General features: G+C 41.2%; 3 protein-coding genes and 2 long non-coding RNA genes across 12 annotated transcripts; 1 reads left to right on the forward strand and 4 right to left on the reverse strand.

Moving 5' to 3' along the window:
• Positions 1 to 1,441: 1,441 nt before the first annotated feature.
• On the reverse strand, positions 1,442 to 3,805 carry LOC128812108 (uncharacterized). Its single transcript, XR_008438604.1, has 2 exons — positions 3,696 to 3,805; positions 1,442 to 1,656 (listed from the first exon to the last, which is right to left on the reverse strand). It is a non-coding gene; the product is annotated as an uncharacterized LOC128812108 (long non-coding RNA).
• A 1,618-nt stretch (positions 3,806 to 5,423) lies between these two features.
• On the reverse strand, positions 5,424 to 8,353 carry LOC128812113 (uncharacterized). The gene is made up of 3 exons (XR_008438606.1): positions 8,301 to 8,353; positions 6,087 to 6,179; positions 5,424 to 5,673 (listed from the first exon to the last, which is right to left on the reverse strand). It is a non-coding gene; the product is annotated as an uncharacterized LOC128812113 (long non-coding RNA).
• Positions 8,354 to 12,201: 3,848 nt separating this feature from the next.
• On the reverse strand, positions 12,202 to 44,747 carry RALA (RAS like proto-oncogene A). 6 transcript variants are annotated; one of them, XM_053986292.1, is made up of 7 exons: positions 44,646 to 44,707; positions 33,434 to 33,527; positions 23,227 to 23,333; positions 22,902 to 23,056; positions 21,900 to 22,108; positions 17,791 to 17,965; positions 12,202 to 14,143 (listed from the first exon to the last, which is right to left on the reverse strand). In XM_053986292.1, exons 4-7 carry the CDS (start codon positions 23,013 to 23,015, stop codon positions 14,021 to 14,023), a joined length of 621 nt encoding a protein of 206 aa, XP_053842267.1. In that variant the 5' UTR covers positions 23,016 to 23,056; positions 23,227 to 23,333; positions 33,434 to 33,527; positions 44,646 to 44,707; the 3' UTR covers positions 12,202 to 14,020. The 6 variants fall into 6 exon arrangements, with proteins under 6 accessions (XP_053842267.1, XP_053842246.1, XP_053842259.1 ...); XM_053986271.1 differs by lacking the exon at positions 44,646 to 44,707 and adding an exon at positions 35,310 to 35,393; XM_053986284.1 differs by lacking the exon at positions 33,434 to 33,527 and having other exon boundaries at positions 44,646 to 44,730.
• A 4-nt stretch (positions 44,748 to 44,751) lies between these two features.
• Positions 44,752 to 71,910, forward strand: LOC128812070 (mediator of RNA polymerase II transcription subunit 1-like). Its single transcript, XM_053986227.1, has 18 exons — positions 44,752 to 44,825; positions 45,142 to 45,249; positions 58,274 to 58,377; positions 59,525 to 59,609; positions 59,967 to 60,021; positions 60,452 to 60,584; positions 61,644 to 61,672; positions 63,869 to 63,940; positions 64,034 to 64,108; positions 65,280 to 65,350; positions 65,727 to 65,792; positions 66,191 to 66,299; positions 66,981 to 67,105; positions 67,458 to 67,570; positions 69,289 to 69,484; positions 69,803 to 69,898; positions 70,339 to 70,447; positions 71,514 to 71,910. The coding sequence occupies exons 2-18, from the start codon at positions 45,183 to 45,185 to the stop codon at positions 71,605 to 71,607; spliced, it is 1,599 nt and encodes a 532-aa protein (XP_053842202.1). The 5' UTR covers positions 44,752 to 44,825; positions 45,142 to 45,182; the 3' UTR covers positions 71,608 to 71,910.
• Positions 71,911 to 73,119: 1,209 nt separating this feature from the next.
• On the reverse strand, positions 73,120 to 77,941 carry YAE1 (YAE1 maturation factor of ABCE1). 3 transcript variants are annotated; one of them, XM_053986241.1, is made up of 4 exons: positions 77,829 to 77,941; positions 76,758 to 76,895; positions 75,030 to 75,151; positions 73,120 to 74,563 (listed from the first exon to the last, which is right to left on the reverse strand). In XM_053986241.1, exons 2-4 carry the CDS (start codon positions 76,872 to 76,874, stop codon positions 74,140 to 74,142), a joined length of 663 nt encoding a protein of 220 aa, XP_053842216.1. In that variant the 5' UTR covers positions 76,875 to 76,895; positions 77,829 to 77,941; the 3' UTR covers positions 73,120 to 74,139. The 3 variants fall into 3 exon arrangements, with proteins under 3 accessions (XP_053842216.1, XP_053842225.1, XP_053842233.1); XM_053986250.1 differs by having other exon boundaries at positions 77,887 to 77,938; XM_053986258.1 differs by having other exon boundaries at positions 76,758 to 76,859; positions 77,829 to 77,932.
• Positions 77,942 to 112,562: the final 34,621 nt, after the last annotated feature.

A 112,562-nucleotide genomic window follows, 5' to 3' on the forward strand; every position in this document is an offset into this window, starting at 1 on the left:
TTATGGGGATTAACTTTTCAGAAGTGTCAAACATGCAGAGCAGACAGCCTGTATGATGTACAAGACTGTCTCACTGCTTTATCTCTGTTTTTTCCAATAAGTGCATGAAACAATGTAATTTTTCACATAAGCAGGAGACGTTAAAAAACAAACAACAAAACAACATCCCTTCCCATCCCTTCCCTTCCCTTCCCTTCCCTTCCCTTCCCTTCCCTTCCCTTCCCTTCCCTTCCCTTCCCTTCCCTTCCCTTCCCTTCCCTTCCCTTCCCTTCCCTTCCCTTCCCTTCCCTTCCCTTCCCTTCCCTTCCCTTCCCTTCCCTTCCCTTCCCTTCCCTTCCCTTCCCTTCCCTTCCCTTCCCTTCCCTTCCCTTCCCTTCCCTTCCCTTCCCTTCCCTTCCCTTCATTTTCTCTTCCTCTTTCTTTTCTGTGTTTTATCTTTCCCTACCAGTACACACTGGGGAAATCTCTGAAGACAATTCTTCCCAGCCCTGCACTAGCAGAAGGCACTGAATACCCATAACCATCTCCCAGCCTAGGCCCTGGCTCTGTCACCTTGTGGGAAGGAGATGCATATCTTCTAAGAGGGGTCAGGGCTGTGGATCATCTCAAGATAAAGGGACCATCTGCACAAATTTGCAAAAAAAGCAAGTGTCGTGGTTTTTTTAAACTCATCAGTATTCAACTGAGATAGGTTTTCACAGGATGGCAAACCACTACATCACTTAAACCAGCAAGGCTCAAAGATCAATCCTTCAGTCTGGTGCAGGAAGTGCTTCTCATCTAAATGGTAGCAAAACACTTGAAGATGAGCAACACCTATTCATTTCCCCATGAATATTCTTTTTTGCTCCTTGTACTAATTTTTAGAAATGTCTGGTCTGTCTTCTATGGAAGAACATGCTAAAACACAAGAGCCTGAGGACAGCAGCATTCCCTCAGGGGGAAGGTCCACCTGGCCCAATACTCTGTCTCCAAAGTGTCCAACCACCAGGGTCTCAAGAAGAGCACAGCAGCACTGAAGTTTAGTCCTAACAGGGTCCTGGTGGTGCTCACAGGCCTCAGTGGCTGGGACTGGCCTCCCCTGGGCCCCCCAGCTCCACTACCTCCTGCCAAGGGCCCAGGGGATGTGTCCCACCTGTGCCTGGGACCTCTGTCCCTGCCTGAGCCCTGCTGTGGGTGTGCCCATCTCTGCCCCTGTCTCCTGGGTGGGCCTGGGACCTGCACTGCAGAGCTGCTCTGGGGTGGAGCCCTCAGACCTGGGTCAGACCTTGTCATGCAGAGCTCTGCGTTTAACCTAACTGCTCTGTTCTATTCTATTTTATTCACTGCCCTCACCATGAGTCAAATAATGGTGAGACTATTATTGTTATTATTGTTATGTGTGTGAAGTTCCAGGGAGTTTCTGATCCAAAAACACATTCAAGAACACATGACACATAGGTTACAACTGGAAATAGGATATTATTTTAATTTCTGTTTGTCTGAATCAGTTTCAGAGCTGATGCTCACAACCACTACCACAATGTGCACGTGTAGCCAGGAGCAGGCTGATACGTTCTTCAGTTTATCTTGAAAAATCCTCTGTAGTATGGCAAAGGCAAGTGACAGAGTTACGGAATGTAGCAGCAGGGATACAGGCCTAGCAGGTCCTGTTTCCTGAAGGTTGAGAACATGAAGAATGAGAATCAGAAGCAACAACACAAGAGGTATGTACTATCCTGGGCACGTTCCAAAGTATAACATATATCAAAGACAAACACACTTTTTGCCTTCCAAGACTTGCTTCATTGCTGTGCTCCCAGGCCAAGAATGCATGAAAAGAACTCTTGTGTCTGTCCTGTGCTTGCAGGCAGGAGAACTGGGAAGTGGCAGCTCTGGATGGATGCAAGAATCCCCTGGGAAATGAAGCCAAGGGAAGAGCAGAGCTAAGCCCCACTCCAAGTTTTCAACGGGCAAGAGAGTCAGAGAGAGCCAGGGCACAAGTGGTGCCTTGGAGTTGTGAGGGCAGCAGGCAAGAATGGGAGTCGCAGGGCCCAGAGGAGCCCTGACAGGGGGGGCTGTGCCCAGTGCTACAGGAGGACAAGAAGCAACCCCCAGGCCACCCTTGGGGCCCACCCTGGGAGTCTGGAAAGCTTCTTGCCCACAGCTGCAGGGCATGACTTCAGGGGGCATGAGCAGCAGGCAGCAACCCAGCCAAAAGGGACTTAAGGAGTGCTGAACAGTGGTCATGCTCAGTGCTGCAGAGGAAAGCAAAACTCCCTGGGAAGCAGTGCCAATCTGCCCTGGGGAAAGATTCCTTCTTGACCCCAGTGCTACTGATTGGCCATCCTGAAAATGGACTCTGGAATTAATGGATCCAGCAGAAACACAAATCTCCTTAGACTAGAGCCACATCCCATCCTGCTTGTTAATGAGAGACAGCTGGACAGAACAACCTAGGGTCAGCCAGGCAAGTGCCAATGGCACAATAAATAGTCTCTAAGGATGCCCAGGTAAGTCCCTGATCCAGAGATAGATCACTGGTTGTTTTTTTTACTCTTTTCCTCTCATAATAAACCAAAACTCTTCAAGGGAACTTTAAAAGATCCTGCCCTTAAAAATGACAACTGCCTGGGCACAGGGAGGAGCCAGGTGAGAGTTTGGTGGTGCCCTCAGCACTGAAGGGTGTCAGTGCAAGGAAAGAGCCAAGAAAAAGCTCAGATCGACACACACATCCACCTTCCTCCAACAGAGAACCCTGGATACTGGTCTCATTCATCAAAGCAGCAGGAACGTGGCTTTTAGAAGTTTTACTTCACACTGAACATGAACTAAACTCCTGCTCAGCTGGCACTGATTGAGGTTATGTATTTTTAGGGTTCAAGAAGGTAGGGATGATCCTGTGATGTGCCTAGGGCTTTTTCACTAGAAGATATTACTGAAAAGATGAGGCAGGAAAACTCTAAAAATTCCCTTCTCTACCAGGCTGGTTTCAAGCTGTAACTCATTTGATCACTTCCCAGTAGTTTTAGTAAAACATCCTAAGGAGAAAGAAAATGCCCAGCTGCAAGCATGGCTGGAGTGATTTACAGCTCCCTGAAAGCTGCAGGCAAAGCAGCTTGGGAAGCACAGCAAGAACAGGCAGACCTGCCCTTGCTTGGGTGGCCCAGTCTGTGGCAAGCCCTACCGCAAGGGAGAGAGATTAAAAGTCAGTGAAGTATAGATTTTCTCCACATTTCTGACTGATTTGCCCAAAATTGTGCTTGATACTTACTTTTCAGTTATCTATCCATTTTCAATTTTATTTTTCAATGGGATGAGAGCAACAGAGGGTTTTAATGGTTACTGAGCTAATGACCACACCATTGTGCCCATCAACCCCAATCCCACTGATTGGGCTGTAGAGAATAAAAAAATCTGAATTTAAAAACAACCTGGCAAGAAGTTTGTGCAGAGACTGGCATGACATGTCAGGATGTGCTTACCTCTCTGAGTGGTGCAGGCAAGCAGCATTGAGAATAGAGAATATGGGCTGTCATCTCACCAGATTTAAATAGGCCAGCCCATGGGCCTGATGTACACAGCACCCTCCCGTCACACAAACGTAAAACTAGCAGGTAACATGCTTCTACAGGAGAAGTGCTTGAACTAATGACTCAAAATGATTGTAAAAGTCAGAGGCCTGAACAAATGATGGCACAGCATGGCCCACATACCCCATTTTCTCTTCTGATGCCATGTACCTGCAGGAGAGAAAGGCATGCTATGGCAGATTTGGAAGGCAGTCAAGGTTGCCAGTACAGAACAGTGGACTGTGACATGAGTAGTCCACGGACTCCATGGATGGCAACCTAAGTGAGCAATGCATTGTGACCTCACACCCTTCACTGCTTATGTTTGGGCACGGGCAGTGTCTGGCTCAGACTCACTCGTGCCTGGACTCCTGGCTAGCGTGCCTGGGAGGACTGGAAGCCTGTGAGGTCATTGGGAGCTGCTGTCAGCAACTCTCAGTTCTCATTCACATGACTTTGCCTGTTTCCTTAGCTCTACCTGGTTCAGGAAGCCAAGTACTGTGGCTGGTGCTTGCAGCAGCACAGGTGAGTGGTGCAGGAAACATGCTTACACAGGGTGGCCCTGGGGGGGGGGTGGGGAGTGATGGTGTTTGGGGAGCTGTGAATGTGTCCTTCTTGAGGGGCCTGGGCATTTCTTCTACCTGCCCATCTCCCTGGAACAGCAAGTGACCATTTTTCAGTGTGTCACACCAACAAGAGGGAGTAGCTGCTGTCCCCAGCTCTGCTACAACACACAAACATGGCCACAGAGACAGAGTGGAACTGCCCCATCTGCCGTGACATTCCAGGTGAAATCGCTTCTGTAACGCCCTGTGTCCACCTGTTCTGCCTGGGCTGCATTGTGCGGTGGGCCAAGAGGAAACCATCATGCCCCCTGTGCAGGCAGGTTATCAACAGCATCATTTACTCTGTTCGGTCAGAGGAAGACTTTCTGGAGATAGTTCTTCCAAGCCCCTCGGACTCATCAGCTGCTCACCATCAGGATGAGCAGGGGGCTGCGGAGCAGATGCCCAGGGCTTACGTAGCTGGCTTCCCACCTGAGGTCTGGGCAGATTTTTTCCAGGACTGCTCAGAAATCCTCGAGCCCCTGCTGCCCTGGCTAAACCAGGAGCTATCGGAGCTGCTCAGGACCCGCTGGTGGGAGGTGGCTCTGGCACAGAGTGCCATCGTAGCCAATTTGTGCCGCTATGGGCTGAGGGAGGAGGCCTTGGTCCGGGAGCTGCACCCCCTGCTGCAGGAGCAGACGGCGGCATTTGTGCAGCGGCTCATCGACATTGCCGCTGAGAGGTGCAGTCATGAGATCCTGCGGCAGATGAACCGCCTGAACTCCCATGCTGAGGAGGAGGAGGAGGAGGAGGAGGAGGAGCAGGACGAGGGTCCCACAGCCATCCCTGACCCCTCTGCATCCCCCCAGGGGACTCCCACTCCCACCCTGGCCTCCTCCTGCAGCCCTGTAGTCTCCAAGGTGGAAGCGGACGTTGGAACGTTGGAAGACACCCTCCGCGGGGGGCCCGGGCACTCTCCATCCACGCCCGTCCCTGCAGAGCGGGAGCAGCCCCAGGAGGAGCCCGGCACCAGGGCAGCAGCAGCAGCAGGCCCCTCTGCCCAGGGCTGCAGCCACAGCCCCTCTGCTCCTGGCCAGGACAGGGACTGCTTGCCCGAGGGGCCCCGGCGCCCAGCAAAGAGGAGGGCCTCTGGCCCTCAGGACTCTCCCCAGCTCCCGAAGAGGCCGTCCCGCCGGCGGTGGCGCAAGCCAAGATCCCTTGATTGTAGAAGAAGGAAATAAATGGTTGGTTGGTTGACACAGTCTCTGAGGGTTTCTTTCTCCCTCTTCTCCTGGTGTCTTTTCCCTCTCCCCTCACATCCCACTGTGCGTGGCAACTGCCTGCTTTTGGACTTTTGGGCACGGCCATGGGCCTCTGGAGCCGCAAGGCCATATCCGCGGCATCTTCTCCTGCAACAAATCCTGCTGCAGCTGCGGGTGGAGCGGGCAGCAGGGACAGCTGGTTTATCAGAAGAACCATGGCCTCAGCCTGCGCCCAATTCTCCTCCCTGTCCACCTACTGTCACTTTGTGCTCTGCTTTCTCGACGTCAGCCAGGGCACCCTCGCTCCTTGGAAGGCTGTCAGGGAGGCACAGAAAATGAACATGGACACCCGAGCTAGAGACAAGACTTGGAGTAACAGGATTTGGGGGGAAGGGGGGGGGGGGGAGGGAAGGGAAGGGAAGGGAAGGGAAGGGAAGGGAAGGGAAGGGAAGGGAAGGGAAGGGAAGGGAAGGGAAGGGAAGGGAAGGGAAGGGAAGGGAAGGGAAGGGAAGGGAAGGGAAGGGAAGGGAAGGGAAGGGAATGGAAGGGAAGGGAAGGGAAGGGAAGGGAAGGGAAGGGAAGGGAAGGGAAGGGAAGGGAAGGGAAGGGAAGGGAAGGGAAGGGAAGGGAAGGGAAGGGAAGGGAAGGGAGATAGGTGGCTGAATGGGGATGCTGGCAGTGCAAAGATCTAGAACATGAGGAGGTGCCCAAGGGTCTCAAGCCCTTACCTGCTGGAGAGCACTGGCAAGACCAAGAGGATCCCTTCTGGAGGACCACTACAGAGCTTTCTGTTTTCATGCCCTGCAGAGATGGAGCAGCAGCTGTAAGATAAAGGGTGCAGAGGTGTTGCAAGGGATTCCAATGCTTTGGAACACCCACTGGTGTCCTGCCAGACACAGAAAGGAATGTTGTCTCCAAGATCCATTAGGCTGGGCGCATGTGGCTACTCTCACAAGCCTCTGAGATGTTGAGTCAGAATATGCCTTGGATATCTCCTGAGTGGTTTACCATCCTATGTGACAAGGAGGTGAAAGGTCTCACTCAAGTGCTCAGGGAATAGCTGGTTGCCAGCACTGAGGTCAGGAAGGAATTTTCTCCTGGGACAGATTGATAATGGTACCTGAGGTTATTTTACCTTCCTCTGCTGTGGAGGTAAGCAGTGCATGAGCATGCATAGGGCTGAGCATGACCACTGCTTAGGGCTCCTTCAGTCTCTTTTGGTTGGGTTGGTGCCTGCTGCTCATGCCCCATGAAGATGGCCTCTCATGCCCTGCAGCTTGAGAGAGAATGGCTTTTTTTTTCCCCCTATGGTGGATTATCAAGTGTCCTCAGGTTTTTTTTTTTACCTTCTTCTTCAGCACTGAGCAATGGCCTGTTTTCAGGGCTTCTTTGAGCTGTTTTGGACAGGTACTGCTGCTCATGCTCCATAAAGTGGCCTTTGTGGCCCACATCTTGGGGGAAGAAGCTTTCCAGATTTCCTAGGTGGGCCCCCAAAGTGGCTGTACCAGTCTACCCTGCCCAACTCTCAACACTGTTCTAAATCAGTCCAGCTCAATTGTAAGGGATGGTGCTGTGCAGGGTTTAGAAAGAACTCTGTGGCAGCTCCCCAGGGCCCCCCCAGCAAGTTCTGCCACTTGGCACCAGGGCAGTCTTCTGTGCATATGCTTGGGTCTCTAAGGGCATTATTCCCCGTGGGGATGAGGCACCAGAGGGAGCCCATCATCAATGCCAGCACTAGCTTTCTCTTCTGGGCCATAAACAATTCCTTCTAGACTGTGTTTCCCAGAGAAAGGGGAACCAAGTCATGCCTATTCCTGCCTTTGTGGGTTTATGTGCTTTTTGGCTTTACCATTGTAGGTCCCTGGATGAACCTCTGTGACTCCTGGGCTCCCACATCTGATGTCTACTGAAACAAAAGGGTCTTTTCTCTGTGTTTTATTTTCTCAACACTTTTTGAGAAACTTTTGGAAGGTCACCATGTCAAGAAATTGGAGACCAGTACATACAGAGAAATTTCCCCTGATGATATTTCTTCCCAGCTCTGGACTAGCAGAAGGCACTAAATACGCATAACCATCTCCCAGTCTAGGCATTGGCTCTGTCACTTTGTGGGAAGAAAGCATGTACCTTCTGAGGGGAGTGAGAGCTGTGGATCATCTCAAGATAATGCAACCATCTGCACAAATTTGCAAAGTGTTTTTTAAAATTTTGCTGGGTTTATCCAGTTTTGCTGGGTTTCCACAGGACAACAAACCCCCACACCTCTGACATTATCAAGGCTAAAAGATCAAGCCCTCAGTCTGATGCAGGATGTGTTCCTCAACTACACACTATCTAGCACCTACCTCCTCAAGCCAGCTCTGACACTCACAGGATTTACAACCACCCATAGCAAAGTGCTATCCGAAGACACAGTACATTATTTTTAACCCCTCTTTTGGCACTTCCCTCATCTATTTCAGTAGGCATTTTGGCAGTTGTCAAATAAAGCAGAAGGATTACTGTTTTAGACACATGCTTTAGAGATGACTGATATTTAACACATTAGTCTGGCAATATTTTAGCTAACAGGTCTGCTTCGTTGTACTGAAAAAACCCCAACCCTATCTAATAAGTTTTCCTTCATAGAAGAAGGAAAAAGTAAAAAGAACTCTAACATACCAAGAAGCATACCAAGCATGCTGAGCTCAGTTGAAGGTAAACCTCAACTCATTACTTTCAGGACCTTGTCCAGTGTCTAAAATATATAATTTAAACTGCTGATTATTATCATGCCTCCACTCTTAGCCAGGACATCCATGAAGCACAAGCTTAATCCTACCAGATCCTCTCCTTTGTGCCTAGGATACTAACAGTAAGCTGTCACAGCATCAATAAAGAACAAAAGGGTGGAAAATGCACAACCCATAAGAAGCACAGAGAGAAGAACAACACTACACTACCTCAAGGTCCCAGATCCTCCTTCAGACTTTCCATAGAAAAAGAGTGCAAGGGTGCTGTCACAGCTGTGGTCATGGCTGCAGTAGGTCTGTGGACTTCTTCAACCTCTTTATGTTCACAGCACAAGCACAGGAAGCAACATTAGTTGCTCAGTGGCTCACACACTGTAACCATTTACTGCCTACTCCCTCGCTGAGAGGAATGTGAAGAGGACAGCAGAGCGGTAGAGCAAATGTAGGTCCAACACTGCTGCAGGTGCTATCTCACCTGTTACTCAGACAGCAAGAAAATACCTGAAAATCAGTACTGATGCTGCCAGGAAGAGGAAAAAAATAGAAGGCATGTATCCAGTTTGCAGTTTGGTACTGTCAGCCTCGTGGGCCTCACTGGCTGTTTTTCCCACTTTGCTTTTGGCACCAGGAGCATGCCAGTGCTTTGTGCCTATCCCTGATGTGCACAGTTTTAGTTCTTGATCCTCGTCTTACCCCCCAAAGCATTGCAAAGACCCACTGAGCTTTCATCTGAGTTCTGGACACTTCCTGATTTCTACCTTTGCCCACCCTGTGCTTCCACAGCTGCCCATGGATGATGGCCACTTGCTCTCAGGTTGTGCAGAAATCAGCTTCCCCCCTCCTCTCCTTGCTCTTCTGCAAAAAATATGGCCAAATCAAATAGAAATGAACTAGAAAAAAAAGTAATTGCTATCAAGGTCATTTAGTGAGTTGATGCATATTTTTAAATCAACATTTTGCACAGCATGTTTTAGTTTAACTATGGTGTGGAGTCTGAGAAATGAGCTACCTCCCCTTTAGTTTTAACTGCTCACCTTTCACCAATTAGAAGAGACAAATGTGAGAAGGTGTAAGTGAAAAAAATAACAAAAAGCAAAAGAGCCACAACTTAGATAACAGTAATAACCACAAGGTACAAAGGTACTGAATCCTGTGGACTTCCCAGGAACAGAGAAAACAAGATGGTGGAGAAGCCCCATCCCAATATGGCAGCCTCCAAAGAAGACCACATGGGCCAGGGGATAAAGACAAGGTGGCAGAGAAACCCCACTTGGCTCAGCCTTCCCCCTGCAGTGTCAGATCCCTGGGACTGGCACTGCCTGGGGCAGCTGACCTGACCTGCAGTGTCAGTTCCTCTGCTTCTTTTTGGCTGGCCAGACCCAGTTGGTTTGGTCACTGCAGTTTCAAGTGCTGCTGCTTTGTGGGAAAAGAAGACCAGCTCACTGGGCACTGAAACCCACAGCCCTGGCCCCAACGGCTCCAGCTCAGTGCTGCAGCTATGTATTGTGAAATTCCCTCTGAAACAGTTTTGGATTGAAATAAAAGCAGTTTCTTGGAGACCTATGCCAGGCAACTTTCCTCACATCTGAGCAAGAAACAAGAGAGAAGACTCTGTGAGCCTGTTCCCTGTCTCTTAAAGGGATCCCTTGAACCTCCCACCCCCGACAGAACCTACCCCTCCAGGGTAAAACATTCTGGGTCCACTTCTGGCCCCCAGGTCTTAAAGGAACATTAATGCAAACTGCATGGATTGATGTTAAGGGTAAATGTAATACAATATGCATTTTTTTGGGTTGCCCAGGACAAGCTGAAAAAAAGAAAATACCTTAGAACACACAAAAACCGATTATATCCAAAATGGATTGTACCAGTTAAATAGATGGTTAGCTCTACTCAGGGTCTTTTGAAAATGGGAAGAACCTTGGCATATGTCCAATCCTAGGCAGATCTCAAGTGGTATGCAATTCAGCATTTTTTGACAATGGAGCTTCAACCAAAATATCCTAGTCTGCTCCTTGTATTTAGATCAAATATTAACGTGTGCTTCAGTAATAGCAACACTGGCGTATTTCTTACAACTCAATTTTAGTAACAAGCTGAAGTTACCACAAAAATATGTAAGAAGTTTCTCTCATAATACAGTTCTTTAAAACATACCCATTTATTTAAAATAATTACAGCCAAAAAATGGTAGGAGTGAATTTGGAAAGAAATATTTTATGCACATGACTTACTGTGCATCCACATGGATGTAAGAGCCAACATGTCTAACAATGAGAAAGTTTAGAAATTAAGGTGTGCTATTACTTTTTCCTCTTAAATTCTCAGTTGTCATAGGCTCAGTCTTACCTTCTCATCCAGTTCTGACACAACTAAATGTATTGTATGCACTCATGTGATACCAGCCACTGCTTTGCTGCTCCACGTTTTGCATTGAACTATAATCAAGTAGAGGACACCTCCTCTCTGGAGGAAGACTTCATTACACTCTTCACCATCCTCATGAGGGAAAGCAGAGGGGAGGTACTATTTCTTATCCCATGATCAGTGACCGGACCCGAGGAAATGGCATGGAGTTGCGTCGGGGAGGTGTAACTTGGATATTAGAAAAAGGCTCTTCATAGAGAGAGTGGTTGGGCACTGGAACAGGCTCCCCAGGGAAGTGGTCACAGCACCAAGCCCAGCAGAGTTCAAGATGTGTTTGGACAATGCTCTCTGGCACATGATGTGACTTGGGATGTGCTGTGCAGGGCCAGGAGTTGGAGTCGATGATCCTTGTGAGTCCCTTCTAAGTCAGAATATTCTGATTCTGTAGTTTCATAGAGGCACTGAAAATCTCGGTGTCCCAAAATGGAGCCCAGGATTTTGAGTAAGCCCATTTCACATAGAAATAGATAAAAGATTTGGTTCCTACCTATGACTATAGTGAGCACAAGTCTCAGATATGAAGTGTATTTTATTGCATTATGTTTGCCACTGTAATTGTCAGAAGGATCATTCTGCTCGTTACTGTGATGTTAACAAGGTCTCTATGAATGGGAAAGGACTTCCTGCACACCCTTATGCTGCTGCAGAATAGTCAAAGAAAACTGCTAGACACCACTATTGTTAAGCTACTGTATATTCAGTGGGAGGCTACAGAAATTACCAAATACACCACAGATTTCTTAGCCAACATTTTTGAAAGTCAATTGAGTTTTTAAAGCTATGAAAAGCTACAGAATAAAGTTAGCATAAAAATTCAACATTGGTTTCACACATAACAGAAGACTCAACTTTATAGCTTTTTACAAATTAAGGCGTCTCTCTCTGTTCTGCAGATTTACCATACATTGCATTTCGCAAAATTGAGCAACAGTACTGCCAGCATTAGGCTAACTTGGAGCGAACTACCATGGAAAGCTTTGATCTTGCCAGAGCAGAGAGTATCTTCAGCTTCTTGAAGAAATAGGGGATAAAAAGTGCCCTCAGGCACAGAAGCACTCTGAGCAGCTAGACCTAGGAATTTCAGGAATTTCATTCAAGTAGGCTAAACAAAACACTCCTCTATGATGCAAATGTAACACTCACTTTGGATGACTCTTTCCAGATAAACCCAAATCCATGTAATACATGATGCAAGCTATATTCCCTGCAGGTTGAGGAAGCACACTTCAGTTCTCCTTGAGTGTGCCAAAAGAAAGTTACTTAGAATGCATTTTTATTTTATTAAAACTCACGTAAGGTTGTCCTTTTTCTTGATTTGGGGTTTTGTTTTGGGTTTTTAGTTATTTCTGTTGTTGTTTGTTAGCTTTTTAAATCTCACTTTCCATTCTTATAGTAATTTTGGAACAAGTTTACCTGTAATTTTGGAACAAACTTACTTTAGTTTGTTGCCCGTTTTCAGTTAGTCTTGTAGCATCTAAGCAAATTACCTATGGATAGAAGGTAGCACATACATAGTCTCAGCTTTTAAAAAGTGGCTTTTTACCAGAGTAATTTGGTTTAATGTACAGTTTTCTTCATGCACACAAACCAATCTTCTAGAGTACTTAGGTTTAACTGCTTGACAATTGGCATAGGCTATAGCAATGTTTATCAATAATACAGTTATCAATTTACACTGCACAAGTATTTTAAAAAATGGAAGTTTATTCATCTTTCAATGGCTCAAATAGCAAATAAAAGGACAGGATAAGGCATCAGCCAAGACAAGTTTTGTGTGTCCAGTGGCTTCATAACACCTCAGTTCCTAGTATACAGGTTCCAAAGCAAAGTCACAATGTTAGTGGTTAGACTCCCTGGCTAAATAGACCCAAATGAGTACACAGTAAGATGAAGACTGGCTTATATTTGCCAGTCACATGAGTAACTTTTATTCTGCACTTGGCAGTCTACTAAATGCACATACAAAATTCCTACTGATAAATACTGAACATGACAAATGTAAGTCCTAAGACTTGAGTCCCTAAAACACCTGTTACCATGAATGTTAAATATTTGTTATCTAGTTTTCTTGAGCACATTTTAAACTGTCAGTTATAGGCTTATACATGTATAAAAAGTATAACAGTTTGTGGAATTGATCTAGCCTGTCTCACCCCAAAAGGAGTCCAAATCCCTCAAACATTCTGGTATATTTTTAGTTAAGATGTAGCACACTAAACATCTGCTAGTATTCTTCTTGTTCTGAAGCAACTGAGGCAATATGTTTTGTTTGGGGATTTTGGATGTGCATGTTAAAGGTTTCTGTATTGCAAAGCACATTTGATTGTTTGGTATCAACCTTAACTAGAAAAAGTAGCTACACTGTTCCCCACTTGAGAATCAACATAGACTAAACAGTACAAAACCTGCAAAGAGCTTCAGCATAACACACCATGTTCCAATAGCTTAGTATTAGGAACATAAAAGAAATTAACCAGAATTTCCCAAACATCTTAACTCAAAACACATAAGTTCAATGAGATCAGCCCCGCTCCACCCAATTCCAGGGAGTTAAAACCCAAGGAACATCTAGACAAAACTCTATGTGCAAAAGGGAAGTTTCAAGGTACCAGCATGTTAAATTTTAAACAACAGTTCCAGGCTTATATGTGCCATAGGCTTATGAGTTCAGTCTAATGTGTATTCTGACCTTTTAGTTTTAAGATACCATATTGTCTACCAAGTTACAGATGACAGAATATGCTCTGTATTATTCACATTACCAGAGTATGGCACACATTTAAAGAACAGACACTGCTAGCAGACAGCCAGTGAGTGAAATCATCCAAGTAACTGCACTTCACAGAGAGGGCAGTCTTGCACTGATGCACAGGGACAGTCCCCATACAACAGAGTTGAAAATACACCCTTGATTAAGCAACCTGCTATGTTTGGGTTTTAAAATTAAGGCATATTCAAATGTTTCAGTGTAAAAGATTACATCGCTCTAAGTTAATCAGGTAATGCAGAACCACATATAGTTTTCCTCAACATAGCTGTTCACATATACATTATTCTTTTTTTAATTTGCATAACTCCATGGCAAAACAGCTGCATACTGCTTTGTTAGGTATCATGTTCACAATTGTAATTTTCAAGGCAACAAAAGACAAGATGAATTGACAAATACCAGTGATAAAAAAGTATGCTTTATAAGAACCCAGAAAGTACTTTGCCCCTCTTGTTCACTATTAAAGAAAAGACTACCTATGAAACACTACATTCAGAAGAAATGTGAGAAGGTAGGCAATTATGAAATGGACTGAACTTTGCTTCTCTTGAAGCCACATAATTTGTTTTCAGTGAATTTGACTTTCAGTGCCGCTCCAAATCATGCTTTTAGTGGTACATTACATTTTCCAACATGTTAGGGTAATTTCAGTCACTACAGCCTTCAATGGCATGCTTATAAATTATGTTTTTTATTAGTATGGTCAGGGTAGGAAAGGAATCCAAGCTTTTGATTATAAAATGCAACATCTTTCTCTGATCCTCTTAGCTAGGCTTTTTCTTTTCTTCTTCCCATTTTTTTCTTTGCTGTCTTCCATTTTTCTGGCTCTAATTTCTCTCATTAAATCAAAAAAAACCTGAAAAAGATATAAGAAGATAAATGCAAAAACAAATCACAGACATGAGCTAATTTAAGCTATCATTAACATCTAATTCTGTTATTTCAAATAGAATCAATTACATGCAGTCAGTTTGAGCAAAAAAATATTAATTCAACAAATCTGTCACTGGTTTTGAAGGCCAAGTTGATATGATGCAATTCTGCTTGATTCACGGCACTATAATGTTCCCCCGTCTTCTGATATTTGCTTATGAATCCTGTCAGGCAATTTTAAACAAGAATTGAAAGAAGGGTCTCATCACCAGCCAAGATTTTCAGATGTTGTATGTACATACTTCTGAGGAAACTTAAGGAAATCAGTTTACCTTTTGAATATTTTAAGTGATGAGCTGCAAAGGTTGAAAAAGTGAAACATTCAATTTTAGAAACTTATCAATGGAGCAGTAGCATAGACTGAAATGCACGTATGGTATGTTGTATGGTATGTTCCATGGTGCAAGTCTAAGCATAAGCTGACTAGAGAAAAAACCCAAACCTAGCATTTCCTTTAAAGCAAAGTCTTCAATCATACAACTAGATAAACAATTTCTTACCTGAGGTAATCTTGGCTGCAGCTGCCATATTACAATCTTAAAGTACATATGAAGTTCACTTTCATCAAATGGTTTAGGACAAAATTGGAGATACACCACTGACTTAGGTAAGAGAGATCCTACTGACAGACAATTAAGGCTTTATGATTGGATTGCTTAAAGCTACTTTACTAATTTCAACAGCAGATCTTGACTTGACTTACAGAAGGCTACAGCAAACAGTAGGTATAAATCTTTATAATTTTACTGTAGGAAATCAGCTAAGCAATTCTAAAACTTTTCTCCCAGGAGTCTTTAGATACTGTATCACCCTGAGAATGCCGAATCTCATCTGATCTTGGAAGCTATACAGGATCAGGCCTGGTTAGTACTTGAATGGGAGACTACCTGGGAATACCAGGTGGTCTAGGCTTCCTTTTTCAGCTCTGAGATGAGCTCAGTTGGTCAGAACATGATGTTAATAACTCCAAGGTCATGAGTTTGATCCCTACATGGATCATTCACCTAAGAGCTGGACTCATTGATTCTTGTGGGTCCCTTCCAACTCAGAATATTCTGTGATACTTTGAAATTTGAACTAAGCAATACATTTATGTCAAGGGATTTGATCAATTTCTGCAAAACATGGACAGTGCAGGGGCTGAAAAGCTCCTCTACAGAGCTCAGTAGGTTTTTATTACGCTAATCTCATATTGACTGCAGGAAAAGTATTAACCTTCATCACATCGAAACTAAAGAAAATCAATGGAACTAAACATTTCCATCAAGAAATGAGATTGCCTTTAGATTTTTAAATGTGTGCTAAGTTGCTTGTATTTAAATTTGTGCTAATGACAAGATGCAACTGTCAGCTTGCTTAAGTACTAATAACTGTACAACAGTATTTAACTGTCTGGGATACATAACCTTCTGAGAGAATGTTTAGTGGGTCACCTTTGCCAAAATGAGTGGAGGCTGGCTGTGTTTTTTCAAGTGAGCAAAATCACTATTCTGGAATTCAGAGAGACCAGATTACAATAGTAACCCAAGTTTGTGTAGCAAACTCCTAAACTTCATATGCTTCAAACAACTAAGAATACACAGTATTCACTTGTGCCAACAAAGTCTCATTTATGGCCTGCCAAACCATAAATCTATACAACACATGCTAATCTGGATCTGTTATGCCATCAGCTCCATGTATGTGCAAAGGCGATTGATCTAAGAGCTATTGAAAAATTATATTATATGCACTTTTTTTCCCCAGCTGCTAAACAATAATGGAGTGGATTTGAAGAGTTGGATTTTTACAACTGTCATAGATGGCTGTTAACTGCAGCTACATACCAAAACTAAAAGATGTGTTAGTTTTTATAACAACAGAAATTTAGGGCTTTATTCAACAATGAGGATGAGTTCTGCTGTACTTAATTAAGAACTCTGCTGTCCTGTAGGGTAAATCACTATAGTACTGAACAATCAGTTTCTTCAGTAAGATAACTGACAGGACACAAACAATAGTTGAGTTTAGGTAATTGCAAAAGATGATTTGCATTACAGCTCTCATGCTGCAATTGACAGCTCATATATAAGGATTTACATTACAGAATTTTTCACCAAATGCAAGATGTAGCATCTGGATCATCCCAGACATCGGCATGGACTGGGAGATGAACTGTCGAGAGCAATTCTATAGACAAGGACTTGCAGGCTTACATGGATGAAAATCTGGACATGACCTGGCAATGTGAACTCACAGCCCAGAAGGCCAGTGGTCCTGGGCTGCAGCAAAAGAGAATTGGCCAACAGGTCAAGGTAGGCAATTGTCCTCTTCTACTCTGCTGTCATGAGATCCCACCTGCAGTGCTGTGCCCAGGTCTGGGGTCCTCAGCACAAGAAAAAACATGGACCTGTTGGGAGTGCGTCCAGAGGAGGCCAAAAAGATGCTCAGTGGGCTTGAGCAGCTTCACTATGAAGACAAGCTAAGAAAGCTGGTGTTGTTCATACTGAAGACGAGTGCTCCCCATGGAGACCTTATTGCAGCCTTTCAGTTCTTAAAGAAGGCATATAAAAAAACAAAGAAACCATCTTTTTACATAGGCAACTTGTGCTAAGACCCTTGCAGGAACAATTTTGAACTAAAAGGAAAGAGATTTAAATGATTCATTGTAAAAAAATTCTTTACTGTGAAGGCAGTGAGGCACTGGAAAGGGTTGCCCAGAGAAGTCGTGGATACCCTAAATCTAGACGCGTTCAATGCCTGGTTGGATGGGGCCCTGAGCAAATGGTTGAGTATCCTTGACCATGGCAGGGCAGTTGGAACTAGATGATCTTTAAGGTTCATTCCAACACAAACCTGTGATTCAATGTGGGATCAACTTTGTCAACAGCTCTGAAAGGCCGGCATATTGCACTAAACCTACTTATTTCTTATGCCGCACAACTGTGACTCTTACAATCTACAAGGCTGACAGTTATTCTGAATTGCAAGACCTCACATTCTTGCTGAAGCACTTACAATTAAACAGCATTTCCTTTTCTTGGAGACAAATATTCTCTTTAACTTATGAGGTTCTGAACCAGGTTTTATCTCTGAAAACTCATACGAGGCACTTTTGGGCTTTTCATAGCTTTTTGGACTCATCCATTCTTCATCAAACAACATACAAAGAGGCACATGGTTAAATGAGGATAGGGAAGGCTCAAATCCCTCCCTTATTTGCTTTTATAATGAGGATCAGAAAGTATTCTTCACTGTTCAGAAGCAGACTCTCCTCTAGTTACAGAAAATTCAGTATGAAGTCTAGGCCAAAAGAGCTGACCCAAGAAAATTTTATAAGGTCTTGTATCATGCCTTGGATAATAATGATTCCTTGCAGTTTAGAATGGGATAAACATGTTACACCTAACATTTTCACTGTTCTACAAGGAGTCACCTAGTCATGCACTCCTGGCAAGCTAAGGAAGAAAAGTATTTGATTAGAATTCCACAAAATTATTGCTAAAATTAAGAACATAAGGAATATGACCCATGAAAAAGAGGGATAAAGTAAAAATTGATGGACAGATTGTTTAAGAGGCCAGTTATTACCTTGTCAACATTAGCTCGTGTTTTTGCAGAAGTTTCCACATAATTAACATTCCACTGATCAGCTCTGTTTTTTGCTTCCTCTACAGAAACTTGCCTTTTATCTTCCAAATCTGATTTATTACCAACTAGCAAAAAAGGAACATTCTCATCTTCTTTTACTCTTAAGATTTGCTCCCTGGAGAAGAAAAAAAAAAAAAAAAAAAAGGAAAAGAAAATTAAGCTTTGCATAGAGTACCATTCTTAGAATACAAAAAGAAGAACTCAGACGAAATATTTTCACATCTTACAGTGAAAAGCCACTTATTCCTGTTATGTAGTTTATATAACAGGAAAGTCTTAAACCTCATTATGATATTATACAGAATGAAGACAGAGACAGACGGTCCTCGAGGAAGGAAGGAGTTGAGTCAGTAAAAAATGAAAAAAATAGAACAGGACTGGTTTAGGTGCGAATTTATATTAATAATTCATTTCCTTTAACAGTGTTATTTGAGAGTATCTACCATTGTCTTTACATTACTGTTTCTTCTGGTCATTTTTAAGCTACCCAAGCTTCCGATTAACAGCTCATTCTTTCCTAAAAAAATGCGCCATTTTAAAGCTGCTAAAATGGTCCATAGCATATAAAATCTGTTTCTTTCAGGAATCTTTCTCAAGTCAATTATATTCAGTTTCTCCAGAGATCTTAATTTACATACATACCTGAGTACAGACACAAACTGTATATGCATCAGATTTTTAAGGACAGACCCTTCTACTGTTTTAACTGCTAGGATGAAATGTTTAAAACTATAAATAAAACTCAATACTACAAATAGTTTGGTACTCAAGACTTCAACACTTAAAAAATAATGCAAGTTTTCTTCTAGTTGAAAATGCATTAATACTATCAGGAAGAAGAGTTGTCTCAGAAGAAGAATATTCTGTATTTTGTCTATGAAAAAATGAGTATAAAGTTAGTTGTTAAATGTAGCCCTTTATCATGGAGCAATTCCTGAAAGACTGACAAAAAGCACAGAGAAATAAATTTCTTTTCATGGCTGAGGTGAGACCAAATTTAAAGTTGAAGGGAGAGAAGCTGAAGACAAGTAACTGATATTCTAAAGGGCCTTGATTTGGTATACAGCAGGATGCTCACATTACAAAAAGCTCTGAATAGCATGCAGTCTTGTGGAGGAAACCTACTCACACAGCTGAGAAACTGCAGATAGTCCATAATTTTTTTTTTTTTAAACTGTGCATTTGAGGCAGAGCCAATGCCAGCCAGCTCTGGGACAGACCCACTGCTGGACAAGGCCAAGCCAATGGTAGGTAGTAACACCTCTGTAATAACTTATTTAAAAGTAATACTGCACAGGTACAATTGCACTCAGAGAGGAAAGGAGTGAGAATATGTGAGAGGAACAACTATATAGATACTGAGCTCAGTGAAGAAGGGGGAGGAAGTATTCCAGGCATCAGAGCAGGGACTCCTCTGCAGTCCATGGAGGACACCCATGCTGGAGTATACTCCTGGGCCGGAATTGGCAGGAATTGTGGGGAACTTATGCTTGAGCAGTCTGTTCCTGAAGGACTGCAGCCCATGGAAAGGGATCCATGCTGGAGTAGTTAGTGAGCTGCAGCTTGTGGGAAGGACTCACACTAGAAAAGTTGATGGAGAACTGTCACTCATGGGAAAGACTCCCCACTGGAGCAGTGGAAAGACTCCTCTCCCTGATGAAGATGCAGCAGGAACAGTGTGTGATGAACTGATTGTAACCGCTATTTCCTGTCTCCCTGCGCCACTGGGAAGGAGAAGGTAGAGCCCAGGAAGGAGGGAGGGGTGGAATGGAAGGCATTTTTAAGGCTAGTTTTGCTTCTCATTATTCTGCTCTGATTTTTATTGTCAATTCCTTTCCCCAGGCAGTGTCTGTTTTGCCTGCAATGTTAATCAGTAAGTGAACTCTTCCTGTCCTAAACTCATCAGGCTTTCCTCATACTTTCTCTTCCCTGTCCAGCTGAGCATGGAAGAGATAGAAGGGCTTTGGTGGGTACCTGGGATAGATGCCTGGTCAAACCACCACAGATGCCAAACAAACTTTTACATTTTTACAAAAATGTAAAAAGTTCACCTAACAGCAATTGAGATGATGATATTCATATTCTCCTTTGAGCCCCTTCTGAAGGTTAGACAAGAAGTATCTAATTAATGATGTGCCAGCTTGAAATCAAGAACTTAAAAATCCACACTATGAGCACCAGAACAATTCTACTCAAAGCAAGCCCAAATTTTAACAAACAACCTTTCAAGTATTTAAAAGCATTGTCATTGCAGGTCTGTATTCTATTGAAAAAAGTTACTTGGAGCAATGGCATTTCAAAGCATACCAGGAGCCCCATTGAATTGCAGTAAAAAGCTCTCCTGTTGGAGGTCTGCCATTCCAGCAGAATAAAATGAATGTCACTTTCTTTAATATTTGGCTCTTAAGTAGTTGTCTTAGATTACAATGTAAGTTGTAACCAGAAGTATGTATTCTACCACCATCTTTGTGAGCTGTTAAAAACAGATGGGGTAGTGTTCTTTATCTCTTCCATGACTCATCCCTGACAACTCTCTCCAGAGGACTATCTTCTGCTAATGGGCCATCAAGTCTCACTGCATGACTCATAAAATTACATCATCCCATTGGGAGATGCTCTACTCAGGGGAAGGAATCAAGCATTCCTATCTGGATATAATCTGAGGTTTGTAACACCATGGACAGCCCTACCTACTGAATTCCCAGACAAGGGCTACATAACCACCACTGGACCTTAAGAGAAAGAGCAGACCCTCCTACAGGATCACTGCTTCAACAGAATCACATCTATCACTCCAAAAGAACTGCAGCCACCATTTAATCTGACTGCTACCACCACCCTGACCAACGGGGTATCAGGTTGTATCCTGACTGTCAGTTTAAGCCAGTATTTTCACCTTTATTTTAGTTTTCCTATTAAATTGTAGTTCTGACCTGGAGTCTCTCACTGGTTTGCCAACAGTGCCAAAAGTACTTTAACTGTACCTTCAAGAGATACAGATTACGTTTACACAGAGCAGAAAAATACATTTTTCTGAGTTACATTTTAGCATTTAGTCTTCTACGGTTCACTTTCATATTTGGATTGGGGATAATTTTAATATCTTTACTTGAAGGGATTTTTTTCTTTCATTTTTCTTGTATCAACAGGAAAGCTGCTCCTGTTTCTAACTACTGTTAACTCTCACCTTTACTGGAAAGTTGGACTTTTTCTAAGGCCAAAGATTATACACTTTGAAGCATTGGCATGATTTTAAACAGAGTTGAATAGGTCATTTTGCACTCTAGGGGAACTGAACTAAACTGTCCTCCATGATTGACAGTACCCAGCATAAGCCTGCAAACAAAAAAGGCCTGCTCTTCCCTCTCTCAAAATATAAATATATAGAAACACAAATAAATTAAAAACACCAGAAGACGAAAAATTTCTCCCCTCTCCATACCTCTTCCTCCTCCCTTAGAGAAATTAAACATATGCTGCTACTTAATGCTAATTAAGATGAACTGTGACAGCATCTCTAAGAAAACTCATTTCAATGGAATGCAGATAACTCCTTTTTATATTTGTTTCCTTAATTTTCTTTCAAATATTATGGCTTTTCCTATTTCATTACACTTTGAACTGGTAAAACTGTTTTCTGATCACTTTTGTCTTTTTTTTTAAATACAATAATGAGTTATTTAAATGTTTTCTCTCTCAACTGAAATTAAACACCTGTAATATACTCCTACCTGTATCATATTCTATTACTGTGATAAGAGTTTTAATATGATGCAGTCTGTGGTTGAGGCCATGGTGAGGCAGCTGTCTTTCAAATGTTACTGTGTATCTGCTCTGTGGCAATAGCCTTTCCGGTATTCAGAAACACAGCAGCTAAGGCATCTAAGTTCCACAGATAGCAAAGGCATCTGTTCAAAAGATTATGTTACAACAATAAGAGCTGCCATCCAGTCTGAATCACCAAAAGGATATTACAAAACACACACACAAAAAAATCACTTTCAATCATCTCAGTGTAATTAGAATGATTATCCTGCCTTGTAACTTACCTGAAGTCTGCAGTCGCTGCAAAGGATTCCAGCTCTGTGATAGAGAAGACGCAAAGAAAACCTTCTCCACTTCGGAAGTAGTTGTCTCTAATTGCAGCATAATCCTCCTGCCCTGCTGTATCCAATATATCAATTTGGACTTCTTCCCCATCCAGAACCACCTTTTTCCTGTAGCTATCTGCTTTGGTGGGCTCATAGTCTTCAACAAACTAGAAAAAAAAACCCTTCATGATGTAAAACCATGCCTGTACAAGACAATTGCTTCTGTTTGCACATAAGGATATAGCAAACATTAAATGGGTACCATAACTAATAACTAAGCATTGTGCATTTAGGCCCTCTGAAGTATTCAACTTGTAGTTAAAGCAGACTCTTCATCAGCCCAAACAGTTTTTAGGTTTTTGCTTTCCTCAGCCATTATAAGGAAATGTAGAGGTAATTTCAAAACATCAGTGTGTGCACTACATGAACTTTTTCTGGTTCAAAAACAACATCTGTGTTCCATTATGAAATCAGGTTGTCTTGACTTTAGATACATTTAGTGTCTACTTTTAAAGTACACTGAATGCTTAGCTTCTGACTTTTTTAAGAAAGGGATGACTTTCACTGGAAAAAAAGGAAAAGAGAAACTGATTTTCTTTCCTGTCCTCAACACCAGCACAAAAAACATGGAAGAAATTGTCTGTTTCAGGTGTCATGTAACTCAACAAAGTGAAGAAGCTTTGAGCTGACAAGTTCTAAGTCTAGTGATCAATGCAAAAATATTCTAGTAATATGACAGAGCATCTAACAGCTGAGAAGTCTGAAAAAGGCCAAATTTTACCTTCACAGGTACTTTTAGAGGGCAAATCAGTAATCTCAAAACATGTTTTTGTTACACTTAACTGCTGAATTTCATACCACATCACATACATTTAGACCCTTTCAAAAAATAATTCTACTAATATAAGTTAAACAACACTATGTAGCAGGCACCTCCTGAGATCTATGACAGCCTCTTACCTCATCATACATAAACTGTAGTGTTAAAGCAGATTTTCCTACACCACCACTTCCCACCATGATGACTTTGTGTAAAGCCAATGAATTCTGTCCTTTAGGTTTATTTGCTGCCATCTTTGGATTGCAGAAAATTCACAGGTATCAAATGGAAAAATCTAGAAGAAAAATATTTCTTCATTAGTTTTCTTTTCCTTCTCCCACATGAACTGATAAAATGGATTTTTTTCAAATTCCTACATATTTAATGACTTAATTTCAGTTCTGCTTCAGTGAAAGCTACCTGCTGTTTCACTGGAAACCATTCCACAAGTTATATTGAGCTCACCTCTTTTTTAATTAAGCAAAGAAATCCTTCACCATTTGGAATCAGCATTTTAGTATGTAGTATTTCATTTAGTGGCACAGTAGGTGTCAAGAATTCTTGATAGTTTACTACACAAAAATTGAAAAAGAAAGCCACAGTGAGTCCACACCATATAATAAAACATGATATGACAGCTGGAGGGTAAGGAAACAGACTTTTCAAGGGATTTCCAGTTTAAAAGGCAAGCACTAAGACACAGCACCATGGATTAGCTATAGTACTTTTACAGGAAAAGCAAGCAAACTTAAGATCTAAAAATACCCAATTTCAGTAAGTCAGAAAACAAAATAATCTAGTTTATACAGAATGGAAAGATTCAACTTGCCTACAAATGTAATTATTTGCAATATTTGGAATAGTTGTCTCAGTCCTGTGACTGCTTCTTTAAACACAGATCTCTCCATCTCACCCACACCAAAGGGCTCTATGACAGCTAATTCACATAGTTTAATGTATGTGTGCACAAGATCAAAAAGTAGAATTCCATTAACTTTTAAAAAAATCATACATGCTATAGTTGTAGTGGATCTCTATTTTCCCACACTTTTGTTTCATTCTCTACACCTATCCCAATAGTAATAAAACCATATTTGTGAATGCTTGCACAGTTCTTAAAACACAGGGAAGTCCCTGTACAGTGACAGAATGCGCTCTCCTCCAGAGACTTCAGGTCAAAACAAGGTCTGAACTCCAAAAGAGACAATGACATCTACATTACATATATAAATACAAGAAAAAATTATGGTAGCAATTGAAAACCAAATGTAACTTTTATTTTTTGAATTAAAAACTCAAAAAGAGCACATTCACATGGCTCAGTTATATAACTAACAGAGAATAACACAGCATAGTAACTTAACCTTGTTACCTTTAGCCATCATGATTATTTGACAATGTTACACTAATATTACATCCTACTCCATAATGAATTACCCTTCTGTGCAGCTTAAACAACCAGAATGTGAAGCATGACAACTTTCTTAAAACTTGTATCAAAAACTCTAGTTGAGGCCATGCACTAAGGCTTTGTTAGCAGTGATGTAGGTAGTATAAAAGCATGATGACTAAAGCTTCATTGGAGATTAAGCCAATCCTTCCTGGAAGTAAAATAAATACATGCCATCAAGGTTCTCACACTGCTATGCCAGCAAGCAGGCTGGGTATGAGCAAGCAGCTGGACCACCTGACCAAAGGGATATTACCATGCCATAGCCTAGCAATAAAAGTTGGCAGAGAGGTTTGAAGTTTGTCAGCACTGCTGTTGCCCAGGAACTGCTGGGCATTGGCCAGCTAGCAGTGAGCAAATATTCTTTTAATAACTTTTCTTTGGTTTGTTTTCCTTTTTAAAAAATATTTATTAAGTTATCATTATCTCAACCCACAAGTTTTCTTACTTTTACCCTTACAATTCTCTCCCCTCTCCCACCAGTGGCAGGGGGAGTGAGCAAGCAGTGGGACTTATCTGCTATCTGCCTACCAAGCTAAACCCACAAACTACATGAAAAACTCTTGAGATCACATCAGCACAGCTACCCATTCTACTGTCAAAGAATTCTGAAAATGCAACTGAAAAGTAAGTAAAATTATTTTCCCTGGAAAGATTATCTAATCAAAATAAGCATAAGTAAGGTGCTATACTCAGTACAGAGATATAGGAGAGAAATACAACTAATATCATGCTACAAGTTCTTTTAAAAAGGAGATGGAAAACAGCAAACATTTCTGTTTTGGCTTAAAAAGAACCATTTCTTTCTTTTTACTCAAGAGGGAGTACAAGAACATGAAAATAGTTCCAAGCCATGTGCATGCTTTCAACCTAATACATTGTTTTGTCTTTGCACACTTCTCTCAAAAGGAAAGACACATCATGAAAATCATACTTCTTAGTATGTATGTCAGAGAAGCAAGAAAGAAAATTCATCTGAATTCCACTATCAACTGACAACAGCTCAGTTTGCAAATGTTAGATTGCAATATCCACCTGGATGTACCTACTTTAAGCTTACTAAGCAAGAAAACAGACTATTCTTCTGCAAGTACTCCAATACTGGAACAAGTCCAAATGAACCCAGCAGGACCTCACTCAGGTGAGTTTGGGCTAACAATACTACAGTTTGAAAAAAATTCAAATGCACAGTAGCAATATTTCACTGTAATATTAGTTGTAAATTAATATCCAATCTTTAAGTAGATTGAGCAATGTGAAAATTCATATTTTACTTCAACTTACAATTCAACAAGTAGTGTGCCAGTGTGACAAACAAGTTGCCGCTTTTTGTACTCTCTGCAGCAGCTGACCCATAAAAAACCCAAAACATTTCCATTTCCAATTTGATCCTGACAAATAATTGTCAGTAAACAACATTCCACTAAGATACTGAAAACAGCAAAACTTCACACTACCAGAGACTTCAAATCTTCAAGATAAGCTTGTCATAAACACTATGCCACATTCTGGAGTAGGAGGGTGGCTCAGGGATGTCAGTTTACTCCCAAGTTCTTCACAAGCCAATAAAGATATAATGCTGGCAAAAACTCAGGTCTGCTGAGTAGTAGAGAATGTGGAAAGAGAGAGAAATAAGTTACAAACAATGCAAGTACAATACAATATGATACTGTGCAGACAACACTTAATCCAAAGAGACTGCTTCAGAGCAAATATTGTGCCAGAGAGAAGAAAGACCTTGAAAGTGATACGTTCGAAGCTATTGGCACGATTCTACCTGTTTCAGTGTGTTTTGAAAAACAAAGAACCTAGATTCCAATTTTAACAGTAAAGCACCTGAGATGAAGTTTCATGCAAAGTCTTTCTGCCTGTAATTTATGTAGCCTGACTTATTTTCATAGAAGTATTAATTTGGGTCATATCTAGTTACTGAACTGTCCTACTTTAAAATTACGATAAAACAGAGACTATGGCAAGAACCCTGTTGTATGAAGCTCAATAAGGAGTATTTCCTTATTAAGCATAGCATGGGGTTTATTACTACTTTAATCTTCACAGTGCAAAATTACTTGCAGGTCAGAAGATAAACACAGGATTATCCAACAGTCAAATCCTACGTCACCTACAGAAGAAAGATGTTCACAAAGAGCCAAGCACAGTGTTGTCAATAGCTATATTATCCATTTATACAAGTCAGTTTTTTACCACACCCATTGGAAATCCCATCACATCAATTCAGATGGTAACATATACAAAAGTTCATTCTTAAAACAGTTCTTCATGTAGTTCAACAAGTTGGAAGGGAAGCAAAAGATTAACTGGCTCAGCAATGTACTGCAGTGTCCTCATTCAGAAGGGCAAAAACATTGTCTAACCACCATGCTATGGATCAGTCCTCATCTCCACTGCAGATAAACTCCTAGGAAGCTGCCCTTTTTCAACATATTTGAGCAGATAAAGACACAAACAAATGAATCTCTGACTGCTCAAAGTAAGCAGTTCTCAAAGCTCCTACAGCTGTTTTATTGCCTGCTTGCAGATAAACACACCGATGATTCTGTGCTCCATTTAATGGCAGGCTTCCAGTTGGAGATAGCATTTTTTTTTTTTTTTGAGCCAGGCTAGTGAACAATTAGATTAATGAAGAACAGCAGGGGTAGGAATTATAATTCATGTTAGCATCAGCGTCTTGTCCAACAGTCTAGAAATCTGATCAAAGGAAAGAAGAGTAGGTAGCTAAATAACTTTTATTTTTACATTATTAAGATCATCAAGGAACTTCCATCTGGAGTTGTAAAGCTGTTCCTTGTCTTGAGTGATTGGCTTCTACCTGTATCAATACTTCTCGGAAGTTTTCATACATTACAGTCTGCACAGGTCCTCTGCACAAAAAATGCAATGTTACCTTTAGTCCCCCATGGATTTACACACAAAATGCAGCTCCACCCACTAAAGGAGTGAGCTGGATAGTGTAACACAACTTGGACACAGTATCATGTTAACTTGTGCATGAAGTCTTGAAACACAGAATGGTTACCTCTAGATCCAGAAGAGTAAGCTAGATAATTGGGCACCAGCAAAAAAAGTAGTTTTGATCTCCTGGGGCAATATAATTTCAGGGAGAAATATTTGCAAATACAAGTTAGGGAAGAAAAAAAACCAAAAAGCAGGAATTCTTGATCTCTCTTTAGTAGTCTTTATTTTGTCCTCCTATTTATTATTTCAGCCAAATAAATTGAGATAAAAATATGCTTATGGGCAAAAAAACCCTTATGGGTTTTATCACTCACTAATCTTAACTGAGATGATTCCTCTTAAGCTGTCCTGTTCATCAGTTGTCTTCTTCTTACAGAATAACTTGCTCCAAACCAATCAAAGCATGCTTCTTTACATATCCATTCCATTTGTCCTCTACATCCCTCCCCAGTGCAATAATCCCAAGGTTCATACACTAGTAGAGAGAGCAAAATAGTGGCCAACAGAACAGCTGAGTATCATCCAAAGAGGGCAATAGCCACCCAATTTAGATTGCCTCCTTTCCTTCACAGGGAACACAATTCCCCATATTTAGCCAGCACCAAATACTGAAGAAATTAATAGAAACAATCATATCCAAGACACCTACATCTCTGTCAAACTGTACCCAAAACTGGGCAAGAGGCCAAAAACTAACAAAGAACAGAGCATATGATCAGTCTCATTGTCTTAGACAAGGTGACCAAAAGAAGTCAAGAACTATTCCATCCATTTTAATTCCTTGGAGTCTCATAAATGCAACGTAAATGAGAACAGACCAGGAAAAGAAAAGCATTACACCAAAGTCACATCATTACAGGCACAAGTTCAGCTGGCATCTTCTTCACTACTATACATAAAGCTGAATGCTGGCCTTGTGAATATGCAGTTGTCCTTAACAGGCGGACTTTGATTTGCTGCAGACATTTGTTTGAAGGGGTCTAGTTAAACATAGCTTTGTATTTACAGATAGCTGGTACAGTTAGCATAGTTGGTTCTAGTTAATAAATAGAGATAGTGGTGCTGTTCATCAATTGCAAAACAATTTTTTTATTGTCAATTTTATAGCCTACATAAAACTAATACATCAAAACTGAATCCTAGTTAGTCTCCTTTCAGAGAAGAATACATGAAGATTTGAAAGTCTGTCATATCAACCTCATTACCCACTCACTTTTAAGATGAGTAATTTTCTTCCCTGAAGACTGCTTCATATAATAAGCATCAATTACAACTGCTAGATGATACATTGCTGCACCCACCTTTACTCTGCTTAACAGAGCTAGAACTTGATACATTTGAAGGAACAGGAATAATTTAACTGCAGTATGTGAGCTGCCTGCACAATATAACTGGCTAATATCTTTGACCAAAATACTTCCAGAAAGGCAAAAACTATAAATTACTTACTAAACAATTAAAGAAAATTTAACAGTGGAAATTCATATTGCTCTAAGCAAATAACTAAATAACTTTTTTTTACTTGAAGAAATTAATGCCTGCGCTACTCTGCACTGTACACTTAGTATAATATCATCTCTAGAAAAAAATCCACAACTTATTTCATGCTGAAGTGAAAATCTATAGTAATTATTTGACAGTATTTTCTAAAGTGTGTTAAGAAATTCTCCAAAGTTTTGTAATTTCCCGAAGTGTATCAAAACTCTGGTGGCTCATGTGACCTACAAATTACAAATGCAATTTTCTAAGAAAAAGCACAGGAACAAGAATTTTGAAAAGTGGCAACATATTTTACATCCAAGGACTATAAAGCAATATAATCTTATCTGTTGTGAAAATATCACAAATTCAACCAGTTACTTCATTGTTTATTGAGTCCCATAGTTTGTTTGGTTAACAAGAGCGAAAATATACTTGAGAATGCATTGTTTGAAAATAGCATTAGCATACTAAGTGCCAAATACCTGAAAGACACCTCACAAATGATTCAGATATTTCTACAACAAAAGCATTCCTGGAAAAGGAGGGAAGCAACTCCAGGCAAGCAGAATCTAACCCTCCCATCATCTGGTTCCAATTACAACATTCAAACCAGATCAGCAGAAACACCCCATGACCCAGAGATTGATAGTATACATGAGGACACAGATGAGACATGATACCAGCTGCTTTAAGAACTAGAGAATAAGGAAGTTTTAAAACTTAGATCAGCATTATTGTTGTGTCATCGAGTTTGACTGGTGTTTTATTACAGTTTAAATGCACAACATCCATCAAACTCTCCATAAAGTAACATCAGTATTTCATTCAGGTAAAACAAGTATTTCAAATGATTAATAATCACTACAGTCTTTAAGTAGTAGACTAGAGAAAGAGAAGAATGAATCCAAATGTTCAAACCCATCTTAGTAATGTGTAATCTCATTAGATAATGAAACAGGCCTCCTGAAACTCAGCCTCGTAACAAGTTAGAAACTTTCACAGCAAGTATTTCCCTATGTCCTGAAAATAATCCTTTGACATAAACATGTTGAACTAGGAATTAGTATTTGGAACTTCCCATGAGTTTAACAAGCAATTAAATCATATTCAAAGTTTTGTAAGAATCCTTCTTTCCAAAGCTTTCTAGGGCACACCTTAGAAGATGCTTATGCCTCCCACACCCACAGAACAAATTTACTACTGTGACTGACTACACATATACTAACAAAAGTAAAGGGTAGAAGACTGACTTCAGTTCTATCTCTCAGCAGAAGCAAAGTTCCTCAGGCAAAAGGCCCAAATTTCCCAGCTCCTTGAGATAAGTACTTCAAATCATAACCATACCCAGGCATTTAAACTGGAAAAGACAACCAGTGAACTCTTCACCCAGTAATAGAGGCCCATCCATTCCATAAGTTACATTGTGTTGCTATAAAGAATACCAGTTCCTACATGCCCACAGCTCTATACTCTTAAGATATCATGAGAAGAATTGCAATTTCTCCAACAAAAAGTCACTAAAACACGAGAAACAAATTCACAGACTTCCAGCAGTCTCCCAGAGGCTCCACAGGGCCTTAGTGCCAACTTCTGGGCATGGCCATGAACTAGACAGCACCTTCTAAAGTGAGAACATATATGTATTTCATATGCTTTAAGTCATCATTTCAGCATTTTCTTACTAAAAGGCCTCTTCGGTTTCTTGCAAGATGACTTCTGGGGAAGTACTTCCATAAGGAAATTTCTTGAAACCCACATGCAACAGCCCATGAAAACCCTGACAAACTGAACAACAGAAACAGTTTAGAACAAAATGAAGGTCTTAAGATTTCAAACCCTGTAGTGTACTGAAAAGAAAACAAAGCAGCTACATGACTGTCCACATAAACAGCTGACAAAACATACAGCCCTTGAGCTCAAGTGTGTGTGTCTGCAAGGCTGATATAAACTGAACCTGCAGCAGTCTGTCTGATACTCCCATATCCTTTCTCCCAATAGCACTGGTGCAACTATTAGGTGGCAAAATCTCGGGGTCTGTGGATTGAGGTGATCCCAAGAATGTAAAAGTCTTTGTTTCCCAGCTCACGCAGCCAAAGGAGGAGTCTGAATGTGTAGGGTCAGCTTCTCAAGGTTGTTTATTTTCTCTTATCTATTACATTCTTTCTTTGACCTGCTAAGCTCTGTTTAGCAAATCAGTCATGGCATTCTGTTTGCCCACTAGGGTGGTGTTACCATTTTATACTAAGAACTACATGTACTATGTTTACAATAACGTGCCAATATCTATAATTTATGTTGGACAGTGTGTCTCTACCTTAAACCAATAGAAAAGCGTCACCATCACAGCAAGACATGGAGGGCAGGAAGAAGGAGGAGGTCAGGACATGCCCAAATCCATCCATCTTGTCCCCTCGAACCCCATTCTAAAAAGCCCCAAAATTCTACCTTTTCACCCTGTGTTAATTTAACTACCATACTACGCAAACCCCTGTGGCTTGTAATTCCTCATACAAAGTTGGCAGCTTCTTCCATGGGCTAAAATTGAAGCCACAGGTGTTTTTGACTTTGTGCCAAGGTCTCCGAGCCCCCTGCCATGGTCTCGAGACAGCCAGGGCAGCCAGAGGGGTGCCCTGGGTTCCCACAGCAAAGCACTTAAGAAATTGCTCTAGACAAAAACTAACCTACACTGTTTTTTTTAACAGATACGTTACCTAAACAAGTCTGCTGGTATCAAAGACAGCCCAGAACAACACATAGCTGAGCACAGGGAAGGCAAAACTACAGCACTTCCAACCTATAAACACTGAGGAAAAACAATGCAAGTGTTCTAGGGTTCCTCAACCATAATCCGGCACCTGCTAAAGATTTCTCACTTTTTCCAAGTTATGTGATGACTATTACAAAACACTGGGAAGAATTCTAGATACTTGCAATGGTTTATCTGTGTTACTGTTAAGTCAGGAATAGATGACACAGACTCAGATCAGGAGGCTAGAAGCTCCATGTTTATTCAGACCTCTTCTTTTATACACTGGTCTGCTACAGGTGGACCTGACTGGTCATTTAATCAACACATTTCACATGATTGACTAATTAAGAAGACACATTTTTATGAGAAAAACAACTTGTTAAAAACACCAGCTGCAGATTGTTTATCATTTGATTATCATTCTTTTTCTCCAGGTCCCTAAAGCTTCCCAGACCAATTCATGGAAAAGCTTATCTAGCTTTCTCTCTCTCTGATCAGACCATCATATCACAGAATCACAAGGCTGGAAGAGACCTTCAAGATCATTGAGTCCAACCTATTCCCTGATACCTCAACTAAACCATGGCACTGAGTATCACATCCAGTCTTTTTGTAAACACATCCAGGGATGGTGACTCCACCACCTCCCCAGGTAGACCGTTCCAGTACTTTATCACTCTTTCTGTGAAAAACTTTTTCCTAATATCTAACCTATATTTCCCTTGATGCAGCTTGAGACTGACCTCTCGTTCTGTCAGTTGCTGCCTGGAGAAAGAGACCAAATCCCACTTGATTACAACCACCCTTCAGGAAGTTGTAGAGAGTGATAAGGTCGCCTCTGAGTCTCCTTTTCTCCAGGCTAAACAACCCCAGCTCCCTCAGCCGTTCCTCACAGGGCTTGTGTTCCAAGCCCCTCACCAGCCTCGTTGCCTCCTCTGGACACACTCAAGCATCTCAACCTCCTTCCCAAACTGAGGGACCCAGGACTGGACACATAGTCAAGGTGTGGCCTCACCAGTGCCGAGTACAGGGGGAGAATGACCTCCCTGCTCCTGCTGGCCACACCATGGCCACACAGGCCAGGATGCCGTTGGCCTTCTTGGCCACCAAGGCACACTGCTGGCTCATGTTCGGCCGGCTGTCAACCAGTACCCCCAGGTCCCTTTCTGCCTGGGCATTGTCCAGCTACACCATCCCCAGCCTATAATGCTGCAGGGGGTTATTGTCACCAAAATGCAAGACTCAGCACTTGGACTTATTAAACTTCATCTTGTTAGACTCTGCCCATCCATCCAACTGTTCCAGGTCTCTCTGCAGAGCCCTTCTACCCTCCAACAGATCGACACATGCTCCCAGCTTAGTGTCGTCTGCAAATTTACTAATGAAAGACTCAATCCCCTCATCCATGTCATCAATAAAAATATTGAACAGAACTGGCCCCACCCAGCACAGACCCCTGGGGACACCACTGGTGGCTGGCCGCCAGCTGGATGCAGCACTGTTCACCACCACTCTCTGGGCCCAGCCATCCAGCCAGTTCCTAACCCAGCAAAGAGTGTTCCTGTCCAAGCAGTGGGCTGCCAGCTTTTACAGCAGTACGCTGTGGGAGACAGTGTCAAAGGCCTTGCTGAAGTCCAAATAGACAACATCTACAGCCTTTCCTGCATCCACCAGGCAGGTCACCTGGTCATAAAAGGACACCAGCTTGGTCAAACACGACCTACTCCTCCTAAACCCATGCTGGCTGGGTCCGATACCCTGTAGATGCTGCATGATATCCACATATCTGGACTGATCCAAAGATGAGTGGGAAGAGCAGCAAACTCAAGCCCACCACCAAGGTTACCACAAGGTTAAAGCTTGCTTTCATAGTTCAACAGACTAAAGTTAACTGAGAAATAATTTTGATAATATACATATTTTCATAAAAGTCTAGAATACTGTTCCTGCTTCTACAAGTTCAGTATGTGGCTGGTGCCTTCTCTCAGTCTATTCTAATCATTGATGGTACTTACCTTTCTGAGGCTGACAGTGCTGAAGTGCTTTAACACAAAGTGTAAGGGTCATGTCTTCTTTCATACTCAATTTGTAAACATGAAGATCTGTAATCTAGCATATTAACAGAAGACATTCATTTGTATTAAGATTATACACCATGAGGAGAGAATTAACAGTCACAGCAGACACGATAGAATAAAGAACAATTACAACTACATGCCACTAGCCTGTCAAAGCTATCCACAGACTTGAATGGATTCAGAGGGAAGGCAGACAAACAGGTACTACTGCTGATTTTCTACCATGAAAGGCTGAAACAGATGAGGGGGACATCTGTGGAAGAGCCTCCCACATCAGTTATCCATAATCAAAAGTCAAGTTGCATTCATGGGAGATGCATTTGATATAGAACAAAGACACTCTTCCCAACCCCCATCCCCCCCAAAATGTAAGAGTCAACATATAGCCTACAAAGATGAATTTTAGTAATGCAGAATCAACATCTCAGGTTCTTAACTAGTGCTATTCTAATAAGAAATCAGTGAAACCTTTCCAGAACACATTTCAGTTAGTGTCACCTAAGATATACAAGATACAGCCATTTTTATCCTCTTTTTCAACTACAAGAAACCACATCTGGAACCTAACTTTTGATTAATGATAAGCTAGGCTTCACTGACATTTGCAGAGGGCTGCTGCTTCCAGCTGTTCTAGAAAGCAACAAGAATGGAGTTCCCTTGAAGGCACTATGCAGCATGAGCTTCAGCAGCGCACTTTTAAAAGCAGTTCAAGAGCACTTCATTCAAAACTTGTCCACAGCATATTCAGTATCAAAAATTCAGGTTTTTTGGTCCATCATATTTCAAAAGGAATCTCAATCACATTAGTATGTCCTTTTTGTCCCTGTACTTTTACACTTCAATATCCACAATAGAAATTTTAGGAAGATTTAAATGTAAGCATGTTGACTTGGCTTGATGAAGAAAATTCTTGGAGAAATGTCTGAAGATGGCTTCCCAAATATATACTTGAAAAAATATAGAAGTTTCCCTCTAACCCAAGTATCTTTTTAACTGTTAAAAACTCTAGTCTTCCTTTAGAAGTTCAGAATGTCAGATGCGCATTTTCTAGAAACAGCAAATATTTGCATGGGCATTTTTACAGCCAGAAAGAATCAAGATCCACATTGACTAAACCTAAAACTGCACCCAGACAGTTTTACTGCTCTACAGGCAGGAAAGTTAACTTGTGACAGATAAATATAGAAACAAATAGTATCTGCAAAGCAAAAGAGTCATCAGGCAGGCTGCACCCAACAATCTACAGACTCTATAGAAGGGATGCACACAGCATCCCTTCTGTAGGTTAGGATTTCATCTGGTAAAAGCAGCCTTGCTTTGCAGGCTTCTCTTGTCACACCAAGACATGTTCTGATGCTGATACCTCAGGGAATTATTCTGCTCAAACAACTACTTTTCCCTGTTAGCCAGTCATAGTAGTACTATGGTGAAACTCACATGAACACCCTTAAATTCTTTCAAGTATTAGTACAGACAGAATGAACATAGGAGCCTTGTTTGAGTAACAGTCCTATGAAATTCTTGACAAAGAAAAAGTCTAAACTTTCAAATAAAACATTTTCAAGGCAGGCACTGCCTTCTTCCACAAGTCAGTGCCTAGGTGAATGACGTTTCAGCAAAAGCTGAGTAGGAATACTGCAATGCATTATCCTTCACATCTCAGGCTAATAAAACAGCTTCTAACAATGAAGGATGCAGGAAATGAGTGCTCCAGCAGATGCAAGCACGTTTACATCAAAGGCCACAGCAGAAATGGTGCAAGCGAACCGGACTGAATGCAGGGCATTAACAAAATACACCAAGAAGCAGGTACCACCAAATTTTCCGTCTCCTCTTCACAAATACAGGCAAGCATTCTCTCTCCCCACAGGCAGACTACATCAACACACCAGCCAAATGGAACCTAATGAAATATGAGCATGTTTGATTTTGCATTTCAAAATTTTCCTTTTATTCCTCTAAGGAAACATGCAGCTGCAGCAAATTTCTTTTGTGAAACCTGACTTGGCAAAATAAGTTACTTAATTCATTTTATGACTTTGCCATCTGTTTAACCACCTAATTAGAAATGCGCAAGTGGGGTTTTTTGCAGTATTATTGCAAGAGCATTACTTTTGTAGCCATATTTTGTTCCAGTAATGTCTCCTGTTTATATCCTATGCAGTGCTAATTTCCCCTCCTAAAATAATTATTTTTTCTGTCTTATTCAGAGAAAAATGATTTCATATGCACGACTCACTGAATGAGACTGGTTTGCAAATAAACAAAAACCTTTTGAATAGGTGATTCAAGAACACAAGTGATTATAGACATGATATTACACAGTAATACAGCACACATAAAGTTGAAACACTGTTAGGTGGATCTCTCCCCATTTTTAGATGCAATTTGTCCTAAAATTGTTAGATATATGATTTGAAAAATTGACAGAGTTAATCTAATAGACCTAAAAGACCCAATCAGGTAATGAATTGTCTTTTAGTTCAATATACACTTGCCAATCATATGATACACAACCGACTTTCATGGCTATTTCACATATTATGGGCATTAAATTTGCACTGGCTAGAAACAGAGGGCATTCAATTAAATTAATATTATATTATTAATATTCACATCAATTTAACAATTTTCACATCAAGTGCCAGTGCAAGGTGGCTTTCATCACTTCCTGCTTAAAATACTGATCATACTTTCCTTCCAGTACTACAGAAGGGATTTTTCAATGTTCACAAACTTAAATGAATTTTGAAAGTTCACAAACTTAAAAGTTGCTTTTTGCTTCTGTTTCAATTCTTACAGCTCTTACAGCACACAAAGTAACTCAGACCTGCTAAATGACTTTACATGAATATAAGTGTTTAAGTTCCAAGTTTTAACAGAACAGGCTATCTAAAAAAAGTTCTTTACAAAGAAAACGTTTGTTAAAATCATAGATCAATTTCAGAACACATAACATTCTTCTCTGACTATCTGGGGAACCAAGTGAAGCAGCTATCAAAAACTTCTAATAAACAAACTTAAAAATTAGTTTTTTAATCATATTCCAAAGGCAAAGTTTGAAAAAGGCACTGTTAAGGTAGATGGGTCTCAAGTGTGTCTCTCTTCCTATGACCTAACACGGAATGCAAAAGCCAAAGGCATTCCAGCAGCGGTCAAACTCAGTTTATTTTAAAGGCCAGTCTCTCCATGGAAAAACTACTATAGAAGTCTGTCTACAGTGAAATCCAATATCATTATCAACATTTAACTAATTTAATTCTACACACATTGCAATGTTAAACAGTACCAAATGTGAGCTGCTTTCCTTTCTGTACACACAACCTTTTAAATTCTTGCGGGAAGTATGGGATCTAGTACGTTTTCAGTGTTGCATGGTTTTCTCTAGCCTAAGAAACCTTCACTACCTCTGACTTATGAAAGCATTTTCTTTTCAGCTGTTCACTTGCAAGCTTTCAATTCAGTGGCAGTACTTGTATTAGCATCAGTTCACCACAGAGTCAGAAGGTAATTTTACTGCTTTTCTCCTTGAAGTGTTTATTTATTTTGCCTTAATGCACATGCAGTCAGAGTCCTGCATAAAGTCTGGAAAACTTAGTGTTATTAAAACCCATTCCTGTTGTTCATAGATGATAGTATGACTGGTCTTAGTTTGTCGTAAAATTGGAATTACGTTCCTTCAAACCCCGACCATCTCACTATGCCATTCTGACTGGGTTAGGTTTCAGTATTTTATCATATTGTATTTCATTGTTCATACTATCTTAAAAGAAATCCTAGTACTTGGCTACAAGATTGTTCCTGTTTCAGTCTTCCCTCAGAGAAACATATTTTCCCCCGTATTTGTAAAAAAACTCTTCTCTCCTAAAATTGTAGCAAAACTTATTAGAAAGATTACAATATAAAACTTCACTCCTCAAACAACAGACTGTTTTCCTCAAATTTTCCAAACTACTCTTTAAGATCACTAGATCTTAAGACTGCTTTTACAATGCTCTTCAAAATATTCCAGTCTGAAGAAAATCACAAATTTTGCTTATTATAAACATGGTCTCAGTTCTAACTCATACACCTTGCAGAGAATATTTTTGTTAGTTTACTTCATTCCTCTATCTGCTTTGACTGCAATGTTATGAACAGTTTCCAGGTGTTCCCCAGAGACGCGGGCAGGGCTTTCCTAGTTCCCATGGCAACACTAAAAGAAAACTACTAACTCTAGCTAAGTACCGATATTGAAATGCTAATTAGCTAATTGCTCTGTTTGTTTTCTCTAAACTACCTGGCCTCCCACCCCTCCACGCTGCCATTCTGGGACTAACATGCAAATAAAAACCCCTTAGGATCATGGGAGTATTTTTAGGAGATAAAAATGAATATAAATCAAAAACTGAACACAATAGAGGAGTCTAGACAAACGCCCTAGCTGAGGAAGAGGGAAACACATGCCCTGACTGGCTTTTAACCGTCGCCATCACCTAAGAAAGAACAGACTATATTAGGCTCTGAGAAGCAGGGCGATAGAGAGACAGAGAGCCCTGGTGCTGCCACCACGGAAGGAGCGGGGACAGCTGTTGTTCTGGACTTCAGCAACAGACTCTGCACATCACGCCTCCTCATCCTCGGGCCACCGGTGTGCCACAAGGAAAGGAGAAAGGACAGCTGCTGCTCGGGACTCCAGTGACAGACTCTGCACGCCTCCTTCCTTTTGGCTGCCTGGGAAAGCTACAACCGTGGGGGCGAGCTCTGCGTCGAGCCCCCTGCCCAGCTGATCTTTTTAATAAAGAGCTGAACATTAATAAAGGCAATAGCCCTGTTCATTTCATGCAAGAGCTATAAAATTCAAACTCTGCAAGACAGCAAATACAACAGATACAGCTTAACTTTCACTTAACTTTTAGAAAAAGATGCTCTTCTACTAAAGTTCAGCATGTATTAAATAAAGTTACCTAAAACCAAAATATTTCTCATTAAGATCCAAAGAAAAACATTAAAGAGGCAGGACAATGAAGAAGTTTCTTAAAAATCAGGACCTCCTAAGGTTTCAGAATTATTCCAAACCAAAACATTTCATATCCCACTCTGGTTCTGGGGCAAAGAAGGACTGAGAAAATCCAGCATTTTTGTAAGTGGCTGCACTATATAATCTTTAAATGTAATTGTAACTCTAAGCCTATCAGTAAACTAGTAACTACATGGTCAAAATTAGTGATCCACAGGGAGACAGTTGCATGGGTGTACAGATACAGGCCTTCCTAAAATATTTTGTGGATCAGCTACTGGCCTCTCCAACATCATCAATCTATAAATTATAACCTCCCATGCTCTCAACACAAGAAAAACCAGTTGGCAATGCCTGCAGTGGGATTTCTTAAAGCACAGAGGCATTTAGGATGTGGAATATATATATAGGTCAAAAGTGAGTATTTTCCCCTAAAAACATAAGCACAAGGGTAAAAAGTTGAAATGATGATTTAAGATCCAAGTTAATATCATTATTTTTTCTAATAGTCCTTCATGTTACACTATACACTAAAACAAAATGAGTACTGATGCAAACAAAATTAATAGTTCAGATGAGCAGCCTTCTAGTTCTTTATCAGTACCTTAACTTTTCATTCTTTTTCTTATCACAGTCTCCATTAAATAGGGAAAAACAATCAAGTACTCACATTCATTTCACACATATCAAATTAGTGAGTCTCTTCCTACAGGATACTCTGAGATGTTCCAGAATACCTGGAATTAATGATGAATATTACCTGTAGCTATATTTTCTTCCTTACAATACGAAACATTTAATAACATTTTAGATGGTAAACTTGCTGAACTGAAAGCAGTTTTTCATATTTAGTCTAATAAATCTGCTCCTTAAATTCTGAGTAACTCTAGATTGTATAGAGAAGGAGTCCAGAGTACAGTACTTTCTGTCTAGGTTAAGTTTCCCTTATTTATTATAGACTTTACTTCTACTAAATACGAAGCCTGAAACCTCAAAGCCATCAGGTCTAATCAGCAGCAGACAAAAAATATGCAATCTGGACCAGTAAAGAAAGATGCTTTAATAAATCACATTCATACAGGCCTGTGCTGTATCATTGACTCCAATATGTGAACTACATCAATGTAAAATAAATTTCACATTCATTTTCAAATTAGTAACAACTTCAAAAATGTAAACTTATTAAAAATCAGAGAATTCAAGTTGTGATAAAGTGCACTGAGCTACCAGTCATGACTCTACTGGACCAGTCACTGAAGCATTGCAATGAATTCTTAATTTGGACAATATAAATTTTGACCTTACAAAAATCAGTTCTTACAAGTGTGCAGTGTTATTTCTTAAAATACGAGTGTTCTGAGGATTGGAATGGAGCTTATGTACATGTTACACTACATAGGTAAAATTAATTCAGGTGTTTAAATGTGCAAGAACTTTATGATTTAGAGGTGTCATCCCAAAATAGCTCGCTCACACAACAGTCGCTTGGATTCAGTGATTTTGCTTACTTTGATCTCCAAGGGTAACAGTGACAGATGGTTAATGATGAGTTGCTACCAGCCTTGCTTTGAGTAGGGCCTTCAGGTCCATCTACTCAAACATCTCCCATTGCATGACCTCACCCATCAAGTGTAGGTTTTGTGACTGACATAGGATGCCTGCAGATGTTTGTCACATCTGTTAACACTGTTTTCCTGTCTGTAAAATTTCTTCTATTTTGAGGTCTGAAATAAATCCCACAGGGCAAAGTGTTGCTGGTATTAACTATTTCTGCGTCAAAAGCCTTGTCAGGAGACTCAGCTATACCAATAGGACTACACTGCTACAACTTGAAATGACAGACCTCCTTTACTCTACACCATCTGACGGGCTTGAACGGGAGTACTAGCAAAGAGAAGGACTGTACCACACATAGTTGGCTTTTTACTTTTTTCACAGATGTTTCATTTTTCCAAGACTTCCATGTTTACTGCAATCCATTTCATGTTGACAAAAACACTTCTGCCTGCCTGTATGTGGGTGCTATATGTAGAGTATTCTCAGACTCTCAGAAACAAGGATCAGAGTTAAAGATCAAGTCTTACAGTAGTACAGAAGGCTATTAAATTAGTATTTCAGACCATAAAACGAAACAGATACTAAGGCCTGAATGCACGGCTGATCCCTGCTACCCACCTACTAAGCACAGGTGCAAAGCACCTTTGTAAATATCATCTTCCATAATTTGCAGAAATACTTGTTTGCTAGTACAGTATATTTACATGCCAATTTTTAATGAAACGTTGTGGGCCACTGCACCAGACATTTCCACGCTCTTGTATCAAATGATGTAAACATACTATTATAGAGAAAAATACAATGCATTTTACATACACACAATGCATGAACCTTACTGGTAGGAATTCAATGTACATTATAATTACTTCAACTAAGGAGCCAACATCACAAAATAAGAATCTATTCCACTAAAGTAACAATTGCAGAGTTACTATGCAACCAACTCTACATCTCCTGTTTGTTCTACCTTCTTTACATTCTTGGCTCCTCTTCATTACAAACTGATTACGGCACAGCTTACTTTGAATTCTCTGTAGTAACTGTCCATGTCATCTAACACCTTCAACACACCTCTCTCCGTTATTACCCCTCTGTGCAAACCTGGACACTTCAGTGTTGCCAAACTATTGTCCCAAAGGTGCTGGGAATTTTGATAAAGACAAAACGAATCCCAAACAAAATATGACTAGTAAATATTAAGCCTCCCTCTGGACAAAGGCAATGAATTCTCTCACTGGTTCATTCTAAGGCAGCATTACTTAATCCATACTACATTTCTTTCCAACTTGTTCCTACCTTTCAATCTAATACTGTTTTTTCTATGGGAACGTCAGATTTTTTTTTTCTGCTGTAAAGAGCCCCTAAGGCTCCAGCCTATAAGCCTAGCCTGATAGTTATGGTTTGCACAACTACCAAAGAGATTCAACAAGCAGCTGTAACCACTGATAAGTCCTTGGGCTTTAGGTACTGACTCTGACTCACAATAGTGTAGTTAAGAAAACAGGACGAGTAGCAAAACAGGATTTAATAATCCCCTGGTTTGCAAGGTACATTTTCTATAAAGTGATTCTAAGTTATTTATGTCTACAATGACTATAACCAATTTCAGATTCTGCAGACAGTATGCCTTAAAAATAACTTTTTATAAACTATTCTGAGAGCTGATTTTAAGTAGTGCAACAGACTAATAAAATGTAACATTTTCTTCCCTACTTAGCAAGTTATAAAATGTAAAATATTTTGCAGAACATTTAGTGGACATACATAATACCAACTGTTCTATTTACTTGGTTCCTCACATAAATTCTTCCTAAGGTAGAAAGGAGGCTTAACACAGATGTCCTGTAATTGTGCGTTTGAGGCAGGCAGGCTACAATATGTTCACAAGAATGCTGTCACTAGCCTATCAAACTACCTTGTTCACATAAAATAGATTTCAATTTAGACACAAAGTAATTTCCATAGCTTGGAGCCATTAGAAGTTTACTGGAAGCTGGCTGTAAGCACTTTCAAGGGGGTGGGGAGTTCCCTGTCTAGAAGACATGTTATCAGCCACTGATTCCCAGGACCACTATATCCTACAGTACTCGCTAGGACAGCAAAGCAACCAAATCTAATCACAAAGTTAAAAGAATTGCAGCAAAAATAATGCTGTTTTCAGATGGCTGAAATGCAGTGCCTAAACAACTTTTCACACAAGTCACTGTATCTACAATTTCCTTTGATATCAGAGACTGCCATATATCAGTTTCTAAGATAGCACATCTTTTGCCTCAGCAATTATCTTCTTCCAAGTCAGATACACTTGAAATTTAACAGGAGCAAAAACACTTCTTAGATGGAACACCTTTGTTTCAGGGTAATCCCTCAAAAAAAGTAGATACAGGGATGTCAGTGTATGCCTTAGTAACTGAGGTTAAGAACACAACTGTTTTTATGGGAACTAGAAGTCAGTCTGAATACAGAAGACACATGGACCACTGCAAGGTCTCCAACTACACTTCAGTCACAACAGTCTTGTGCTCCTGCCTTATCCTCACAGCCACATCTCTCCCTGCCCCACTTCCCCATGCCCCATGCCCATCCCTGTTTCTATGGGTTATTTATCTAAAGAGTACATGACCACTGGTGACAGAGATTACAAAGAATGCACAGCTGGGAAACATTCCAGTTTTCAGTTTCATGGTTAAAGTTTCCTTAAGGTCCAAAAAAAAAAAAAAAAAAAAAAAAAAAAGACAACATTATTACAACAATGTCTAAGAACACACAACTCAAAATACTTCACCTTAGGATGTTTATAATCTTTCCCTTACTCAAATTCAAAAGAGCACTAAAAAGCAAAGACCGAGATCAAGGAATTTGCAATAGTGGAGTAGTACACTTACTATCCAGCAACACAGCTTATTTAACCTCACAGTTAACCTCTCATGCAGTGGACTGAAGGCTTTTTTTTATATTTATGCGCAACATTATGTCATATTCTCCTATTTCTACAGAAAACAATAAAGGGTAAACATGACTAGCACTACCAATTTCTCAAATTTCCACCATTTGGAGGCTTCCACAAAAAATGTTTGACAAACTGTCATGCAAGCACAGACTGAAGGATTTAAATCTACATCAGAGATTGACATATCAAACAGTTGTTCTTCACTCTATTAAGAATGTTCACAGTTTCCCAGGACTTAAATGTTGAGGTACATGCTATTAGAGTAATAAGTCAGCCAAAAAGAAATGGATTTTTAATTAAAAATACAATTATAATCACTACTAATCACCCAGAAAACTAACAGAAGAGCAGAACCTTCTCCCAGCACAGCCCCTCTCTCAGGAGCTCCTCTCTTTTCAGTTTAACTTCCAGTGGAAAAGACAAAGAACAACTGATAGGTTATGGAGAGATCTGAACATAAAACAGTATGTGAACTGAAATGCCAGCAGAGGCACATATTGCTTACACTTCTGCAAGTCTAATGTTTTCCAGTGCAGAATGCAAGTCTCTTTCAAATTAGAACTGGAAATGCAAGCACGAAACAAAACATCAGTCATTTTGAGTCTGAAAAAAACATTTTGGCAGTCTTTCTGCCAGGACGGTTTGGGGATGCTGCAAAACAAACACACAGATTGTTCTTCAGGCGGCTCTTGGGATACGTATGGCCCACTTAACATTTTCATTTTAAAGACTCAATTAAGGAGAAGGAGCTGAAGATATTAACTTCCATTTAAAAGAAACCCAAAAGCAAACACCAAATCGCTTACCTAACCTAACGGGTGAGCATCGAAAGGTTCTTTCATTCGGGGAACTTAATAGTATACTTCGTACTTCTCCCTTGTGTTACAAGAACACACAAGATCTAGTTACCAGTAACTACAGAAAAGCCCAGCACATGAAAGTGGGCAGCTATTAAATGTTACAGAAGCCCTGTTCTTACTCACCCTAGAACCGCAGCGCCCACATACACGCACAGGGTCTCCGGCACCCGGCCGGGGCAGGAATCGCCGCTGCAGCCGCCGCTCGGTCCCGCCGGGCCGGTGGGTGAGCGCCCCGACCCCCTTCCCCGCCAGCCCCGGGGCGCGGCCCCTTTGTTCGGTGTGCCGCCGCGGCAGCACCCCACCCTCCGCAGGTACGGCCGGCGCCCGCCACCGCCCCGCAGCCCCAAGAAGCCGCACCCGCCCGCCGCCGCAACAGGCGGCCGGATGCCGGCGCGGCCCCACCGCCCCCTCCCCGTTGTTTCCGCGCCCGGGCGGGCCACGGCCGCAGGTCGCCAAGGTCGACGCCTGTAACCTTCAGGGAGCGGTCATCAGGCCCCCGCATGAGGTTCGGGGCGCCGCCCGCCCGTCCGCACACCCCGGGGTGGGGCCGGCAGGCGTACACTGCCGGCCGGGGACGGCGAGGCGGCAGCCGCACCCCGACACCAATTCCCGGGCGGCGCAGAGCAGCGGGCGAGGAGCCGCCGGAAGCCCCCGCTCGCACGGCAGCTTCCCCCACACCAGAGAGCTCCCCCGGCGCGGGCGGAGCCGGGTCCTTGCGTTCCCCCCAGCCCCGGCCCCGGCGGCTTCACCCCGGCCCGGCCCGGCCGCGCGCCCCCGTCCCACCTGCGGCGGTGGTGCCGGCGGCGCCCGAGGAGCGCGCGGGGAGGGGCGGAGCGCGCGAGGTGAGGCCCTGGCACCGCCCCCGCGCGCACGGCCGGCGGCGCGCGCGGCCCGGGGCGGAGGGCGGGCGCGGCCGGGGCGGGGCGGGGAGCGCCGCCGCAGAGGCCGCAGCGTCGTCACCGGGTGCGGCCCCCCCGCCCCCGCCCCGCGGGCGGAGCGCGGTGTCAGGGGCTGAGGCGCGCAGGCGCAGTGCCGGCCAAGGCGGGGCGGTGCGGCCGGGCCCGGTTCCCGGAAGGGGGCGGCTGCTTCCGTCTGCGACGCGTGCGGGGCCGGGCCAGGCGGGGCGCGGCGGGGGCGGGTAACGGGCGGGCCGCGGCCGGCGCCTTCCCTGGGCGGCTCATTCCGGTGTAGAGTCGTGTCCCGCTTGTCCCACGGCTCCGTAACTCCGAGTCTCAAACGACAGTTGCTTTCCTTTCTTGCATCTCCTCCTTTTTTTCAGCCGAAACTCTTAAGGAGATAGTGAGAAAACACTGTAGCTCGATGTCTGTCCCTCCTTCTTCCCAGCTAATCCCCCATCTGGAGAATAGAGGAGGCGTGTCCTGCCATGGTAAGGAGATAAATTCCCGACATCTGTCGCTAGGTTTATAAACACAATTATTTTTAGTGGAGCTTTCCTCAGGGCAGATGTGTAAGCTGAGAAAGCATTTAATATACTGAGTTTAAGGAAAACGATCACTGGCAGATGGGAACATGAAGCAGTGGGCCTCTTAAGAGAGTTTTGCTTTGGTTTTTTTATTTTTTATAGTAATGGACCACTCCATGCATGGAGGATTTTATAGATGCCAAACAGAGCAGGGAGATAGGAGCGTTTCCATATTAATTACAATCATTCAAATAATTGTGAAAAACGCCAATCACTTGTTTTAAAATTTTATAAAAGTTTAATAAAAATAAAATTGTTATAAAAATAATAATACAAGTATAGTAATAAAAGTTAGACAATTAGAGTTAGGACAATTAATGAGACAATAACAGCAAAGAGTTACAGCCCGGGCTGGGTACCTCTTGTTGGACAAAAATGAGCTAGGAAAAAGGACCCCGTTAAAAGAGAATTTACTCCTTAAGAGGGGTAACCTGTTGCATATATAAAACACTTCATGATTATGCATATATTTTATTTAAAACAATAAATTCATCTGGTACTTGTCAAAAAGTTTCTGTTAATCCCCAGGCGCCTTCGAGTCTAAGTCAGGCTTGAAGAAGTTTGTTTCTGTTGATAAGGAAAACCATAAATTCCTCTTCTCTGGAAAATTTAGGGGTTCCTGTAATTGTTATCTCTGTGCGAAGAATTCCTTGATTATCTTCTCCTTTTCTAATAAAAAGAATATCTCACACACATAGTTTCTATTTTAACTACTAAAGCTTAATTTTGATTACAAAACTACATTTACTATATTATTAAAATGTTAATACAGCAAAACTTTCCAACCTAGCATAATACATATAGTAAATATCTGCGTAGAGCCATATAATATGCATTTTTCACAACAATAATAACAAGAGTGCCTTAATAACTGTATCTTTTACTCCTAAATTATGGACATAAAGAGGAGCTTTGTACAAACACAACATGATTTAAATTCATGATGTAAGGGATGTAATGAAACCTACGCATAATATGGTTATATCAAAACTGACTGCTCAGTGTGTATCTTTGGTTTTCACACTATAACCATTCACAGACAATACAAATTGTTTTGAAGCATCCCCTCCTCCACATAATTGTTTGGCTGAAGGTAGTTTCCATGTCTGGAAATTCCAGATTTTATCACCTCAGATGAAAACTTTGACCTCGGTGTTCACCTCATGGAGCCATTGCACTTTGTTTGCAAAGCAGGTGCACTTTAAAATTTTCATTGTTCTCTGTGCTCTGTTTTCTGAACTTTTTGACATCTTGACATTTTGACATAATTTAGCCAGTGTTTAGTCCAAATTCCTCTAGAATTTCAATTTTGTTGGCCTCACATTTCAGTATGAGCTAATTTTTGCAAATTTCTGAGAGTTTGAGAAACTGATAGCAATCCAGATGGAATTAATTCTGATTAGAATATCAAAATACGTCCATTTACACAAAGAAAGGTTGGATTCTGTTAAATGGAGAGGGCGGGGAAAAAAGGAGGAGAGGAAAGGAAAGCTAGCAACACCGAGTCAACCAAATGTTCAAAATAAAACATTTTTGATATTTCATGAAAGGGAAAAGTTTTCATGGTATCTATCATTACACTTTTCATGAGACCATGAAAAGGTTGGAAGAGTCTTTGCATGATCCTGTACAAATAATGATTCAGGAGTTCTCAAGAAATCCTGGCCCAACTTCTGCAACCCTTTGAGTATCTCTGTGTTGTATTACTTTTTAATACTTATTCCAGTACGCTTCTGTTGCAAAAGAGTGGGTGAATCTTACTTAAGGTCTCATTAATACTGATGTCTGCAGCCATTCAGTACTTCCTTATTCCTTCAATACTAGAGCTAGTCCAAAATAACCTTTGCCATGTAAGACATACAGTGTACTTACCTAGATGTTGGTAGCAGCTGTTTCACTCTCTGAAAATGCCCCTTTGCATAGAATGGTTGGGTTGGAAGAAACCCTAAAGATCATCTAATTCCAAATCCCCTGTCTAGGGCAAGATGACACCCACTAGACCATGTTGCTCAGAGCCCCATCTAGGCTGGCCTTTAATGCTTCCAGGGATGGGGTGTCCACAATATCTCTGGGCAACCTGTTCCAGTGCCTCACCACTCTCAAAATAAAGAAATTCTTCATAAGATCTAAAGATCTAAATGTAATTTTTTAGTTTATAACCATTCCCCCCTTGTCCTATCACTCATATGCCCATATAAGACATTGCTCTTTTTGCCCTTTAGGTACTGGAAGGCCTCAATGAGCTCTTGCCAGAACCTTCTCTTCCCCAGGCTGAGCAACCTGAGCTCTCTCAGCCTTTGTAGGAGAGATGCTTCAGTCCTCTGACCATTTTTGTGGCCTTTCTGGACTCTCTCTAGCAGGTCCACATCTTTCTTATGCTAAGGACTCCATACCTGGACACAGCACTCTACTTTGGGTCCCATGAGGGCAGAGTAGAGGGGGACAATCACCTACGCTGATTTGCTGGCCACCCCTCTTTTGATACAGCCCAGGATACCATTTGCCTTCTGGGCTGCAAGTGAACTCTCTAAGTCCTTCTGAGCTCAGTTGCTCTCAACAAGTTCTTCTCCCAGTCTGAACTCACATCTGGCATTGCCCTGACCCAGATGCAGCACTTTGCACCTGGATTTGTTGAACTTGAGGTTTCTATGGGTTCACTTCTCAAGTTTGCCCACCTGGATATGATCTTTCTGTTGTGCCAACTGCACCACTCAGCTTCATGGGTCTGCAGACTTGATGGGGTGCACTCAATCCCACTAACAGTGCCATTGATAAAGGTATTAAAGAGCCCTGGTACCACGACAGGCCCCTGAGGGACACAACTCATCACCAGCGTCCACCTGGGCATAAGAGCACTTACCACAACTCTGGCTGCATCCATCCAGCCAATTCCTTATCCACTGAATATTCCATCCATCAAATCCATGTCTTCATTTTGGAGATAAGCATGTCATGTGGGACCACCTTACAGAAGTCTAGGTAGTTGACATCTGTCAGTCTTGTTAACTTGTTAACTTGCTGTCACTCCATCATGGAAGGCCACCAGATGGGTCAGGCATGATTTGCCCTTAGTGAAGCCATATTGGCTGTCTCGGATCATCTCCTTGTATTGTATGTGCTTAACATTTTTCTGTGAGTATCTGCTCCACAGTCTTCCCAGGAAGGGGAAGGTCTCTGGTATGTCCTTCCCTGGGTCTTCCTTTCTCCCCTTTTTAAAAATAGGAATGATGCTTCTCTTTTTCCAGTCACTGAGCACTTCACCTGACTGCCAGGGTTTTCCAAATATGGCTTGACAACAATATCAGTTCCCTCAGGACCCTGGGATGCATCTCATCAGGCCCTACAGACTTGTGGCTATTCAGTTTCATCAGGTGGTCTTGAACCTGCTTTTCACTTTACAATGGGAGAGACTTCATTCCCATTTTGCACCATGCTGCTTGTTAATGAATGTGGTCTTTGTCCTTTTAATCTCTCTTTATAGCTATCTTAAAACAAAACAAACAAACAAACAAAAAAACTTATTTTGAATTTCTGTTTTGTGGCCTGAACTGCATGTTGTAATGCAATAAAAACCAGTTTATAGTATACCTTTCATTTTTTGCTTGGATCTGTCCCCTGGCACCTTACCTAAACCAAGTGGAAAAAAATGAGCTCTTTAACCCAAAGCTAAAAGTATTTCCATAAAAATGCACTACATTAATATTTCCTATTCAACAAGTGACCATAGTGAGAGCATCTCTGGAGCACCTGGAATATTTTACGGCATGACTCTGGCTCCTCTGTGTAAGAGAACAACTGGTCAGAGGAGAGTAGGTATTGCAACTAGTTCACTCCATTGTCTGTACAAGAACCTAGGGTCCACAGCCCAAGGCAACAAGAGGTTTGAATTACTCTCTGGTGTTCAAATGCTACAACAGGTACCTAAAACCATACCTGTAGTGTAGTAGACATTTGCAATGTGGCTATAAAGGGTGTAGGTAATGAATGTCCTTTGTTATGTATTAGCATATGTGCCATTACAGCTCTGCACATAAAATTCTTGAAGGGAAAAAATTATGAAGAATAATTAGGTAGTGATGTAATTAATTGTGTGCTAGTAGTACTTGCATTATGTACCTTAATACAACTAAGAAATCAACTGACAAATATTTCATTTATTTTAAAAAGCTAAAGATACAGTGGACATGTCAGACAAAACATGTCTGTAACTTTGGGAAAAACATTGATGTGCAACTTCCATTCCCACAGTGCAAAAAGTACTTGTTCCCTTTTCTTTAGTACACATTTAGTAGAACACATTTAGTAGCACACAATTTATATTTAAAGTATAATTTAACGTATATTTAAAGTATAATTTAACATATATTTAAAGTATATTTAAAGTAATTTAACACTGTAATTTTATCTTAGATTTCTGATGACATGAATAAATGAACCACATTCTTTGGAAAACCATCTTATCATGCATAAAACATCCATTCTTCCTTCAAGTGCTCAATAAATCTTCCAGGGTGAGAGAGACTTAATTTTTTCGAAGGGACAAAAGAGTAAATGAACAAAACCACTTACTGGTTCTTGAGGGCACCCTCCTATTTCAGCCCAGAACTGATTACTGTGGCATCTGTTGGGTCTGTGGGTGTGTGGGCCTTTGTGTTGTGAGGTATTGCTGAACTGAAATCAATACATGGAGGTAGAATTTCCTGGTATTATGGTTAATTTCTTATCTTTTAGACTGGTGGCACAACTGTATTAAAATTTATTAGACAACACTTTATTACCAGTGTGTAAGGATGCATAAAATGTATTTGTGAATTAATGGAGTTTCTAAGTAGCAGGCCAGTTGAAAAGAAATCACCCAGCCCAAATTTACATGTATTCTGAGCAGAATCACCCCCCAATAAAAGGAAAGAGCTAGAAGCTTTTATCCACTTTCAGTTTGCACCAGCTGTGAGAAAACATAAGTAACAATGAGTGAAGACAATTACTTGCCTAATTATTAACATATTCATACTTCTCAAGTTTGTAACTTCATGTGCTTTTCTGTGCTTTTGTGTAAGGAATAACTAGGTTTTAAGGACCTACTACTCTTGAGGTATATAACTGGCATGCCTAAGGGCGGATTTGGGATGTGGCTCCCACTTTGCACAACCGAGAGTGATGGCTGCCTTGAGGCAATGGGCATCTACTGGTTGGGGGGGATAGTCAGATATCCCTCTGAGTGTGCCTGTTTCTCTCTGAAAACTAGCAGGAAAATCTGATATGATAAAGTTTATTTTGGTGCCTGCTGTTAGGCAGCACAACTCCAGGTCTTAAATGACAGACTACTGGATTGGAATTCATATAATCTTAGCTCTACTCTGTGCTGGTTTTGGCTGGGGTAGAGTTTATTTTCTTTGCAGTGGATAGTATGGGGCTATGCTTGGGATTTATGCTGGAAACACTGTTGATAACACTGGGATGTTTTGGTTACTGCTGAACAGTGCTTATACAGCCTCAAGGCCTTTTCTCACACGGTTTCACCAGGGAGGAGACCAGGGGTGCACAAGAAGCTGTGAGGGGACACAGCTGGGACAGATGGCCACAACCTTATGGTGTCATGCTCAGCAATAAAAAGTGGGAGAAGAAGAAGGAAGAGTGGGTACATTTGGAGTGATGGCATTTCTCTTACCAAGTAACACATGGTGGAGCTCTGCTGTTCCAGAGGTGGCTGAACACCTATCCGCCCATGGGAAGTGGTGAATTAATTCCTTGTTTTCCTTCACTTGCAGCACGTAGCTCTTGCTTTCCCTATTAAACTGTCTTTATCTCAACCCTCGAGCCTTCTTACCTTCTGTTTCTCCCCGCCCTCCCCCCACTACTGCAGGGGAGTAAGCGAGAGGCTGCAAGGTATTTACTTGCCAACTTTACAGCATACTCTCACAGTGTCACTAATTTGCTCTGATCTTGGCCAGTCCCTCCACCTCCCATCCCAGCTTTTATCTGCCTTTTACAATTAGAGGTTAAGCTCTATAGGCACAGTCTTTACGCTTTTTTCAGCACATACAGCCTGGGGAATGTTTTTGTGATGTGTGCAGATAAATAAATATGCAATGCGGTACAGATTCTGAATGCTACAAATCAACACACACACAGAGGTTGTGTGGACATCTGTTCTTCTATTCTTGCTCATTGCAAGGACATAATCTATCAGCTTCCCAGAAGCTTCACATCATCTGTGACTGTCTCCAAACCTGTCACATGTGTATCCCTACACTTGCAAACAAACATATACACCCTAAAAAAACCATAGTGGGATGACTGTAATAAGATTTTGGGTAATAAGATACTTGTATTTCCTTAGCTCTATTATCTGTCCAAATTAAAATATTCACAGTACTCCATCTGAGCTAGTGGTGGTTCTTAACACTTACAGCTTTCTTACCAGTTTGAAAAGGTTCATCCCCAAATGCATCATTCCTATAGAGAAAGTGAGGTTAAGTGACTTGAATAACAAGGAATTAATGAGTAATGATGAGTTTGCAGTCATTCATCTTGGCATTCAACAGAACTAGGACAAATTATATCATTCTAGTAGGTGACTAAGAATCTGGAAATCTGAGAGTTAGGGTTACAGCAAAGTTGGTTCATAATACATAAGAATGAACAAAACATTTTTAAGAACATAATTAAGGAATTACTAAGTGTCTAAAAATATAAAAGCATTAAAATGTATAACTGAATGTGTATTGCATGTATTTATAACAAGCCTTCATAGTTTAATTAGCTTCAGTTTTAAAACATAAGATATGAAAAGCAGTGTCAAATTGTTTAACCAACATAGAATGATGTAAAATGTGTACTTTATATGGAGTTCCTGTCTGCATGGCACCACTGTAATATCTTCAGTTGGCATTTATTGGGATTGAGCTCCTTTATGGTATTGCCTTTCCTGAAAAATTAGTCCTTCCCACATGCTATTTTATTGAAATCAGTATTTGCCACTGCACTATTTTTTTTTTTTAGTCTGCATGTTATATAATCCATATCCTTATATACATTCAATTAGAACCCTTAAGCTGAACAATCATCTCCAAAAATTGGTTTAAAATAGCTTAAAGTAGACCTAAACTCATCTCACTTTTCTGGTATTAAAATAACACTAAATTTTGTTTAATTTTCAGATTTCAGTATTGTCTATATAATTATTTAATATTTTCATTTTATGTATTTTCTGCTTTTCATGTCCTTCTTTTTCTCTTAATTCTGGTTTTAATACTTTATATGGTTTCATACTTATATAATGTTTCTTTTCATGTCTTTTTCTTGTGATTTTCTAGGTCTTTCTCCACCTCTTTCTTTCATTGCTAGTTTCCTTCTTTCTTCTGCGTGCTACAGGATGTTCTAGAATAGAGTCGGGTAAATTGCAGTCAGGTTTCTAGTTCCATGGCCAGCATTTCAGGAGTCACTTCCTCTCCCCATCTCTCTGCATCCCAGTCTGGAAAAAACAAAATAATAAGCTGGCTCCTGTGTGGTTAGCTTTGAGATGTACTGGTGGAAAGCTCCTTCAAGCAGAATTATTGTCTTTCTGTATTACACCTCTACCTCAGTGATTTCCTCAGTGCTCATCATTATTTTCAGCTCCCCAACTAATTCTTAGCTCCCGATTCTCCTTCCCTCCTCCTCCATCCCCATCTTCTACCAGTAACATTTTCAATGTAGACCTTCAGCATAGTATGGGTGTTACTAATTTTGCCATTTTGTGCAGATTATATGCCAGCTACATTCACTTTATGTCTCTCTTCAGGGAGAGCTGTGGCAGCTATCAAGTGATTTGTTCTATTGATTTCGTGCTGATGGATGTCACCAATATGAATGAAGGTGCAACACCTGATTTTAGTTATAGAAATAATCACAAGACTCTTAGGAAGATAAGAGATGTAGAAAAAGCAACAAATGTTCAGTTATGAATAGCAATCATGGTGTCCTATGAAACCCTGTAAAGGGCAAATGCACACACATGAAGGCAGCCCTCACATGTTCTTTCATGAGGTTATTTAAATTGTGGTCACATAGATCTAGGGCCTTAGGGAAAAATTTAGACAATAACTACTTGTAGATTATAATGCTAATGTCAAGCAGATATCAAATGTTTGTAATATCTTGACTATGACGAAAATATATGCCCTGTGTCAATGTGTTTCTACATACACGGTAATTTGCTATGAACCTATATTTCTGATGTTTGTCTATACAGCCTTTGGCTTTGAAGAATTTTAATCACTTTCAGTGAAAAAGCAGGAAACAGTCAAATCCTGCCAATGCTAAGTGTCTCAGACTAAGTGCCAGAAGTGCTATTCAGTAAGTAATGAAGTAAAACTGGCTTAGTCTATATGGCTGTAGTGAAATAAAATGCAGCCACCAATATTCTGATGTTACTCTCAGGAGCTAAATATTCACACTCTGTAACTATGGAGATGATGTAGAGACTGAAGGAAAAATGACAAAGCATACTGTAGTTTTTATGGGTTGTAAAGCCATAAACTATAGACCGTATTAGTCTAAACTATAGGTCATAAAAGTTAAGCAGCACTTCCAAACTGCCGTAGATGGAAGAGCATCTAGGATAGATAAAGGAATTGTTTGAATGCTCATAATTTTTTATAAACACTGATTCATGTTTGTGTTAAATGCCCATTTTATAGCTGTCAGTGCTGATCACTCTAAAATCCCATGGCACTTTGTGAAAGAACACAGTTTTAGCTCTGACCTCATAATTACAGCAACATCTCTTACACATCATGCAGTTCTAACTGGAACCACTGGTTTTCACAGAGTGCCTCAGGCCCCAGTTTTGTATTTAGACTTACTGTGGGCTGTTATGTAGCTGCTGTTTTCTCTGGTCAGCAGTTCAGCTGAGGGCTTCTGGAAAAATGCAATTCCAATAAAGTGCTGGATGCAGGCCAGTGAAGATACATTGCTGGTGATTTATTTTGATTTTATTCTTTAAATGAAAAAGAATCAAGACTGGATATAGGAATAAAAGAAAAAAACCAACCCCCCAGTGTGCCAAAAGAAACCAGAAACAAAATACCCCACCAATATTGCACTGATTATGGAATATCTGGAATATTTTCTGAAATTATGTCACTAAAATGTATCAAGGTTTCTTATGTTCTATAATAAATCTAGAGTATCTTCACTGCAAAAAATAATTGAATTAATGCAAGAATATGAATGATCAATATGTTGATTCTTTCTCAGAAAAATTACCATTCAATGAGATGGAAAAATCATCAGAAATGTTACAATTATGAAATTACAAAATGCCATTTTCATATGAATCACAATGTGCCCAGGTGAAGCATATTACAGAGTCAGGAATTTAGCAAGATGCAGACAACCATGACAAAAATCAACAAAGTAGTAATAATAATTAATTTCTCACAAGGTGCCTGAAGAAGCATACCTGTTTTACCCTTTAAAAGGGAATAAGATAACCTGAAATTATTTGAGAGCAAAAGAGGATTTAATCTGGGGACAACTTATTAAGTAACTGTGCACATGAACGATTCTGTCAGCAGCAGTTTTTGATGAATACTCAAAGAGAGAGTAATCCAGAGCAGGTGGACATGTAGGATTCATGTGGTAATTCTGATTATTTTCTATACTCATGATAATGCATGTCCAGTTGTTGGGGTTTTTTTATACCACGAACTGACCCAGTTAAATATTTGTGTATTTAATATGCCTGGGAAGCTATAATTAGAACATTTTTAATTATTCATCACTCTTAACTCTTCTCTCGAGTGCAGTAATTCAATATGACAGTTCTGAATACTAGAACAGCACCTTGTTGTGAGGAACTTTCTGACAATGCTTAAGCTTCTGTTTCTCATATGAAAAATATTTTTTCCAATATTGCAATTTTATGTGAAGACTAATAATTGTCTTGGAATATTTGTCTTGTTATGAAAATCTGGCACAATTTCTATCCTGGAAAAATGATGTAAATTCATTTACCTAAATACATACATTTGAGCACAATGGAAAAGGCTTTTTTTGTTTAAAAGTTAAAGTGTATTTTAGACTTATCAGCCATACTGTACTAATCAACCATATTGTGACTAATTGAACTTGAAGTAGACTAATTGCACTTGAAGTTCTCTGTTTATTTGCAGAACAGCTATTATGCAGATCAGGTAAGCCATGGCATGTTTCCTTCTGTTATTTTGGAAGTGTTCTCTTCAAGATAGTCAGCAAATAATTTACTTTTCTGCTTATTCAGGACACAATCAAACCACTGGAGTTAGTATCAAGATCACAGAGACTCCAAAGAGCTCTAGACAAACATTTATGTAAAATGCCACAAAAATTTTAAGCAGTACCAAGCTGTGGTATGTCATATTTGCACATACCCATTCCTGTGATCTGGACTGAGGCAACCTACTTTATATGGGCCATAGTACATGTTCTTGCTCAGCAGAAAACATTTCAATAGATTGTTCAAACAAACCTAAGCTAAAATGACTCCCTAAAAATGCTGAAAACATGTTTTTAAATTCATGCACCAATTAACAGGTAAAGCTCATGATTATAGCTATGATTATACCTGTGTTCACTGCTAATGTCAGGTTAAAAAGTAAATTAGTATTTAATACCATACACCAAACGAATAATTTTACAGAAGTGTGATTTACCACAAGTGTGGAATTACATTATCAATTGACTTAATCACATTTCACCTCCTTTGTAAAAGCTGAAGTGCAAATATATTTAATTCAGTCAGCTGCATTGACTTTCTCTAAATAGTATGCTTGACACCTGTCTGGAAACAAATACCACTTTTTGACATTATACTTCTCCTGGGATTCCTAGGCGCATGTTTAGGTTTTTTTCTGTTATCTTAGTGAGGACAATGAATGATTTAGTTTCTACTCAGGTTCCTACATCCAAGTCAAAAATAATCTATTTTATGTGGTATGAGACTATTTCAGGCACTGCAGCATGATGGATTAATAGCTGGAAGCAGAAGGTTTGCTGTAAGATATCCTGAAACAGTGCCACCCAGGGTTTATGTAGGAGATATGCTCTTCTTGCTGTAGACTTTGACATTCCCAAGTAACCACATTTCAAGCTAGAGCCTGTACAAAGGTCCAGGATTAACCCTTGAACCTCACACTGCCATTGTGCACTGATTCCTATGTACAAGCAGACTGCAACTGAGGTGGCCACAAAATATACACATTTTTGTACAAATACAATGCAAACATTATCAATTCTGTTTTTTTTAACTCCTTCCACTAAAAAGCAAGGCGAACAACTCCCTTTTGGAGTGTTTTGCTGTTTTGCTGAATGATTGTTACTATCATACCTCCCCCTGCCTTTGTCCCCCAGTTAAATTCAGTCTCTGAGAATATTACACCTGAAAAGATGGGGATAGACATTATGCCTTAGATGTGGAAGAACATGGCTAACAGGGTACCACTTGTAAAAAGTCGCAGAGGTAATGTTCCTGTGCTTATCAAGCCCCAAATTGAAACACTAACCACTGGGGACCAGTTTTTTGAAGGAGCAAGGCTTTTGCCTTGCAAAGCACCTGGGTGCTGTGTTGCAGCTGCTACAAATACACTGCTTGGTTTCTTGCAGTGTGAATAGAGATACAGGGTGGGTTGCAGCCCTTCTATTAGCATGAAGGCATGGGCGAGTGGGGGCATGTTCCCCGCGACTGTGCTTGCAAGAGCTGATTGGGGTCCACTGCTTCCTCTTCCTCCAGCTGGTTGAAGTGGCCTGATTTATAGGGAGCTGTGGTTGCTGCTCTATCATCCTCCCTGAAGGAGGAAGAAACTGCCAGTCCCTTCTCACTATCCCTCCTTGGTGTATGCAAAAGGACATCCCTTTCCTAGTCCATCTCTCTTTCCCCATGTAGGGTCTCTGGCTCAAAGGGGCCAGATCTCTGCAGCTGTTGTGCCCACTAAGTCAAAGATGTCCTTTGTAATATTTCTTCTGGTTCTGAGGCAGAGCAAAGTGGATGGCATGTTGCAGGATTCAATTTATTCTTATTAATAACTTTGGAGTCTTCCTACCTGTCTCAGACTGATGTATTAGGAAATTCATTCCTGTTTTTTTTCCTGATGGAGGTAATGGTTATGGAAGTACCACATCTCAGCAAAAAACTTTCTTTGTACATCTGGATTCTGTGTAAGGCCAGAAAGAATATTTACAGGGAGACAGATGATAGACTGAATATATTCCTTTTCCCAGCCCCATTCTCATTCCTTGGTCATCCCCCAAAACAAAAACAAAAAAAAAAAAAAAAAAAGTTGCACCCCTTCATTGAGATTATCCTCTGCAAAAGCACAGGATAATTTGGGTTGGAAGGGACCCTTAAAGACCATCTACTCCAACCCTCCTGCAATAAGCAGGGACATCTTCAACTAGATCAGGTTGTTTAGAGCCCTGTCCAACCTGTCTTTGAATGTTTGCAGGGAGGGGGCATGCACCACTTCTTTGAGCAACTTGTTAATAATGTCTTAACACCCTCATCATAAAAAAAATCTCTAATTTTTTATCTCTAATTAAAGTGAGCTTTAATGAGCTCTAGGTGAGTGTATCTGGATATCTCAAGTCTGTGGCAAAGCCTTAGTATTTTTAAAGAATACACATAATTAAATGTGCATAGGTAAAGAAAGCCTAATTGTTTAACAAACTGAAGATTTGGCTGCATATCTGTATTTAATATTGAGAATACTTGCCTATAAAAATCTCCTCCTGCTCTTTTTCTGTCAAAGTCTTACAAAAATTAGATGTTTGTATGTGCAAAATTCAAGTAAAACATTTTTTATTCCTTCTTTGAAGCATAACATCTCTGACCTTAGCAAGGTTTTTCATTTGTCCTCCTTCAGCATTTCTGGTTGCCATTATATTTAGAACATTTTGATATGTTTTTCAGGTGTTGTGACAGCTCTTTCTACAAATGCTTTAATGGAACAGTTGCGTTTAAAATACCAACAAAGGCCATGGACTGAAACTCTGAAACTTGTTTATTTTTGCATGGTAAGACTCACAGGTTAGGTGAGAGAAGGATATGTGGTATAAGAGTATGTTTCCAAGGTAGTTAAAAAATTGCTTGACTTTCAAAAACAAGCAAAACCAACCAACCAAAAAAACCCATGTAATCCAAAACCAACCAAAAGATAATCCCCAGAAAAACCTGGTGCCTAGTATAGCCTGGCTCCCCATTTGTCTTAGGACAATGAGTGACAAAGTTTCCTTCCTGCCTACTTTTAACACTTTGGGGGTTGTTTCTTGCATTGTTTTAACTTGTTTTAACATTGTTTTAACTATTCAAGAGTTAGATTGTCTACCACTTGAGGTTACATTCATTATCATTATCATATTCATAGTATGTAAAGACAATTTATTGCCTATAGGACTGGGAGGAAATACTGTATTTTAGAAACGGGTCTGAAATCTGCTATCCAGACTTTCTGCTGCTGTGATATACCATTCCATGCTTCCTGCCCTTCCAGTAGCTAATTTAAGAATGATCTTCATAAAAAACAGATTAGCACAACTGCTGTGAGCTCAGTATAAAAATTCCCATTTGTTTCCATGCTTCTTGTTATTAATGCTGAACTCAAGCTTTACTCTGAAAACAATATCCTGAATTTGAACAAAGTGAAAACTCTTCAGCAGTGAGTGTTCTTTGCTAATTGAAGTGTGAAGTATGAGAAGTTTTCAGGCAAGAGCTTGAAGAGAAACTGGGAGAGTTTGCTTGCTACTGAAGTGAATAGCTTTACAAGCTGAAACTTGTATTCTAATCTAACCAAGTACTCCTGTGGCAATTACTGATCTGTTCTATTCGCTCAGGCAGATTTTTTCTAAAATAAAACCACAAGTATTTTCTTAGTTTATCTCTAGCTTCACAGTGAAATTAGCTGATACATCTAGTGATCACCTGAAAAGACAGGGGAATGGAAAGCCACTCCCTGCTCCAAATTACATACCAATTACATCTGGTATGTACTGCACAATAATATCTTCACAAATCCATTCAGTGCTGCCATTTCCGAGATAGCTCCAATCATAGGTAACCTCTGACTTTGACAAAAACAAATAACCAGGGGCATCTGTGTGCTGTGTCTCTTAGCTAGTAATTTAAGGAATCTTTCTTTGTCTCTTGTTTTCACAAATGTGCTAGGATAATCCACTTCGAAAGCCTGTCAGTTATGCTCCAGATGGTCTATTGCTTTCATGCATGGAGAAGATAGAGAAGACATTAAATGGTAATGAGCTGTTGGATAACTCAAAGTACATTTTTTAAAATATTTTGTGGAATCTACCAATCCTTCTCTTGATGTTCTTCAGGAAGAGGTCAAATGTACAAACACAGAGGTAGATAAGAGACAAGAGACTTGCGACTCTTCTTTGGGCTAAGCCTTCAGGCTACAGCTATTATTAAAGCCTGAGAATATTTTCTACACAGCACAGCACTTATTAATCATAATAATTGTCATTAATAACAAGTCATTCAAGAGATACTATTTTCTCATTACCTAAATCGTATCCTTTAAAGCAAGAAAATACTGGTTCTACTTCTTGATCATTGCAGTTTGATTAATTTGCCTTTCTGGTTTTTGCAGCTAAATCCATGTTTTCTGTGATGAACATGTTGGAACTTTTATCCAGACAAAAAGGGTAAGTTTGTTTATGAATAAATGCAAATGAGCAAGCATGGCCTCAAGTCCAGAGAGGAATACCGTCTGGATGGCTTGTCAACAATGTTATTTTTTAGCTCAGTGTTCTAATGGAGTGTATTTGCCTGTTTTGATTAGCCCTTTGTGTAGAAGGTTTTTGGGTAAAGAGAAGGTATAAATGCCTACATCCCAAAGCTACAGACTGAGGTTAATAGTTTTGAGCTGACCAACATTATAATGCAAAGAGCAGAGCACAAATACATGCCTGGTTGGATAGTTTTCAGAGGCTGAGCCAAGGAACAGTTATTTTTGAAGCATCCCTGGTGTCTTTTCCCATGACCAAGTGAACTATGCTAATTTCCTTTTTTAAGTGACAGAATTTTAATATATACAAGCTTTTTATTTTTTTTTCTTTTTCTCATCCTTATCAGACTTACTGTTCATGTTAGCCCCAGTGGGACTGCCTGCTACATAACATCAATGATGTTTTATGTAGAAATTCAGCTGGAGAAGGATGGAGATGTGATGGATGTAAAGTTGGCTCACTTTGAAGAAGCTCCTGTGGTAAAATTAATTTTCTCTGTCTCTCATGACCTGGCTTCCAGCTGTCATGTCAGAAAGGTTTTGACTTCCTTTTGGTCTTGTCACACATGGAAGCCTGTTCATGACACTAGGTACCTCTTTAGGCATCTGAATCGCTCACCTAAACTTACAACTCAGTTACAGATACTAAATACTCTAGTGCTAAGTATTACAGTAAAAGTCAGCTGACAGACTCACCTTCCAAGGTTTTTGTGGTATTGCAAAGAAATATTTTTATTTTCATGCTTCAATGCTACCAGTATACAGTAAATAACAGGGGCTTAAAATATTTTCCTACCAAGATGTAGTGCAATATATATTCTCAGTGGATGTCTTGGAGCTATACTGTTTTTTGTTCTGCCTTCTTTAGGAGTATATATATTTCTACTAGTGGGGATGTTTTTCTGGCAAAATTTCTATTCAATTATTCACAGAATATCACCCTGAAGTTCACATATCATGTTCTGCAGTTGCTACAGAATTACAGGCAACCCTTCAGGTCAAAGATATAACAAGATGTTTGGGGGGGGGGGGTTGGGGAACATAAACTCTGTTTTTTTGTCACTAAGTAGCCAAATTATTACATTATTACAATTATTACATTGGAGTTAATTTTGTCCATTATTTTTAGTTGAAGTCAGTACTGGAATTTCAAATTGCTCATTTAACCAGCACAGGTCTGTTGATCAGTGAGTGCTGGACAATATCATTAGAATGAAAATGCATATTCAGAGAATTCTAGCACAACCAATAAAAGAAAAACTGGCCAAGATGCAATTTTTTTTTCTGAAAGAATTTATCAACAAACTATTTCTGTTAATTTTATCCTCTTTCACAGAGGATTTCTTCCAATTATTATAGTAATATTTTTTTCACATTGCACTGTTATTCTTGGTTTTGAGTGTTGGGGATTTTTTTTATGCTAACCATACAGCTACTTAAAAGTAATGGGGATCAAGCTTATAATTACTAATGAAGTGCTTACAGAAGATGTGTCACAAATGGCAAGAAAGATGAAACTCCTGTCTCTTATTCCTGTAGGTTTGTGATGATTTGGTCCAGCTTCTAAGGTAAAGAATCACATATAGGGTTTCATGTTGAATGGAAAGGAATTACTGATGCTAGAACCATTCCAGTGTAAAAACTGAAGAGAAAAAAAAAAAAAAAAAGAAAAAGGAAAGAGAATCAGGGAACAATAATAAGAATCCAGAAAACAATAGAACTGACTCTGTTTTGGATTCCATTTTTTGTGGGAAGTTGGTTGTCATTGTAACTATTATTATCTGCTCTGAATTTGTAAATTCAAGGCTAAAATGACAGCAAATATAATTTTGTAAAGATACTCCAGGCATTTTTTATTTCTCAAGTCATTCCATCGAATGCATCTGCTTCAATGGAGCAAGGGTAAAGAGTAATCCCCAATATGTTGGTTCTAGCTGCCAGTCAAACACAGCCTTGGAATACTGGCCTTTGTCTTGATTGCAAGAATTATAGAGCTACTTGGACCCATAGTTTTGGTAATGGACTGATGATGACAATTCAGAATGGCAGATTTAGACATACAAACTATGTATTACTTTTCCTCTGCTCCTTCCATCAAATACTAGCCCTCGTATTGTCCTTATGCAAATACTTTAACTGCATGTCCTTCAGGCTTCTTTCACAGCAATGAAAGCAAGGTGGTATCACATGGCCTGAGTTTCTTTGCAAATACATACAGGGGAGATGTGACCCTAATTTTCTCATGTAGCAGTAGGGCACTGTATATATTTATTATTACCACATTTTGTTCTGTCTGAATAGTTGCTGTTCCAGGTCAGGCCACCACTTTAAAAGTCTATTTACAAGTTCTTCAGTGAATATGATCAAGGTTCCAGATTTTAATAATAATTGGTATATTTAGGAAATTGGATTCTTATTTAAATACTGTGGCCGAATAGTAGATAGGGAAGGTAAAAAGAGAACGAATAATAATTGACCTTTAGTGTTTAATCTCTCTTTTGTATTATTCATCATCAGTTTTTTTCAGCCCTCTTTTTCCTCAGGAATGAAATTATATTAGCTTTATGGGTGTAAACAGCTATGACTTAAAACTTGAACTTGCATTTTCCTAGATTTTTTACTTCAGTGATGTTAATGCCAGCAGTTTAGCTCTGAGCACTGGCATATAGTTACCACTGGTACTGTGGTTGCTACTTCTTTGCCTTCCTGGTTTTGTTAAGATTCGTCACAAAACACAAGTATCCCTTCTACACCTCTTGGAGTAGTATTTTGTTTGGTCGTAAGGCAGTTTGTTATATGTTTAATGTTTCCCGTGAGTCTCAAAGTAACTATAAAATTAAGATGAACCAGCCAGCTAATGCATAGGCTAGTGCTGTGTCTGTTCCTGTACCACACGCGCTTGCTTCCCTCCTTTTTCCCTGCTTCCCCACTAGTCTAGCTGCAAAGAGACAGAGGAGGACTGACTGACTTGTTTAGATTCCAGGTTTGAAAGAATTTGTCCCAATGTAAAAGTTCAGGCAGGCTTATTTTGTCTCTGCTGATCCACACTGCAGCCACATCTGCATAGGAAAGGAAGGAAAGTCTTCAGCAGTCTGTGTGACTGCAGCATCAGAATCTAGTAAGGTTTGTAAAACTCATATAAAATCTACTTAAGCACAGGAGTAATTTACCTGGTGGGTTATTCTGAACATGCTCCACGCTGTCACACCAAGTCAAAATCCACAGGAATTCTGGGGTTTAAGAAGTCTGAACCATTCATTTATAAACCAAATCACTTGTCCCCTTTTTTTTTTTTTTTTTTTTTTTTTTTGATTGATGTGTCTATCAGTTATATTTAAGGTCACATGGTGCTGTGAAGTGTGGTATTAATACAAATTTGATATTTTAATGAAAAGATCAATGGATGCATGCAAGGTCTTAGGGAAACAGTACTACATGACTAGCTTTATTGGAACATCTGGAAAAGTGTTTTGCAGTTGATGAGCTGTCATATTTGTGTTTCATGTACAATTATTGCTTTCAGTAGTTCCTACTTCAGTGCCAGTTTCAGCTATAATTCTATAATTACAGTGCTTCTTGCAAAAAAAGCAAAGGTTCTCATTTTCTGGTATCTTCTAAGAAAATTTAAATCACTACTGCTACTTGATCTGATATGAAGGGGGCCACTGTAACTCTGAAAGGGTGCCTTTTCTATCAAGTTATGTATAAAAGAGTTATTTTCCATCTCATTTAGTAGTGTGATAGTCATTATTTCTTTTTGTTAGGATGAAGAACTTTGATGCCTTTGGCAAGATTCTAGAAGACCTGTCAAATATGTATCAAATTCCAGGAAACAGGTTGCAGTTATTTTTTACTCAAAAACTTTTGAGATCCATAGCCTAACTTTCATTTATTTATAAAAATAATAAATTGTCTTTTCTCTCTCCCAGCGAAATGAAAGCTAAGGGATATCATGCTTTGCAGGCCCTTGAAAAAGACCTTTATTCAATGTCTCTTCTTGACAGGTAACTTATAGTCTATGTCTTTGTCCCTTTACCCACACCCCTTCATTTCACTAAAAATCAAGTTAACTGATCTAATTATAGAGCAGGATGTGGAAGGCTAATGAGTTTTCTCCCACTGGGAAACTTGAAGCCTTTGTCAGCCCCAGACAAGCAAACAAGTCAATCTACTGAACTCCTGTGCTTTATCTAAGGGACTTCCTGGGAAACTGGTTGGTTACAAAGCTTGGGGGTGTGTGCACATGACCACCCACTGGGAGCAAACAGTATGTCTGAAAGTCAGCAGTCATGTTTAGATCTCCCTGTGGCAGAAGTAAAATAGACCTTTTGGGGTTCTGCTGTTTTGGTATCTGATTTTATCTTCAGGTTTTAGATCAGGAAGAGTGGATACCAGCTTTTCTCCTTCCTTTTCTCATTTGTCTTTTCATAGAGTAGGATTACAGATAGATGGGGAACAGTTTCCTAAACCTTCTGGTAATTGTATGAGGATTTTCATTATTTTCAATAAATCAGAGTTGAGGGCAGTGCTTTCCTTCTGGATTTTTGAAATATCTTCTCCAATATCTTGCCTACTAAGTTACATACACGCATACCTTGGCAGATATGGCCTCCTGGTACTTGAAACACCCTCTTGGATTATTTTTGCAGTTTTCCCTTATGAAGCATAATAACACTATGAACTAATGTGCTGTATCACCGCTGGTCACTGATATCTCAGTAAATATTATTTATAAATTAAATAGATTATTTGTCCCATCTATGCTGTAAGTCAATGCACTGCAGAGTTGTACACAACTATGTAAATGTATGGCTGTATGTATTCATCTATATGAACACCCTTGAAGTCAGAGAGTGGCTCTGTTCAAGTTAGTTTATCCAGGTTATTTCTTCATTCTTTGCTCAGCCAGTTGCCACTCTAATATTTGTGACCCCCTTCACTTCTGGTAAATAGTACACCAAAGTGCAACATGAAAGAGCTCTGATACAGGGAAAGTGGAAGCCCAAGTCCCAGAAGTAATGCATGTGTGGAGTTGTGGTCTTTTGGAAGCTGGACATACAATCTACTTCCAAGAAAACACTGTTTTCTTTTGATTAAGAATACAAATTAGAAATTACCTTAACCTGGCTAGCACTGCAATGCAGGAAACACTAATTAAGATGTGTTTTGAAATAGAACACAGGATCTAAACAGAATTACTGAAGTACTTAATGGAAAAGTAGGACACCTGGTGCCAAGAACTGGAGGTGATTTTTTTCCTTTTTTTCTCCCCTTTTCCCCCACCTTTTTCTTTTTCTCCCCCCCACCTTTTTTTTTCTTTTTTTGTTTTCCTTCTTCTGAATTCAAATTGTAATCAACACACACTACTGAGCTGATCTTTGTGTACAGGAAAGATCCTCTACTATAAATAAAACCTGCTGTAGGGACTTACTGTGCCTATATTCTCAGATAACATACAGATATACAGAACATATATTGAACAGATATTGTAAGTAGAGATGTACTTTTACAAGGAATTCCCTCTGCCCATCTACAGTGTTGGTTTTTTCACCTTTCTGTCAAGGCACCCACCATATTTCCTCTACTGACCTGTGTAGTAACCATTATTTTTTTATTCCTCAGGAACCCCAATGAACATTGAATTTTACATTTCTCCCTACCAAGTTTTGGAAGCAGAATTAAATCATGGTAAAGCTATTTCAGCTATTCTGCTGTTTCAGCAGAAATAGCTAACAAGAGTTTTTCAATACTACCTGTTTCATTAAGCAAAGTTAATGAAAGCTCAGAACTAACATTTAAAATTCTAGTTTAGTAGAACAGTTTATGTGATGCATTTTAGCACAGTTTTAATGTCCATCAGGAAACTACTTTCCATGTCTTGGTTGTTGATTCAGCTACTGCTGCTATCATCTTTGGGCAACTTTGGCCTTTTGGGTTTGGTCAGTGTAGGCTTCTCTTCACTGCCCACACCACTGTGGCTGTCAGTTGGACCTGACCTTCCAAGTCCTTACCACTGTATATTTTGCATGCATAGGATTAATATATACTAAATTAAGGAAAAGAATGCCATTCTCTTTCTCCCTCAGGTTCCCAGGTATGTGGCACAAAAACAGTTGTAACTGTTGAAGGCACAGATACACTCTACAAACTGCCTCTTTCTCCATTAATTATAGATCCTCAAGCTGGAGAGGACAGGTGAGGCTCTAGACACTTGTCAGTATAGAAATGGATTTGCAAGTCACTGGCACTGACTTCAGAATAATTTACATTTAGCCTCTGCTGAAATAGAAGTTCTGTTTTATTTATGGCTTTGTGCTCCATAGCTACACCGTCTATAATCTGTGGCTTTTATGGTTTTCCCAAATGGACTTCAAAGGTATTGTGTTCATATTTAACTGTGTCAGTTGCATTGAATTATGAATTTATCCATAGATTTGAAGCCAGAAAGAGACACTGGAACAATATTACTGAACTTCCTAGTATTCCACAAACAAGTCCTTCATAGACTGACAATAAAGAAAGCATATACTGAAAGATATTACACCTAAAATACACAAAATAGTTTGTCATCCCATTATGGGTACTGACATCTCATCTCTATCTACCTCAGTGTTGTCTGGAGGGGAAGTCTGAAGTAACATTATGAACTAAAATACTTTAAAATTATTTGTAAGAAACACCACTCAGTTTCTGTCAGTTTTCACATTAATCATGTTTTAAACTATTAAAATTGCATTTATAAAGCAAAACACTTCTCAAGTCAGAAAATGTATGGAACATAATAAACTGCTAGGGACCCAACAGTGGCCTTGCACTAAGAGTCCTTGTTATGGCAATTTCTGTAAAAAACCTTTCATTCTGACATTTTTTTCCTAGCAACCCTTCTTTTTTGCAACTGACTGATGAACTCAGCATGGATTTGCCAGCTCATTTTGTTCTTAAGTTTCATCAGCCTGTTCCAATGTCCTCATCCAGTATTGAAGAGATACAGAAACTCACAGGCATGTTATAATGTTTTTTAAGACTAAGTACTTCTGTGACTATGCATTGCTTATTTGCTTTTTGCTTCCCCGTGTTAAAGTTGCAAGAAGAACTTGCTTCTTGGGCAGAACATATTCTGTTCTACCAGTCCAAGTGTAACAACCAGTGTAAAACACAGAAGTTCTAAGAAAGATATGACAATTACAGGCAAAGTTAAACACTCTACCTCAAATTCCCAATAGCAAAAAAAGGAGAATAAGAAAGAAAATCAGTATTTTTATCTTTTCAAAGCATTGGACTTGCTTTTAATAGTAGCTTTCATAACCTACTGTCTTAACCTAACTGCTAATAAAAATAATAACCTGGTTTCAGGAATTCAGATTTCTGGCTTGAAACTAGCTCCACTGTATGAACTAATTGTTCAGTCTACTCTTAAAGAAAAATGCAGTGAAGACTTGTCTACAAATAAATCTTGTTTCTTTGTGGTAAGTATAGTGTGCATCTGATACAGACTGTGCTGTTGCGCAAGATATATATACTGAATTACCATTTCCCCATAAGCAAACGATGTAGGTTTCCCAGAATCCCAACAAAAGTGCTCTTTAGGAAATAGTTCAATTTACGAAGCAGTATTAGAGCCTTTCATGTAAGTGAGCTTCTCATCCTCATTAATAAAACACTGTGTGCTTGGCTGCTGAAGTCACACTAATTTGTCTCTGTGTAACCCAAATATTTATTCTTCTAAAAATTGCTCAGAACTTTATCATTAATGCCTTAAAAAGAAGGAAACTTACTGACTGGTGTGAAGAGCAAGTCCCGAGAATGTACTTACCTAGATTTTTGAAGATCTTTATCATGCTGCGTGTCACACTGTTTTAACAAAATGGATTTCTTAATTAGATAACACTGGGACTATTGATTCCTTTTAAAGGGACTGGCAGGAAGAAAAATATAAACTGTTACAACAGTGATGCCAACTGCTATCTAGAGACAAGGTTGTTTAACTGAAGAAGGCTTTCCTTTTAATAACTGCATTATTGAAATACAGTTGCTTAGGCTGCATCAGATGTAAAGTTTTAGAACAGAAAGTTGTGGCTAAGACGCTTTCTGCCAGATTTATGTACAGGGCAACTACAAGACAAGGTTCAAAGAGCTACTTTTTTTTTTTTTTTTTTGCTAGGAAACATTAATTTTGCAATTCATGGCAGCAAAAGAAGAGGGTACTTTTTTTCTGTTCTACTAGCAGTGTTCATAGTGCTCATTTCCTGCTTAGTTCTTGGAACTCGAGATGGTGGTACAGAAGGCAGTAGTAAATTTACACCATGCTAAAATAATGTTTGGCATAGCTCTTCTCTTCTGTAAGATGGACTTAATCTTTCAGTTGTATTAGATGCACATGAAAGGCTCTCTAACTTTTCATCAATTCTCTAAAATATTTGTACTTGGTGAGAGGTTTTACTTCTGAGTTTAAAGATTTTATTTTTAGAATTACTGAATTGCATTCTAACCTTGAAATGAGTGTAGGGGAAATATGTTTGATCCATGGACACACAAGGAAAAACTCTTCAGCCTTTGTTTATGTAGACTCTCCTCATTAACTGCCCTGCCCTGTTCTTAAAGGGACAGTTCCCATTTGACATCCTGAAGTAGGTAACAACATACTCCATTTCTAATTTTGTCACAGAATCACAGTTAACATGGACAGGTGGTAAATTTTTCTTACTATTTCCTCCTAATTGTCAAGTGAATCATCAGGAGATATTCCAGGCAAACATATCTCTCCAAAGAAAAAGTAGTAGTGATAGAGGTTGGAACAACATCTGATATCCAGTAGAGATTTCCAGCAAAACTGCTATTCTGTTTGTGCAACTGTCAAGCAGCATTAGTGTGATATTATTATTTTGGTCACTAACATTTTTATAGCCTACAGAGCTCTGAAAAGTATTTGGAAGAACTGATGACATTTGAACTCCTGACCACTTGGCTCTGCATATATTTGCCTAATTTGGATGTATTTGGGAGGGAGAGTGGATCTCATTTAGCTTCCGCTAAGGATTCTACTAGAAATGCAGAAGTACCATGGACATGCAAGAAATGTATCTTTCAAAAATATTTTTGTTGTAGATTGTACAATTGCCTGATAACATCAAGCTTTACTTTCCTGTTTTCTGTCCTTGAAACATCACTATTATTTGTTGCTTAGTCTCTTCCAGATTGCCCAAGGCACTGTTACGTCATAAACAAGGGCTCAGAAAAATCAGGTTTAGCAGGAACCTTGGTCAGTAAAATCCCATTTAGCCATCCAAAGTGTGTGCCTGGCATAATAGAGATTCTTCGACATCAAGTGGCATATAACACACTTATTAGCAGCTGTGTCTCTGAGAAGCATATAAATGAAGGTAAATTGTGTGGCTGGAAGTGCTGGCACAGTATTAGAGACAAACTAGTTTTTAAATTGGGTGTTGACAGATTTTACTACTCCCTTGCCAAAAGTGTCATTACTTGTGGAGTACTGTAAATGATAAAAAATTCTTAACACTGTATTGATTTTTTTTTTAAATTCCATGCTCATTCTATTCTATCAACATAAACTAAGTTGTCAAAGTAATGAAAAATCAGACTATTTTATCAGTATTTTTTAAAATCTGGCATCTAATTCAGCCAAAAAGAACCCAACTTCTATAGTGGATATCACTAAACAGTATTTTTATTTCTAGATGATTCAGAACTGCTTTACTTTGAAGTGGTACCACACAAGAACACCAGCTTTTCTGTCTTTTTCCTTCATCCTGTGAAAGAGAATTTAGCCTGTGGTACGTGTGGAATAATTGATACTGTCCTCTTTACTGAGCTGACAGGGGACTTGGTTCTATCTAGGCTCTTGCACTATGTTTCTCAGTTACAAAGTCTAAGGGCCACTCAACAGCATGCAGCCCAGGAAAAAACACAAAGTGTTTTTTATGCACTTGTGTATAAACTGCTTACTAGAAGGTGTTCTATACTCAGAACACAGAAAGTAAATGTAAATATTAAAGTCCTGTTTTGTCTTGGCCTGTATTTAATTAATAAATTGTAACTTCCACTATTACTGATTTAAGTATATTAAGGAAAAGCAAGTCATGCAAATATATTGCTGCAAACCTTTTTCTACTGGCTTCAGTCTTACATCTCTTCAAGCATCAAAATGAAAGGATTGTTTTCAATATTTGTAAGTATTTCAAAACAAAGATTTTTCTGTTCTGTTCCTTCCTAGTGGTAATTGATGTTATAACCTCTAGAGAAGTCCAATGTCACCTTCATTTAAATCCTCAAGATCCAACTCTAAATTCTACTGATGACTTCATAGCAAGAACTGTGAAATGGTAAGTACTTTTATTTCCTAACAGATGTCCATTAAATGGAGATATCATGTGCATTCATAATGCCATGAACTCAGCAACTGGAAAACTTCACTCTAGTAAAATGCTGTGATATAATAATGGGAATGTTACTTCAGTGTCTTAAGTATCATTTTCAAAAATTTCGAACATTAACAGCGATGAAGTGTTTCTAGTAGAAAGCATGTGGAAGCAAGGAAAGACTATTGAGTGAAGAGTTTTACCTTTTATAAAGATGCTTTTCTTAAGACTCTAGCTGATGACAGTCTCATGTCTAGCGTAACTTCGAATACCATGGAAAGGTCTTTTTACACATCTACCTAATAGCAGTCAGTGGTTCTCTTCAGAAAGTGAGTTGTATATGGCATGTCTACAACACTGAGTCTGGCTTGTTTTCTGAACAAATTCCAAAAGAGCGAGTTGTTGTGATACATGAACATAGGCTAGACAAACTGATTCCGAACACAGTCTAAGAGCACTAAGCGATTTGGCATAAGCTAGTACACAACTATTATCTGTTTGATGACAACAAAACCAATGCAGGTTGGATTTCAAACCTGATTTTAAAACTAGGTATTATTTTTGGAACCAGGTTAAGAGTGGGAAAAAACTCCTCCAGTATAGCGAGTGTTTTAGAAAATATACCTCCTGTACCTGTGTTACACAAAACATGAAGGTTACAATTATAAAACTCAAGAATGATGAATATATTTCAATATTCTTAGTTTTGGTTTTCACTAGAAGCACCCTTCTGACTTTTTTTTTTTTTTTTGTTGACCAGACTGACCAGACTAAAAGACCTCCCACTCTTTCAAAGCTTCTGTGCATACCTAACTTCAAAGACTCAGCAGATTTCAGTGTGTCATATTTCTGGTACAGCACATGTAGCTTATATTATGGTTACAAAGTAACACCAGGTTGTACAAGACAAAACCAGAAAGGAGGTAATGCTCTTTTTCATTCAGGTGTCAGCCACAGTTCAAAAAACAGAAGTACTTTAAAGAACATATGATGTCTGTAGTAGTGACTAATGTGTCATTTCCTTCTTCAGTTGCATGTCAGTCCCAGTTGTCATGAGAGCTGTTTTAAGGAATGCTGCCAAGGTGAAAGCTGACAGTGAAACACAAGACATGGACACAGAGTAACAACCTGGACCACAATCAGAGCAAACTACAGATTCTAACAGTCTCAAAGAAAGCCTTTCTGGGGCTGGTCAGCAGTACTGGGTAGTGACAGATAAGCAAAATAATACAGACAGTACAGAAGAAAATCTCTCTACAGCCAAACTGGAAACTCTGGGTGATAACATGGAAAACAAAGTAACCCCTCACTATGCACTGAAACTCTGTGGAGGAAGTAATTCCATAGCTAGCACAGAAGCTGATGTAATAGACAAAAATCCTGACAGTTTTATAAACAAAAATAAAGTCTATTTAGTAATTTGTGAATGGTATCTCCTCTTTGCAAACTTCTAAATATTGGAAAGCGTTTTTAAACATCCAAATCTGTAAAGTCTAACACTGTTTTATTAACCTTTGTCTTGTTACTGAAAACCTCAAAAATCATCATGGTAAATAAGATTCCCTCTAACACTGTCTTTTTTATTGTTAGAAGGTAAGGCATTACATTATTCTTTGTCAAGAATGTGTGGCTGACAAAGTTCCAGTCTCAATGCTGACCCTGATACAAAACATTTTTGCTTATTTGTGCATTTTTTGCGAACAAAGACAATGTTCATTGGTTTAATTTACATCATTCTCTTCATTAATTAGTATTCTACCCCCTATTAGTTATTAATTTCTTTCTCTTCATGCTAATCTGGTCTACATCCTTTATTCCTTCTTTTATCTTTTTTTCCAACTTTCCAGGCCTTAATCTCTGCTATATCTTCTGCTTACTCTAATGTCATTGAATGGTCACAAATTTAAGATCCCAGATGCCCAATCTTCGAATTCCTTTGGCTTTGTTCATTGAAGATTGTCAGGCTTAGTTTTAAAATCTTAAGGTTTCAGTCATTTAATGATCAAAGTCTGTGAAGAAACTTAACTGGTGTTGGCTAAAAATGGGCACTGCTTACACTTAGTTAAAACAACTAATTAAAAATTAGTTAGGAAAGTTATATATATATTCCAACCCTGTCTGCACCTTATTCTATCAGAATATGGAAGAAATCTGTGTTTAGCATACATTATACAGTCTATAACACAAGACGGGCATTTGAAGAAAAGCAATGTTTATCCATGTCAGTATTATGCTAAATAAATTGAGAAAAAGTTACTTGAACAATTTGGTATATACACAATTAATGCAGACACCCCTCTTTGTCCACTATTTCATAAATACATTCAATCCAAGAATATGAACTGCAGTTCTGCTTACCCCTGAAGCAGAAGTGGTACAAAAGGAAACCAAATTTACAGTCTGTCAACCCTGACAGGGTAACAGAGTCTTTAGTAAGGATATTGTATAAACTCAGGCTCTGAAAAACAAGGAATTTTCACCTTAGATTTTTTCTTGCCTCTAAGTATGAAATAGTTTTGTGATTTTTTTTTTAAATCATCGTTTACTGTTCAAAATCTTACTTTGCCTATCTCTGGACTTCCTTTGTCTCCAATATGAACGAGTTACAAGAAACTTCCAACAAGTAATCTGGGAACTTACTATAAATCAGTTTAATTAATGCAAAACAGAGGCATTCACCAAAAAAAAAAAAAAAAAAAACACCTTCCTGAACAGAGCAATTTACAGCTACAGTGAAGGGAAACAATGGGAAAGCAAGTCAAATATAGAATAGTTACAGAAATATGTAATAATCAGAAATAAGCATGTGTGGCCGACGTGTTTCTAAGAGGTAGTGAATAAGCTTGGCTTCCTTGAAGAGTTTGCGAAAAACATTATTGGAATGTGCGAAAGAGTGCAGGCTAGATGGACTGACAAAATAAATACAAAAACAAAAACAAAAGGATTCATTAGACTGGAAGCATATTTGGTGTGGTCTGACACAGTAAGAGTAGATGTCTAGAAGTAAAACAATGGAACTGTCAGCAATTCTGTGTTTGAGGAAAATTATGTGTTTTCAGCAAAAGTGACAAATATAACTATATAAGGAGGGAAAAATAGTTTTTAACTGCAAAAGTGCATTGCATCATGGGTAGAAAAGATAACACACAGAATTTGACAAAAAGTGATTAAGAGAGTCACAGCACTCTAGGAATCAGCAGCTTATCATGTTCTGTTTCACACACAGCATATCATCAACAGCAGCTTTTTCTGCAAAAACACTGACCACTTCCATAGCATTGAGCAATTATTCTTTTGATATTGCAGGGGACCAATTTAGAGGGGCTATTTAATGGACCCACTTCATTTCCAAGCTGCTGCCAAGAAAAAAATGAGGGTGAAATGGGACCTCCTGACACAAAACAGAAATATGTTTAGTAACTCTTTGTAAAGCTTTACAGTCACTGCCCCTTTCTGCAAATGTGACCTTTAAGGTTGAAAGTCAAAGGTTTTGCCCAGACCCAAAATCATGGTGAGAATTTACAAAAATTACTTCTACGGTAAAGCATCAAAATTAGATTTTCCTAAAGCAAAAGTGATGCATCAGCCTGTACATGGACCACAAACTAAGAATCAAAATCAGCTGTGATAGTTTTAAGTACCATGAGACAGAAAAACTAATGTTCCAGTTGCTGAACATGATGGAGGACATCCAGTGATAAGCCCAGCTGCTCCGCTAACCAAACAGTCTGCTTTTTAACCCAAGCAAGGTTTGACTTCTCAGGATCTGTGCAGAGCTTTGCCTTGCTGCACTCAGACTGCAAGGAACCAACCTCACCATTATTCCTACAAATATTTTCACCGGAGCTGCCACAGTCCTCATGCTTTCCATCTTTAACTTTCCTGTACTCTGTCCCAGCTGTTTGATTAAGGTCCATGTCCTGAACTGAGTCTAAAATGTGTCCAAGATGTGGCTGTTCTTCAGTAGAATTCAGATACTTAAGCATAGCATCTTCATGCTTTCCAACCACATCAAGAAGATTATTTATCATATGTAGAGCAGAATCATGTCCATTAAAATGACACCAGGATAAGAGAGCACTGAAAAGTGAACAACAACAAAAGTTATTATATTCATCTAAGTAGATCTCCACTTGGTGAAGGTAGACAGTAATGTGACAAGGTATCTATGTATCATAAATACATTTATGCATAATTCATGATTTATGGAAAATTCAGGCAGTTTATTTATAAATATTAAATATTAAACTTAAATATGTAGATTGAGATAATTTTGGAAAAGCAACTGAAAGACTTTTTAGAAATTATACTTCTACACCCAGGTAGGCATTCCCTGTTCTCAAGATATGGGAATTCTCAGGTTGCACACTTCCAAAATGTGTTGTGTGTTTTGTTTTTTTTTTTTTTTTTTGGGGGGGGGGGGGTTGTTTGTTTTTTTGGTTGGTTGGTATGGATTTTTGAATAAAACAAACAAAAACCTGCATGCGTGTTCCCCTGTTACACACCCTCCACCTACACTTGACCTTAAGGAGAGTTTGTAACCTACTTCAGGGTTCCTTTGAACTGGCCACATGTAATCATGAGCTCAGCACCGTGTCTGTAACCTTGATTAAAGCCTGTCTGGAGTGCAAGTTCTTTCCCGGCCTCAATTCCATCCCTGTAGCCTTCCTGTAACAAAAGCAGTGAAACAGGTTGCTCACAACATGACAAAGTTGACCTCTGACAAATACATTAATAATAATAATAATAATTTTTAAAGTTTAACCAAGTATCACAAGTATTCAAGCTCTTAAGTTACAGCTTCTATATCTGAACATCCTTCACAGCTACACCCCCACTGCCAAACCAAAACATGCTTGTTGCAGTATACTATGATTTACTGACCTGTAAGATGCAGTTTTTTACTTTTCCCAAAAGGATCCCCAGAAAGTGAGAAAAGAGTGAAACTTCTTTTAGAAAGATCAAAAAAAGCATGTTTGCTTTTAATGATTACCAACTCCTTTGTGAGAAATGGACTTAGAAGTACACCTGGACTTCTTTTTTTCTATCTAAAAAGATATGCCAAGCTTCCCCTTTAGCAGAGGTACTCTTCTATCTGTAATCCATCTACATGGAATCCATTTATTTTCACAAAACTAACTGCTGAGCATTGCTCCTTTATCTGCTGGACCTCACTCCATTTAAAGAGTTATGATTGACTGAGTCACATATAAATACACTTAACATTGGGACCGCTTTCTTTAAGTAAACAGCTAATGATTCTAATGCAAATTACTTTCTTTATATTATAACCACATTACAAGGTTACATAGAATAATTCTTAACTTTTTTTCACACCTAAATTGCAGGCTACAAAAGCAAAAATGTTTATTTGCTCATGGTGGCCTTGCTAGAAAAGTAGTCTGGAACACAAACATTTATTTTCCCCAACATACAACTCTAACTTCAATAACACTTCATGATTTTGCAATATCTATTCAAAAATATCAGAGGAATTTCTGTAAGAACACTAAACAGTTCCTTAAGAAAACCAGTCTGTTCATGGAAATCAGATGAAGGAAACTACACCAAGTCTGCTGTAATACCATTCCTCATCAACTGCCTACAACTGCCTCCAGTTTCCATCCATGTTCTTCAGCCAAATGCTGCTCAACTGCGAGCAGAGAAGCCCTACTGGCCCCACTCTGAATGACACAGTATCTGTCAAACGAATCTATTTATGAACTTGTTTTGTTCCCTACAGAACTGCAAAGAAGCAAGGGCTGTAGAAAGCAGCTTTCATAAAATATATATTTCACTTGGAGAATAAATCAACCAAAGACCTACACAGACCACAATGCCCAATTGTGGTTGCACATGGAGTCACGCATCTTACATTCTGACTGATGAGTAACTCTAATCAAAACCCCAAACATCTCACATTTCTTTATTAGCACTGTTCAGCTCTGTTGCTCTTCATTTATGAGGGATATACCTAAAAGTACAAAGCAAGTAGCTCGCATCGCAATTCAGCACTGCCTTTTATAAACACACATGGTTGTACAGAAGGAGTCAGTGTCTTTTGGTAAAACAATACTTTGCTCTGGTGACTACTAAGAAGTGTTTACCTAAATTTCTACCATGTTTTCCTGATATTCAGAAGACAGTATGCCACAATAACTTTTAAGCAGCTGCTTTTACTTTTCCCTTTAAATCATTCACATGTATACCAAGTTAAATGTCAGTAAATCTAAAACGACTAAAAAGTATATTTAATAAATTTTTATAGAAATACCTTCAACCTCTTTTTCATAGTGCTATTCCATTCCTTCTGTAGTAGACACATTTCATCTGCATCTTCATCAAATACATCCTCATTGGACTGCTTGACTGCCACCTGTACCCAGGACATAACAGCAGTGCCCTACAACCCCTGTTGATATGGTAAAAAAACAGTGAAAAACTCTCAGAAGTGCCTCTGGTGAAGTGTCAGAAGTATTGGCAAAAAACTGAGTTCTAAAGAGAAGCCAGGTATGGAGCTGATTATTCAAGCTGTACATGGGAACACGGTGCTGTGTGCCATTGGGGTGCATCTGTCAAGAAAAGGCAGTCAGATCATTGTTTGTAAAGTAACTTCTGAGATCTATTAGGACAATTTATGATAGTTCCTTCCCATCTTATGGCACTGACATACATATAGATGCCAACACAGCATTTATGAACACTGCCTGTACAAGGACAGCTGACAGAAACAACTATATGACTTGTTTCCAACAGCAGCTGACAAATAGTCCCATACAGCCTCTATGTGGTGCCCTAAAACGAGCTATATGTATAAACACAACTTTACATATTTGTATCGTGTATGCAATTTACTACACGCAGGTTAACTCCTGCGGAGTTAATAACTGGGAAGTGATCTTACCTTTGATTTATGCCAAATACTGATTATGCCAAATACTTAACTATCCTATCAAACAGAAACAGTCCTTTCTATTTTGAATAAAGAATTAGCAAGTGGATGATGCAGTGGAAAGGAGAAATTTTCGTGTTATTTAATCTTTTTCTATGACGAAAAACTTCGAGAAGTGTCCCACAACTAATTCATTTGCCTCGCTGTAAACTGTAAGAACACACCGGCACTTCCTTGCGGAGACACCGGGCGCTGGGACACAACCGGCTGGGGTCCTGCAGCCTGCAGGCAAGCGGGGCATCCCCCGGCCCCACAGCCGGCCCGGGCCGCAGGCAGCGGCCAGGCCCCGACCGCCACTTCACGGCCGCACACGTGCCCAGCTCCCCAGAAGCGGCCGCACTGCGGGGAGCCTTCCTTCTCCCCCGCCCGGCCACAGACGCTGCCTCCCCTCACCTCGCCTTTCCGCGCTGCTTGCACAGCCGCCTTCGCCAGCCCAGCCCCGCACACTGACCCTCACCGCAGCCACCGGCATTCCCCACCGCGCTCGGCCATCTTCACTGAGGGCAAACGGATGCCGCTGCCAGCGGAACTAATAGGGCAGAGGCAGCCATGACGTCAGAGCTCGTCGGAGACACTCAAAGCGCCATCTTGAGTGAGGGCGCAGCCCCTTCTAGGCGCCGGGCCTGCCCCTGCCCCTGCCCCTGCCCCTGCCCCTGCCCCTGCCCCTGCCCTTGCCCTTGCCTTGCCTTGCCTTGCCTGGGGACACCGGACGCCAACGGGGCGGGAGCAGCTGTCGCAGTCGGGATCCCTTTATCCCATCATCACCTCCCACTTTCTCTGGAGGGAGCGGCATGTGGCTGCCTCGGCCTCCCACACTGACCATAGGACAGACCTAGGGTCAACGCGTTCCTCGGGGCACGAAGGTTTCATCATCTTTTCAGTCATAAACGGCGGACTTAAAAAAAGAAAATCTGCCTTGTTGACTTCAGAGTCATCAAGCGCTTTATGTGAAGCATGCCCTTACACTATCCTCTACAAGACCCAGGTATTACAATGATAAATCCTTTTTAATATGAAAGATGCCAGTGGAAGTCAAATGTTTCATTGCTGACTTTGACTAGAGAAAAAAAAGGAATATCCTATTGACGTAAATGAAACAGAAATACAACAGTGTTGGTGCATGCTGCATTTGGCTTATGAGCATAAGTTTAAAGCTGATTAATTTTCATGAACACACAATACATCACGCTTGAATTCAAGCTGCCTGCTTCTCTGAATTGCCAGAAGCTGTTCAGTAAACTCCACCGTGTGCTCAGTGCCCTGCGGGGCCCTGGCAGCCGGAACATCTGAGAGGCTGATTCCCCATGGGACCACATGCCCCCGGCCACTGCCAGGTGTCTCGTCTCCTGTCCCAGGGGTGGCTGATGACATTCCTTACAGCAGGGCTTGGGACACTGCACGGACAGTAGCAGGGCCTGTCTGTGCTCTGCAGGTACCAGGAGACAAACGAGCATGTGTGGCAAACTGCAGCCGCTGCACTCCCTTTTCCTCCTCCCTTCTGCTCTGCAGACAGCCTGTCCTCCTGCTTCTGGCCCATCTTGGATGCTCGCTGATGGTTGAATGCTGAGGTACAAGTAGTACCAAGTAGTACCAAGTAGTAACCAAATCTGTCTAGAAATTCGTGTGTCAGGTGTCAAAATGACACTGATGCCTCTGGATGGCCATAACTGCATATCTGTTCCTCAGTAGTTACTACACATGTCAATGATTGCTGATTTCCCAGCCCACTTATGTCACTTTCATCTCCCACCTGTCAGATGCTAGCTCTGCCATTTAAAAAAAACTGATAACAATACTGACTATTGCCTGCATGCACAAATGCACAGTCACAAAAATCCCTTCTGGCAGCAAAAACTTTAACTGGTAGTAATGACACTTAGCAAAAATTCACCAGGTGGAAACAATTCTTCATCTGGCAACAGCACTATTAAACTTAGGTTAACCCTTTGCTTATTATCTTCTGTTCTGTCTCATCAGCCTCTTGCTCTTCTGGAAAAGATACACAAGGCATGGCTCAAGGAAGCTGTGAGTTTCCCAGATTCACACTATCAGCTTAAATGTCTTGAATTTAACAAAGTTGATCATCCCACACAGATGTTTAAGAATTAGTCTTTATAATCGTGAGAAAAAAATTAAGAAGTCTTTTATTTCACCCCCTTTCTGTTATTAGTTGTGGGTGGATAATTAGGTGAATCATTGTATACATAGAGCAACATTGTTGCGATATGAATTACATTTGCAACTTGAAGACAATTTGATTCTACCTCGCTGGCCTGGACAGGAGTGCTGGGATTGAGGGTGGGGTGCAGTGGCTCGGGGTGTGGATGTTTTCCACACTTATGTGTGTTCTTAATGGGACAATGTCTGTGTATTTTGGTGACACTGTCAAGATATATACCAGAAGATCAAAACAGGAGAGCAATATTTCACTGGTTAAAAACCAGTTCTGATATTTTTGCACAATAAAGTTGCCTGAAATTGTGAAAAACGAAATAGTTGACTGGTGACCCATTGTAAAGTTTGTCAGTGCCATATCTAAGTATAAAACCAGGCTAATTTTAGGCCTAGGGTATCTGATAATAACAAAGGTACTTCTGGAACATGAACATGCGTATCTCAGCAGTTACTTCCTGCTTTCCTGGTGTACTGGGGAGAGCTTCTGGAGGGGTCAGTACACAGTCAGAGCTTAGTACTAGCTAGAGATTTCGGGAGATCATTACTCTGGAATTCTGCCAGTTTCATCTTAGCAGTAAGGTTTGCCATTAAGCAATCAACCAGGAGTGATCTCCAAAAGCGAAAAATATTAGCATATTGTCATAGGGTGTTGCTTTGCACTGTTTTTACTGCATATAATGCTTCAGATAAAGCTCCTATTCAGATCATTATTATACAACTTTGTCTCTCAAACAGAAATGGATGGGAGCATCCAATGGATTTTGTCATAATGCAGACACCTCAAGAATTCAAGCATTCTTGAAGGGTGGTTGATTACCTTGGCCAGGACTTGTACACAGGCCACTCTGTGGGGCAGGTTCATTTCATTCTCACTACAGCAATTTCTGTTGCTGTGTGCTGTTGTCTCTGCCAGAATTGAGTAAAGCCTTGTGAAAGACCCAGGCCAGAGGACTATTTACACTGTAAATTGTTCTCCAGTCATGCAATGCTTATGGACTGACAGAGCCATGTTTCATTGACTCCAACATTGGGAATAATATAATTCTTTTAAGAAATCACAGCTCTTAAATGGTATTTGGATAAATTTCAGCAATATTTAAATAATTTAAACATTTAAATGTTTACTTGTCTTCTATTGTAAACAAGACAAAAACATGATGAAAAAGAGCAAGCTATCAAAATGTGAGGAAAATGGAAACCGTCAATATTTAATAAAGATGGTATATACATTGTCACCAAACGTTGCACAAGGTTTCTGAAGAGCCTTAAACTGTAAGTCTCTCCCAAAATTCTATGACATATTCTATGGTCAGGTCTGTAATCTTTTCCGGGTATATGGCTCTACTGCCTAGTCAAAATCTAGGCCGTTTTTCATGAATATCATGATAACGGGTCATTGGTAGGACTGCCTACAACAGCATCAAGAAAGACATGCTCACATGCAGTCAATGTCTCTGTCCTGATCTTGGGTATGTGCATCTTTTCTTCATGCACAGGGTGGTGGGGTTGTGCACTGCTGGCTGAATTTCAATAATAATACAGTAACCTCCAGCACATAAATACTTTGCTACCACAGAGAAGGGAACAGTGAGCAAACAGGTTAAGTGCAAGGTCATAGGCTTAATGAGGTTTTAAATATTGCAGCTCACAGCATAGGAGACTATAATGCCCCTAAACTGAACAAGAGGGTTAAAATAAACTTCTAGGATCAATGAGTATTACCAGGGCATGGTAATAAACATACACTTCTATACTTTCCTGCAATAGCTCTCATACAGGTATTAATAAAATTTCCTAGTGAAACCCTGTCACCCTCTTCTGATGAAGGTAACTAATACATATGAATTACTTCTCTGCTTCTGTGAAATCACTTCTCTCTTCCTTAATAGCATACAATGATATTGCAACAACAACTCTGGGTCAAAATGTCACATTTAATGTGAGAATAAAATGGAAGAATATGGAAAAGCATGTATCAAAGGTAAATGTCTAATATTCACTTCCGAGCACCACAGGAGTCTTAATAGCTCTTTCACCATTACTTCTTACACAAGTAATTTCAAGGGAGAGGATACTTTTCCTGCCTCTTCCTTCACCTGTATAACCAAAGCAACAGAACTTTGATAGTTAAATATTACAACAGGACAGTTTTCTTATTTGCAGAATCATTAACATTTCAGATCCTCACAAAGGATCATTAACATTTCAGATCCTCCTGTCTATTTCATGAACTACCAGCAGCTGGGCTTAAACTGAATTGTAAGTGGAAGTGGCTAAGCAAAACAGTATTTTTTCCCCCCCTGCTTTACCCAGGCTTTCTTTGAATGTCCTCAGGGCTTGCAGTCTGGAAAATTGTACTCTGCACTGCTGCATACTAAGCAGAGCAAAAGGTAGACTTTATTAGCACCAAAACATTTCTCTTCTGTCATTTTCCTTAGTTTGCTCCTCAAATAAGAATAATTTTTGTCCCTAGAAGTAACCCATATTTTAATTCTGGAGTTTTGATAACACCTCTAAAACTACAAAAAAGATAGTATGGCTGAGATAAAAATGAGCTGTATACACATCCCAGCTCAAAATTAATGTTGACAGAACAGAGTGTATTATGGGACTACACTATTATTTTTGGAAGATACAACAGAGAAACAAGGAAGGAATATTCCTAATTGTCTTCAATCTGTTGACAATGAGCTTTCTACAGTGTGAAATTCCACATGAACAGAAAAAGGTTATGTCAATAACGGCAAGAAAATGAAATAAGTTCTAAGATGACGCTGTTGAGCAGGATGGGAACAGAGAACTCCAGATCAGAAAGTTAAGAAAATGAACTCTCCCTTTATTTCAAATGTACCACTCTATATATATAGAACATTGAGAAGACTAATTTCATTGGTCTTAAAAACATGTCACACCATTGGTGTGCAGTGAATGACACACAGTAGCAGACCATATCTATAAGCAATGTGAATAACAAGATAGATTAGAGAATTATTTGCATTCTTTCCCAACTGTTTCCCAGGCTTTTGCCTGGTTAGAAAACCTTTCTCTTTCTGACTGAGCTGAGAATACCCACAGTTCTACATTTTAGTTGTGTAACTGAATCATGTGTCTACTGAAATTGTAATATTAGAGATGAGTTTCCCTGGGTTTGTACCATCAGTAAATCAGGACTCCAAAGATTTCTGACTCAGATATCCTTAAATGAGAGGGTTTTTTTATGCAGAGCTGCCTTTTTTGTTTGTATAATACTTGATAATAATATGCAAATATTTACTGTAAATGAAATTGGTCCAAGAAGAATGCTGTATTCCACGTATGGATTTCCCCAGCGAATTGCATCTCTATTCAAATCATGCAGAATTTTTGTCACACTTCATTTCTTCCACAGGAGAGAAATGCCAGCTCTTTTCTTTTGGCAAGGAGACAAATTGCTCTCTCGGTATTATCCTTTGTATAAACTCAGGCAAATGCTGACAAACTGCAGGAATAGCAGCTGTACAATGCTGATCCAGTTGTCTGAAGTGACTGGAGCTGCTACAAGTCATACAACTTGTGGAGTGTGTTGGGGAAGATGAAATAGCAAGGCCCTATAAATATGAGGGCCTGGCAAAAGAATCAGAGAATACAGATATCGAGATGAAAACGAGGTTTGAAATACCAAACCTTCATTACTGAGCATCCCGAAAACAATAATGCAATCCCCCCTTTCTGATAGATCCTAAGGTCAAATGGAATGTCCTGTCTCACCCCCCAATGTATGGTTCATCCCATACCTGTAACCCTCCCCTGAAGTATCCGATGTCTGTAACCCCATTGGCCCAAGTCCTGCCCCAGCCCACCTTGAAGCCCCCTGATAAGGTGTGGCCGAGGGACCGGACGCTCTCTCTCTCGGACCTTCCTGCTGGGACACCCACCTGGCACCATCTCTCTCTCTCCCCCCGCTCTCCCCGGGCCTGCCACGAGTTGCGGCTAGCAACTCTAAGCAGGGCCCTTCATCCTTTATAATAAACCCTATGCTCTAAAGACCGGGCCTCAGAGATCCTTCGCTACCACCCACCCAAACCGTCCTGGAGTCCAGCAATCCCCGCAGAGTGCACTGATTTTCTTGGCACCTGAAACCGGGAGAAAACAATTGTTTCAGTGGCAATGCACAATTTCAGAAAGGTTGAGGTTATGACAAGGGTGGTTAAATGGTGGCTTTTCAGTTACATGTGGATTGTGAACAACCCCAGTACAGCATGTATGCCGTATCTGCAGCATATAATTGGTTGGCTGACTGTGCTTGAACAAAGGCTGCTGGGCAACTCATATCTCAGCTGAAGAAGAAAGTGAACTGGCATTGCTGGGTCTCTTGGGACTCTTCTGCAGGAAGCTACAGTCTCCTGCAGAGCCATTGTCACCTGTAAATGGCTACCTAAGGTCCCTCTGCTAGCTGACACAAAAAAAATTGTCCAATGTTTGGTATGGAAAAATGTTTATGCCCCTTTTGTCCATTTTTACTTTAAAACTGCTGCCACAGCCAAATGACATGTTTGACATTACTGCACCATCCCTGGCAGGGTAATTGGGCAGTGACTTTCCCTTCTCTTAGCTCCTTTTCTTCTCCCATTCTTAGTCCTATCCTCTTAACCAGTGCTGGAAGAACAAGTATGCTTCTGGCTCTGAGTTGTGCTCAACTACCTGAAAATGATAGCATTCAGATAGTAGCTAAATAGGGATTTATTCTCCTGCCTTCCCTTTAATGGGATTTTATCACTTCCATGGGTTATTTTCTCAGACCTGTGAGTACAGATATGTGGGTACAGATGCTCCTCTTACAATTACCATTGATGTCAGTGGAAGGTGCTATCTTGAAGAGCAAGTGCAGGTGCCATGCAGCCAAATGGACAGGGACTTTGTCATTTAAACAAGATGAAATGTTCCATGGACATGTCTTGAGCATTACTCACTAATCTGGAAGAGACTGAGAAAGGTTTCTCACATCTACTCGAAATTTATTTCACAGACTTAACTGTGTAAATTTACATGCAGTTACCTGCCCAAACTTTGCCACAGTATCTTGCTCAGGAACAAACAAGTGCAGTTAATTTGACCCAACAATCAACTGCCATGTAAACAAGAAACATTATGTACTTTTTTTCATTGAATTGTCAGTATCTATCACCCTGACTTACACTGAGAAAAATTGTTGAGGCTAGTGAGGTAGTTACTGATTTCTGTGGGTTTGCACTCAGGGTAACACAGTTCTCAATGTGCAGAATCACAGAGAAGGTGAACTTTCTGATCAAATCTTTTGTAGAGGAAGACTTGCTAGTTCTTTAAGAAAACTGAAATGTCAGTGCTCATGTTGCAAGCTCAGGCCCAACTTTAGAGTAAACATGTGATACATTCAAAGCCTGAAGCTGCCTTTTTTTGCTCATCCAAAAGCAGCAATGAGTGGCTCAGTGAGGCACACCATGCATGCTTGACTTGTGTTTTAAATAGCAATAAAGAGCTTCAAAGTTCTTCAAAGAACCAGAAAAAAAAAAAGAGTTATGAACTATACTTGCTTTTTGTGAAATAAATGAGGTGACATCTGCAAAACTATGGATTGTATTTTACTACTGACTCAATGCATCAGCTGACTAATTGCAACTAAACAATTTTACAAGTAATGTGGCAATTTACATAAACAAAACCAGAATGAATTCAGCACCATGTGAAGGCAAGGAATCAAATTCCATGGTAACATGTCAGGAACTCCAAGTTACAGGAGATGAAATATAAGGGAAACTGATTTGAGGCAATCTGTGCTCAGAGATGACAAAAAGCTCTCTATAGAAATGAGTTACTTAATTTTATTTCTTCCTCCACCCAGATTCCAGTCATTTCTCTTTCTAATTCACATACATACTCTAACTCAATTTCTAGAAGAAGCTTTGTTCAGATACATCAACTCAGGTGAAAAATATATCTATATCTAAATATATCTAAAAATGGGAACTGTAGTATAAATTTAATTATGTAGCAATTGCAAACTGATCATATTGTATATTGTTAGGTTTATAAGTATTACCTGTGTGTGGAATATTAATATCAAGGTCTGTTCTTGTTATTTATAAACATGATATAAACTTAAATTAACTGTCAGTTCTGTTCCCAGGACTCTAAAATTTTCACATTTAGAATATTTTTCTGAATAAAGTAACTAATTAAAACTTTTTGTGTGTGTGTGTTATTGCATTCTGTTGAGGAGTACCCTTTATCACAATGTTTGGCAAAGTAATTTACAGTTTATTAAAGAGATTGCTATTTAATAATTTGGCCAAGGAAAATCTTCAGGTCCTCTGAGAATCATTTTAGCACAGGTGAAATAGTTCCCTTTTTTTTCCTAGCAAGAAAGAGTAAATAGTGCTGAGGGTTACATTGTCTTCTCATGCAATATTAGCTTCTTAAGAATGTTCTCAGAATATATTAAGACACAGGATGGTGCAGTCTATGATTACTTGAGACCATAAAACCTTGTTTTGTTTGTGACTGCTACTGCCATATTCCTGTGCAAAGCTTCCAGTTTCCTTTCAGAAGCCAAAACAACAGAGACAAAGCTTGCTTCCTGATTGACTGATGGGGTAATGAAAACTATTAGAAGCCCTTACAAACACCACTGATTAAAAAAAAATCTCAAATATTGACATCTTATCATTGTATTTGAAACAAGCATTAATACAACAATTGCAGGTAGGCATGTACACACTGATACTTATGAGTATTGTCTGCAGACTCTGAGGAGCACAGGACTGTATTTCAAATTCACTTCAACAAGGGCACCAGGCAGTGTTATAAGGATTTTGTAAAAATCCATCCTTTAGAACCTTGTAAGTAATCTCTTGGATATCCTACAGGCTTGCCTTCATAAAGCTTTCAACGCTGAGTTGAGTGGGCTGCATGTGTGCGAAGCTGCCCTGACTGAAACGCCAATATCGTCTCTTTCTCTGGGCTGTGAAATTTACTATTGCAATAAAACAGAAGCATTCCCTTGCATACTTAACTGAAGTGGCTATGAAGAACAACTACTGAAGCCCCTCATTTATTTCATGGTTTCAGTCTAATTGACATCAGCATTCAATCCTTCCTACTGGCCTATTCATTGTCTTCCTCTCCTGGAGATTCTGTCTGGATTCAGTGTACAACAAATTCATTACTGAACTGCAGTGACTTCCCTCTCTGAAAGGAAGGGGAAAGAAGAAATCACCCTGTAATTACAAGAAAAGCATATTTTCTTTTTTTTTAGCTCTCAGGTATTTCCCATATTACCTACAGCAAGCAACCAACACCACCTCCCACATCTCCCAGTCCAAGATTCTATGTTAAGTGGATATTTATCTCTCTGACTCCAAAGAACCAGTTCCAGAGACACCCTAATACAAATATTTCTTAATAATTCATTGAATGATTGATGGGCAAAATATAGTGCAGACTATGTATTTTGGCATATTATTTAATCAGCAGCAATAAAAATGCTCTTTTTATAAAGAACATGAATAATTTATTTTAGTACTAAAGGATGAGAATTCCTGTAATGTATCATTTGCAAGAATGATGCAATGAGTTCTAACCGGAGACTGGTAAACAATTAAAGTGATGAAGAGCCACTGGTACCCTTTGGTCCTTCCATGAGAATGGGGACTGAAGAGTGTTTGAAATTAGTACAGAAGAACTGGTGTGGCATAAAATAAAGAGTGAAAGAGGGCAGACTGCGAAAAATCTTGCTACACTTGGGGAAATAAAAGCAGATATTACCTGTATAGAATATAATAAATTATATGGGAGGAACAGAACTTGAAATGTAGCTACCAGATAAATGCAATTTTAATGGGAAAAGCGTTGGGAGAAGGATGTGGTAACATTTTCCTTTGATACAGGTGGTATTTTTTAATACTAAATACACAACTGAATGCTCTTTTTAACATAGTGCAGACTGTGTGGGAAAATGGACCCCAAAAACCTGAGATTTTTGTATCTCTCTCCTGGCACCAGCAGAAGCAGCTGCTATCTTTATAGGATGCAATCTTAGTTACAGCACCCTTCAGAGCAATCTTCTGCACCCCTGCCCAATACACCTTCTGCTCTATTCCTTGGACTTCACATTTGCAGTTCCACAGAGTCCTGCAAACAGACTCAAAGTTCAGGTCATAGATTTCCAAGATTTAGAAATCTTGTGTTAAGTTGATTTATTTCATCTTTCGTCCCGTTGAAGCACACTGAAAGATGAGATATGTGAAGTATGTCACGTGTATTTTGCATGTTTGTTCTCCTTCACATTCAAACATCTCACAGACTCCTGTGATGCCTTACTGTAAAAAATATAGAGCTGCAAAGAGAGGTTGCGGGAAGTTAGAATAGCCAGAAAACAGTGGAAACAATCTAATGATAGAACTTTGAATAGAATTGCACCATGTAAGGTCAAAATAGAAGATTTCAATTCTTTTCATATAAGGATGAGTGTGGGGAAGAGAGAATCCAGATAGGCCTTTTCTTTTTCTTTTTTTTTTTTTTTTTAACAGTTCCAGGAAAAAAAGTAGTCTTAACTTGGAAGTATAGCATTCAATATTTTTATACAGAATGAGTTCTCATTACCTAATAATATGATTTGTAGAAATGAATTGGAAAGCAGGAAATAAACTAAGAAAAATATTCAAGCCATAACATATATGAGTTTTCTCTCACAGTTTAAGATTTTCTTTGTATTTCAGATTAAAAATATTAGGTAGCTAAATGGTCAGCCATTATTTTAAAAAGCATCTGGACATCAAAAGGTATCAATTTCTGCAGGACTTGGATGTCAGGTATTCCTGAAAACCTTGATTTCACTGCTGCCCAACCCTGATTCAATCCACTTCAATGCAGCTGTATTTCAGATGCTCAGTGAAACTCTCCATGGAATGCATATCGTTTAGAAATCATCTGCAGAAAAAGCTAGATCCTTTTGAAGATCTTTTTCTGGAAATGGCATTTCAATGCATTGTACAAACACAGAGATGGGATTCCTGCTGTCTTCTTCACTCCACTTCCTCCAGAGACCTCTCCATTAAATCTCTATAGTTCTGCTATAGATCCAAAGTCAGCACTGGCATTGTCCAACTGCATGGAATTACTGTATGCTAGAGCTGCACACTGAGGACTTCTGTGTGAGCCCTACTAATGTCACCCTGTTGCTAGAAACTCAGCTAGCTCAGCTGGCTGACAGCTGGCTCTTAAAGGGCAAGATTGCGCACTGGTTTTGGAATACATATGAGGTACTAAAAAGGAGGCTGGAGGATTTCAATATTTCTGCCTCCAGCTTCAGCAACACTAAATCTTGGTCTTACGCATTCTTTTTGGTCATTTTCGTAATGAGCTTTTCTGATATGTTCTTTCAAGCTGAAATTGGTCCTAGTAGATATAAGCACACTGGTAGGTAAAAGTAGACTAGAAAAGAGAACATTCAGATATTCAGACTATAAAAGATAACATTCACATCTTCCCATTCAACCCAGTGAAGAAAGCAGACAGGAGATCTTCAGATAACATGCTATGTGAATTGAAAATAATCTGTTCTTCTTCAAAGCAACTGAGAAACTCACACAAGGAAATACAGTTCAGACAGATGAAAGGGTGACATATGATGTCTAATCTATACTTTTAATGTTTGAATGAAACGAGATTTCTTGAAGTACAATCCTATACAAGAAAGGTGAATTTGCAGAAGCAATTGAACTGGGTCTGTTTTATAAACACAATGTTTTCTAATTCAACTGAGGATTCAGGAAGGCAACCTTGACATTAAAAGGATTTAGAAACATACAAATACCAAAACTGGCAGTTCATTAGCTTTAACAGTCTCTTTACGATAAGATTGATTTGGAACTTCTACTTGTAGTGGGTCTGAAGCCATTAGGAATGCTGCAATATTAAAAACAAACAAACAAACCAAAACAACTTTCTTAAAAAGTTTTGAGACACCAGAGAAATGATGATTTTTAGGGGTTAAGTAGTCCTTTAAAATTGTCTCTGGGAAAAGAGATAAAAAACCTCTAATGACTGTGAACTGTATTACAAAAGCGCAATGAAGCATGTAAGGGGCAAGAGCCTGTAATAAAAATACTATGCTGGGTTCATCTGTTGAAAGCATTCCAGAATGGTCGAAATGACGATTCAGATGCTGTGAGAGGAAAAAAAAAAAAAAAAAAAAAAAGAAAACTGAGTAAAAAAATATTTGGAACATATTTTCCCATTCCGAGAGGGTATAATGGCTTTATTTCATTTTGTTCCTAAGACTATGTAATATCTTATGAAGTGTTTTACAATAGAGAATGAGAGTGTGCACACTAACCACACAATTTGGATGGGTCTCTTTTACTTTATACAGCAGCAGATATGATTTAGCACTCCACAATTCAGTCCCCAAAAGTGAATGAGTGTGGCAGATTTAATCTAACTGCCCAGTCCACCAGAATCCCTCATTATCTTTAGAAATGCTTTGCTATATCTCGTGATCTGGACATGTCTCCCTATCTCCACTTTGAGCTCCTTGATCTTTCATCTACAGGATGACATCCAATTTGGCCTATCAAGGATATAGCCTTTCCAAACCACATCTTTTATCTTCTCTATTCTTACAAGTCCATTGATGTGGATATGACAACCTGGTCAGAGAGGGAGAAAACGAGGTAAGTTTTCTCACAGCGGACTTGGCAGACTTTTAGGGAGTTGTAGAGAAACGATGATAGCTTGTTATTGTAAACAGCCTGCAGCTGGTGTTTTTCTACTCTTTGTTTTTCTGTTCTTCTCAAGAATTGTGTGTGAGAAAAGTAGTTTTGCTAATTAGCCAATCAGGTAGAATGTGTCGGAACAGTCTAGAAAGAGAAGACATTTTCGCATGAAAGTTGCAGTTGTGCAAAGCAGCCTTCTTGGAGTCCGTGACGCTTTCATACTTGGTAGCGACACCTGTATACTTGCAGGGAACAGTTTGGAAGAAGCTAGTTTTTTTGTTTCTCAGCTAGGTTGCTGCATAAAATAGCTCTTCTTTGAATTTTTTCCCTGCTAAAGTATAGGGTCTGTTCTTCAATGATTGTGATGCTAACTCATGATCATATATTCTGTAGTCTTACAGAGTATGCAGCAAAGTTTTCTTCTGCGGACATCTTCCTCTTTCTTGGAGAAATGTTGAAGGTCTGAATTTAATTGCAAAAGTCACTGATTCACAGATTGCAAAATTGTTAAGTCTAGTAACAGTAGGGAAAGTGTGCTGCTGCTGTGTGTGTAAATGTCATGTCAGCTGCTGTTGGGATTAAAAGCATGAACATAAGCAAAGATATCTGCATGGCTATAAAAGAAACAAATAAGAAGACATTTGTTGTGATTTCTGCACTAAGGAACATGAAGAAGTAGGGAGCCCTCATTTCAGTGGCTAGACGTAGTATCTCCTATGGAGGAAGGAGGGGCAGGAATGCCTTGGGAGGGTACAAGAGTTTAGATGAGAGTGACAATTAGGGTTTTTTTCCCATGGTTCTTTGTTCTTGATGTTAATAACTGTTGTGACATCACTTCTAGTCCCTTCCCCAGTTCCAGAATGTTCACTGTTTCATACTTTCCCATTGGTCCTTGTTCTATGTTACTCCCTCTCTGTCTAGCCATTGGTTACTGTTCCTTTAGCCCGCCTTTGTGCATGCCCTTATGCCTCCTCCTCCCACTGGCCCTCGAGTTGCTTCACCCCGCCTAGCCCTGGTCAGTTCAATACCTTGGACACTCCCCTGTTGGAGGCTCTGACTTCTGGGCTCTGAGCCCTGCTCCTCGCTGTCCCTTCAGCCCTCCTGTTAATAAACAATGCTCGGAAGCCTACACAGAGAGCCTCTCCTGTCTTCTCTGCTCAGCCTGCTATACACCATCTGCCTATGCGAGCGTCTGCTGCTCGTTTGGGCTATCTGCCTTGGTCAAGGGAGACGCTCTTGGAAGGCAGCCACCCCGGCCACATCTGCCGCATGGCCGCAGCTAGATAGTATCATCCTTGGGCCAGTTCTCTTCAACATCTTTCTAACAAGCTGGACATGGGACTTGAAGGAATATTAAGTAAGTTTGCCAAAGACTCTAAACTGGGAGGAGCTGTGAACGAACTGCCTTGAGGGCAGAGAGGCCCTGCAGAGAGATCTTGACAAAGCAGAGAGATGGGCAATCGCCAAGCAGATGAAGGTGAACAAGGGCAAGTGCTGAATTCAGCACCTGGGACAGGCCAGTCCTGGGGTGTGTATAGACTAGGGAGCAAGAGGCTGGAGAGAAGCACTGCAGAAAGGGACCCAGGCTTCTGGCCAATGGCAAGCTGAATGTGAGTCAGCAGTGCCCGGGCAGCCAGAAGGGCCAGTCCTGTCCTGGGATGCATCAGGCACAACATTGCCAGCTGGGCAAGGGGGGTGATTGTTCTGCCTCTGCTCTCCTCTGCTCTGCTGTGCTCTGCTCTGTTCTGCTCTGGGGCGAGTTTTCCTTCCTTCCTTCCTTCCTTCCTTCCTTCCTTCCTTCCTTCCTTCCTTCCTTCCTTCCTTCCTTCCTTCCTTCCTTCCTTCCTTCCTTCCTTCCTTCCTTCCTTCCTTCCTTCCTTCCTTCCTTCCTTCCTTCCTTCTTCCTTCCTTCCTTCCTTCCCTTCCTTCCTTCCTTCCTTCCTTCCTTCCTTCCTTCCTTCCTTCCTTCCTTCCTTCCTTCCTTCCTTCCTTCCTTCCTTCCTTCCTTCCTTCCTTCCTTCCTTCCTTCCTTCCTTCCTTCCTTCCTTCCTTCCTTCCTTCCTTCCTTCCTTCCTTCCTTCCTTCCTTCCTTCCTTCCTTCCTTCCTTCCTTCCTTCCTTCCTTCCTTCCTTCCTTCCTTCCTTCCTTCCTTCCTTCCTTCCTTCCTTCCTTCCTTCCTTCCTTCCTTCCTTCCTTCCTTCCTTCCTTCCTTCCTTCCTTCCTTCCTTCCTTCCTTCCTTCCTTCCTTCCTTCCTTCCTTCCTTCCTTCCTTCCTTCCTTCCTTCCTTCCTTCCTTCCTTCCTTCCTTCCTTCCTTCCTTCCTTCCTTCCTTCCTTCCTTCCTTCCTTCCTTCCTTCCTTCCTTCCTTCCTTCCTTCCTTCCTTCCTTCCTTCCTTCCTTCCTTCCTTCCTTCCTTCCTTCCTTCCTTCCTTCCTTCCTTCCTTCCTTCCTTCCTTCCTTCCTTCCTTCCTTCCTTCCTTCCTTCCTTCCTTCCTTCCTTCCTTCCTTCCTTCCTTCCTTCCTTCCTTCCTTCCTTCCTTCCTTCCTTCCTTCCTTCCTTCCTTCCTTCCTTCCTTCCTTCCTTCCTTCCTTCCTTCCTTCCTTCCTTCCTTCCTTCCTTCCTTCCTTCCTTCCTTCCTTCCTTCCTTCCTTCCTTCCTTCCTTCCTTCCTTCCTTCCTTCCTTCCTTCCTTCCTTCCTTCCTTCCTTCCTTCCTTCCTTCCTTCCTTCCTTCCTTCCTTCCTTCCTTCCTTCCTTCCTTCCTTCCCTTCCTTCCTTCCTTCCTTCCTTCCTTCCTTCCTTCCTTCCTTCCTTCCTTCCTTCCTTCCTTCCTTCCTTCCTCCCTTCCTCCCTCCCTTCCTCCCTCCCTCCCTCCCTCCCTCCCTCCCTCCCTCCCTCCCTCCCTCCCTCCCTCCCTCCCTCCCTCCCTCCCTCCTTCCTTCCCTGAACTTTGATGTTAATTTCTAAACTGTGAAGTGGTTTCAGGAAATTACTCTTCCCTAAATAGCATTTTAAAGCATAGAAATGGATCAATAACAAATTTGTGTGAAGAAAGAGCGTTTAAAAGTTATTTTAAAGTGAGAATGCCAGTTAGATCTTGAAAATTCAAAAATACAACATTGAAATGATGGAATGGATGGTTTGACGGGGTTTTCTTTGTCTTTCTTTGATACAAATGACGATCTCCATTTTTACACCTTCTAAAAATTCATCTTGAAAGTTACTACTTTAGATCGCAAAAATATTTCCAAAAGAAGGAAATGGATTGATGCAGATGAAAATACAATATTCGAAATATTCATCATCTAGTACAACGGCTTGCCCTTACACAGGAAGCTTTATGGACATTTCTAGTCTTACACAAACACAGAAGAATTTTTCAACTGACTAGAAAATCTTTTAAAAAAAAAAAAAAGAGAAATAAAGATCAGAAAATTCTATGCATCCTCACTTACTAGATGTCGGTTACTAAAGATTGGATCTGTTTTGTGGGTGAGTATACTTCCCATTCACACACACGGTTACACCTCTTCCCCCTGGAAACAGATGTGTGATTTTGGGTCTGAAAGAAGGGGGTATCTTTTTTTCTGTTCAACAGGCTTTGGTTTTCAAAGACTAGGGGTATTCTTCCTGGATCTATTAGTTGGATTTATTACCTAGAAGTTAATAAAAGTCATTCAATATTTGGTCAAAACTGTCCTAACTACATCTTCATGTGAACCATTTAGTCCAACTTAGGTTGTTTGCGTGCAATTTTTTTCCCCAAGTATTATGGCAACAAAAGAACAATTACATCGATGACAGGTCACGTTTTGCAGGAAGACATCTATGGTATGTTTAGCACACACCTACGACATTCCTTTTTTATTAAGGGATTTTTTTCAAGAAATCTCTCTACATTTAATTGTTCCAATTCTTTAACGCTGGATTCATTGAAATACTGAAAAACCCTCATTAAAACCAACACCTTGCTTTCCAAATATCAGCTACCACAATTCTATTTGGATTGTCTAGAGCATAGCAATCAGTAGAGGGCAATTGTAGGTATCACCTTGAAAACTGATTTTCTTTTATCACAGTCTATATTTTTACAACTATCATTCTTATAGAAACAGAGTTCAATTTAAGATCATAAGAATTGTTTCTAGACTGCTAATAAGATAAGAAATCTACTCTGGAAATTTACTGAATTTGCTTTACAAGAGGAATGTGAGAAGTGGAATGTAGGCAACCAGGTGGTGAGAAACCCATTCCAAACCTACAACTGCATACCTTACCATGACTTGATTTGATCAACGGAAAAAATTCTGAAGTGTTCTTAGTGAAAACATGGCTTGATCAAGCAGATTTCAACTGAAGAAAGAACTTGATTGGTTGTTCATTTCTTGAATTTCTGGAGGTTGAGACTGGAAATGTAATCACTACAAATACAGTGAAGTCAATAGCTATTGATTCCTCAGACCCATCAAAATATCCAAGAGAGGTTTTGTTTGTAAGAGGTATGTAATAAAAAGGCACTGAATTAAATGACAGACACATAATTTTTAATGGACAAGTCCTAAATTTACCCTCTGGAAAAGCAGGACATCAATCAGAACAGAAATTCTAGGAGCAAGACATGAAATTGCAAGCTGGTTTTAATTCAAAGATAATCGTGCAACTGTGTCATGTCTATTTTTTCAAGATCATATTGCAGTGCTTCTGCCAAGTAGAAGTACTATCAGAAAAGCTGAAAGTGCACTTTCATTGCACTAAGTCGAACTGCAACAGTTTTCACAGAGGAAGCACTTCAGTAAGCAGCAGTGTATCAAAGTTCCTATCAAGCCTTCTCGATTAGTACTTGCAAGTTTCTCAAATGGATGAACCACAGTATCATTTCAAGTCATTTGGTGGGAAAAACATATGTGGAGCATATATGGTGCCTTGTCCATCATTTCTAGCTTGCCAAAGAAGAAAATAGCCATTCTTAGAAATCTGCAACTACAGCATATGCAACATCTATGCAAAGTGCAAACTAGAAATTCAGGAAGAAATGACAATTTCTTCAAAGGCTGATAACTGAAGAGAACAGAGCAGAGGCTGGGTTGCTGCATGTCCCTACAATTTTTTGTCCTCATCTGGCAGAAATCGATTGAGCAGGAAGCTCATTTTAAACTTAATTTAAATAGTGACTAAGAGCACACATATTGAAATTACCTTCTCCAGATCTTTCTATTTCTTCTAAATATGTCTTTTAGAGTATGGAGAACTTATGCTACAGACTGCAGAGGCACTAAGTAGTGACTAAAGCAACTTGCCTATCAATTGCTTCAAGGTAAGGAAGTGGTTGTCCCACTAGCCTCCTTTTCCTCTGCAAAATCTAAAAGGTTTTCAACAGAAACAGTCAAGTCGTCTATCACAACATCCAATAGATCCTATGAATGATCTAGAATAAGTATTGTTCTCCATCATGTCCTTCTTTTACCCTTTTAAAACTTGACTTTCAGGGGGGAAATGGGGTTCTTTCATCTTGGGTATTTCGACTCCATGAAAATCTACTTTTCAAAAGTAAATGGTAAGGAATTGATTGGGAAGCTTGCTTCTTTAGCAAGGTGTTTGAAAAGTGATTGTCAAAGCATACCAGTGAAATTTGGAGAGTAGGAAAAGTCTATTAAACAAACTAAACTAATGAAAAGAAACGGACCTGATTTGTACAATCATGTACAGACCCATATATATAGGCATCAATAAAAAGGAGTCTTTTATTCCTGTAACCAAACCATCTTAAGTTGCTTAAAACCATAGCAATAATGACAAATAATATTTTCAATTATAATTCATAGAAGAAAGCACTGCTACTTACTTAGAAGAAAAAAATCATATTAGAAACAATATTCAGGCCAAAAGATTTTCAGAAGCAATATGGTTTCAAATAGACTTGGATACTTTCTACTCCTTCAACCGCCAAGAGCTACCTTTGCATTGTAGAAGAGAAGCAAAAAAGTGGCAACCGAAGAAACTGTTTCTTTGGTAGTTTGTTTGTGAGTTTGAGCTTTTAGGTTTTGTTTTTTGGGGTTTGTGGTTTTTGGTTTTTTTTCCTTGGTTTGCTATTATTTCTAACACAAGATCTGTTTCTTACTTCTAATGCTAATAAACCCTATCAGGAGATAGGTTTTGATTCGGGAAGTACATCAAATGTACAGCAGTTTTTCTAGAAGTTCATGCCTAGAATGCAACATGAAACAACTCTTCAGATGTAACCAAATAATTGTACAGCTTTGTTTCTAGATACTTGGGACTAACTATTTCTTTCCAGCAGAATTCTTTCTGTTGCTTTGTCATTGTGGAATTTTTTGTCCTAAATATTTTGACTTTTCTGACGAAGCCTGGAAACCAAATTCTGTAACAATCTATATCAGAGCAACAAATTAATTCACCAGGAAAAACAGCTAGATCAGCTAGATGGTAGATGAGGAGATGCTTTTTTTTTTTTTTTTTTTTCCCAAAGTCTAGATTCTAATAGTGGTGTAAGCGCCCTTCAAGCAAGATGGCAGAAAAAAACATAGGAGCGTGTTGCTCTTAGAAGTCTGATGAGAAGCTCTGTTTGATAAATTATGAGTGTGTTCTGGGATTCTGGAAAGAATAGAAAATTGTCTTTGCTCAATGGTGGGAAAATAGTGGAGAAGTATAATGGGAATACCCTTTGATTTAGTGCATTTTTCTACTAGAAACAACAGCATAAATGCTTTCTAATATTAAATGAGAGAGCAGCCAATTGAACCATTTCTGAAATTTTTTCCCAGTGTTCCAAAAAAAAAAAAAGCTTATGCAAATATTAGGAAAAAAACCCAAAATGATCCAAGAAGTATTAAATTATAGATGGTAAAGGCTATTAAAAATGCAAAAATTGCTGATGGGAAGTTAATAGGTGGCTAAACATGTTTTCACAGGGTACATGTCTCAAAAGAAATACTCTAACTAAATGCCATGAATTCTTTATATCATTATTTTATCCTCTTTCATATTTTAAATGAGAATGAAAACCATCATTAAGGACTCTAGATGTAGATCTCAGATTCATTTTACATATCAAGCAAATTTTTTTTCACTGCTTTGCTTGAAGTTCTGTTGACTGCACTGCGTATTTCTTGGCTTGCTTTTTTGCTTCTTTCTGCTTTCAATACTGGGCAATTGCTGCCATCGACAAAGAGTATGATTTCTCTCACCTAAGCAAATGTATTTCATCTTTAGGCTCCCTTTCTATGGCCAGAAAAGGAATTTATTTACTCCACCCAAAATTGATTCTTTTGGTAAAGATCACCTGGAGAAAACTTTTTTTCTGCTGGCATTCCACTCAAGGATTGGAAGAACTGAGAAGACTGGTAGGCACTGGAGCATGGAGAGCCCTTCAGCATCTGGGGCAGTATACTACAGAACCAAATGATCAACTCTCTCAACTTCATGGAATGTACTGAGCAGAATTCTGACTAGAATCTCTTTCACACATAGATACCCCTTTGAAAAACACATGGGAAGATGAATTTCACCTCCTGTTCTGTGCAGGTATGTGCATTTCTATTGACTATTTAGGATAGATAGATGAATTTCAGATGTCTAAAGTTAGATGAGACAAAGGCCACTCTCAAGGCCGAGAAACCCCTTCCTAGAAGCTGCAAAACACACAATGCTGCACTTCTGTCAATTTTGCCAAAGCAACAACTATAGCATTAAATGTGTGCAAACAACCAGCACAGAGACCTTTTAAAAGATATCCACAAGCTATTCTTCACATAGGCAGATTTGACGGCCCAACTTTTATCTCTTCAAGGAATAAAAGCCCCAAAACAGAGAAGTTTTCTGCATTTAGCACTCTTGCTGTCACAATTATTTAACTGGATGTGACTTAGTCCAAAACGATCTCATTCAGAGAAAGATCAATAAAGCCAGAGAGCAAATAAAATAAGAAATTACTTGCTCAGACTCTGCAAAAGAACACAGGGAAAGATCTCAAACAGTGAGAAAACAAAAAGAAGCAGTGACAAGGATATACCACAAGTTTCCTGGAATGCTTACGCATTATGTAACCAGAGACAAATTGACAGGACACTGAAAAATAGGGGCAAGACAGGAATAAGTGTGCTGCGAGGGCACAGTTTCTGCTCGAGAAATGGAGTGGAAAAGCTTTACGCTAAGATGTAGGTGACTAGAGAGACAGAACACGGCGCTCCGGAGCTGGCGGAAGGGAAGTGCGGCTTCCCGGCGTCTTTCGGCAGAAGCGGCGCTCCGGAGCGCACCGCTGCCGCTCCAATGTTCTGTGCACCAAGTAGCCGCTTCTTGTCCTCCGGCAGCCGGAGATCGCGCTAGCTTGCAAGAGGCGGAGAACGAAGAAGCCGCGAAGAAGCCGGCTTGTGCCCGAAGCTCGCAGACTGCTGGAGGACGGCGGCTGCCACTCTCCTGCCTGTTGAATTCACTCTCGGCATGGGGCTGCAAGGCGTTCCAGGACAACTTTCCGGGGGTTTTGCGTAGTCCTGATGCATCCCTCCTTGGAAAATCTTGCTCGTCCCCTGAGGCTCCCAGATGCAGGCAACACGATGGCAGCTGTTGAAAAGAAGTGCGGAGGTGAGTTAGTCAAGAAAGAAGAAGATAGGCGGCTGACTGCGCTTGGCAAGGAGCAGCTGCTGGGTTTTTGCAATTGCCTTCACTGCACACAGAAGCCCGCTGCTCTGCTGCTTGGTTTTTCGCATTCAGACAATTGCACAGTATTGAAGCTGAGCCAGGCTGTTCAGCTTGGCTGCTTTTCAGCATCTCAACTCTCCTAAGGCAGTGTGAGGGCTCTCGAGGTTTTTGGCCTTCGCCGGGCTGCAACGTGCCCGCTACTACCAAGAGCTGGGCAGGAGCGGGCAGAGAGCACGGCCATCTGCCAGCAGTGTGCAGCTTGCCCAGGAAAGTGCAGTGTCCTTGGAATGTGCAGCAAATCCCTTTTCTTGGCAAGATCGGGCTAAGTGAGCAGTGCTGGGAGACTTTCTCCTTGAGAAATGGAGTGGGAAAGCTTTTCGCTAAGATGTAGACGACTAGAGAGGCAGAACACGGCGCTCTGGAGCTGGCCGAAGGGAAGTGCCATTTCCCGGCATCTTTCAGGAGAAGCCGTGCTCCAGAGCGCACCGCTGCCGCTCCAGTGTTCTGTGCGCCAAGTAGCCGCTTCTTCGCCTCCGGCAGCCAGAGATCGCGCTAGCTTGCAAGAGGCGGAGAACGAAGAAGCCGCGAAGAAGCCGGCTTGTGTGCGAAACTCGCAGACTGCTGGAGGACGGTGGCTGCCACTCTCCTGCCTGTTGAATTCACTCTCGGCATGCGGCTGGAAGGCGTTCCAGGACAACTTTCCGGGGTTTTTGCGTAGTCCTGATGCATCCCTCCTTGGAAAATCTTGCTCGTCCCCTGAGGCTCCCAGATGCAGGCAACACGATGGCAGCGGCTGAAAAGAAGTGCGGAGGTGAGTTAGTCAAGAAAGAAGAAGATACGTGGCTGACTGTGCTTGGCAAGGAGCAGCTGCTGGGTTTTTGCAATTGCCTTCAGTGCGCCCAGAAGCCCGCTGCTCTGCTGCTTGGTTTTTCGCATTCAGACAATTGTAGAGTATTGAAGCTGAGCCAGGCTGTTCAGCTTGGCTGCTTTTCAGCATCTCAACTCTCCTAAGGCAGTGTGAGGGCTCTCGAGGTTTTTGGCCTTCGCCGGGCTGCAACGTGCCCGCTACTACCAAGAGCTGGGCAGGAGCGGGCAGAGAGCACGGCCATCTGCCAGCAGTGTGCAGCTTGCCCAGGAAAGTGCCGTGTCTTTGGAATGTGCAGCAAATCCCATTTCTTGGCAAGATCCGGCTAAGTCAGCAGTGCTGGTACACTTTCTCCTTGAGAAATGGAGTGGAAAATCTTTTCGCTAAGATGTAGACGAGTAGAGAGGCAGAACACGGCGCTCTGGAGCTGGCCGAAGGGAAGTGCCGCTTCCCGTCGTCTTTCGGCAGAAGTGGCGCTCCGGAGCGCACCGCTGCCGCTCCAGTGTTCTGTGCGCCAAGTAGCCGCTTCTTCGCCTCCGGCAGCCAGAGATCGCGCTAGCTTGCAAGAGGCAGAGAACGAAGAAGCCGCGAAGAAGCCGGCTTGTGTGCAAAGCTCGCAGACTGCTGGAGGACGGTGGCTGCCACTCTCCTGCCTGTTGAATTCACTCTCGGCATGCGGCTGGAAGGCGTTCCAGGACAACTTTCTGGGGTTTTTGCGTAGTCCTGATGCATCCCTCCTTGGAAAATCTTGCTCGTCCCCTGAGGCTCCCAGATGCAGGCAACACGATGGCAGCTGCTGAAAAGAAGGGCGGCGGTGAGTTAGTCAAGAAAGAAGAAGATAGGCGGCTGACTGTGCTTGGCAAGGAGCAGCTGCTGGGTTTTTGCAATTGCCTTCAGTGCGCACAGAAGCCAGCTGCTCTGCTGCTTGGTTTTTCGCATTCAGACAATTGTAGAGTATTGAAGCTGAGCCAGGCTGTTCAGCTTGGCTGCTTTTCAGCATCTGAACTCTCCTAAGGCGCGTGCGGGCTCTCGAGGTTTTTGGCCTTCGCCAGGCTGCAACGTGCCCGCTACTACCAAGAGCTGGGCAGGAGCGGGCAGAGAGCACGGCCATCTGCCAGCAGGTTGCAGCTTGCCCAGGAAAGTGCAGTGTCCTTGGAATGTGCAGCAAATCCCATTTCTTGGCAAGATCGGGCTAAGTGAGCAGTGCTGGGAGACTTTCTCATTGAGAAATGGAGTGGAAAATCTTTTCGCTAAGATGTAGGCGACTAGAGAGGCAGAATACGCAGCTCCGGAGCTGGCCGAAAGCAAGTGCCGCTTGCCGGCGTCTTTCGGCAAAAGCGGCTCTCCGGAGCGCACCGCTGCCGCTCCAGTCATCTGGGCGTCAAGTAGCCGCTTCTTGGCCTCCGGCAGCCGGAGATCGCGGTAGCTTGTAAGAGGCGAAGAACGAAGCCGCGAAGAAGCCGGCTTGTGTGCAAAGCTCGCAGACAGCTGCAGGACGGTGGCTGCTGCTCTCCTGCCTGTTGAAGTCACTCTTGGCATGCCAATGGGAGGTGTTCCAGGACAACTTTCCTGGGTTTTTAGTTTAGTTTTCATGCATCCCACCTTGGAAATTCTTGTTGCTCCCCAGAGGCTCCGAGATGCAGAGAACACGGTGGCAGCTGCTGAAAAGAAGGGCAACTGTGAATTGGTCAAGAAGCAAGAACATAGGCAGCTGCCTGTGCTTGGCAAGGAGCAGCTGCTGGATTCTTGCAATTGCCTTCAGTGCGCACAGAAGCCCGCTGCTCTGCTGCTGCGTTTTTCGCCTTCAGTCAATTGCACACTACTGAAGCTGAGGCAGGCTGTTCAGCTTTGCTGCTTTTCAGCATCTCAGCTGCCCTTCTGCTCTGTCACAGCTCTCCAGGTTTCTTGCCTTCGCCAGGCTGCAACGTGCCCGCTACTACCCAGAGCTGGGCAGGAGCGGGCAGAGAGCACGGCCATCTGCATGCAGGTTGCAGCTTGCCCAGGAAAGTGCAGTGTCCTTGGAATGTGCAGCAAGTCGAATTTCCTGGCAAGGTCGGGCTAAGTGAGCAGTTCTGGTACACATTCTCCGTGAGAAATGGAGTGGAAAAGCTTTTCGCTAAGATGTACACGACCAGAGAGGCAAAATCCGGAGCTCCGGAGCTGGACAAAAGCAAGTGCCTCTTCCCGGCGTCTTTCGGCAGAAGCGGCTCTTCGGGGCGCACCGCTGACGCTCCAGTCATCTGGGCGTCAAGTAGCCGGTTCTTGGCCTCCGGCACCCGGAGATCGCGGTAGCTTGTAAGAGACGAAGAACGAAGCCGCGAAGAAGCCGGCTTGTGTGCGAAGCTCGCAGACAGCTGCAGGACGGTGGCTGCCGCTCTCCTGCCTGTTGAATTCACTCTTGACATGCCAATGGAAGGTGTTCCAGGACAAATTGCCTGGGTTTTTATTTTAGTTTTCACGCATCCCACCTTGGAAATTCTTGTTGCTCCCCAGAGGATCCGAGATGCAGAGAACACGGTGGCAGCTGCTGAAAAGAAGGGCAACTGTGAGTTGGTCAAGAAGCAAGAACATAGGCAGCTGACTGTGCTTGGCAAGGAGCAGCTGCTGGATTCTTGCATTTGCCTTCAGTGCGCACAGAAGCCCGCTGCTCTGCTGCTGCGTTTTTCGCCTTCAGTCACTTGCACAGTATTGAAGCTGAGGCAGGCTGTTCAGCTTTGCTGCTTTTCAACATCTCATCTGCCCTTCTGCTCTGTGACAGCTCTCCAGGTTTCTTGCCTTCGCCAGGCTGCAACGTGCCCACTACTACCCAGAGCTGGGCAGGAGTGGGCAGAGAGCACGGCCATCTGCCAGCAGGTTGCAGCTTGCCCAGGAAAATGCAGTGTCCTTGGAATGTGCAGCAAATCCAATTTCTTGGCAAGGTCGGGCTAAGTGAGCAGTGCTGGTACACTTTCTCCTTGAGAACTGGAGCGGAAAAGCTTTTCGCTAAGATGTAGGCGACTAGAGAGGCAGAATACGCAGCTCCGGAGCTGGCCGAAAGCAAGTGCCACTTTCCGGCGTCTTTCGGCAAAAGTGGCGCTCCGGAGCGCACCGCTGCCGCTCCAGTGATCTGTGCGCGAAATAGCCGCTTCTTGGCCTCCGGCAGCCAGAGATCGTGGTAGCTTGTAAGAGACGAAGAACGAAGCCGCGAAGAAGCCGGCTTGTGTGTGAAGCTCGCAGACAGCTGCAGGACGGTGGCTGCTGCTCTCCTGCCTCTTGAATTCACTCTTGGCATGCTAATGGGGGGTGTTCCAGGACAACCTTGCTGGGTTCTGACGTAGTGGTCATAAATCCTTCCTTGGAAATTCTTGGTGCTCTCCAGAGGCTCCGAGATGTAGAGAACACCGTGGCAGCTGCTGAAAAGAAGGGCAACTGTGAGTTGGTCAAGAAGCAAGAACATAGGCAGCTGCCTGTGCTTGGCAAGTGTCACGATCCTCTTATTGCGAGGTGTCGTGATGGTTCTTTTCAACTATCCCAAAAGTGCAAAAAAGGCAAACAACAAGGGACTGTCAGTTAATCATAACAAATGCTCCTTTATTAGGGGCCAAAAGAGTAAATGCCATATTGGGGGATTAGAAAGGAGATAGAAGCATAGAGAGAGAGAAGAGGGGTATGGGAATAGCTACCAACACAGGCGAGATCCTCAGTGGTCCGGACGACGGGGATCCGTCTGTCGTGTCGGGGGAGTCTCCGAAGTTCTGGTCGACTCGGGGCTCCTGTTATAGTCCACAGAGGAAAGAGGGGGGAACTAGTGTAACAATGAAAGTCCATTGTAATCGCCACGCGGGAACAGGTGAGTCCACAGAAACCACCAAAGCAAGACGAATCCAATGAAGAATAAGTCCATTGAAATTACTGAAGGGAAACAGGTCATGTCATTAGTGGTCAGACCACCAATTTCCCCTCCTCCCTGTAGTAGGGGTCTCAGTCTCAGCCCTTGGGAGGAGGGTTCTCATTCTTTCTTTGTCACAGTGGTAACGAGGCAGATGAAGGGTCTTCAATGAAGGACCACGGGAGTGACCCCAAAAGTTCGTTCGGCTTAAGAACGGAGATTAGAAGAGAAGCAGGCCGCGCATCAGGCGGTCCCGTGCTGGGTCCATGTCAGGTCTTTGCCAAGTCCCTGCCAACTCCTTGCCAAGTTCTTACCAGGCCTTGTTCGGAAGAGCCAGCATGACGGTTCAGTGGTTCCACCTGTGCTGTGTCCTGTTCTAAGCTGGAACTGCAGTGGGGGAAGGTATTCTTTCTTGTGGCAATCGGAAGGCAGAATGGAAAATGAGGGGCTTCAGACGGGCTCTTACACCACCCCGTGACTGACGATTGCCCTCGAGAGATCTTCATCAGCAGGGTTCTATGGTGTCGTCGTGGAGTCTTCAGGACTCGTCAAGTGTTGGCAGCACGTCCCAGGGAAAAGAGAAGAGGAAAAGGGAAAGAAGAAACAGGAAAATGAAAACAATCACAACATATTAGTAAACAAATTAGAATTAATCAATAAGCAAAATACAATCAGTATTAATTAAATCAATACTAGTTAAACAATAAATTATTGAGAGAATAATCAATATGAATCAATTAAACAATAGATTGATCAAATAATAAACCAGTATAATCAATATTAAACAATATTTGATATTACTCAGTAGAATTTTATAATCAAGAAACAAAAAAACAATTTAAAACAGTGATTAGAACAAATCATACGAGAAAATTATGTAAAACATATCTTCTAACCTTATAATCTTCTTCTGTCTACAGTCCTGGGAACATCTATCGTGTAAAGAATGTCGGCCAAGTGGTGTGCATTAATTATAGATGTCAATTTTGTTAGTCGTTTCATCATTCTCCAATTCACAATGAGCAAGATTACTGATAAAACAAAACCAATCATAACTAAAATCCAAAGAACAACAATGGGATGACACAATTTGTTCAGGACACCGGTGGCGGTAAGCGACCACCCGAAAAGGGTATCCCACCACCTGTGCTCAGCATCGCTTTTCACCCTTTCTACAACACGATGTATTTCTTGCACATGATGATGAACAGTTACCAGAGTTTTCTCTCCATTCTCCTTGATTTTTCCTAGGATCTCTATTAGATCTTGATGAAGTAATAATTGCTTTACCAGAGTAAGGTTCATCCCAATGGGAGTAGGCAATAGCTTGTGAATCATCGTGAGATTGGATTCTAAAAGTTCATGTGAAGTAACTGGAGCTACAAAAGAAAAATAACATCCTGCAATTTTAGTAAAGTTGCAAGCACAAAAATTTGAATGATTTTTAGTAGCTACTACTGTACTTTGTATAAACACAGTATCACAAGCGGTTCTGAAGCAGGCACACCCATTGCCTGTAGATACAAGGACTGTTTCAGAAGTCTCGTTAGGATGAATATCAAAATGACAGATTTTTTGTTCTGTGTCCAGACAAATATCTTGAGCTACAATTGCATTACCTTGACAGATAAACCCTAGTTGTTCTCAAATGGTACAGGACTCTAAATTGACAGTTTGCCATTTGTCATCAATTTGACGGGCCCATTCTCTATGTTCAGAAAGATAGAAGGTGGGTCCATCATGATTTAATCCTAATGCGATGCTAGGGAATATCAAATGCACTGAGGCATTACTTATGGTCAGCAGAAATGCTGGGGTCATAGGTAAAATTCACTACATTCCACCAGGATTGGAAATCTCTTTCAAAGTCAGTGGCACTGTCCCAGACTATTTTCCTAATTTCAGTAGGAAAAGTGCCTTCTTCACTTTCTCTTAGAATTGCGGCAGCAGCTGACTGCATCCATAATTGAGCCTGGATGAAGCTAAGAGCTAAGGAAACATTGCTTTGCGTGGCATTAAGTGTATCAATTATCAATTTGTGGTCTTTCCTATTTACCTTTTCCCAATTTGCTAGAATGTTTGATAGCAACCACTGATGTGTTCCCAAGGCCGATAAGGACGATTGCAGTGGTTGTTGTATTTTGGTTAAATCTTTAGTCGTGGAAGCCAATTTATTCATTCATACTTCTGAATCAATACTATTTAGGATTGCCAATCCTGTTCCCACAACACCAGTTATGTCTCTTGGCAGCCGGTTTTTAGGAGGGTTCCACTGTCGCAGCCAGGTTGTCCAACCCTGAAAAGAGGTCTGCAAAAAGGGTGAACAAGCTGGTTGTATTTCTGAGATATTGTTTTGCATCAGCAATTTGACTTGTTTAAGAGACCATAACAGATTAAACAATATCTGTTGTTGGCCAGTTTTCTTGATTATATATGGTCCAATTTCAAAGATTTTCGGGCTAAGTGTAACCAGTGGTTGGGTGGTAGGTGTCACAACATTAACATCAAGTCCTACTCCAGTATTTGAATCAATACTTTCAACTTAAAAAACCAAAAAAAAAAAAAAAAAGAAACAAACAAACAAAAAAAACCCACAAAAAAACCCCAACCAAACAAAAAGTGCTTCAATATTTTTGGACCAAAACCAAACTACTTCTACAGTTTGTGTTCATGTGAAATTGTGCCAACAATCCTGTATGCTTGGCTGCGTACAAACCTTTTTGTGCTTAAAGAGATCCTTTCACTTTTTCTGCATGCTACCACAATTAGTTCAGACCACGGCCACTAAGCTGGTTTCTGGCCATGGGGTTGTGGTAGGATGCAGAAAAAGATTACCAGTTTGATCATGGATTAGGTGGTCTTCATGTCCCTCGGAGTTCTTCTGAAAAAGTAAACACAACAGAATTCTGCTGCCGAGAGGCAGAAAAGTTAGAATGATGGAATTATCCAGCATCTATTTGTCCAATGCTCTTTGCCTAGAGCACCAGAGGCTTCCCATGCATATTTCTTCAGAGGCGGTTTTAGCACAAGTGCTACTAGTCCTATAGTAAGAGAGGTCCACCAGAACAGGTTGGCCAGGGTCATGAGCTGGATTATTAGGATCATTTGGTACAGAGCATAGGAGTCAGTGTAGATGCAGACCAAAGAGGAATTCTGTGTTTCTCGTTGAAAAACACTCCAGACAGCTATCAGCTCCCCAACGTGTACACTACCTTCTCCCTCTGTAATCATTTGCTCACCAGAGGAAAAGTGGAGGGCTTCTGCCCTATATCTCCATACTTTTCCTTCCCCTTTAGCAGAAGCATCAGTAAACCAAGAGTTTGCTGATTGTTCGGAGCTGAAAAGAGGGGTTACTTTGATTACAGAGGCAAGTTTGTCCAAGCTCTCCGTTTCTTGGACTGCTAAAGTTCCTTCTGTCATTGAGAAAAAGTTGCAGTAATGTTCAGCCAGAGCATACCATTTTCTAACTGAGGCCCTCTCGGCCACCCTGTCAGGAGGGGAGGTCCCACTAGTGACTGTCTTGATAACCTTGAAGGGGCCTCTCAATACAATTGGTTGTTTTCGTGCAATTTTTTCTACTTCTAGGAAAGCTAAGATAACCATAAACAATCCTTTTTCCCAGGTAGTGTATCTTTCTCAGCATCTTTGGAACCACGGGAATCAAAACCAACAGGTCTTGTCGGAGCCTCAGGACCCCGCTGCCATATGTGTACTGACAGCCCTGAGGAGGCAAATGCCCATTCCACCTGGAAAGGATCTGTAGGATGGATAGGGCCCAGTGCTTGATGAGCTGTTGCTTCAAAAATCAGCAATTGCAATGCTGACTCCTGAGAAAGACTCCAATCCCATTTCACCCCTTTCCTCAACAAGTCATAAAGGGGAACAAATGGGTTGTTCCGGTTACTAGGAAATCTATCTGGTCTTTCTACAGGAGATACAGCTGCTATCATTTTTGGAAGGAGAATTGCTGTAGGTTTGAGGGATTCTGGAAGCCCACAAATTAAAGGGGTCATTATTTCGGGCTTCACAGGTAATTGCATCGGGGATTCAAAGCCAGGAATTCATTTCTTTTTGTGAGTCATTTGCAGGCAAGCAGCTTTGTGCACATTTTCCAAGAGTTGATCGGGGGTACTAATTATAGCTATGGGATCTCCCCTTTCCAAGGGGCTTGTTCCCCCGGCCCAAAAAGCTGCACGCTGTGTCAGGGACCATGTGTCACCTTTCTCTCCTGTTGTTAAGAAGACACCATGTCCCCAATACCCACTGGCTTCCTGTTCAGTTAATTGAATTTGATCACCACCAGTGAGGGACACCCGGAAAACATATTCTGTTTCTGATTCATGTGGAGGGTGTCCGTATTCCCTTTTCAGCTTAGCTAGCTCGGTGGCAGTGTTTACTTGTGGTGGTATGTGTTTGGTTGTGATGTGAGGTTGGAGATCATCATCACTGAGATAGTTATACACTGAGATAGTTTTAATCAAGGGTCTCAAGTGATGGCAGCAATGTTCCCCACAATTACTTGCTGCTTCAAGTTCTTGATGAGGATAGATTTGTTTAATGTGACGAGTTTCCTTCTCCTCAGGCTCTGTAGAGCAATCAGCATGATGTGATTTGTTAATATGTTCCTCTGTTAAGGCAGCTCGCAATGCATAGATCACATTTTTTGCTTCATAGAACTGTTTTTGCAAAATTTCAACTAGATTTTGAAGGGAGTCTATTATAGCATGTTCCTCACTTCTTCGCTCGAAGCGATTTTCTATAGCTGCCGTAAGACAAGCTCCCAAAACTGAGCATAAGATCATTTTCTTTTTGCCCAATTTGAATTTTGGTTCATGTTGTAATGAACACACTCTATCAATAACATATTCTAAGTTAAACCAATTACTCTGTGCCCATTTTTCTCCTTCCGTAGAAGGTTTGGCATTGTGTTTGGCTAGTAGTGCATAAAATTCAGCTTTAATTTCAAGGCTAAGATTGTCACTCATTTTGGGAAGGGACCAAAACCACGACAGGGAGGTACAAACTTAAGTTCCACAAAACTACACAGCCCTCGCTGTGTCGCCCTTCGCTTCCCTGGGTGGGTGAAAGGACAATAATCTGCCTGGGAGGCTCTGCTTAGTTGCTTCAAGTTGTCCCTTCCTTCCCAGACCAGATACACACAACAACAACAAAACAACAGTGTCCCGCCTTTTGCACTAAGGGATCCTTTATGAATTGCCAAAGACAGTGTGGGTGCCTTTTCAGCTGCAACCCTTCTGTCTAGACAGAAATCCTGTCCGTGACGCCAATTTTAATGTCACGATCCGCTTCTTGCGGGGTGTCGGGATGGTTCTTTTCACCGATCCCAAAAGTGCAAAAAAGGCAAACAACAAGGGACTGTCAGTTAATCATAACAAATGCACCTTTATTAGGGGCCAAAAGAGTAAATGCAATAGTGGGGGATTAGAAAGGAGATAGAAGGATAGAGAGAGAGAAGAGGGGTATGGGAATAGCTACCAACACAGGCGAGATCCTCAGTGGTCCGGACGATGGGGATCCGTCTGTCGTGTCGGGGGAGTCTCCGAAGTTCTGGTCGACTCGGGGCTCCTGTTATAGTCCACAGAGGAAAGAGGGGGGAACTAGTGTAACAATGAAAGTCCATTGTAATCGCCACGCGGGAACAGGTGAGTCCACAGAAACCACCAAAGCAAGACGAATCCAATGAAGAATAAGTCCATTAAAATTACTGAAGGGAAACAGGTCATGTCATTAGTGGTCAGACCACCAATTTCCCCTCCTCCCTGTAGTAGGGGTCTCAGTCTCAGCCCTTGGGAGGAGGGTTCTCATTCTTTCTTTGTCACAGTGGTAACGAGGCAGATGAAGGGTCTTCAATTAAGGACCACGGGAGTCACCCCAAAAGTTCATTCGGCTTAAGGAGATTAGAAGAGAAGCAGGCCGCGCATCAGGCGGTCCCGTGCTGGGTCCATGTCAGGTCATTGCCATGTCCTTGCCAACTCCTTGCCAAGTTCTTACCAGGCCTTGTTCGGAAGAGCCAGCATGACGGTTCAGTGGTTCCACCTGTGCTGTGTCCTGGTCTAAGCTGGAACTGCAGTGGGGGAAGGGATTCATTCTTGCGGCAATCGGAAGGCAGAATGGAAAATGGGGGCCTTCAGACGGGCTCTTACAGCAAGGAGCAGCTGCTGGATTCTTGCAATTGCCTTCAGTGCACACAGAAGCCCGCTGCTCTGCTGCTTGGTTTTTCGCCTTCAGTCAATTGCACACTACTGAAGCTGAGGCAGGCTGTTCAGCTTTGCTGCTTTTCAGCATCTCATCTGACCTTCTGCTCTGTGGCAGCTCTCGAGGTTTCTTGCCTTCGCCAGGCTGCAACGTGCCCGCTACTACCCAGAGCTGGGCAGGAGTGGGCAGAGAGCACGGCCATCTGTCAGCAGTTTGCAGCTTGCCCAGGAAAATGCAGTGTCCTTGGAATGTGCAGCAAATCTCATTTCCTGGCAAGGTCGGGCTAAGTGAGCAGTGCCGGTACATTTTCTCCTTGAGAACTGGAGCGGAAAAGCTTTTCGCTAAGATGTAGGCGACTAGAGAGGCAGAATACGGAGCTCCGGAGCTGGCCGAAAGCAAGTGCCGCTTGCCGGCGTCTTTCGGCAAAAGCGGCGCTCCGGAGCGCACCGCTGCCGCTCCAGTCATCTGGGCGTCAAGTAGCCGCTTCTTGGCCTCCGGCACCCGGAGATCGCGGTAGCTTGCAAGAGGCGAAGAATGAAGCCGCGAAGAAGCCGGCTTGTGTGCGAAGCTCGCAGACAGCTGCAGGACGGTGGCTGCCGCTCTCCTGCCTGTTGAATTCACTTTTGGCATGCCAATGGAAGGTGTTCCAGGACAACCTTCCTGGGTTCTGACGTAGTGGTCATGAATCCCACCTTGGAAATTCTTGCTGCTCTCCAGAGGCTCCGAGATGCAGAGAACACGGTGGCAGCTGCGGAAAAGAAGGGCAACTGTGAGTTGGTCAAGAAGCAAGAACCTAGGCAGCTGCCTGTGCTTGGCAAGGAGCAGCTGCTGGATTCTTGCAATTGCCTTCAGTGCGCACAGAAGCCCGCTGCTCTGCTGCTTGGTTTTTCGCCTTCAGTCAATTGCACACTGCTGAAGGTGAGGCAGGCTGTTCAGCTTGGCTGCTTTTCAGCATCTCAGCTGCCCTTCTGCTCTGTGACAGCTCTCCAGGATTCTTGCCTTCGCCAGGCTGCAACGTGCCCGCTACTACCCAGAGCTGGGCAGGAGTGGGCAGAGAGCACGGCCATCTGCCAGCAGGTTGCAGCTTGCCCAGGAAAATGCAGTGTCCTAGGAATGTGCAGTAAACCCAATTTCTTGGCAAGGTCGGGCTAAGTGAGCAGTGCTGGGAAAAGTCTCCCAGCACTGCTCACTTAGCCCGACCTTGCCAAGAAAGGCATGTCTCCTTGAGACATGGAGCGGAAAAGCTTTTCGCTAATATGTAGGTGACTAGAGAGGCAGAATACGCAGCTCCGGAGCTGGCCGAAAGCAAGTGCTGCTTGCCGGCGTCTTTCGGCAAAAGCGGCTCTACGGAGCGCACCGCTGCCGCTCCAGTCATCTGGGCATCAAGTAGCCGCTTCTTGGCCTCCGGCAGCCGGAGATCGCGGTAGCTTGCAAGAGGCGAAGAACGAAGCCGCGAAGAAGCCGGCTTGTGTGCGAAGCTCACAGGCTGCTGCAGGACGGTGGCTGCCGCTCTCCTGCCTTTTGAAGTCACTTTTGGCATGCCAATGGAAGGTGTTCCAGGACAACTTTCCTGGGTTTTGACGTAGTCGTCATGCATCCCTCCTTACAAAGTCCTGCTGCTCTCCAGAGGCTCCGAGACGCAGAGAACACGGTGGCAGCTCCTGAAAAGAAGGGCAACTGTGAGTTGGTCAAGAAGCAAGAACCTAGGCAGCTGCCTGGGCTTGGCAAGGAGCAGCTGCTGGATTCTTGCATTTGCCTTCAGTGCGCACAGAAGCCCGCTGCTCTGCTGCTTGGTTTTTCGCCTTCAGTCAATTGCACACTACTGAAGCTGAGGCAGGCTGTTCAGCTTTGCTGCTTTTCAGCATCTCAGCTGCCCTTCTGCTCTGTCACAGCTCTCCAGGTTTCTTGCCTTCGCCAGGCTGCAACGTGCCCGCTACTACCCAGAGCTGGGCAGGAGTGGGCAGAGAGCACGGCCATCTGCCAGCAGGTTGCAGCTTGCCCAGGAAAGTGCAGTGTCCTTGGAATGTGCAGCAAATCTTATTTCCTGGCAAGGTCGGGCTAAGTGAGCAGTGCTGGTACACTTTTTCCTTGAGAACTGGAGCTGAAAAGCTTTTCGCTAAGATGTAGGCGACTAGAGAGGCAGAATACGGAGCTCCGGAGCTGGCCGAAAGCAAGTGCCGCTTGCCGGCGTCTTTCGGCAGAAGCGGCTCTCCGGAGCGCACCGCTGCTGCTCCAGTGATCTCTGCGTGAAGTAGCCGCTTCTTGGCCTCCGGCAGCCGGAGATCGCGGTAGATTGCAAGAGGCGAAGAACGAAGCCGCGAAGAAGCCGGCTTGTGTGCGAAGCTCGCAGACAGCTGCAGGACGGTGGCTGCTGCTCTCCTGCCTGTTGAATTCACTTTTGGCATGCCAATGGAAGGTGTTCCAGGACAACATTCCTGGATTTTGACGTAGTCGTCTTGCATCCCTCCTTGGAAATTCTTGCTGCTCTCCAGAGGCTCCGAGATGCAGAGAACACGGTGGCAGCTGCTGAAAAGAAGGGCAACTGTGAGTTGGTCAAGAAGCAAGAACCTAGGCAGCTGACTGGGCTTGGCAAGGAGCTGCTGCTGGATTCTCGCAATT

The sequence above is a fragment of the Vidua macroura genome, chromosome 1 (genome assembly GCF_024509145.1).
Source record: "Vidua macroura isolate BioBank_ID:100142 chromosome 1, ASM2450914v1, whole genome shotgun sequence".
Classification (NCBI taxonomy): Eukaryota; Metazoa; Chordata; class Aves; order Passeriformes; family Viduidae; genus Vidua; species Vidua macroura.

Excerpts from the sequence above, each read along its gene's own strand:
- RALA (XM_053986276.1), bottom strand. The coding sequence starts at position 23,015 with ATGGCAGCAAATAAACCTAAAGGACAGAATTCATTGGCTTTACACAAA. Across the intron at positions 22,109-22,901 it reads TACAGTTTATGTATGATGAG|TTTGTTGAAGACTATGAGCC; the intron begins GTAAGAGGCTGT and ends TTTTTTTTCTAG. Across the intron at positions 17,966-21,899 it reads GCAGCGACTGCAGACTTCAG|GGAGCAAATCTTAAGAGTAA; the intron begins GTAAGTTACAAG and ends TTTCTTCTCCAG.
- LOC128812070 (XM_053986227.1), top strand. The coding sequence starts at position 45,183 with ATGTCTGTCCCTCCTTCTTCCCAGCTAATCCCCCATCTGGAGAATAGA. Across the intron at positions 45,250-58,273 it reads AGGAGGCGTGTCCTGCCATG|GTGTTGTGACAGCTCTTTCT; the intron begins GTAAGGAGATAA and ends TATGTTTTTCAG. Across the intron at positions 69,485-69,802 it reads TGAGAAGCATATAAATGAAG|ATGATTCAGAACTGCTTTAC; the intron begins GTAAATTGTGTG and ends TTTTATTTCTAG.
- YAE1 (XM_053986241.1), bottom strand. The coding sequence starts at position 76,874 with ATGTCCTGGGTACAGGTGGCAGTCAAGCAGTCCAATGAGGATGTATTT. Across the intron at positions 75,152-76,757 it reads CTATGAAAAAGAGGTTGAAG|GAAGGCTACAGGGATGGAAT; the intron begins GTATTTCTATAA and ends CTTTTGTTACAG. Across the intron at positions 74,564-75,029 it reads CAGTTCAAAGGAACCCTGAA|TGCTCTCTTATCCTGGTGTC; the intron begins GTAGGTTACAAA and ends TTCACTTTTCAG.